The sequence below is a fragment of the Conger conger genome, chromosome 14, assembly GCF_963514075.1.
Source record: "Conger conger chromosome 14, fConCon1.1, whole genome shotgun sequence".
Taxonomy (NCBI): domain Eukaryota; kingdom Metazoa; phylum Chordata; class Actinopteri; order Anguilliformes; family Congridae; genus Conger; species Conger conger.
In genome coordinates, this window is record NC_083773.1 from 27,130,084 (window position 1) to 27,273,236 (window position 143,153).

At 44.8% G+C, this 143,153-nt stretch overlaps 7 protein-coding genes and 1 long non-coding RNA gene across 16 annotated transcripts in view; 3 read left to right on the forward strand and 5 right to left on the reverse strand.

Annotated features, from left to right (window-relative positions):
* Nucleotides 1-9,878: 9,878 nt before the first annotated feature.
* On the forward strand, nt 9,879-36,291 carry LOC133110183 (activin receptor type-1B-like). The gene is made up of 9 exons (XM_061220090.1): nt 9,879-10,032; nt 25,841-26,080; nt 26,881-27,141; nt 27,700-27,930; nt 28,084-28,251; nt 29,842-29,998; nt 30,344-30,468; nt 30,980-31,110; nt 31,204-36,291. The coding sequence occupies exons 1-9, from the start codon at nt 9,942-9,944 to the stop codon at nt 31,327-31,329; spliced, it is 1,530 nt and encodes a 509-aa protein (XP_061076074.1). The 5' UTR covers nt 9,879-9,941; the 3' UTR covers nt 31,330-36,291.
* Nucleotides 12,691-14,250, forward strand: LOC133109310 (uncharacterized). The gene is made up of 3 exons (XR_009704719.1): nt 12,691-12,932; nt 13,111-13,201; nt 13,439-14,250. It is a non-coding gene; the product is annotated as an uncharacterized LOC133109310 (long non-coding RNA).
* Nucleotides 36,292-36,548: 257 nt separating the features above from the next.
* prkag1 (protein kinase, AMP-activated, gamma 1 non-catalytic subunit) lies at nt 36,549-47,222 on the reverse strand. Its single transcript, XM_061220092.1, has 13 exons — nt 47,019-47,222; nt 44,352-44,403; nt 43,216-43,319; nt 42,760-42,841; nt 42,615-42,673; nt 42,141-42,186; nt 41,745-41,799; nt 41,397-41,523; nt 40,984-41,149; nt 40,684-40,721; nt 39,953-40,099; nt 39,361-39,460; nt 36,549-38,648 (listed from the first exon to the last, which is right to left on the reverse strand). Exons 1-13 carry the CDS (start codon nt 47,025-47,027, stop codon nt 38,638-38,640), a joined length of 996 nt encoding a protein of 331 aa, XP_061076076.1. The 5' UTR covers nt 47,028-47,222; the 3' UTR covers nt 36,549-38,637.
* A 1,029-nt stretch (nt 47,223-48,251) lies between these two features.
* On the reverse strand, nt 48,252-58,355 carry LOC133109425 (dual specificity tyrosine-phosphorylation-regulated kinase 4-like). Its single transcript, XM_061218748.1, has 15 exons — nt 58,350-58,355; nt 57,159-57,275; nt 56,576-56,728; nt 56,280-56,394; nt 55,738-55,919; nt 55,044-55,180; nt 54,659-54,799; nt 54,315-54,453; nt 53,622-53,703; nt 53,066-53,238; nt 52,744-52,804; nt 52,347-52,374; nt 50,033-50,146; nt 49,469-49,535; nt 48,252-48,263 (listed from the first exon to the last, which is right to left on the reverse strand). The coding sequence occupies exons 1-15, from the start codon at nt 58,353-58,355 to the stop codon at nt 48,252-48,254; spliced, it is 1,527 nt and encodes a 508-aa protein (XP_061074732.1).
* A 1,383-nt stretch (nt 58,356-59,738) lies between these two features.
* LOC133110709 (histone-lysine N-methyltransferase 2D-like) lies at nt 59,739-104,103 on the reverse strand. Of its 9 annotated transcripts, none has more exons than XM_061220974.1 (54): nt 103,518-104,103; nt 99,180-99,264; nt 98,797-98,887; nt 97,986-98,185; nt 96,675-96,784; nt 96,318-96,480; nt 96,037-96,208; nt 95,230-95,344; nt 94,711-94,889; nt 93,478-93,635; nt 90,051-93,163; nt 89,363-89,473; nt 88,740-88,853; nt 88,307-88,411; nt 87,570-87,751; nt 87,076-87,240; nt 86,728-86,837; nt 86,066-86,113; nt 85,469-85,618; nt 84,885-85,055; nt 84,074-84,217; nt 83,444-83,574; nt 83,024-83,177; nt 82,710-82,793; nt 82,296-82,451; nt 81,993-82,077; nt 81,638-81,876; nt 80,295-80,368; nt 80,115-80,165; nt 78,536-79,882; nt 78,223-78,390; nt 77,428-77,522; nt 75,536-77,301; nt 75,280-75,403; nt 75,051-75,135; nt 74,797-74,863; nt 74,465-74,700; nt 71,370-74,213; nt 70,939-71,064; nt 70,469-70,633; nt 69,646-69,784; nt 69,478-69,559; nt 69,118-69,293; nt 68,815-68,957; nt 68,145-68,268; nt 67,715-67,842; nt 66,379-67,564; nt 65,356-65,492; nt 64,794-64,924; nt 64,012-64,297; nt 63,225-63,298; nt 63,022-63,130; nt 62,639-62,732; nt 59,739-62,413 (listed from the first exon to the last, which is right to left on the reverse strand). In XM_061220974.1, the coding sequence occupies exons 2-53, from the start codon at nt 99,226-99,228 to the stop codon at nt 62,640-62,642; spliced, it is 16,455 nt and encodes a 5,484-aa protein (XP_061076958.1). In that variant the 5' UTR covers nt 99,229-99,264; nt 103,518-104,103; the 3' UTR covers nt 59,739-62,413; nt 62,639. The 9 variants fall into 9 exon arrangements, with proteins under 9 accessions (XP_061076958.1, XP_061076957.1, XP_061076961.1 ...); XM_061220973.1 differs by having other exon boundaries at nt 59,739-62,505; XM_061220977.1 differs by having other exon boundaries at nt 59,739-62,732; nt 90,051-93,160.
* A 3,629-nt stretch (nt 104,104-107,732) lies between these two features.
* Nucleotides 107,733-114,235, reverse strand: LOC133110678 (GTP-binding protein Rheb-like). Its single transcript, XM_061220933.1, has 8 exons — nt 113,823-114,235; nt 113,187-113,258; nt 112,676-112,743; nt 111,180-111,262; nt 110,736-110,792; nt 110,585-110,632; nt 110,137-110,218; nt 107,733-109,434 (listed from the first exon to the last, which is right to left on the reverse strand). Exons 1-8 carry the CDS (start codon nt 113,872-113,874, stop codon nt 109,342-109,344), a joined length of 555 nt encoding a protein of 184 aa, XP_061076917.1. The 5' UTR covers nt 113,875-114,235; the 3' UTR covers nt 107,733-109,341.
* Nucleotides 114,236-118,413: 4,178 nt separating this feature from the next.
* Nucleotides 118,414-137,018, reverse strand: LOC133110509 (limb region 1 homolog-like protein). The gene is made up of 17 exons (XM_061220680.1): nt 136,573-137,018; nt 128,494-128,578; nt 125,516-125,549; nt 125,072-125,211; nt 124,196-124,299; nt 123,690-123,813; nt 123,304-123,372; nt 122,891-122,955; nt 122,575-122,647; nt 122,338-122,418; nt 122,146-122,222; nt 121,210-121,287; nt 120,571-120,644; nt 120,142-120,232; nt 119,791-119,857; nt 119,244-119,405; nt 118,414-119,082 (listed from the first exon to the last, which is right to left on the reverse strand). Exons 1-17 carry the CDS (start codon nt 136,633-136,635, stop codon nt 118,997-118,999), a joined length of 1,473 nt encoding a protein of 490 aa, XP_061076664.1. The 5' UTR covers nt 136,636-137,018; the 3' UTR covers nt 118,414-118,996.
* A 3,192-nt stretch (nt 137,019-140,210) lies between these two features.
* The window catches only part of LOC133109619 (zinc finger protein Eos-like), a 12,714-nt gene continuing 9,771 nt past the window's right edge, over nt 140,211-143,153 (forward strand). Inside the window, exons 1-2 of the mRNA XM_061219030.1 lie at nt 140,211-140,307; nt 142,916-142,970. Of these exons, the coding sequence (XP_061075014.1) occupies nt 142,931-142,970 (40 nt within the window). The 5' untranslated portion in view covers nt 140,211-140,307; nt 142,916-142,930. The remainder of the gene's footprint in view (nt 140,308-142,915; nt 142,971-143,153) is intronic.

Genomic DNA, 143,153 nt, shown 5'->3' on the forward strand with positions numbered 1-143,153 from the left:
GGCAGATACCCAGTCATGGAGAAACATATCAGATGGTTGTGAGATAAAAGCAAATCTGACTGTTGGGTAACTCCTGACCCCTCCCAGTCTGGCACAGTTGCCACCCACCCAAACATGAGAGGGATATTCACACAAAATAAAGTTGAATGAAGACGTCTAACCATCTCCTTGTTCTGTGCAGAACATCACATTTCAATTTTGACTGGAATATACATGTATTAATTCTATGAAGTGTATGTAGACAGTAGAACGTCACCATAAGCCTGCTTCAATCATAGTAATTATCACAAGGAGTTGCCATATTTATAAATATATGAATTGATAAGGGTAAAACACACAGGTACTGTAGTCAGATTCCTTGTTAGCCAGTATGTCAGCCAGTGTGGCCAGAGGTGAAAAATCCAGAGTATTTTGTTCCAATCACCTAAGTAAGCAAAATTCTTCTGCCAAGAAGTTGAACTTCACTAAATCAGCTATCTGAGTTCATGGGTGGAAGAACCACATGAGAGGGCTTTCACAGTCTCGTAAGGAAGATGTGCAGGTAGTCCTGAGTTCGAGTCCCAGTCAGGGGCCTTTATGTGTCAGGTTAACATTTGCCCCTAGGTATGAGTGTGCAAGTGAATGGTGCTCATGCCCTTTGATAGATTGCCAACCTGTCCAGGGCGTTTTCCAGCATTTCACCAAATGCACACTGGGATAGGCTCCAGCACCCCCTGCAACCCTGACCAGGAATAAGCGGGTAAAGATAATGGAGGGTTGAATGCATGTGCAGGTGCTGCCATCCAGTAGCTTTTACTGGTACTGCAGTTCTTTATATTTGTATTCTCCACAAAAGCACTCCTCAAAAAACACTAGTAATTAAAGTTCTAGTTCACCCAAAAATTTAGGTATTTTTACATTTACCCGGATAAGTATCTGTCCATCCAGGCAATGTTTCTGAAATGCGTTGCATTGAACCTTCATCCTATGAAGTGCCAAAAATGAAATCAACAGTAGTGCCTCTTTCCGAATATAATCCCATGGTTAAGCAGGAGCTTCCACAAAGTGTTTTCTGCAAACTAATCAAACTAGTTTACTTCTACTGAAATAAAGGCAGGCAGGTGGACTGTAGCAGGCTGGCTGCACTCATCATATTAGTATGAAACTTGTTTCAAAAGAACAACTTCTTTGCAACTTACTTTATTAAGGGGAGGCACCACAGATGAAAGGGTGATTTTGGCTGCATATGCCAATTTGAGATATTATGATATTTAGCTTCTACTACTGTAAAAAATATAATTTTCTAAATTGCATTATTTCCAACTTAATTCATAAATGAAACAAAAATTTGATAAACCCATCCGTAATATCCCAGCTATTGAGTCATTTATCAAATTGAAATAGAAAAATTAAGTCATATGCAAATGGAAACTTTGTTAATTATTCATGAAATAATTTGTGTATGTTCCTAAAAAAAAGTTATAGTACAAAAAATGTTTGCATTCATTCGTTTGCAAAATATAAAATGTAATTTTGATTGGAGAAAAGGTTTTTTTCCCCTATTCACTTGTGGTACCTGCCCTTAAGGCACATAGCAGCTTTGAAATTCATGGTCGGGATATTATTATTGTCATTTCTAAGACATAAATCATACCCTGTTAATATCTAAATCATGAATTTTGAAGCTGTTGTGCTTCAATAAAGTAAGTTGCTAGTTGTTGTATTGAATTGTTATATTGATACTACAAAGCATCACATCACATCCACCAAGTCCCATCTAGTCCACCTGACTGCTACACAGTTGGTGTACTTTAGTTGAAGTAAACCTGCAGGATATGTCTGTAATACTATCAGACACAAATTCAGAATTCCGCTTCTAACCCCCCGGAAACTGTTCTCCATTTTCTCCTCTCTCCTCACTGCACCACCTCCTCCACCTCAGTCCTCCTTTGCTGCTCATGGTCACAGTCATCCACAGATCCTTTACAACCACCGCCCCCTTACTGTGCCCTTCCCCCCCTCTAGGCCCATCCCTTCCTTACAGACTCTGATGTTTCTCAACTCCTGCTCTCCCACCGCCCTACAACCTGTGTCCTTGACCCTATCCCCTCTTCTCTTCTCCAGACTATCACACCAGACATTCTCCCATTTGTCACTTCCCTTGTCAACTCCTCCATGTCTTCCGGCTGTTTTCCAGCATCCTTCAAGAGGGCCCACATCACTCCGTTGCTAAAAAAGCCTACCCTGGATCCCTCCATCATCCAGAACTACCGCCCGGTATCTCTTCTTCCTTTTCTCTCTAAAACCATAGAACGAGCTGCTTCTACTCAACGTTCTTCTTTCTTTTCTAACAACAACCTGCTAGATCCCCATCAGTCTGGCTTCAGATCGGGCCACTCGACAGAGACTGCGCTCCTCTCCGTCAGTCGCTCCACGCCGCACAAGCAGCCTCCCTCTCCTCTGTCCTCATTCTTCTAGACCTCTCTGCTGCCTTCGACACTGTGGATCACTCCATCCTCCTGTCCACCCTGTCAGCAACGGGCATCTGTGGCACAGCCCTGGACTGGATTGAGTCCTACCTCTTTGGTCGCTCCTTCCAGGTTGCCTGGGCTGGTACGGTATCGACACCTCGGCCCCTTGCCACAGGAGTTCCCCAGGGCTCAGTCCTAGGCCCGCTTCTTTTTTCTCTTTACACTCGTTCCCTTGGCCCTGTGATCACTGCACATGGGCTATCCTACCACTGCTATGCGGATGATACCCAACTCTTCATCTCATTCCCACCATCTGATACACAGGTTTCTGCCCGTATCTCTGCTTGCCTGAGTGACATCCAGAGCTGGATGGACAACCACTATCTAAAGCTCAACCCAGGCAAGACTAAAATGATATTCATCCCTGCTAATACCTCTCCCCACCTGGATCTCTCCATTTCCCTCGGGGATACCACACTCACGCCATCACCCAGTGCAAGGAACCTCGGCGTGGTGATGGACAGCAGACTGTCCCTTTCCGAGAACATTGCGGCGGTGACCTGGTCATGCAGGTTCTTCCTATACAACATACGGAGAATCCACCCCTTTCTCACCCCCTACTCGACCCAGCTCCTGGTCCAAGCGATGGTTCTGTCCCGCCTGGACTACTGCAATTCCCTCTTGGCTGGCCTACCAGCGTCCGCCATCAGACCCCTCCAACTTATCCAGAATGCAGCAGCTCGTCTGGTCTTCAACCTTCCCAAATACTCACACGTCACCCCCCTGCTTACTTCCCTCCACTGGCTGCCTGTCATGGCTCGCATCAAATTCAAAACATTGGTGCTAGCCTTCCAAGCAGTTAAGGGGTCTTCCCCAGCTTACCTACAAAAAATCATCAGACCCTACACCCCTGCCAGACCTCTTAGTTCAGCCTCCACAGGCCGCTTGGCACCTCCCCCTCTCCGAATCTCCACCTCACGCTCACGACTACTGTCTGTTCTGGCTCCACGGTGGTGGAACGAACTCCCCGTTGCGGTCAGAACTGCAGAATCTCTCCCCACCTTCAAGCGCAAACTGAAGACGCACCTTTTCAAGCAGCACCTCTCCCCATCCCTCCCTACCTCCCTGTGAATTTTAATTGTTGTCTTTGTGATTTACGTAGTGTTTCGGTATTTTTAGTTGGCTAGGTAAGCAGTATTTGGATAGTTAAGTTTGGTCACTTTTGCTTTGTTGTTTGTTCGTTTATTTGTTGTAAGGTAATGTAATGTTAGTTCAGCCAATCAGACTGGGATTCTGGCTCATTGTTACCCGTGAATGTTAAGTGAATGTCACGTCATTCAGAACACAAAAAGAGGGCTTCAAACAGCCTGCCTTGCTACTGCACTGTATTTCAGTGCGCAGTTCCCTTATCGCTAGTATCAAATTCTAGCAGAAATCGTGTCACACAATTTGTGCTAGGAACATAATTTTCTGCCATTTCCAAGAGAAGTGCTGTGACTTAATCTGAGACCCACTATGTAATGAAACGCAGAAGTGCCATTTGTTGTGCTGGGGACAATGTACGTCTGTATCACACAATCAGCCAGGGGAAGGGTGATATTATGTGGCAGATAGTGATTACAGCAGTTTTATTTTGCTCATTTCAATTGGTAAAAGATTTAAAGATTTTATCCACTCAGTGGATCCACTCAGTGGATAAAGACATTAACACATTAGATGTATGACAGGTCATTGGGAAGTTCGAATCATGATTAGAGATTCACAAAATTTTGTGAAAAACCATGGTTCAACCATGGTAGTATATGTATACAAAATTATTTAATTATTTTGTTTTTTGTTTATTATAACATAGTAGGCCTAAGGCTGCAGAAAATTATGGTAATTTCAATTTAAATGTAGCCTTCAACATTGCTTGGCATTTGCCTGAATATCCACATGAAAAATAATGTGGCAGTTGCTAACCACTGAACACTAGAGGGTGCAACGTTACCATGTCTGATATGTGGAGTTTCAGAGTTGCAGTAGCCAGATTGCAATAACAATAGAAGTTGTGTTAATTAGAACCCTAAACTGTTTAAATATAATAATACATAATATATATAGTTTAATAGGCAATATGTCATTGCAACATGAAAAAACCAAAGTTTTCGGTGGTAAAAACATTTATTAAAAAATATATATAGAATTTGAGCTTTCTTTTCACCAAGTCTAATGCCACACATTAACACTGTGGCACTGGATTCAGGCTAAATAACGATGAAAGTATTACATTCATTCGATCTTCAAAATGATGATAAAAGTATTAAGTTAATTCCATCTTCACAGACCAGATTTCACATGGACCAGTTTTCTGTTGTGCAACATATCTTGGTGGGAGTTTGCCAACTGTCTCATTTCAAGGAACTACCCACACACTAATTCCCAACATTCATTTTTTGTATTTTCCACGATGTAGACCTGTCTGACTGCATGTCTGCAAAAGTGTGAATCATTGTGTACCTGTATGAATGTAAACACAAACGCACATCAGTCTTAAAGCAGACTGCTCGTAGCTTGGTGTGTGGGAGTGAGTGATCAAAGACATAATGCTTTTTCACAGCCCCACTGTGTCTGGGCAGACAGGCGGGAGAGACATTGTTTTTAAAGCAGTTGAAAGGGGGAAGAGAAGGAGCCAATTGCCCTTGATTCCGGCCTGAGCTGGGAGGATGGTTTCATGCGTGTCTCCATACGGGACACTGTCATTGTCTCACCACCCTCCATGTGCTACACCTGTCTGTCTGACTTCTGCTCCAATGTGCTCCTGTTCCCTTTCTCTATCCACATGCGTTCTGAGGGTCAGCTCCAAGCAGCTCACAGAGAGGCATAGATAGTCAGCACTGCACAGAACACATAACTTCAGCTCTTGAAGGCCCGGAAGCTTTCGATCAGCACTGTTCGGAGAGGTGCTCACAGTTTGATAGGCATTTGAAAAATGATGAAAGAAAAATAATTAGACTTAAGCATGACAAGACTGCTTAGTCTGCCAGATTTTGTTTGTTTTTGTGGAAAAAGCGAACACTCAAAGCAGGGTCACTAAAACTAGTGCAACACTATGGCTGTCTAGTGTTATGGAAATATTGCTGAGGCTGCATTCACACTTTCATTTGTTAGGGAAAAATGCCCTTTTTAACATTTCACAGGTGAGCATCGTCTGATGAAACAGATCCCAGTAAAAACAACAATAGCTGTATTTCAGTTTAACTTTCGTATTTATTTGCAAAGAAATAACAGAAAGTGAGAAAGCTTACCGGCATTCTGATTTGAATCAGACACAGTAAGACTCTTATACACACTTTTCCGGAAGGGGGGGCTTTACCAAAACAAAAAGACATGAAGCTGGCCATGGACATTTATCAGTATTTTGTCTTCTGAATACCCCTTTTGACTTTGCTGTAAGACCAGAATGTGCCAGCTGAGAAGCAGAGACATTAAGGTCAAAGGCTGTCTGTCTGCTGGAGAGAGACAGAGAAACACTCCTAGTAAGCACTTAATTCAGAAAGTGGTCTAATAGTGATAAGGATTATCACTAAAAGGTTATTTGTAATCACGTGATTGTCTTTATGTTAACACACATTGTCAATTAAGAATCAATTAAGAAAATTACCCTTACACATTTGATATTCTTTTTTTAGAATTCTTCTGGATCCTTCTGTGACCTCTCTGAATCTCTTTCAACACACAGCTTTGATGACCAGCTTTGAAGAAAAATCCCTAAATACTGAGACATTTTAGGTAGATTCCATTTATGATGCATAATTATGACAAAAGCAAAAACTGCTGAAGTAGTAACAACCACATGACAGAGAGTTTTTTGAGTAAGAAGTGCAAACACCTCCTAAACAATATTAAGAACAACTATGAGCACTTTTGTTCATTCACCTGCATGAGCATGCTTGTATGTGTGTATATGAAAATGGCTATTTGCATGTATGGGCATACAGCATTTGCGTCAGAATATGTGCATATGCTTGTGTGTGTGTGTGTGTGTGTGTGTGTGTCAGAGCCTTTGAAATGACTAACAGCAAGCCTCTTATACAGGGTATTCCTGATCAAAATCATGTGAGCCTCTACAGGCTTTGCCAACAGCACAAGCTTACATATGGCTGTGCTTAAATCACATCCATCCTGTGCTATTCACAAACTTAGGCTTGCATTATAAAGTGCATTTGGCAGTACTCTAATAGATCTTTTCTGCACAGAGCTTGCAGTATACACTGCCAGAGCCAATGATGATTAAAGAAAATGACCAAATGAAGCAGTAACAAGCAATGACTGTGCACATTTGAGGTGACCTGTATTTGCAGCTACTCACTGAAGCCTATCTCATATGCTGCAAGGCATAGGGTTACCAGAGTTACCAAAAATACAGAACTATGTACACCAGGCATAAAACTCTCCAGGACACAAAGTGCTGGCTAAGTGGAAAAGTGCTGCCATTCAGAGCAATACACTAGCCCACATTTTATGGTAATAAACCAATGTTTTCTAACCAATCACATCAACGGTATTGGGATGTGCCAGGCGAGTCTGTGCAGCATAATAGTTTGGGGACAGGGCCTATAACCCAATGGTCATTTCCTGTGTAGGAGACGTTGTGCCATTATGCAAGGTACCTAACATGATTGCTTCAGTGATAAAAACTTCTTTTTTAGACTTATTAAGTCTTCTGCTGCTGTAGCCTATCCAGTTAGAGGTTTGATGCGTTGTGTATTCAGAGATGCTATTCTGCATAGCACTGTTGTAATGCGGGGTTATTTGCATTACTGCCACTTTACTGTCAGCTTCAACCAGTCTGGCCCTTTTCCTATGAACTCTCTCATTAACAACGCATTTTTGCCTGCAGAACTGTTCACTGCTCACTGGATGTTTTTTGCACCATTCTCTGCAAACTCCAAAGACAGTTGGGCGTGAAAATCACAGGAGATGAGCAGTTTTTGAGATACTCAAACCACCCTGTCTGGAACCAACAATCATTCCATGCTCAAAGTCACTTAGATCACATTTCTTCCCCATTCTGATATTGTTCCCCAGTCTGAACAACAGCCACGTCTGCATGCTTTTATGCATTTAGTTGCTGCCACATGATTTGCTGATTAAATATTTGCATTAACAAGCTGGTGAACAGTTCTACCTAATAAATTGCTCACGGGGTGTATATCCCCGTGTATAGATGGACACCATTAAAATGTAATTTAATGAGGCTCTGAAATCATTATTTCAAGCGCTGATTTTTGACTGAGGTTACAGTTCCCACAAACACATGTGAGATGCCTGTAAACACAGCTACCACACCTTGCATTTGGCACAGAATTTCCCAACCTGGCTCAGAGTCTGGGCACCTAATTATCTACCGGTTTCACTTGCATGAAATTGCCCTCCCCCTGCAGCTCCGTGTGGTGAGCATTCTGGCATGAAAATCACTGCTGCAAATCACCCAGCTGGGTGCTACACGTCGGTGGGGGTGGAGGTGAGCTTTCACCCATCAGATGAAAGGAGCTACATCAATGCCAACCATTATGTGTTGTCTTGGAAGGGCTCTTACAAATGCATTCTGAGATTCCTCTGTAAATTACAGCTATCCGTAAAGAAGGAATGATGTTGGCTTCAGCCACGCTGGTAATAAACTACATTATTTTTATTTTCCCATCAAGTTAAGAAAGCTATAGATATTTATCAAAACAGGATAACAAAAAGACCTTAAAGCATATTTGTACTTTTTATTCCTGAAATCAATAAAAATCTTCCATTTGGGAAACCCCTCCAAACCCTGTACTAATTATTCTTAACCTTAATACAGATGAACAAAGAAGGTTAGGTATAGAATAAGCAAAATCAGCTCGATTTTTTTTTTCGGGAATGCACATCAATGGTGGGGGTTTTCCGTTCGAGGAAGAACATTTATTTTTAAAATGATGTCATGTCTATTGTGAAATATGGTATGGTGGTGGATCTTTGACATTAAGCGTGAAAAGGAGAACCACGGATGACTGCAGAAGAAGATTGGCAGCAGGTTCGCACATGAACACAGCTGCAGTTGCAGATAATTAGACATTCCAAATTAGGGTGGGAATTGGAAATGATCAGCCCCAAGTTTTTTTTTTTTAACTTTTACTTCACTGAGCAACTGACAAATTACTCAAGCATAGAATATAGCTCATTACCTGTACTGTTCAGTTTATACAGTCTTTATTGTGCATCTGTATCAACCATTTGAATAAATTGCTTACATACTGTATACAAAAGAACAAGGTGAGGCACTTAATATGAGGAGAGTGATGCACAGTTACAATGACAGAACACAGATTTGAGGCCCACTGTACAGCCCAGTTTTTATGTATGCAGGTGACTGCATGTTGTATTTTAATCTTAATCGTGTGGGGTGACTCATTGAATCTTTGAGCTTTGCTACAGTTATTGGCTCATGAGAAACATCTCGGAGCACTGCTCTAGAAAATACCACCCTCTGGGAAACTGATCATCGCTGAGGGCTGGAGCAATTACCTGCATGTCTGAGTCAGGTGGGTGAAGTAGAAGGGTACAGGGCAGGGAGAACAAGACCAAACGCATGTCCGTAGAGGAACATGCCCTTGTTTTCTTTTCCCAGGAGTATGACTAACTGCTGTGCACAGAACTATATGAACCCCTCAGAGACACTCACCTTACAGGTGTCATACCTACCTCTGAATGCATTTGCGACTGCTCCATTGAAGCAGGAAGAAGATATTGAGTGAACTTCACACTTTTTCGTCGCAATGCAGCACAAACAAAAAGAGTAAGGACCCTCTGGCCTCAGTTCAACTGCCATGAGCTGTTAACAAAAAAGGATTGGTTTACATTTGGGTGATGCACTCTCAAAGGAGTGTAATCTTAGAGTCAGTGGTGGTGTGCAATTTCTATACACCACCACAATCTCTCAAAAATATTGTCACCTATCTAGCTTCTGTGTCCATTCTTACTGCACCTCGTCCAAGCACAGACAGTAACTGATGCACTGTGTTAAGGGCATTGGCTAAGGTTTGTAGAAACTGTCAGGTTAAAATTCATGTACTAAGATTGTGATAATTTTCCATTAAAAAATTCATGCAAGAAAAAAAGTTTAAAAATAATTCACTCATGTTCTTGGGATTAAAGTTTTTGTTTCTCCTTCACCTTTTCAAAAAGGATATGTAATGCTCCATTTCACTTCACTTCCAGAATATTAGCAAAATATGAAAGTAAGGTGCATTAGGTGCATTCTGAAGCATTTCAAAATGTAAATGTACTAAATGTAGCCATCAAAACCCGACTAAACCGCCTCCTCAGGCAACGTCAGAAAAATGCCTTGCCCCACATCAAAATAAGAGGTATGCATTCCCTTTAAGTCACATATCCCTTTAACTGTCTGCCTGTCTGGCGGTGTGTTGTGTGTTTAAGGTCTGGTTCCCTTGTCAATATCACACTTTTTATGTATTAATGCAGTGCGATGGGAGTTTTGCAAACATGGCTAAAAAACGAACTGCCTTAACGTTGTTGCTCCTGGTTGAATTAGTTGCGACGTGCGATGGTAAGTAAGACGACGTTGTCTCATTTAATGGTTGTGTTCTGCTCTCGGTATTTATTTATATTTGATCGCCGTGTGAGCCAGGCTGCTGTAGGATTTGGCATTTCCCTGCGTTACGCTCAACATGGCGTTGCGATTTGTGACACTGGTTAGCTAGCCACAAAGCGTCGCCATAGAATTAAGCTTAATTTCTACTGAATTGTTCTGTATATGAATTTATTGCTTTTGACTTGAATGAATTAACATTACCCTAGCAAGCTGGATACAAGCACTTTTATTACCTAGCTTGTCTTGCTCGACAGAATAGCCAACTTACACGAAATGTTTTTCTTGCTGCACTTTTAACTTGCCATGGAACAAACACGGTTAACTAGGAACGAATGTTAGGCTACTATTGGGGTTCGTACTGTTGGCGTACTGGTATTGATCATTGTAACGATATTGATGATGGCAACTTAACACAAATGCTGACCATCTCCGTCGAAAAGTATTTCTGGCTAATGACATGTCGGCTTAATGGTCTGTCATAACTAGCTAGCTAATAACAATCATCCCGGACAGGTCCTTGTTGATGGAGTGACCCGGGTTGTTAGGCTAAGCTATATAAATGAATGTTTGTTTTGTCATTGTTAGTAGGCTAACCGATTCATTTAGCTATATAGGATCAGTAACGTTAGATTATGTTAAGGCCTTGCGCGTTCACCTGCTCACCCTGCGCGAGTGTCATCTTCCAAACATGAGGCATTGACGTAGCTAACTAGATAGCTAGCTCCAGTTAATGTAGCCTAGCTAACGTTAAATCAGGGTGAAATCTGAAAACGAAGGCCACGTTTAAGTGGCAACTTATCGGTGTAACGTCACTAGCTAGCCAGATTTCTGAAGGAATATTTGTTTAAATCAGAATTGGTTCTTGCTCTCAAATAGCTTGGTATATTTTGATATTGATAACAAACGACAGCTGGTTAACGTTAGCTGTTTGGTTCAGGACCTAGATACCCTAATGTGTTAGTTAGCTCGCTGTCGAGATGGTTAATGTTGACATAATTCGTTAGCAAACATTAGCCAGCTACATGGCTAATATTACCGAGATTTTTTTTAGTGTTGGCCGAACTAGCAGTAAAGGTAGTTCGGATGCTCTGTGTTAGCTAGCTAACTACATTAGGGGGGTATCCAGTTGAGGTAGTTAGCTAGGTATAGTTAGGGATAACTTTAAAGTTAAAATTTAAATGAATTTGAATGTAGTCTAGCTACCTTTTTCGGGAAATGTCTTTCTAAATATTAGCTATAGGCTAATTACATAGCCTAGTCCTAAACAGAAGCCCTAACACATGTAGCTAGCTAATAACCTATTAGCTAGTAGTAGCCAACGAGCTAGCGGGTGTGAACTGATGTGACGACAATTTGTTGCGCAATTGCCCAGCAGCACTGAGCTCAGGCTTTTTGTGGTTTTAAACTAATCTCACATTGCTTGCGATAATCGGTGCAGTAGTTAGCTAATCCACACTTGTATACTGCATTGTCCCGCTTGCAGAAAAAGAAAGAAACATAGCAATGGTTAATTAGCTACGAACGCTGAAGGAGTGGACAGCGATCAAATTCAGCTGCTAGCAACTAAATGTTGCTATCATTTTTAGTGGCGAATTCAATACATTATCGCGTGCTTCTTTTGGGATAGTCTAGCCAGAATTGTAGCCTAAATGTATGCTGCTTTGCTGTTGAAAGTTATTTAGGCGGCATTGGACAGTTATGTAACCACGTGAGGCTTGTTTTTGTTTAGCAATACATACTTGAAAATAAAAAAGAATGAGCAATCTGAGTCAACACAAATGTACACATTCAACCGTAATACAATTAACAATAGAGACGTCTTGTCTCATCTGTGGCAACCGAGGTCCTGCTTAAAGGAGTCTGCCTTAATTTGCAAGGATAGATACAGATTTCAAAGCAAATGACAGATTCGGGAAAGTTTGAGTTTTATGTGCGTTAAATCGATTGATACGTTGTAGCAACAAAATATTCTCTTTTGCAGTTCCTACCACAATTTCAGCCGTAATGGGTTTGGAGTATTTCTCTCGGCTATGTTTTGGCTGGTGAATTTCCCCTGTTCATAATTTCACTGTAACAAAACTCCATCTCTGCAGTGTGTTTGGTCCCTTTGGAGTTATGCACATTATTATTTAAGCACAAATCTGGATTCTGAAAAGGAAAATAACGTGACCGTCCAGACCAGTGAATAATTAATTGAATTAATTAATGATGAATTAAACCCCATTCCAACGTGTTGATCTATAGACCATTCTGCTCTGGTGCGCACGATTCCAATACAAGGCCAGCCTTTCCTTTGGCGACCGTAAATTACTCAAATAAAATACTAGAGCCTCGAACTCTTCGACTCTTCTGGCACTATGCACACAAAAGAGATAGCAACTTGTGATTTTGTCCAAAGAGTTACTCGTCCGTCCTGGCAATAGATTGCATATTACACGTTGTTATCTGAATGATTTGCTGGAGGAAGGCCGGATTGAAACTCTTATCGGATCGACTAATTCGCACATAAGCATTCCCACTTTCACAGCAATTTGAACTAATTGGTGACTGTTGTGCAGTCAAGAACATCCAAACAGGATGACGGGAATTTCAAGATCGTTATCTAATCTGGAAAGGCCGAATAGTTGGGAAGTCTGAGCTCAGTCACTGCCCATTTGTGCAAACTGAAAATATGCTTGATCTTCTGAGACTAGTCCAGCTGCTAACAAAACAAACTTGTGTAAACTAAAATAGTAACAACTTCTACTAGCTACAGTTGATGGAATTTGGTGAAATCAGTCTCCCTTTGCTCCTATAGTCAGGATTCATAGATGAAGTACAGATTCAGTCAATTCTCTAAATGCTACAAACATCTGGTATGGATTTTTGATTTTATATTATTAATTTATTGGCTTACCTCAGTAAATAATTATCTTGTTAGTTCTTGTTTTTGAAAATCATAATTTGTCTAGTGAGGTTCCACTACAGTGTTAACACTACGAGTTAATAAAACCAGATGTTTTTATTCTAATGGTTGCATTTTGTAACATTCAGATTTACCTCCAAACCTCAAGAAGGCTCATATTACAGTCTATAGCAGCCACTGAAAGGATGGCCTACACTCGGAAATGAAGCGACAGTGGAGGTACTTTTTTGTTCTTCAAGAATAAAATTTCCCAAAGGTACCCTGGCTGAAATTATGGTAATGTCATCTTTGGGTACAAATGAGTTTGTTTCCAAGCAAAAAAGGTACAAATGAAGAAACATAGTGTCATGCGATATGTGTAATGGGTGTGTGGGGAAAAGCAACAGTGCGATGTGTGTTGGTTTGAGGCAGGTTGCTTGAAGGCAGGGCGTGCCTCTCATTCTCTCCCCTCTACAGACCTGTCTGCACATCTCCAGAACAATGACTGCACTGTACAATCTGCCAGGGAGAAGCCAATGCCTACCATGCTCTGCTCTCTCTCCCTGCTCACCATGCCCCTTTTTGCTCACTGCTCTCTGCTCCCCCCTCGCCACTCCCTCTCTGCTCACTGCCTGCCATTCTCTTTCCTCTGCACTTAAATTCTCTCTGCTCATCTCACTTTGTCTGTACAGCTCTGTTCACTCTCATTCTTCCTGCCCCTCAGTGCATTATCCCTGCATCCCTACCCCCTCATTCATTCTCTTTCCCTCATTCATTTTCCCTTTCCCCTCATTCATTATCACTGTCCCCTCATTCATTCCCTATCCTAATTAATTATCCCTGTCTCTTCACTAAATCTTCATGCCTTCTAATTCATTCTCCCTGCCCCCTCATTCATTCTCCCTGCCCCTCATTCATTCTCCCTGCCCCTCGTTCATTCTCACTGCCCCTTTCATTCGTTCTTTGTACACCATTCACTCTCTTCCCAGTCTCACCACCCCTTTTCACTTCCAGTCAGTCTGTTCCCTTGCTCTTCTCACTTTCAGCTCCTGGTTCATCATTTTTCTTCAGTCCTTTCCCCAATTTCATGCCCTCAGGCTTTTTGCCCAACGCTGCCACAGATCCATTCATTCTGAAGCCAGGCCCCCAAAACATTGACTGATCCGCCACAATGAAACCAGCCTGTCACTTCATTGGCATTTGGGAAAATAAAGAATAATGTTGTTATGCTCTTGATAATTTGCGCATCTATAGTCATTGTAGATGAGAGATCAAGAACAAGACAAAGCTCATGCTTAAGCCGTCAATTGCATAATTATGATGAACCCGTTGGTAATCATTTCTAGCTAATATGCTTACATCCAGAAAGACATCTGAGAGTACTGTGGACACATTAAATACTGCACTGCCATAAAGACATTAAGTTGATGAAATGAGCTACATAATCTTGGACATGTGCTGTCCATGTGAAAAAAACCTTTTGTAGAAGAGAGTATCAGTTTTTACAACAACGGCTTATTTTACAGTGGTTAGGCATGGATACAAATTTTATGTAGGCGAGAGGAAGCCATCTATGGCCAATGCCTTCTTTTTCTAGCCACGTTGCATTGTTACCATAATGTGAATGCATCTTCGTTTGAGTGAGAGTATGTGCTGACTGTGTCTAAATGAGCATAATGTGCTCGCGTTTGTGTAGTGTACAGCAAGCGACAATCGTATGGTCAGTTACAATCTTATGTCACATCACAGAGCAATCTTCAGAGCTGCCAAACTTGTTCACAAAGTTGCTTTTGGAAAGAAAGCTTTCTGAGACATTTGTGGAGCCATGGAACTTACATATGCGTTAAATTGATGGAATCCATGTACAACATGAAATATCAGAGCAGGTTTCGGGTTTATGTGGTCGTATGAAATGCTTTTTTTTGTTTTGTTTTTTTTAACTGCCGCAGAGTACTAGAAGTTCTCCCCAGTTCTCCCGTGGGTGGATTTGGAAATGCTTGCATTCGTCATTCACTCTCCCTTCCTCTCTCCCTCTCTCCAATGTCTTTCAAGGGAGCACTTGGTCTGTGCACATAGAGCCGAAAGAGCAATTCTGACAAAGTGCAGATCACTCGGCCAGTACGACGATGGGCTAATCTGCCTGTTTGTCCACTTCACACAGAACACCGTTCTGGCTGTCCGGTGGTCCATCCTGCCAAAGTACTGGTTCATGTTTTTGTGAAATGTCCCAGTAGTGGGAGTACAACTCCTACCACCCCAGTGGTGAGAACATTATGACAAAAATGTAAGAGCTTTGAGACAACACACACAAGACATATACATACATAATACCAAAAGGCTATGCCTTTACATGTTAAAACAATTAAGCAAATAGGCAAGAGTTTGCTTGTCTTTAATGATTGGATTTGGGAAGTACACAGGCAGTTGTGAAAGAATAGTGCATTAACTGTATGTGTATGTTTGGGAGGTGGGGTTGGGTGAGTTCCCACACTTCTTTCCAACAGATCACATGGTGGGCCAAACCAGGTGGGAGAGCTAGCCTTAGTGTTAACTTTCTGGGAAGCATAGCTGAGGAGCTAATTTCTCAGAATCAGGTAGGCGTTCATACAGCCCAAGCTTGGAATGGTAGTACAAAAACTGCCTGATGAAATATTGGCCTGGGGGTTTTTTTTTTTTTTTTCAACCCCCTCTAATGACACACACACTCCTCTCCTTATCTGCTCTCCTCCTGTTCTCCAGACATTGATCTTTTTTTTTTCTCCTGACCACGTTGCTCTGTCCGGTCTGCACCCCAGGGGCATCTGGGATGGATCTTTGCTTAATGTGGAAGCGATACAGACACACTGAGATCCTCCATGATGGCCAGCATTTTATTGGTCATGCCTGTTTGAAACCCCAAAGTGACTCAAGGTCAAGAAGAGAGGCGAGAGAAGCTTATCTGTGAATGAATTTAACGCTGTTAATTTAACTGAAATGAGACTGAATATTGGCCCTTTTCACCAGGATGTAAATGAGTACAGAAACTATTGACACATCGCATTGCATGGTTCATGGAGTGCACCCGTGTTTGCTCTCCCACCATACTTCCAGAACCGTGATTATTACACAGAATAGGAGGAAGTGATGTAACTGTTCACATTTGGTTATGGATATGTGTGTTTGCAGAGGCTATACAGATGAGCAGATTCAGGTGTTGTTCTTGTCTCTGTCCATGTATTGTGCTGTTGATATAGGAAACCATACCACTTCTTTCATTGAGCACAGGATGTATGCGTCATTGGAAATGGTTCCAACCGAAAGTTAAATTAAAAGTCATGTAAAAACGCTAATTGGGTTAGTTTGACACATATACTGTACAACCTGCATAGGCATACCATATACAGGCTGCACAAGATGTTTTGCTGCTACATGAATGTATGAATTTTAAAAAAAACATGAACCTTGATTTCCACAATAGCAGCTTTCCAGGTCATCAGAAACTACACACAGTAAAAGTTTCTTTAAAAGTGGCACATGTAGAGCCCAAATGCACCAAAATAGGCCCTTGAAAAGGATTTTCTTTTGTTGAAAATTTTACATACACAAAGATCAAGAGATCTTTTTGTTGTTGTCCAAATTCATGTGGAATGTGCCATGTCCTAATGCAAACTGCAAGCAAGTGCAAACACTAGATTATGTGACTTAGAAGTCGTCTTTATTTGAGTACGTGGCTGCAGATACATCATAGTGAATGTACCAATAGTGAAACAAATGCATTTCCTGGAAAGCCTTGTAGACCCACCCAAAATTCACGCGAACCACTCGATTCAGAGACGAACCAGGATGTGACAACCACGCTTTCACAAACAAATCAGTACTGGAATACGGTTTTGTGAGACGTATTACTTAACCTAGCATTGATCTAAGAATTGTGTGTGTGTGTGTACGTGTGTGTACGTGCGTGTCTTTATGTCTGCTGGCGTCTGCATGCTTAAATCCACTCCCTGTCTGGGTGGATTGTGGATCCTGTTTCAGCCCCCTAGGGCACTCAGACACACATCTACATTATATTCAGAGAGTGCGCCATCTTTAGGGCTCCACTGTCCCGGACCTTTAGTGTGGAAAGAGCCTTTGGAAAGCCCTTTTGGAAAGAGCCTTGACACAGCAAATGGTCCTTCTCCCTTTGCAATTCTGAAGATCACTGTATTTAGGTGATGGAAAAATGGAGACAGCAAAGATCATTCTACTTCTGTATGTGGGAAAAACATTTTCAAGATCCGCATTCATCCGGAACAGATGTCACAGCACTTGCAAGTGGCTGAGGTTTACAGTAAAGTCAGAATTTGGAGGAGAGGTGTGTGCTTACTTCTGCGATGTAACCTCAAGCACAAAGATTGTGCTGAAATAGACAAAGTCCTTACTCATGCAATATTTTTGTATTGAGCAGCACAATTTGTTACATTTTGATCATTTTAGAAATGGCAGCCTGAAGACTGTGATATTTTTGTATTGTGAATGAGTGGTGGTGGTGGAAGAGGGATGCTGTTGGGTACATTAGGGGAGGTTTCTTTCTTGCCCTCTCTGTGGTCTGTTAAGGTGCTCAACAGGAGCTCCGCAGAAGCAGAGAGGCAGCCCTAGATTAGTTCAGCACTGGATGTGGCAGCCGTCTCCAGCCCTGATTGAAGTTATGCAACCCAGCAGGTCACTTCCTGCCTTACAGAGAGATCGAGGCAGAGAGGGAAGGAGAGGGAGAGGGGGAGGGGGAAGGGGGGGAAATGGTGGAACTACAGGAATTTGACACTGGGCTGGGTTGTCGTGTACATGCTACGGTGAAATCCCAATTTCAGAGTCACAGTCTAGACTGGGTTTAATTATGGTCGCAGCTGGTCCTGCCAGGCAACCAGCCCCCTCCCCTTTCTCCCCCCTCATTGTGCAGAAGCGCTTCACAGCTGGGGGTATAAAGCAGTAAGTACTGGCTGTCCCTCCCCGTCTAATCTTCTCCTGCCTCCCCCTCCCATAAGACACTTGGAGGATAGTGTGGGGTGTCTTATCCAGCCCCCCCCCCTCCTCCAAAACCCTGGGGCTCCCGCATCTGCTGTTTTTTTTTGACGGCATTGCCGAATCCCCTTTATTCCGTAATCGCCGCACAAAGGGCCAGTGTGAACCCACCGCGATTTTGTGCACGCAGAGCAGTGCATTGGTCTCCCGAACATGAACACCAAGGCACAAGAAAACAAAACGCCTGCGGATGCTAGAGAACAGTGAACCACAGAGGAGAGCTGACAGTCACCCGGGACTTGTCTGTCTGAAGTGCATCCGCGCCCCATGTGCGGATTGATAGTATAATCACGTGCGCCTTCATTTGTTACAAAATCACTTCTTTTGCAACACTTAGCAAGTTGCACCCCAAGATTGTAGGTGGCAAGCAGCAAGATGTGCCTTATTTTTCAGCATGTTTTTATGTCCATTTTCAAGGCTAAATGTTGTATATGAGGAGTTGAAATGCCTTTATGTTGCCTCTGCACCATTGAATTCCCCATTTCCCCTTCCAGCCCAAAGTCTCCTTGAGGATAAATTAAATCATACAGCTTTTTCCACTGACTGTAACTTCTTGACCTTGGGACCACAACAAAAAATCCTCTTGCAATTTATTGCACACTGTAAAAGTTAAATATATGGGGAAACATATTTTTAAATTTATGCTGAATAAATAGCAAAACCCATTACATGTATACATGCATGAACATGATTTATGAACCATATGGTCACTCTTGAACACCATAAACCATTATATTGGCTTCCTACTGATGACTAAGCATTCCATAGAGTTTTTTACTGGTTCAAATGAATATATTCCTAGCACTTGCGCATAATGCAATCAGAATTGTGTTCTGGCACAGTGTTGACAATAATCGCTCATAACCTAACTTTTTTCACCTCTACGTGCCCCCTCTCAAACCCCCCCCCCCCCCCCCCCCAGGAGCCATTTTGGCTCGAATCAGTTTAACAAATATAATGGCCGGAATGCAAATTCCACCATTTAAGTGTTCTCATTTAGCTAGGGACCCCAACCATGAGTGTTTCCATTACAGGATTTTCCTTGGTGTATTAGATGGATTAGAAAGTACTATATATAGGCCTCTAATGTGCAACTCTTAAGATGACAGCAGAATAAGCTATACTTTTGGTTATTTTATAGGATATATTGCTTTAAGATGCATGTCTTTTTACAGATATTTAACTATATTAAGTTTTCTGTAATACTGGTAATTTATTTTGTTAGTTTAATAGTTTATATCCCACCAATTACATTCATTCAGCCAATTAATTTAATAACAGATAATGCACTTTCTGGGGTTTTGTGTGTTATTTCAGTTATTATTTTATTGTTTTCAATTGGCCCTTGCTGCTTCTATTCTAGTAGAAAGATATGTTAGATATTTGGAGAGGTGTCTATTGACCTGCCAGCTTTACAATGGCAGATAATGAGCATTTGAACCAAGAAAATGAACTTCAGGTAGCCTGACTCCAGAGCAGCATGTAAGGCAATGTTCCAGAGGCTAGAACATCTGCTACAGAACTGAATGCCTGTGGATGTCACGGCAGAGACTGGCACCTGGCACATCCCTGTTTCTTCTCAGCTGGTGCAAGACATTTCAGAGATGGACTGGTGTAACGTTGCTCAATGGACTGGCATTCTGCCCAGAGGGCTGCTGGTATTGCACGCCCGGACGCTTCCCAGATCATCGTAAGCTCCTACTATCCAGCCCACTCAAAGGAGCATCCCCGCCTGTCATTAAGGGTGTAACGTGGTAATTGTGTAAGCAGAGTAATACCGAATGTACATTCACATTAGTTTACTTCACCGAGTGGACATTTGCGGGCAAAGCCAGATTTGTAGTAAGTATGGCCAGTATTAAGTCAAAATTTGTCCTGAAAATGGACTTTTCAGGACTCCTCAATGTGGAATGGTCAGTTGCGCATGCCAACCCTCATTTCTGCTATCTCCACTATTGATTCAGTAAAGCGTGACAGGATCTATATTCCTTTAAAAAGTGTGATTTCGGCAGGCACTTCCTATCCCTCCGCAGTTCAGAGTCACAGGCTCACAGACACGAATGGCCAGGAAAAGCCTTTTCACCTACAGAGTAACAGGTGGACTTGCGGCCACCCGATCAATCAGCATGGTTGCTGGTACACAATGAGGTGCCATCATTCTGGCCGACCACATCCCTCATTCCCTGGGTGGTGCTGGAGTCAACTGTGCGTCATCCTTTGGGATTGTCAACCAGTCACCACTGGCGCAGTCCAGATTCGATACCCATCTGTGGCGTCCATCCATGCATTGAAAAAATGCCTTAACCCAGCCCGTTTTACACTGTCAAAAGGCACCAGAACTGACTTCACCACTTGTGAAGCACAAAAGCACTTGTATTTGAAAAAGTTAAGAAAATATCAAGTACAGCCCGTATTGTATGTTGGCATCTTATGTTTTAAGTGAACTATTTTTTTTACAAGAGGGACAATGAAAATCAGAATGACGCCAACCCACATTCAGTGCATGCATTTCAGACTGCAAATCCTGCAAGCAGCCAGTTATCTTCCCTTCTACGAAGGGTGAGGGGGCGGACTCTAAAATAAAGACCGCATAACTAAACTTCACAAACAGAGTCAACCATCCTCCGACCGGCTGTTCAGACCACCGACTGCCCTGAACAATCTATCTATCTCCGCAGCTACATATGTATTCCCCTGGCCCCATGAGAAAGGCCTGTGACTGAATGTCAGTGTGCACTGAGGCTTGGGTTTTTGAGGGCCAGCTTTGACAGGGTTGTGCATAGTCTGCATGCTGTGGCCTTCACTCTGTAATTTCACCAGTGACCGCTGTGGCTCACCACAGGACACTGCTGTGGCAGTCTAGCAGCCACAAGGCTGTCACCCCCCCACACCCACACTCGCACACACTCACACATACACACACATATTCACATGCACATACACTCACACTCGCACGCACACTCACACATACACACTCACACGCACACACACACACACACACACCCTGTAAGCTGCCAGTCACCACATTTCTCAGTGTTTATTCGCGGTGTTTATGTGCATCGGCTTAACAATGTTCATGTGGTTTGTATTCCTGTTTGTGTTTTACAGTGTCTGTGTCACTGATTGGTGAGACTGCCTGTCCTGCTTTGAGTCGGGGGCATCAGTGTGCATACGCACAAGTCTGTACCGTTCTTGCTGTTTGTCTGTGCTGATTTTGTTCTGTGTAAGTGCTGTCCTGTGCTGGCTCCTGCGTCTGTCTGTGCCATTTGAAACTCTTTGTCTGAGTGTCCGTGCCGTTTTTTGCACTGACCAAATCAATTAGACATCCGAAAAAAAGGCTTGCCCAACCAAAATGAAAACGAGTTCTTGTTCATTTTTACAAATACATGACTCATTTTCACAAGGACAAAAGGCATTAGGCATTTGGCATTAGGCCATCGTTAGTGTAGCAGTCCAAGGATTTGAAGCCCTGTGAGGCTTTTTTTGCACTATGTTCGGTAAAGTACTAATTCAGGGCCAAATCAGAATTCAGTTTGCACTTCACAGAAGCAAAGTTGTGTGTGACACAAGAATAAGGTTAGAAGGCTTTATCTAATATTTCTTCCAATATCTGATGATACCAGATAATAAAGTAAAGTAAATGTTTTACAGAGGACTTTGTGTTACACTACACATCACAGGTAAGCAAGTTCTGATCCCGAACATGGAGGCAGTAAACCCAAACTGCAAGCACATTTTCAAAGGAGGAAAATACAGAAATAAATACTTCTAGTTTCCACTGTAGCCAAGCAGAATCTCTACTCCCTTCAGAACCCACAGTACAGCGGATAAGGCAGTAATTGGGCAACTGTCCTTGAATAGCTTGCTTTTCAGGTAGTGTTATCGCTCTGTCTGTGGGGGGGCTGTGCTGTTATGGCCCTGTCTGGGGGTGGGGGGGTCTGTACCGTTATTGCCCTGTTTGCGTGGGTCTGTACTTGTATCGCTCTGTCTGTGGGCGTATGTAGCGTTATTACTCTGTCTGTGGTTGTCGATGTTTTGTGGTTGCGTCTGCCTGCACTGGCTCCTCAGTATTGGTGCCTTCATTTGAGTCTAGACCCTAAGTAGTTGACATTTCAGGAGAGAGAGAGAGAGAGAGAGAGAGAGAGAGAGAGAGAGAGAGGAGAGAGAGAGAGAGAGAGAGAGAGAGAGAGAGAGAGAGAGAGAGAGAGAGAGAGGAGAGAGAGAGAGAGAGAGAGAGAGAGAGAGAGAGAGAGAGAGAGAGGAGAGAGAGAGAGAGAGAGAGAGAGAGAGAGAGAGAGAGAGAGAGAGAGAGAGAGAGAGAGAGAGAGAGAGATGTGGTGGGAGTATTTGGGCCAGCGCGTTACAGAATGTGAGAGCACACTTGCCTGGCGCACCATGCGGTGTGCATTTGGGCGATGTCTGGTAAAGTGTGAACACATAAAGAGTGTATGTGTGTGGCTTCTACAGTGCCATTTTAGAAGCATTTGCTTCAGAAAATTGATGTGTGCTAACTGGCAAAAATAATTGAGCAACACATCAACTGATTGGGATTCATTAGTGTGCTCCTGAATTGTTCCACGCGTGAGCACACGTACTCTTTGAAAAGATGTTGGCACAGAGCCCTGTGTAGGTGTAGAGACGCATGTGAGTGGGGGTTGGGCCTGTGTGCGCTCTTGCTGGGCTCCACTGTGGAGAGAGAAGGGAGGGATGTGCCCCGTTGGGGGCAGCGAACCGCCAGGCAGACAGGAAGGAAGGATGTGTGTCTGCCCCGCTGCCTCTCCTCACCTGTTACTCTGCTGCTGCTCTCACACTGCACCCGGTTACTCAGTCGCAGAACGCTTTCCTTCTTCATGCTCTACTCTTGCTGCATTCAAGCAAATTCCTTAAAGCAGGTGCTGATTTCTACACTTTTAGAGTCGAGGGATCTGGCGACACTGATCTGAATAGTGTTCTAGGTTTTTCGTCCCACAAGCAGCTATAAATTGGCACTGACAGCTTAGGGGCCGAGTTTCACGAGTGTTGCTCACACGATTTATTTTTGGTGGCAAGCGGATCTGTCCCGGCTTAGATAAATAACCCAAGTTAAACCAGTTCTGGTAGAAACTGTTACAAGACAAGATGTAACCTGACCCTGTTACCAGGCCCCCATGACAACTGGTTTTTAGATGAGCCAATGAGAATGCATTTGTGTGATGTCATTCATACATGCGACTGATGTGGGTTTCTGGTTTCTATTTGATAGCCTTGATCTAAGTTTATCTGTGTTCTCCAACCACGATGTCATAAATTTGTTATATCTTTCATGTAGGGCTCGTACATGCTGGTGAATAGTGATTGCAAAATGACTGATAAAAGCAGTGTACTGTAGTGCACAAGGAAAATAATCTGTTAACCCCCGTATGTCTGGAATGTCATTACATACAAAGCATGTCCATGCAGTTGCTTGGTTAACAGCCCCAACATACCACAATAAAAGGCAAGATCCTGATTCAATTGCCAAACAGCTGTCACTGTACACTGAATAATGGAATTGCACACATTTAAAACATGCACACACATGCATGCGCGCAAAAAAATGTATACCTGCAAAATCTCTGTTCACTTGTGAATATTTACTTAAAATGTGAGTCAATCAGAACTGCAAATAGTACATTTAGTGTGGCTCCTATGTGTCTGGCATATTTATGATAAACTGCTTCAGTAGGAAGTGGGGCATGGGGAGGGGAGGGGAAGTAGGGGGGTTGGGAGGGTTTGGGGGGCATTACTCCCTTGATAAATCACATTACAGGAAAACCAGATGCAGCTTTTAAGCAAGCAAGTTTTTCTCCTTTTGATAACTGGCAACATCTTGACTTTTTGATGACTAAACTTTGCAAAATGGGCAGTATCAGAGATATGAAGGAAGTGAGGAATGTTTAGTCACACGAATACAGGAAGTGTTGCACAAGACGGCAGACGCTTTTCTGTGGGTGCACCGGGGTGTTACTGGAGACCTCAGATCTCTGCCACCAATGCTCCATTGCCGTTTCATTTTCACCAGACATTATCTCAAATTATACAGCAATAAATTCCAGTTACCCCATAGTCCCACGCACTTATGTCTGCCAGCAGATAGGGAAGGGCGGGGCTGCACTGTCAGAAAGATGTGTGTGTGAGAGAGAGAGAGAGAGACCACATCTGTATGTTGCAATACATTTGTGGGAATGGAATTACATCAGAGAGGCTTTTGGAGAAAGAAACGGGGGCTGAAATTCAGAAATTCTCTTAGCGGAGCCCAAGAACACATTCATTTCCAGCCAGGGGCATATTGTTGTGACCTCCATCTTCTGTTTCCAGTGGTTGGTTCCTCATGGTCTGATATAGAGTTCTAAATACCTTCAATTTGTCCGGGTGGATGTTAAACAATAACACTCCAAAGTTAACCTGAATTAAATTATGGTCATGGTGCTAGCGAACCATGTACACTATGCTGTCACTCAGAACATGCTATTCCACTGCTTCCATGAAAGATTTCCAACTAAAAATCTTTCTGAAACGGCAAGATACTTGCACTTAAAAATCACTGGAGTCGGGAAACAGTCAGCTCATTGCGCTCTCTTCCCCTGGACGGTACCTCAATCCACACTACACCATTACCACCTGAGCCTTTGTCATTTCAGAAATTTCTGTTCCAAATGCAAGCGCGAACAACAGGCCGTGATGCTGCCCACGTTGCAGGAAGTCCTGCTCTAAATGGAGACTAGAAAAGAAGAAATAAAAAGAGCAGCAGACAGCAGTGCAGGGTGGTTAAAAGGCTGCTCGGTGTCGCCCCCGGAGCTTAACGAAGGCGCTGTGGAGGGGAGGGCTGAGGGAGGACAAAGCGGCGCGGAACCGGAGGGGAACTGGGGCGGAGTCCGGCACCTCCCTGAAAAACGTGTCAAATTTAACGAGTGCTGAATTAGTGACATCACTTCTCGTCTACTAAAGGTATCCCTCTGAGCGCCCCTGACTGACGCATCCCGTCTCAGGTGTGCTTCTGACTGAAAACAAAGCATCACTGTTTATTTTTCAGTTCTGCCATCTTTGGTGGTGGGAGTCCAGCATCATTCAGATCACACTGAAGTAGCGTTGTATGTGGCGATGTTAGCGTCTCAGAGGGCTCACAAAGGTGATCGCCAGTTTATCCTTGATTTAGCCATGCGATCCATGTGACGTATTCAGTCTCCGAAGAGATGCTTCTGGTAGTCATCATAGACTTAATGTTGTCCTGCTGCTTCAAAACCATGCCTTTTTACAGTGGGGCAGTCTTAATGAGTCTTTGTGTTCACTGCCTTAAGCATAAAATGACTACACTGTGCTATTGGATTTGGAGGCATACGCACACACAAGCACGCACACACACACGCGCGCGCGCGCCCCCTCACGCCTCAATCACTGCTGGGCTTATGCAGTTTCATCTGCAGTGTAGTATCTGATTACATTCGTTGCAGTCGAGTAACCCAGCCCTCATGAACAGTTTCCAAACAGACCGACTATGCTGTCATTATTTAACTGTGATCGCCCTCTGGTGGAGACTGATCTCTGATGCTCAGTACGGATACAATGTACAAAACTATGATAAAATGTCACTGCACAACAGCATTATGGATTATATTTTTATCATACTTAAGAAAAGGCCATAGTTTTGGCATTAGAAATTGGCTGGAAAAACAATACTGTTGAAAATGTGAAGAGCAATGTTTTACCCACAATGCACTGATGCCAATGCAAGTGATGTCATTTTGAATGTTTTTGTCCCCTCTCTCTCCCTCTCTAATATGTTCACACTTACACATCCCCCCCCCCCCACACACACACACACAGCTCTGAGGTGTAACTGCACAGAGTGTGAGAAGACGGGGTACCAGTGTGTGACGGATGGCGCCTGCATGGCCTCCACCTCCTTCATCAGCGGGCAGGAGCACCGAATCCGCATCTGCATCGCCCGCGACAGGCTGGTGCCCCCGGGCCAGCCCTTCTACTGCCTGAGCGCCGAGGGGCTGCTCAACACGCACTGCTGCTACACCGACTACTGCAACAGCGTCAACCTCACCGTGCCCACTGGTGAGACAGCTGGGTGCAGCCTAATACCCTCCAGAAAAATCCAACTGAAATTGTTTGGTTTGACCCATTGCCAATTCCGCAATTGTCTCAATTCATTGACCTGTCGCCTTCAGACCAAACCGTTTACCGCTGGCTTTTCAGAGAGAAATTGCACCTCGACATGCCAAATGCATGAAAAACGAATGAACAAAAAAAGTGAAAATGTTATTTTCATAAAGACCACAGTATCGCAAAAGCTTTGTGCTCATGGTACAAGGAGCTTGGCCACTCTTGGTACAAAGCGTGCGACCAAGCACACTGCGATCCAGAGTCTGCCATAAATCTTGCTCAGTCCTGACCATTTGAGACAGCTGGTCTGATGACCAGCAGCCAGACGGCCTGGGGATGTCAAATGCTTCAGAAATCCTCACCAAGTATCTGGAGCATTGTACGAATCCAAAGTTGACACACTACGAAGTTCTCAATTTCCAAACGGTTACCCTCTGAAGCGTAGAAAGCAGGTCTTTGGAGATCCTGTCTGGTATAACAGAATCAAAAAGCTTTGCACTTGGCAGCAAACTGCTACAATTAGTTCATACAAATGTACAGTGCTGCTCATTAGTGTTCGCCTGCTGTAAGCATCCGATGGGGTTTCATTTATTTCTTTTTCCATGTTTGTTGTTTATCTTTTTGCCAAGTCTTTCCATTTGCATTATATTTTCCTTCCCAAGGCTGAAGCGAAGCTTCTTTTCCACAGTTGTTTGTGTGTATGAGAGCTAAGAGTGTGCTAAGGAGCTAACATGCGCTCTCCCTCCCTGCAGTGACGACGAGGCCCAAGGGCGAGGGGTTTGGGCCAGGGGGCAGCTGGGGGCTGGTGGAGCTGGTGGCAGTGATCGTGGGGCTCTTCCTGTTTTGCGTGCTGCTGCTGGTGGGAGTGTTCCTGTTCCAGCAACACCAGCGCGCCTACAGCCACCGGCAGCGCCTGGAGGTAGAGGACCCCTCCTGCGACCACCTGTACCTGCCCAAGGACAGGACCCTGCAGGACCTCATCTTCGACCTGTCCACCTCCGGATCCGGCTCAGGTACAGACCCCCGTCCCGCAACACAGAAATTACATTAGCCTCATATTTAGACATTTCATAAACACTTGATAACACTTTTCACGATTCCTTGTTTCGTTTCATATTGCACAGTTTCACTCATTTCATGATGTCTATTTTCATAATGCTTAAATTGATCGATAATGACACTTCTCAAAAAGGAGCATTCGATTTTGAAGTGCCACTTTTGTGTTACGTTTCACAATGCTGTTTTTTATTTCCCTGTCATAGTCTTTTTTTAAGAGGACAGTCTGTCAAAAAACCTATTCAGAAGTCTGTCAATCAAATCTATTTGGCAGGATGCAGCTGGATAATCTGCTTGTACAATATGTACTCCGTTTGCTATTCTCGCCTTTGTAGTCTGCCCAACTAAACAGCAGGTTGCATTTGCATACTTTATTTAGCGTTCAGTTCATTGTTTAGAAGTTTGACTTTAAAATACCATATTTCCAATTATTGGGGCAATTCTTCCTTCAGTGAGTTGTCTGACCATGTACTGGTCCCTGAGTTACTCCTGAACCAGTCGCATTCCTCCCCCAGGGCTGCCCCTCTTTGTGCAGCGGACGGTGGCCCGTACCATCGTCCTGCAGGAGATCATCGGGAAGGGGCGCTTCGGAGAGGTGTGGCGGGGGAGGTGGCGCGGGGGCGATGTGGCGGTGAAAATCTTCTCCTCCCGCGAGGAGCGCTCCTGGTTCCGCGAGGCGGAGATCTACCAGACCATAATGCTCCGCCACGAGAACATCCTGGGGTTCATCGCCGCCGACAACAAGGGTAAGCGCCACGCTGCTGCTTAAGACTCCCAAGGAGGTTTCCCCAGGTCCTGCCTCTAGAGGGCACTGTCAATCATGTTCCAGTTCTGTTAGTTGATTGGATGTTCATGCATCGTCTGTTTCTCTGATGGTCTAATCCCCTACCTTCGCTCAGATAATGGCACCTGGACGCAGCTGTGGCTGGTGTCGGACTACCACGAGCATGGCTCCCTCTTCGACTACCTGAACCACTACTCCGTCACCATCGAGGGCATGATCAAGCTGGCGCTTTCAGCCGCCAGCGGCCTTGCCCACCTGCACATGGAGATCCTTGGCACACAGGGTGAGGGGATGGGGTCTCATCATTCACAGCCACCACCAACCTCCACTCACCCCCAAAAAAAGAATTCATGATGGGAAAGATTATACCTGCCACTAAAACTGTGGAGTACAGTAGCCCGCTTCCTGTTCTGAATGTGGCTGCCACACATAATTTGTTCGCGAATCCACCTCTACAAAAATTGCATCACCTCAGTAGGCTACTACCATTCATTTAGGCGATTGGGATTTACATTAGCCGAAATTCGCTCGCCATCCCTTACCATCCGACCACGTCACATAGGGATTGGTAATGACGCAAATAACCACATTAAGCGTGCTAGTATATTAGTTTAAAAAAATAAAAATAAAATAAGGTCAGAAATATAGCTGAGATGAGCACTTTTGCGAAAGTAAATCTAGGCTAACGTTAGCTTGTGTATAGAAACAATTGGCTAGCAATATGAACATCTTTTTGTTGTACGTTAATTTAGGCTAATATTACTAAAATAAGGCCACTCAACCAAGGAAACTAATGGAGCTGTTAAATATAGTATTGCGTTAATCACAGGAACAATGTGTCCGTTGTGGACGGGCGAAATGGGCGAAAATGAACCTGCGGAACCTCCAGGGACAATTGAACATGACTCCTACTGCAGTTAAATACTGTTAAATACTACTTTGCGCAAAATGAGACACTGTCTGTAAGCTAAAATAGGCAATACACACGTTTCTGTAAATTCCTTGTACAGGCCGTCCATTTTCCTTTTGCGTTCGAACACCAAACTGTTTTCTTATAATCGTTGTCTTAAAGACACACCCACAAAATGTATAGATTGGACAATAAGTCAATTAAAGATCCTCATACAAAAACACTGATTGGCCAAATTATTTAATATTAAACTTGCTATTGGGCAGATTTCAAAGAACGAATACCTGGCAGGGCAGTGCCGTCGCCTATTCGATTCTGTAAGATTTACACTTTTTGAAATTTACGTGTTCAAAAAGTGTTTGAGGGGACTAATTAAAACTATACAATCAATTAAATCCAGTAAAATTAAATTTTGACCTACTTTGGTATGCTGACATGGACCTGAATGAATGACAACCTCCGTAGCAAGTTTGAGGCCTCGCAATGTAGAATATATGTAGTATAAATATAATGTTTTAATTTTAAACTTTTAATATATATGACTTCAGTAAACTGTCATACCACCATCAAATCAGAAGTGGAATTGGCTACATTTCCATTAATTTGTCAGACTTCTTTTTGAATTTTATGTATTGCTTCATTCTTTTTACTAAATCATTATATTTATGATCTTATAAACACTGAATAAGCCTTTATTTTCAAGATTATTATATTTTTATTGCAGCCCACAATGGCGATATCCTTTAGTCAGCTGGGGATTTGACAACAAGTTTTAATGTCATTTGAATTTTTCCAGAGGCCCTTCACCTTGAGGGGTTTTTCCTGACCATTTCCAAATTAATTAAAGAAGCTCAGGATTCTCAAGGTTGTGAGAATCTTGGCAGTATCAACATTTGGACACAGGAGGCTTTGTCACAGGTCTCTGGGGGAGATTTTAAGAGCTGTTCACTCTGTATTGTGCAGGTAAGCCTGGCATCGCTCATCGTGACCTCAAGTCCAAGAACATTCTTGTGAAGAAGAACAGCGTGTGCGCCATCGCTGACCTGGGGCTGGCAGTGCGGCACGAGGCCGTCACCGACACCATCGACATCGCCCCCAACCAGCGCGTGGGAACAAAGAGGTACGCGCCCGACAGCCAAAACTGGGCCTGGTTTAGGCTGACCACAGAACAGCTTGATATTAACTTCTGTTAAATTATCATTTCAGTTCAACTTCTTTTTCTTGCTTTCAGCTACTGCTCTTAATGCGCCCTTTTTTTAATCTTTATTATAAAATGATAATGATGAAAATATATTTGACAAAAGAGACTTGGCCATAGAGGGCAGTATTGCACACTAATGTTGCACATCCCAACTAATGTTTGATCAACTGCACTTATGAAGACTGACTGAGTTACTGTAGCCCTGAGGTCTCATGCCATGATCCTGTTTTCTGTGAGATTCAGACAAGATTGTTTATATTCCAGGTACATGGCCCCTGAAGTCCTGGACGAAACCATCAATATGAGGCACTTTGACTCCTTTAAATGTGCAGACATCTACGCACTGGGACTGGTGTACTGGGAGATTGCACGTCGATGCAATGCAGGCGGTGAGACACCAGACAGATGCACATTTTTGTTCTTTAACTTTTATTTAAAACAATGTCATGATTATGAGAAGTGGTGTAAGGTCAGAGAAAAGTATGCATACAGATGCTTTCATAGCTAGATTTGGCTGAGCAGTGAAAGAGGACAGGGATCTCATGGAGAGGTATAGAAGAAGGGGAAAAAAGAAGAAGAAAAGATCTAAATATTTTAATATTATTTGGTGAATTGTCTTTAAATAAAATATTAGCATTATTAACTATACCTATTCAAGAACACCCCATGCCAAAATTGACCATAAGTGTGAAGTGGAGAGATTTTAAAGAATCAAAATTTAAATTTCGTTTATACCAGCTTCACTATTTCCTCAGCTGTGCTCACACCTTTTCTGTTTGTCTATGGCTGCAATATACAGTTAGTGCTGTGTGAAGGGTATGAGGGTATTGTAGTTCAGTGCTGTGTGAAGGGTATGTGGGTATTGTAGTTCATTGCTGTGATGCCCTGTCTGTGCCCCAGGTGTCCATGAGGAGTACCAGCTTCCCTACTATGACCTGGTGCCCTCCGATCCATCCATTGAGGAGATGAGGAAGGTGGTGTGTGAGCAGAAACTGAGGCCCAACGTGCCCAACTGGTGGCAGAGCTATGAGGTACACACACACACACACACACACACACACACACCTCATACACACAGGTTTGCTGGACATTGTAGCTAACCCTCCCCCCCCTCTATCCATCAGGCCCTGCGGGTGATGGGGAAGATCATGCGGGAGTGTTGGTATGGTAACGGGGCGGCACGACTCACGGCACTGCGGATAAAGAAGACTCTGTCTCAGCTCAGTGTGCAGGAGGACATCAAGGTCTGAGCGGCACAGCAAAGCGTCACGCAGAGACGCACAAGTCCAGAAGAAAATCAAAACACGACTTCAAAAGAAAACTAAAATTACTTTTGAATCCTGCCAGTTTTTAAAGCCACAACCTGAGTTATGACAAGGCCTACCTCACCTTTTTAGCCAAAACTACTGAGTGACACCTGCCCGTTCCTTTCTGCCTCCTTACTTAACCGTTTCACCCTTTTCCCCCACTGCGTCCCCTGACTTACCCATCATCCCCCCTGAAATGGGCAAGGACGACAACGACTGCGACTACTCCTATGATTTTTGTGCAGTTCTCGATGGCAGGAATTTTGGCTTACAGTAACACAGTAACAGGATTTACGGTTTTATTTAATTTGGCTTAGCATTTTTGCTCTCCTGACAAGCAACTCCACCCAAAAGACAAGCTTTCAAATCGATTTCAGACTTCAGAAACTTGTTTGTAACTTTTTATAGATTTTTTTATTTAGTTTTCACAAGGAATCATGCTTTCATTGTGCAAATGTGAAATGGTGGCAAAAAAGCTGGATTTTTTCATTGTTAGCCCAGTGCAGCCTGTGCAGGCTGCGTGTAGCAAGGGTCCTAGCGCTGGAGTTAAATCACCAACAGACGACTTCTCTGTGCTGCTTCAGATCACTGGTTTACAGGCGGAATGCAGACCTGCATGGCTAAGTTACTATTTGGTGTTTTTCTGAACTACCGCAGGTTAGTTTTTTTTTTTCTCTCAGTGGGGTGAGGGGGTCCATTGCCATGCACAAGAGTTTTTCTTCCAGATGGGAGCTGACTCCTTTTCAGGTGGGAGGACTAGTCTCCTGGTCTTCTGAGCGCAGGATTCAAGGTATATGTGCAAGGGACGGATGAAGTTTTTCAGTCGCCGTTGACTCATACAGAACCCCAGCGCCCTCCACTCCTCCTCAGTGGAATTTTCTTTGCACCTCAGCCCCTGTCGGACAGCCATTTTTAAAGCACACCCTTGCCTTGGCTTAAGCTCTTTGATTGGATAAGCCAAGCCATTGAACATTCCAGGTGCAGCCACTGATACAGGCTAACGTGCTAATGCTCACTCCAAATGCATTATATGATCTGTTGGGCAATTACAAGATGAGGTGCTTGTAGCATACTCAGTGGTGGTTTATTTATTAAGTTTTAAAAATCCACACTGTCCAGTAGCGAGCTGTAAAGATCATTCACTGGGGATTCACAGTGCGTCTGAGGTCTCAGTCTCAGGTGGGAAGGAGCTGTTGGTGAATTCATTGTTCTTTTGGTTGGACTCCTTCTGAATTTGGCCTCTTTTTGGCAATAGTCCCAAGATTACTAGTGACCTTCCAGGGAATGTCTCGCAAGAGGCCGCCGGACTGAGAGTGATGTGACATGGGCGCGCTCAGTGGACCGGCGATGCGTGATACAGTTTTCAGCCCGTCCTGCTGCTACATGCATATTTCCCCTGAAGGGATCCATCTTCACATCAGAACTGTGTCCCCCCGTCCCCTTCCACAGAGGTCACAAGTAAAAGACATCAACATTTTAGGGCCGTAGAGGACTTCTGTACACACACTCATGTTTTATTGATGTCACACACTTTACTGACTGAGCATGAAGCCTCTTCAAATAGCATTTGTGCTAGCATTCTAGAAACGACTAAACGGTACAGTCATCTTTAATAAAAACCTGTATTATCTCACCACTCCAATGCCAGAAGTAGCTTTTGAGATTCATTTAAGGTGACGCCCCAATGGATATGTTTCAGTTTTAGGCTTTGTTGATACTTGGCGTATTTTTTAACACTGTCGTCTGACTTTGGTGTCAAACTGTAGAGAGATGTGATCTTCTCTTGAGAGGATCAGTTCTGTACTGAAATCCCAACTCATTACTCCTGATTTTCAGTTCTTTATACCTCCTGGATATGCAAGTTGTAAATAGTTTGTATAAAGTATTACACTACATTTTTTTCCTGATGTTGACAGTTAAAGTGATTTTGCTCATTCACTTTTCCTTGATAATATTTAGCTTTCCTTCATACAACAAATCTACTGTAATTTTGTATATTTTCAGTTTATTATTTGTATTCTTTGAAACTTGAAGGTACTGCTGGTCTCGGTATTCCCCCCTATCCTTTTTTGATTTTGTATGTTTGTGATTAGAACACTTGAACTTGACCTGTATAGATTCCTTGTGTGTATATACATGCGTCTGTTTTCTTTTTTGTTTGTTGTGTTTTTCATTTGGGGTTTATTACATGCTTTTTTTCCACAAAGCTCATAATCCAGCTTTTCTTCTATCAGTCCAGAGACCTTTTAATTGCTGAAGTTCTAATCCAGTTAAAAACTGTTAAGTGTATTGAGTATTATCAATATTCTCTCTGAAGCATAAATAAGTACATATTATGGTCTGATATGCCTATATCCTGCTTAGAAAAACGAGTTCCTAGAATCTCAGTTCTTTTGAAATGTGGAGCTTTGTCTCAGTTTGTTTGTTCACTGTAATTTCAGATTTTTCATTTAAAAATACAAAGTATATCAACTCATACAAACTTATAAACAAGCTACATTTTAAAGCAGAAAGGTGTTTACAGTCAAGGAGATCTGTGTTATAAGTGCAGTGTTATACATGTCATTCACCAATTAATTCAGTTACAAATGGTAATTGAACTTAATTGGTCAATGGTTATCCATTAAGTCCACTTTCAAGTTGAAATGGGTTTCATAAGTTAGGTTGCACACCATTTGGAGTTCACAATGCCCTGGGGTGCTTGAAAGTTTGAAAGCCAAGAGAAATAAATATAACCGAAAAGCAGAACAGGAAAGTCAGTCAACAGGGCGATTGATTGTTGCTGTCGGTTTTCCAGTGAGTTCCATTTTTATATTTCTGTATGGATAGCTTTGGTTAAGGTTGAATGTTGTGCACTCACAATAATGCCCAGGGTCAGAATTAAGGAGACTTTTTATTATTTATCATTAGATAGTACTTATATGTCATCGGTTTGCTCATCTGTATTCGGTGAGCATTTAAATATTTTAGTATTGCTTTCAGATGGTGCCAAACCTCACAGGCAGAGTATGCAAGTGCCTTGCCCAGGAAGGATAGACAGGCACCCAGACAAACACACACACACACACATATACACTCAGTGAGCACTTTGAGGTATTTATTAGACCTTTTTTTACATTGGTCTTCTGCTGCTGTAGCCTATCCACTTAGAGGTTTGATGCGTTGTGGGTTCAGAGATGCTCTTCTGCATACCACTGTTGTAATGTGTGGTTATTTGCATTACTGTCTTATTCTCCTCTGACCCCTCATTTGCCCGCAGAACTGCTGCTCACTGGATGTTTTTTGTTTTTCGCACCATTCACAGCAAAAATCCCGGGAGATCAGCAGTTTCTGAGATACTCAAACCACCCGGTCTGGCACCAACAAGCACTCCACAGTCACAGTCACTTAGAATACATTTCTTCCCCATTCTGAAATTTGGTCTGAAAAGCAGCTGAACCTATTGACCATTTAGTTGCTGCCTCATGATTGGCTGATTAAATATTAGCATTAACAAGCTGTTGTACAGGTCTACCTAATACATTTCTCACTGAGTGTATATAAATATGCATACACACACAGAAACAGGACAACTTTGCGCCACCACACAAGTTCAAGCCCCCACATGGAGCACTTGTGCCACTGGGGCTAGCGTAGTTGTTTTCTGCATGCATGCACTCCATACATCAAGGCTGAGGATTACTTTCAGTTTAGAGCTGGGTTTAGCATCTGCAGTTCCTGTAGCAGCACTTCACCAGGCTCAAAGCAGACTTCACTGCTTTCTCTTTCGTTGTACCCACGGCTGTGGACGTTCGTTGTTCGGTGCTTAACGAACCACTCGAATCCCACATCTTTCGCTGTACCCGTGTAGGTGCTTGAGTAGAGTAGCACACGATGTGTATGTTTTCTTTAATGTGAGCGTAAATGAATGAGCACCTGAACCTGGTTTTTTTTTTTTTTTTTTTTTGCTGGATGACAACACCATCCTTTTTCTTGTTTATGGCGATGACGCCAATGCAGAAAGGTGTTGCGACGGCCTGACGGTTCGCACCGGGTTCTGAAGGCGTCTCTACCGTCGTGTGTAATTATTTGGCTGGGGCAGTCTTCTGGAAACGGTGCTTCATTCATGCATCTGTAGCAAGGAAACACTGGAATTTAACTCTGCTATTAAGACCACTACTGAGTCTGTCTTTGATCTGTCCTACAGAGTGTGAAAGAAAAACAGATCTCAAAACTATTTATTTCCTTGTCATTTTTATGATTATTATGATTGTTATGATTATTATATTTTTCAGAGAGCAAGTCTCATACTCAAGAATGGATTTATGTGTGGTGTGGGGTGTGGGGTGTCCAGGGGAACGTGGGTGTAGTTTCCAGAAAACATTGCTGCTTTTGGGGAGGGGCGTGTGGCAGACTGACCAGGACTGGATACTGAATACTTGGGTGTGAAGGTGCAATTTCTGAACCGAGAGGAATATTTGGATTGGAGCATAATTCAAATCCCTCCAAAGAAAAGCTGCAAGTTTGCAATCAGCCTCAGGTTCTTCAAGTACAGATACGCCTGCACATTCACCCATGATAAGTTGAAAAACCATCCGAGCCCTGGGTTTGCCTTTAAATTGCACCTTTAAGTAAGCGTGACTTTTCCTGACAGGCCTTTTGTTGTGTGTATGTTTGTGTGAATTCCCATACTCATGGTGTTGGCAAAGGTACACTGTTCAATTTTAGACAAACCAATGGGCATATAGCGGTCTCACCACACCCACTTTGGCTCCACCCCTGAGAATATGAGCACTGAACTTCCTGGTCTCTGTGCATACATCTTGGTTAGAAAAATCAAGCCTACTTTTAAGACCATATGAAAAACTTTTCAGGACTAGTTTGCAAACATGTATATAGGTGATACAATAATAAATGCAATTTTTTTCCTACCCTTTGCATCCAGTGTACCTGTGTTGCGTTCTGCAGGAGACATGCATACCTGCATATCACAAGTGCTACTGTCTGCTGTATAAAGATGAAAGGATAATCCTCAATAAATAAATGCTATTGTTCTTTGTGAAGGTGCTTCAGAATGCCGACAGTTCAGCCCCAACAACGCAACAGCACAGTTCACTGATTAGCCCATGGCTGAAAAATCCACTCTCTCACACTCATGTTCCAAGTATCAGAAGCCAGCAAAATAAAAAGAAAATCTAATTTATTTCTCATGCATCAAATTAAAAATTTACATGAATAGAAAAACATTGATGTTCTGATATATACACGTGTATACAGTCTATTCATAGTTCTGAAAAAATAATCGTTCAGAAGAGAATGTCCATTTTGAATAAAAACAGCAAATGTAATCGGGCATTAGGAACTGCCCATATACCCCCCTTTCTCGCAGAACTTGATAACTGACATGATACTTAATTGATATTTCAAGAACTGTTGAAAAAACCAAAGTAAGTATACTTTGTAACAAAATCTTGCTTGGCTCAGGGCTGCTTTGTGAAGACAGTTTCAGAGGCTTTCTGACAAATTCAGGGGACTTTGTGCCGACAACTTTTGATATTTTAATTTTATATATTTGTGCACGTATTACGCAGGGTACGGTCCAGACATTGTGCATTTTCCCCAAGGCTGCCAGTGCCATCCTAACCTATACCCATGGTATAAGATTAGCAAAGTTCAAATAATGCTCATCACCATATGCACACATACCTTTATACCGTTATGTGGCAAATCTTTACATTTGTGCTCATTAATTACTTTATATCACTTTTCACAATATATCTTTTGTGAAAGTGATGCAGGTAAAAACTGCAGATTGGACTGATTACATTTTTATGCATTATCGCCAATTCCAATATCCTCTTTTGATTACAAAAAGGACCTATCCCTAGAAGGTTAATTGCTTAACATTTTCTAAATGGGGTTTGATGTGGAGGTTAACTGTACTCTTAACTATTTGAGAACCACGGGGTCTGCTGGTTTTTGCATTTACTCAATTAATCAACGATTGAAGAAGTTGATTTGGTCTCGGGATGAGAGTGGACCTTCTGTCCATTTGTGGGAAACTGAGCTGGCTGGGACACGCCCCCCTGCTGTATGGTCCAATCCAAAACCTTATCTCCCAACATGTCAGTGACAAGCTTAACCAATCAGAGTTAGGACACATGAAGGCTTCCATGCATCGGTGCCAGCCCATGACCAGGCAGCCCCATGCGTTCACATGGCTAGTCTTCCGCATTGGCAGCAGTGCATGGATATACCACAGTCTGGCTTAACCTTGTGTTATAGTACGAAGCTAATCAGGCTACATGGGAAGGTATGAAATAAAACTGCATTACACATTAACAAATAACAAAGAACCACACTTTAAAATAATGACTAAATAAACCAAATTCTAATTCTGGGCACGGAGCTCAATCCTTTTTGCACAAAATGGTCACAGGAAGAAAAAGCTAATACCAAACAAATGATCAAAACCCACATCTCATGATTATATAAATATTCAGACATTGTGTCTGTTAAAAGGCAATCCATGAAATGAATATGAATTCAAATAATAATAATTCCTTTTTTGTGACGAAAGACTTCACATTACTAAGCCGTTGGACACGTTGCCAATTCTAGCTTCCCCCTGCCTATCCCCCCTCAAAAAAAAAAAAAGAATACAAAAATGCTAGACAGCGTGGAAGCAACTTCCAAATATGGTTTTTCACTAAGAGCCCAGTATGGTCTACAGAGAAGCAATAGCACCGAGGGTGCCTCCTACAGTTAGACTATTCACATTCACTGTCCCTTTCCACAACATGGACGAAATGATCTAAAAATATGGGAATGGAAGATTTGTTCCTAAACATGGAATTGATCCCCTAAATGTTAGGAAAAATAAAACGAGATGCCCCCAGTCTCCAACTCCAGCACTACATGTACAAAAGTGTAAGACTGACAGCGTCAGCTCAAGTTGGGCCCCGTCTGGCCCCTATTATTTCTGCTGGTCTGGTGTTTATTTGGTCGGGTTCTGATGTGCTGCCCCTGATCTGCTTTGCTACTGGAAAAATCTATTGACCCCTCCGCTTGCAATGCAGAAAAAGAGAAAGAGATAGCGTATGTGTGTGTTAAACATGTAAATGTGTGTATGTGGGTGTAAGGGCATGTTCAGAAACATTAACAGGGCATCCTGGTTTTTGTCTCGGTCTCGGCCGCCCTTCCTTCCTCCTCCAGCATTCCACCTTTTCCACAAACCAGAGAAAAGGAAAGACACTGTCCCCCATCCCTTCATCAAGCAGTTCCTGAAAAGCAAGAGAAAAGGAAAACTGATCAGGTGCCTCCTTGTTTGAGAAATCCAGAACATCATGAACTCACCACACTCTGTCACACGCACCACAGTTACTGTTACCAATACCAAAATAAATGACAAGCACTGTTGAGGAAACTACCGTGAAACCATAGCCATAAACCATAAAAAATCGAATTACTCCCCTAAAGAGAAATGCAGCTTGTGAAACGACAATTAGTCAAAGAAATTGTTCAAACAAAAGTTATCATGTTTTTGCACATGGGGAGAACCAGCAATGTGTGGCAACTTTGGCAACACCTCAAAATGGTCGAAAATTAACTAACTACTACAACCGGCACATATTTGAATGTAGTTAAACTACCAGCAAACTACCAGCAACTAGTTTAGTTACATGTACTTGTAGTGAATGCTGTGCTACTCAATATACTGGCGGGCCCTTGTTTAGGATCTGGGCCTGGCAGGAGGATGCATGCGAAGGGGTGTGAAAAGTCACATGGGTCTTATCACCGGGACATGGGTTACAGCCCTATGAAGAGCTGTTAGGCAATGATAATTTGCTGAAGGCAGTGTACAAATGCCAGCTGTTAGTGTGACATGGGTAACTGGCAGACAGGCTGTTGATGGTGGTTTTTGTAGTGTGACATGGGTAACTGGCAGACAGGCTGTTGATGGTGGTTTTTGTAAACACCCCACAGGGCCCTTACCCTCCTCTCCATTAGTCAGCACCAGCGCCTGGAGGATGTCTGACAGGGAGACGATTCCCTTCACCACCTCCTGCTCGTCCACCACTACCAGCCTGTGAACCTGAGAGAGAGAGAGAGAGAGAGAGAGAGAGAGAGAGAGAGAGAGAGAGAGAGAGAGAGAGAGAGAGAGAGAGAGAGAGAGAGAGAGAGAGAGAGAGAGAGAGAGAGAGAGAGAGAGAGAGAGAGAGAGAGAGAGAGAGAGAGAGAGTCAAAGTAGGAGAGGAATAGAGAGAGGATGGAGGGGGAGAATGGGAGAGAGAGAGAGCAAGAGGATGGAGAGGAAGACAGAATGAGAAGAGGGAAAAGCAGAAAAAGAAAAATGTAGAGGAACACAGAAGAGAAGTAGAGAAAAGAATAAAAGGGGCATGAGAGGTGAAATTAAGACAAAAGGGGGGTTGACAAAATAAAATAAAGGAGTGATAATGTGCAGGATAAGATTTCCCTTATCCTGCAGCACAGTGCCCTTATCTTTATTTGGTCGCCCTCGTTCAGATGAGTCAGAGTGTGCACTCTTGCATGGATACACGTTTGTGTACGTAAACACAAGCCTCACCTCAGCCTCCACCAGCCGGGTGATGATGGCCTCCAGGGTCTCGTGCCGGTTGCAGGTGAGCACGCCCTCGAAGTACTGCGAGCGGTGCTGCAGGGCCTTGGTCACCGTCACGTCCAGGTTGTTGTAGGTCTTCTCTGCAGCCAGGTTCTGCACAGACACCGAGGCTTAGGAGGAGACCAACTGCAGCCCGCACGCGCACGCGCACACGCACACGCACACGCACACTGTCCGGTAATATCTGGCCAAGCACCCAGAGATGGGAGGAGAGCACCCAGCTGCAGGGCTGAACAGTTTCAGCAGCCCTGCTGTGACAGCAGATTGCTGACCCTCCTATCAACTGGTCAATAATTAAGCAAACAACTGAAGCTGCATTTACCCAGCACTACAAGTGCACTGCCATGATCTAAGCACTATAAATAGCCTGTGTGCAATAACAGAGAAAGATCAATGCCCTTCTCTTCAGGCCTGATTGCTAAAAGCAGAAACAGGATACAGAGCTACACTGAGGTCAGTGCAAGGGGAGTGTACAGGACTCCATTCATTCATATCTGCACTTCATAAGCTTTTGCACTTCCAGTGAAATGGCTGTTCTGCCATGCTATCAGTTACGCTCACTGAAGGCACACACTGTACACATGTAGAAAAACATTCTCTTACACACACACACACACACACACACACACACACACACACACACACACACACACACACACACACACGCACATACTCACAATGACATCAAACTTGGAGTAAATGTCCACCACGCGGCCTGTAAGGAATAAAAATAAACCTTATTCTGCATTCAAAGATCCTTTAACATCAAAGATCTGTATACATATAATTTCAGTCAAATATTAACAATATGAACCACTGAAAACAATTATTTATTCATGGCATTAATCAATAACTAAATCAATCAACTATGAATAGCTACTGTTAAATATTGAAGACACATCCTGTTGAGTGAGCATAACGGTGTAATTATACCCCCCCCCCCCTCCACCCCTCCACCCCCCACCCGACCTCCGTACCGCTGTCATCCACCACCGGCAGTGCAGACACCCTCTGCTCCACGAAGATGCCCAGGGCCGTGTAGAGGGGCGTGTCGGCGCGCACCACCGCGATCTTGTGGAACGTGCCGATACCGAGCTCTTCCAGGGTCTGGCCCAGGAACGCCGGCTTGGGCATCTCGGAAATCTATCCCAGCCGGAGAGACGGAGACCGGATCTTACTCCTTCAGTTTAATCCCCTTAGACACAGTTACTGGCCTAATTTACAGACAGGTAGACTAACATATCCCTGTGTTTTATAGACGACCTTCAGACCAATAACCGTTACAATTACGATGCAATTACAATGCGATAACGATTAAAATTACAGCACAAGTCCGATTGGCTCATGCTATGGTGGGCCAATAGGACGTTGTGGTGGCGGGGAGACTTACAAAAAGCTTGAGGAACTTGAGGATCCTTTTGTGGGTGAGGATGTAGAGGGTGTTCCCCGTCAGGGGGTCAATTACAGGAAGCCGGTGGATCTTGTGCTTGAGCAGAGAGGAAACGGCATCGTACAGGCTGCCGGTGGGGGGAGGGGACAGAGTGAGGACAGGACACATCTCCACACAGTTCCCAATGTATGTCTGCCTTATTACGGCACCAACGTGCCACGACACACCAAACATTCCTTTGGGAAGAACTGACTGAGTGTTAAATGGCTCCTATGGTTTTACAGCAGGTATGTCTGCATGGGAGCAGCAGGAGCAGTGGCATGCAGGCGGGCTCTGTAGGACCTTTACCTTGCATTGGGGGAGATACTGACGAGAGGCTTGAAGGAGTCCTGCAGGTACACCTCTGCGAATGGGGAGAAATGGACAGCAGTTACTGAACGGTATGTCCCCAGACTACAGGAAGAAGCTCTGCCCCTAATCATGACCCGTCCCCCCCCCCCCCCGTCCCCCCGTCCCCCGTCCCACATGTGGACTGCTAAGTCAGAGCAGTGCTCATTACTGAATCCTCCACGATGGATCCGGCAATGCGCAGACCAGCATGTGCCCTCCACCGAAGTATGCACGAAGTATGCAGTAAAACGGTCAGTGTCATTTCAACATCCCATAATACGCAAGGACTAAAAAACACAAGACACATTATACATGATACATTTGCTGTCATCGTGATCATCACCATCATCTCACCTCTCCACGTCTCGATCTTGTGCTCTTCCAGCTCATATATCTGCACCTGCAGCACAAAGTCAGGAGAGGAGGGGACACAGCGACAGAGAAAAGAGGTCAGAGTGACACACAGCAGCCCTGCTGCACTTTGCTTTCTGAAAGGCATGGTGAATGGACTGCATTTATATATATATATATATATATATATATATATATATATAGCACTTTTATCGAAAGCACTTTAAAATTAATGCCTCTCATTCACCCATTCACACACTCACACCCCAACAGCGACCTGCTGCCATGTAAGGCACCACCTTGCCCAAAGGTCACCGTCACCTCAAGTGCATTTCTTTACCGAGCAGCACTGTGGTGATATCATACCCCTGTGTCATTCCGGAAAGATCCATTTCAGGAAATAAGGTTGGGACCAAACTAAAACCTGAGATGTCCCAGGTGGTACACACTGCATTGGTAGAGAGAGGTGGCTCTTACCAAAGGGGACTTGTAGTAACGGTGCAGGATGTTGATGAAGTCTGTAATGGTCAGCATACCTGCAAAGAAAATACCCAGTTAGAGGAGCAGACACCAGGGACACACACTGTGACCGTCAGACAGAGAGAGGCATGTGTCCCCTTACCCACGAAGCACTGCTTCTTGCTGTCCCAGAGTGGTGCTGCTCTCACTCCATTGGACACCAAAGCAAAAAATGCTTTCTTTACCTGAAGAAAGAAGACATATTTATTCAATTCATTGATAAATAAATAATCGTATGATTATTTGTGGTAGCATTCCTACTAATAGTAATAACATTAAAAGAGAAGTCATATTGTAGTCGTAAAGCATAAGAATATTTATTTTTTCCCTTCCACTTCATACATACAATGCATTTAATTTTTTTTTCATTGCCATTCCTGTTCTCATGGCTATAGTTAGTGACAGTTATTGTTACATTACGGTGTGTAGCATAGTGACACAGCCTTCTCCACCCAGCCAACATCAGTAAATATCACTGTGTCATGTCTTTATTACAGTATCTGAGCTGCCCTGGAAGATGAGGGTCTGATAAACAAATAAATGACATTATCAATCTTACCTGCAAGGAAGTGTCAAATACAACCAGTTTAGAGCTGGTGGGCACGAGGTCATAACAGCGGTGAGATTTCATAAAATGAGTGTAAGCATTGTGCTTGTACTCCACTGCAGGAAAAGTGGAAAAAGACACTACACTTTAGAGGTAATTCACAACTGTAAGAATGTTTTTATTGCTTATCCTCTTCCTGCCTTTCTTAGTTTATCTTTTCTTTCACCCACATATCTAAATCCAGAGGACTAAACTCTTTCACGTGCAGACAAGGAAACAAGAACAGAAGTACGTTTTCAGAAGAAATTAGACAACCATATCAGCTCCAGTGTCATTTTACGGCAACATCTTTCAGGAGTGACACCAAGACCCCCCAGTACATATACACACTAACTCCATTATGTATAATATATTATTTATTTGTACTTTTATCAAGTGACTTATTCACTGTTATATTTTCATGTTATCACACATTCATGTACCCTACGGCATTGTGATTTACATACATTTGCAAAATGCATCTAATTTCTGTCACCCTTTCAATTCTGCAAAGCAAATCACTGTAAGATTTGCACTCACAAACAATCCCACATACATTCCATAATCACTTATCACTGCAAAGGACACGTCATTGTATCCTTCAGGGAAGGAGGTGAAAGCAAGACGGATCATATTTCCTTCCTTTGTTTAATCCACAAATTGAACATACTTGTTGTGGCAGCCAGTTAGCCCATTCAAGATTACTAGGAGATCAATAACTAGGAATGATTGAAGGGCGCATAAAGAATGCAGCCCTTGTCCATGCCAACAATTAGTCCATACTACCAAGCAGAAAACTGTCAAGCACTGCAAATTCTTTCAGCCTTCTATTTCATATAATGTCAAACCTGGACCAGGATTGCTTAGGGCAAGATACATTTTTTGTTGATCCACAAAAAATACTGCACTTGCTTGGCACAATGATAATTATATAATATACCAAATACCATATTGATTGTCACCAACTATAGACTGCGACCTAGTATGATGGTGACTTGGAATGTGGGGTTATGTCCTTAACAGAATTCACATAGATAATTTCACTGTACCAACTACAATTGATGTAGGTATAAAAGAGGTCAATACAGTGTGTAGTCAACCAGTCCTACCTTCTGCTGGGGTGTCCTTTTTACCCTCCAAGTCTTCCAGGACAGCTGCGACCTGAAACACAGACAAATGAATAAATTCACACATCTGAAACAGCTGAACACTTCCATCCATCGTTACTCACTTCGTGATATGACTTGTGATTCATGCAACATTTGTGCCATATAAAATTAAGTCAATCACTCCTTGATTTCAATGCCATACAAACACGTCTGAAAGGTGCAATTTACTTCTTTACATTCATGTACGACTCATGTGCCAATTTCACTAAAATCTCAGGAGTCATAGTTTGTACATAACTCCTCTTGTAATCCTACCCCAGACCATACGGAAAAAGGCTGCCATATTAACTGTTCATACATCGGAAACCAAGACACACACTCTCAACAAAGTTGGAATTTGTGAGATTAGTTGGAGACCTGCAATCCGACTGGATCTGCCCAGTTTTTGTCTTGAGTCAGTATGAATCAGCATATGCCATGCAATTAGACCCCACTTACAAAAGAGCATATGTCAGAAGTAACCGCATGCCTTCCTCACATTATAGATCAGAAGTGAACTTGTGTGATAACTTCATAACTTGATAATCACAACCACAGTTTCTTCTTAGTGTTCACTCATTCAATAAATAGGTATAATCTCAAGCACCTTCTTGAGAAAAGCACTTATTGCCCAGACACACCATTTGCTCTGGTTCCCCTGTGTTTAAACTGCATAATAAGACAACCCATCCATTTGAGAAACAAAGCAAGCACACTGACTTATTTAGATCTCAAGACCAGCTGAAGAAAACCCCACATTTCTCTACTGCTGGGCAGCACTGATTCATTCAATTCAATTTGCGCAACACACTGATTTTTTCGTTTTTCAGGCTCGGGGTTGAAGGACTGCAGATAATATTTGCACAAGACTATCACAGCTGGAATACTGCAGGGTTCTGAACAGTTTGCACTTTGAAGAAATTTGACCATTGCTTAACCCCCCACCCATGCACACACACACACACACACACACACACAGATACAAGAAAGGAAAGGTTCACACCATCCCAGATATTGCTGCCAGAAGAATGTGCTGATTGTAACTTTCTTGAAGGGGGTGAATAATTTCTTGAATGTTTTAAAGTTAAACATACTCCACACTGTTACATAGTGGTGTTGTATGTATGGAAAACTTCCACATGTAATTTTGCATGAGGCACATAGTCAAAAGGCAGGTGTCACATTGAGTGATGAGTTCATCTTAAACAGCGTCTCTTAAGCCACCCAAAAAGTTTCCACAACTATGATCTTTCTGTATGTAGAAACTACCTGACTTTATATAAATAAAATACAACACCCGGTTTCACCTTATTAATGTTGTGACTTCAACTTAACCATAAATGCTGCAGGCTAAAGCTTACAAATCTCTCGTTGTAATGCAACATTTAGCAGTTTATCACATACATTTTTGGTTGTACTGACAGTCACTTAATGATCTGGAGCTAGCGAATCACCTAGCTACTTAGACTAATTTTTACGGGTGACTATTTTGCTGTTGCCTAATGTGTATACATCCTAAGAATGAGGAACTCGTTAACTGTATCGTATCATAAAAAATAAAAAATAAGATTTTCAACGACAATATATGAACACACAATGAGACCACTGAATTAATACCATCAAAACATATTTACAGAAGTAAATGAGACGGCAACAAACCGATGACAGAAGGAACTTAACGTTAGCCTATGCTTTCCACAGCCAATTTATTACTAATTTATCTGGAGCTAACGTTAGCTGACTTGTAATGTATTTTAATTTGTAACAGAGGTTGTAGTCGTCTATAAACATTACGTAGGGGATACATTCCGAATCACGCTTTAAATGCCCGCTGCATGATACTACTATTGCCATCTAGCAAGTCGGCTAATGCAGTAACTTATCTGGTATGCAATACAGTTACTGTTGGCAGCCTTGGGCGGCACCAAGAAACAATGACATAAGGCATTAACAGTTAGCTACTGGCTGCTCATGACAAATATTTAGCTATTTTAATGCTGACTGTATGCTAGCTTCCAAAAAAGGTTCAATACGTTCTCAGTAAACTGATCTTGGTGGAACTCGTCAGATTTTACAATGAAAATGTTCCAGGTCCGTGTCACACTGACCGAGAATCTAAGCAAAGGGTCTTCTGTAGGGTTAGTTGGAGTTAACGTTAGATATTATCGAACGTTATATGTTAGCTTGTTAGCAAATCAACATTCTTGTAAAGCTAGCTACGCCAAATTAGTAGACTCATGGGCTGAATCAATTGAGCCATTCTTGAACAGTCGTTTGATTAGTCATCAGTTCACATCAGTAAAATAACGTAGCTACTATGTTTTAAGCTTGCAAGCTCAGAAGCTGAGAAGCTTGCAAAGTTTAATCACTGATGAGCTAGCTAGCCAAGTTATGAGACATATGAAAGACACTGTGGAGAAACGTTTATGTGAAACGAGTAACCGCTTTAAGTCCAAGCTAAGTTATGTAAAAACGCTAGTTAGATAGCATTACCTATTTTACATTACCGTTTCAACCAAATTGCAATTCCCACTGGTATAACGTTAGCTATAGCACAAAAAATCAACACAACCTAACTAGAGCTAACAATATCTGTGTAATATTTGGTAAGCAGAAGCAGCTACTCACACACTCCATATCCCATTCACTGGATCGCTAAGTGTAACTCTGTACGGGCACCGACTTCGACCTTTAAAATGTCAGTATGTTGGACGCTATTGTTCTGCGACTCTTTCCGATTAGTCGACCTGGCCAGCTATTTCATGGGGTTATCTTTTTAAATCCTTATTTGACTATTCATTTCCCACTTGTTTATTTCCGGTGGGAGGACAGACTGCGCATGTACACGAAATGCCCTTTTGTGCGAGACTGTAGTCCAACCACAGTACTGTAGTCCGACTGTGAGCCCAATTCAAATAATTCAGTGGTCCAGTAGTGTCTTCAGGCACGTAGACCTCGAAAACCTAGCGGCGATTTGTCCAGGTTCCTGCCACAGAAATATGTGGGTCCTACTTATGTAGCGGGAAATTAATTAGCGTCCGGTAGCTGGTGCTTTGGCAAGATACCGTATCCGCGTTGAATTGGCACGACCTGTTGCTTTAGTTTAGTGGGTTCGTTTTGCACATTCTGCTGAACAGACGCGTTTTATTTGCACTTGTGTGCCATACATTCGAATTCGAGTTAACCACCAAAACAGATGATAAATGTAAGCCTATACGATAATATGCATGCTTCTAGTAAACAACGGAAGTTCTCATCAATAACGACCCAGAAGGCGCTGACGATGTCATGGTGTATAGCTCCCCCTGTTGGGCTACAAATAGACAGAAAGTGCGCATGTACGTCTGAATCATAGACTGTATAAAAATAGGGTGGAATCTAAATACTGTAGCAAATTTCGGATTTACTTTAGAAAATTTACTGAAACTCCTCCACTTTTATTTGGTTGAATTTTCGGAAATGAAAACAACCTTATTTTCCTAGTAAACATCTTTTCGTTAAGTGGTTCACGTGACCTGTTGAACACTGCTATGTGTTTTCTACTGTTACTATAAAAGGAAAAGGGCCCTGTGCAAAAGTTTGGGAACCCTTTTGGATTATTCTTTGTTACTTTTTAAATACATGATTCTGAAGTTTTTATTCTGAAGTAACTCCATGCAAAGTATCCAACTGTAGTGGCTGTTCTGTCTGGTGTTAACAACCATGGGTTCCTCTAAAAAGTTGTCCTAGGATTTCAGAATGAAGATTGTTCATTTCTACCAAGAAGGAGAAGGCTACAAAAACTCTTGCAATGTTTCAAACAACCTATTTCCACTGTCAAATACATTATTAGAAAATGGAAGATAAATGGAACAGTTGAAGTCAAGGCCACGTCTGGAAGACAAAGAAAGATTTCAGATAGAATGGCCCAGGACCTGGTGAGAAATGCTCAGAAGAACCAATACATTACTGCAAAAGAGCTGCAAAAAAGAGCAAACATAGGTCTAGCTGTTCACAGGACAACAATACAACATACACAACAAAGACCTACATGCCAGAGTTGCCAGAAAGAACGACCTCAACACAAAAATTAAGTGTCTGAAGTATGCAAAAGAAACATTCAGAAGCCTGAAGCCTTTAAAAAAAAAAAAGGTTGTGGAGGCCAAAGAATATTTCTGAGCTAGAGGTGTTTTTCCAGACTGAAGAAAAATTCCAAAAGAGAGAACTGAAAGACTCTTAGCTGGCTACCAGAAGCGTTTACAAACTGTTATAGTTGTCCGAGGAGGAGTTACAAAGTACTAACTGTCAGGGTTCCCAAACTTTTGCACAGGCCATTTTTTTCCTTTTTCTATTATTTTGAAACTGAAAATATTAAAATAAGAAGTAATCTTGCTTTAAAATTTAAAGAACTGTGTCATGTTTAATATTGTACCATTTAGAGGTCAGGTTTGCTTATGTTAACTTAGATATTAATTGTAAAAGACTTTTTGACCAGGGGTGCCCAAATGTTGCACACTACTATTTGTAAAAGTTTTCCTGATGATTATAACCATGTTATAATGAAAATAATAAATGAAAAACATACAAAAATACAATTTGACTCCTTTGGCTAAAGATTACAGGAATTACAAAGACAAAACAGAGATAAGCCTCTGTCATTTCACACACACAAAAAAATCAAGTATTCATTCATGCATCTTTCAAAAAAAGCTGAATTTTTTAATTGGTTCTGTCAATGTAAAGATCCCACGAATATAAGCATGTTCAGAGTCCTGTGGGCAAAAGCCTAATCCTTCTTTTGTATGGATACTGTCATTGTTACCTGGCAGCAGCAACTACATGATGTTACAGCACTGGAGCGGACTAAAGCTCTGAGTGTACAGTTGGAGTTGAGAATTCTGGAGTAGTGAATTCCCATGGCTCTGCAGCAGCCCCTCCCTCTGTGGCTCCTCCCCCTCCACAGGAGCCCGTGAGAGGAGGGGTCTGGCACTGATGCTGTTCCTCGTGCTGAGTGTCCAAGTATGGTCCCGCACAGAGCCTGGCGACGATGGCAGTGTGGGGTCTAGACATGCGAGAGTCACTGGCCACCAGGAAGTCACCCTAGGCTTCTGAAGCCACTGGTGCCACGCTGCCTCTTCCGCAGTCATGCGCTGGGCAGAGTCCCACCTGCATGCCACACACACACAGGGTCAGAGCGTGCATAGTTCAACATACTAGACTTATACCTCTCTGCTATACACCTGCGAAAAGCAGGGCAGTAATGAAATGACCTACTTTTGAGACATAAACTATATTTTATTTATTTATTTGTTTATTTATTTATTTGCTTGGAATGCCCAATCATATATAAGCACAGACAAGCAAATTCCCTCCTCCAAAGTGTTTGAACCAAGAAAGGTTATATAATAGGGATTCACAGACATGAAATAGCGAATACATCTGTGAATTGTCCTTAGGGAAAGTAACCAATGCTGCAACAGTAAGTGCTGATCTCAGGCAGGAAGGCAAGTGCTTGAGATACAATACTGTCCAGAAATAGAGTGTAACGGTAGAGTGCACAGATTCACTACAACAGTCTGCAAAGGTGCCCCTCCTGTCTCAACATTTGGCATTCACACATTCAGCTTCAGTGTGAGAATGGTGAGGCTGAACAAGGTGCGTACGTGAGGCACCGTGTCACAAAGTCCACAAACAGCAGGTCTCTGCTCCTCAACGCACTGGCCAGGTCCTTAGAGTTTGGCCTTTTTGCAAGACATGCTGTTTGGCCCTTGGAATCTGTACCAAAATAAAGAGTCAATGAATCAATGAATGAAAAAAGATAAGAACTCGCATTAGAGGAGAAAGCAAATTTAGATAGATTTATTACATTACATTATTACATTATTGGCATTTGGCAGACGCTCTTATCCAGAGCGAAGTACAACAAAGTGCATACCCATAACCAGGGATAAGTTCGCTGAAAGACCCTAGAGGGAGGTACAATTTCAACTGCTACCTGTACAACAAAGATAAGGACAAGGGCCTTTTTTTTTTTTTTTTTTTTTTTTTTTTGAACAAACAAACAAACAAACAGAGCAAAAGTGACCAAAGTTAACTATCCAAACACTGCTTACCTAGCCAACTAAAAATACCGATACACAAAGCAAGTCACAGAGACAACAAGTAAGGTTCACAGGGAGGTAGGGAGGGATGGGGAGAGGTGCTGCTTGAAGAGGTGTGTCTTCAGCTTGCGCTTGAAGGTGGGGAGAGATTCTATAGTTCTGACCTCAACGGGGAGTTCGTTCCACCACCGTGGGGCCAGAACAGACAGTAGTCGTGAGCGTGAGGTGGAGGTTCTGAGAGGGGGAGGTGCCAAGCGGCCTGTAGAGGCTGAACGAAGAGGTCTGGCAGGGGTGTAGGGTCTGATGATTTTTTGCAGATAAGCTGGGGAAGACCCCTTAACTGCTTGGAAGGCTAGCACCAATGTTTTGAATTTGATGCGAATTAGATTTATCAAAATGCATCTTTAAAAATTACTAAAAGGCATCAAGGGACAAATCGAGGACTGTATCCATTTCAGGATTACATGTAGCCTATGTTTATTCATATTTCAGTACTCATACATGTGATGAAACCTTTTAGCTAAATTTATTGGCAAACTTATGACATGGTGTATACAGTAATATGCAAAAATTTGGGCACCCCTGGTCAGAAAGCCTTTTACAATCAATATCTAAATGGTACAATGTTAAACATGACAGATTTCTTAAAATTTTATAGCAAGATTACTCTTTCTTTTAATTGTATTTTTATTTTAATGTAGCAAGCTAAGCAATTCTTGCTATTGGAATTGAGATCTCTCCACAGATTTTCAATAATATTCAAGTCTGGGGACTGTGGTGGCAATACCAAACCTTCATCCGTCTTTCCTGGAGGTACTTGAAGGTTGATTTTGAGGTATGTTTTGGATCATTGTCTTGCTTGAATACCCAACCTCTCTTCAACTTCAATGTCTGGACTGTCCTTTGAACATTAGCCTCTAGAATTTCTTGATATTTGGTGGAACCCATTCTTCCTTCCACTTGCACAATATTACCTAAGCATAATGGATCCACCTCCATGCTTCACAGTTGGCAATGTGTTCTTTTCTACAAAGGCTTCACCCTTTTTTTTCCAAACATACCTTCTTTGGTGGTAGCCAGAAAGTTACATTTTGGTTTTGTCCATTCAAAGCACATTGTTCCAAAAGGCTTCAGGCTTCTCAATGCTTTCTTTTGCATATTTCAGAAGTTTAATTTTGTGTAGAGGTCGTTCTTTCTGGCAAGCCATGTTGGTCTTTGTTGTTTGAAGTATGTTGTATTGTTGTCCTGTGAACAGCTAAAGTTGTGTTTGCTACTCTTTTTTCCAGCTTTTTTGCAGTTATGTGTGGGTTCTTATGAGCATTTCTCACCAGGTCCTGGGCCAATCTATTTGAAATCTTTCCTGGTCTTCCAGACCTTGCCTTGACTGTTTTCAACTATAATCTTTTTTAAAAGTAACAAAGAATAATCCAAAAGGATTCTCAAAGTTCTGCACAGGGTAATTTTCCTTTTTTATAATTTATAAACAGTAAAAAATGAAAATAAAAATGTCAGAATTTGGAGGAAGGTCTCTTGTTTAACTCATGTACCATTTAGAGTTCAGGTTTGCTTTTGATCACATACAGATTCATTGTAGCAGACATTTAAACCAGGGGTGCCCAAATTCTTGCACCCCACTGTAGATCTAGTTCGCTCTTTGACTCAGGATAACTAATGGAAGCAAAAAGTTTGCATACACATCAGCCCTCCAAGAGGGTACTGTGTACTAAATGAAGTCAACGTACTCAGTGAGCAGTTTATTAGGTATTTATTAGACTTATTTTTTAGACTTATTGGTCTTCTGCTACTGTAGCGATCCACTTAGAGGTTTGACACGTTGTGTGTTCAGAGATGCTCTTCTGCATACCACTGTTGTAATGTGTGGTTATTTGCGTTACCCTTCTCCTCTGACATCACTCACTAACAATGTGTTTTTGCCCGCAGAATTGCTGCTCACAGGGTCTTTTTTGTTACTCACTGGTGTACATGAAATCAGAAGTTTCTGAGATACTCAAACCACCCTGTCTGACACCAACAATCATTCAACGGACAAAGTCATTTAGATCACATTTCTTCCCCATTCTGATATTTGGTCTATAAAACAGCTGAACCTCTTGACCAGGTCTGCGTTCTTTTATGCATTTAGCTGCTGCCACATGATTGGCTGATTAAACATTTGTGTACAGGTCTACCTTATAAAGTGGTCACTGAATGTATGTCAAAGAGATGCAAAACCACAATGCCTGTTACTGTATATATGTATATAACGTTCTTACCAAAAAATACTTTCCTTCTTGGTGACATCCGAACAATGTAATCCGGGGGCGTTCCCAGCACCTGAAACAGAGTGTGATATTTTATCACTCATTGGCACAGTGCTACAATATCACAACAGGCACTCCTGTGTGGTTCTGTCAGAAAGAAGTGTTTGGGTCGACACACAGACTTTGGATCTGCACTGTAAAGGCCGGTTCCACTGAATTGAGTATGGAAACTAATACATTATTGACAAAGTTTCAGAGAACAGTGCTTGGTGGTTATTAAACAGGTGATATTGTCCAATAAACAGCAGGGAAGAGAACATAGTGTTGCTGGTACCTCCATGATGCAGGCCAGCTGGTCCACCTCGTTGGTCCCAGAGAAGAGTGGGTAGCCTGTATAGAGCTCAGCCAGGATACAGCCCAGACTCCACATATCGATGGCTGTGCCATAGGGAATGCCTAGGATCACTTCCGGGGCACGGTAGAACCGTGTCTGAACATAGGTGCACCCTGCAAACACATACCAAGACAAGTGAGAGAGGGTGGCAGGAGAGGGAGAATGAACAAGAGAGAGAATATAGAGAGAGGGGACTAAGTAAGAAAAAGAGAGAAAGGGATAATGAAAGAGGGAAGAGAGTGAGAAGAGAGTGAGAAGAGGGGATAAAGAAAAATACATAAGTGAGACAGCAGAGAGGAACAGAGAGGATTTGGGGAGAAAAGAAATGGAACAGGAGTGAGGGAGAGAAAAGGGGGGAAAGGGTGAGACAGAGCAGGTAGTCTTTCAGAGAAACAGAGAGAAATACAATTTGAGACCCAAGATGCACTAGGGAACCAGTTGTCCAGCACGACAGATCCCCCAAATCTCTCTGTCCAGGAATAATGAGGACACCAACCTTCCTGGTGCTCGTAGAAGCTGCACCCAAAGTCGGCCAACTTGATGTTTCCATGTCTTCTCTCTGACAGAAGGATGTTCTCCTTTAAGAGGAAAATGAGGTTGACTAAACTCATTCTTTTAAATCTTTTTTCAATGCAGCTTTTAAAGGCTTTTAAATACTATGCAGGATTTCTGTCCTTGCTTCGCTCCTGTATTTACAAACAAAAAAAATCTACAACCCATTCTTGCCCATCTGTAAACATGCATATGACCAAATGCATCAATTTATCAGATATCTCAATTCTTCTGAAGATCAGTTTCCCAGGAGAGGAAATATGAGCAGTATTACTGTGCAGTGGGACCCAGCTATCATGGCCAGCCAGCTGATGTACAAACCTGAATTTAGTAAGCTTATAACACAGCAGCGAATTAATGTTACCAAACACTGGCTAACCGCTTGGTTACTGGTTAGCCACCAAGGCTAATCTCTCGCAAATTCAGCTGACCACTGTAGTATCCAATGTATTGTATAGTACTGTGCATCTGTACCCAGTCACAGAGCATTAAAGTACAGCATTTCTTATCGCTGTTCCAGCCAGACACGAGATTAAAATAGTACTATTTGTTCCAACACTTAATCATTTATGTTATCCCTGTTATCCCTGAGTATTTGAGTTTTATCACTATGTCACTCCATGGCAGAATAATCTACCGGCTTCAGGTCACAGTGGACAATTTTCTTCCTGTGCAGCATCTGCAGGCTGTTGACCAACGCAGTGGCGTAGTGACGTGTCTGGGACATGCTGAAGCCCTTGAAGCTGTTCTCCTTCATCAGCTCATACAGGTCCATTCTGCACCAAGATGTCACTTTATTTAGACTTACCATGCAGGTAAGTAAAAACCAAAATGACCATTTTTAGACAGAACTCTTAGAAAGACCCTCTGTAAACCCTAATGCATTAGTTCTCCAGTGGATGCCCAAGAGGTCCTATCTGACAATACACACCTCTGAAGCTGCTCAGATGTGCCTGAAATCCCCGGCACAGGAATACTCACCCCTGGAGCTCAAAGGTGATGCAAAGATGTTTCCGGAAGGTCATGTACTCCTTCATGTGGATGACGTTATATTGGTTTTCCTTGTCTTCCCTCCTCACAGCATCTAGGATCTCCAGTTCCTTCAGGGCCCTGTTGTTGGCACTGTATGCAAAATAAATAAAACATTTTTAACATTCAACATGTCCAATTCCTTCTCTTTCCACCAATCAGGGGACATGGTAACAACCATCTTCAGCTGCCATTTGTTCGATGAATGCAGCTAATATGTCATTGATTTTGCTATACAATAGTGACAGGGTTCTCTACCCCTGCTGCAGCCTGTGGCCTACTGTTAGCGCGCCTGAGACAGAGGTATTTAGAAAGGTCTTCCAAAGAGGATCATCACCTCTCCATGTCATGAATGACCTTTAGTGCTACGAGTTCCTTGATCTTGTGATCCAGACATTTCAGAACCAGGCCAAATGATCCTTGTCCAAGATTTTCCAGAATCTCATAGCGGTAGGCAATGTGGTCATGCAGGACCTGGGGACATTCAGAACAATTATTTAATGATCCTGCTGCTGTACTATTCTAGCTATCTGATAAGGGCCCCAAATTAATTTACACAGTCACATAATGTAGTATACTAAATTATTGATGCTTAACCTTCCATCAATGTGGCTTATGACCTTTTCAGAAATTAAAAAATGATGTCATTGCTATGGATGGAGATGTCAAGCTGAATAAAAACAATACTTAACAAAATACGACAAACCATGTCCCCTGACTTGGTTAACGTAAGTTAAATGCACATAAATGAAGGTAAATGCACATTCATTCAGTTGAAATGTTGGCTCCATTTCAGCGCACAATACTTTAACAAAGCCAAAGCAAGTCATAGTGTAAGCGCAGTACACAATTTTATGATGTTTCATTTTATTGTTTATTATGTTTTTCTTTTTCCTGTTACCGCTTCAATAACAAAATCAGGATAGTTTTATTCAGCAGACACCATGATCCAGGTTAATGGTTGGCTAATATTTTTACATACAGTATAACCCATTAATTACTTGAAATATTTGAAAAATGATGAACCTTACAGGGACATAGATCCCACTTTCATCATCATGGTCAGAGTTGGAATTGGAGTCCTCAGAGTACTCAGCCATCTCCTGGGGGTCCTTCTTCTCAGCCCCCAGGCCCAGGTACCAAATCTCTGGGAAATCCAGGATCTCCCTCTGCTCCAAGCTGGTCAAGTGTTTCTGGAAGTACTGCAGAGCCACTGCATTGTGGGATGGGGGGGGGGGGGACCTTATTACAGCACATGAATACTAATTTCTATAACACTGTCCAAAACACATTATTAGTAGGAGAAGTTACAGCAGGTTGCTACGTGAGTCTACACTGACAGTGATGAGACAGGACCTCTATATACTGTACCTGCTATGCATACTGCTGTCTCTCACCCGGCCATCACCCCCCCCCCCAGAATCATCCACTCTACTATTCAGAATCTCACTTTCTTAACCACTATAGAGTGACCATTCTGAAACACTGAAACCATTTTCTAATCCTTGCTCTTATTAATATGCTCGCAGCTATAGGTCTTCAAACACACACCCTCCCCTCCCCAGAAATATACCTGCAGGTGACAGGGGCAGCCCCTTCCGAACCCTTTCCTGATTTAGGTTTTTGGGGACACTCTTTGCCTCTGCCTCCACGGTTCTTAAAGAGATGCTGACCTTTGAACTCTCTTGCTGTGAATTTTAAGGGACAAGAGGTGCGCGACAGAGTCACTTAAGCTTCACACTGGAGCTGTGGACAGTGGTTTAACCTGGTACTGTGTGTTGACACAAGAAGTATAAGATGCCAGAAAATTGGGATCATTAGACCAAAGCATCCACAGTGTTGGACCCTATGAAGGTACTTTGGTCTCACCTGGTCTATCCGGCACTTTCTCTCCACCACCATCTTTCTAATTTCCGGTAGGATGCTGAGCGTTGTGTGGAGGAGCTTTGGATTGCTCAACTTCTCTGTGACCTGATCGCCTGGCACCTGCACCTCAGCCACAGTGTTCAAGTCTGTGGGAGTCTGTTTACAAGAAGAGAACAGTTTAAAGAAGATGAAGCAGAGAGAAGGTAGAAGAGGAAAGGTTGGAAGGGTTTAAAGGCCCACTCAGTATCTTTGGTTACCAATAAAATACTAATAGCTGCCAACAATCAGAAAGACAAAGATAAAGTATTATAGTATATAACTATGAGTAAATAAACTAAGAGTACCATGATCCAATTATGCCATGCGCATATTTTTTTCTCTCAGTAATTTTCAATTAGCAAACAAAATTATTGAGTGGGCCTTTAAGTAAGGGGTAGGGGGTCTGCATAATGTTGGTAGTGCAGGGATCTTGTGGTGCCTATATCCTGCGTGACAAATGCGAAATGGGGGCCCAGTATGCCCAGTAAAAATGCCTTTCACAGTGACAGAAAGAAGCACACAGTGAAGTGCTACACTTTGTCTTTGCCTGGTCCATCTGCTGATTCCTCTCCTCCATCTTCTTTTTGAGGTCGAGCAGGATGTTGTATTTGGGAGGGACAAGTATTTCCTCTTGGAACAGACTGCTTGAATTGGTGTCAACCTCCTGCAAAGAGTGGGGGGAAAGAAGACCCAAGGGATAAAAACATATTGTTCTCATTACCAAGAGCAATTAACAGGTTTTATAAGGGTGTTTAGATGGCTGGTGTAATCAATGTACTCAACAGAAGAACACAAATCTTTTTGTTTCACCTGGTTTGTCTGGTTGCTAAACTCCAGAGCATTCTTTTTAATGTCTGGCAGGACAGTGTACTTTGTTGGGACAGGTCCTGGAACCAGGGGCAGGTGGAATGGACCCAAACGGTTCTTCAAAATTGAAGTGGAAGAAAGGAGGGATTGGGAAAGTGATGACCCAGTCTGGATGTCTGGGTGACTCTTCATACTGGCTTTTACCCCCCTGTTCTTTCTGTGACTCTTTCTCAGAAGTAGAGCATACTTAATCTAAATATTAATGAAACACAGTAGCATCCACCTAGAATGGGACTTCTCGGCACTCAATGCCAGTCATCTCAGAGGCAATACACAGCACAAACATTAACACTTGAATCTGCTAATGGGGCTTGTACACTGACCTACGTAAACAAGCAGGCAAACACAAAAACACACACTGTAAACACACACATAGTGAAGAGTACTCTGGAGTGTAGCAAAACTGTAATACAAATATTTTCTGAGTAAAATAAAATGGGAAATAAATATTTTGCACAATTTCATAACCACACCTTTTATAAACTGTTATTGCTTAACTGGAATGGCTTTCTGAAATTAACATTTGGTCCCTATTTTAATCAGGCAAAAAGCACAAGCATAACTAAAAACCAGATACAATATTAGTTTCAGTATTTTGTGTACTTCCTTGAAAGACAGGCAGATCAGCTCTTACCATTCTCTGCAATGTTTTAAAATCATCATCTCCTTTTGCCACATTTCTGTTCAAGATAAATAAGATGGCAGGCAGAATTTCATTGCAATATTCCATTGGTTTTTCTTTTTCCGTAATCTATGAAAAGGTGATTATTGACTGGAATAAGAAACACAATTGTTGGGATATAGTAAAGATCTAGTATTACCCTAAATTGAAACCTTTTTGTTTAAGTTACCTCTTGTTAAATTGATTTACCTCCATGGCTGTAGGCACTGATTCAATTCACTAAATAGAATGGCAGCTGTCAAGCTCCATCACCTTCTCCTATTACCTCAGCAGGAACGTCACAATGTAGTACCAAAACTATTGTGTAGTAACTGACACGGTCATATGCGCAACACAGAACTTTTCCGAAAGATAACTATTTTTTTAATAGCAAATCGACAAATATAAATGATATGGGCTAGGCTACGGCATGAATAAGAAGAGTACAATATTGCCCAAAATTATCGTTCTGGAAACGCTATTCGGAACCATATGAATGTTGACGAAATCACAATGCAAATTAGCACAAACGCCCCGCCAGCGCCGTACCACTGCTCCATAAAACTACTGAAACATAGAAACACAACGACTTTCACAACCCAACGCGAACATAGCGCGAGAAATGTTACGAAATTAATAGTAGTCCTATCACAGTTGATCGTGGCACATCACGTAGCCTACCCTTAGTTCATCTAACATACGAAGTTCATGGTACTTACCTTTTAAAAATTGAGTTGTACTAAATGTTGGCACTAAATCCGCTCCATACAAAAGCATATTCTCTAGGCCGATAAATTCGAGTTTGAGATCTGTATTCTGTAAAACTTGTAGGACTTGTAGTTTTACGATGCGAAAAGCAAAAACAGGCGAGAAACAGTTGTAGCACTAAATTCGCAATTAGCTGTGGCTAACACAATGTAGTATCTGTAGTATCTGTGGTAGCCTACTTTCTTATATGTACTTATATGGCAACACTATATTTTAGAGTCCATTACCGTGGATTTCCCCAACATTTGTTAAAAATGTAAACTGATTGTTAATTGCCATGGTCCAGACTATAACCCTATCAAAAATGAGATTTTGGAAATGTTGAGATTACCAAATAAAATCATTATAGCGGTGGACGCGTTGAGATGGCAACATCAGTCCATTACCCTGGGTTTTCCAATAATTAGTTAAAAATGTCTCATTCATTAATTCTGCATGAAACTCAAAACTTGTTTGAAACTGCCTAGAAATTCTATACCAACTGAGGCAGCAACTCAGAGAGACAGTTGACCAATTATATGTAGTATAGCCGATAACGTAATATAATCTATAATGTATTACATTATTGGCATTTGGCAAACGCTCTTATCCAGAGCGACGTACAGTTGATTAGACTAAGCAGGAGACAATCCTCTCCTGGAGCAATGCAGGGTTAAGGGCCTTGCTCAAGGGCCCAACGGCTGTGCGGACCTTATTGTGGCTACACCGGGATTAGAACCACAAACCTTGTGTGTTCTAGTCATTTACCTTAACCACTACGCTACAGGCTGCCCAGCTGTAGCGTAACTGTATCACATGTATGTACATGTATGAAGCATAGAGGAAACTTAATCCATATTTAAAATGCATTTATTTTTCTTTATAGGAAATAAAATTGAGGCAGAAATGAAATGTGAGGAAAGGAATAAGAATAACCTTGGGCATAGTAGGGAAAAAAAGAATTCAAATTATAACATACAAAATATGCTACATACATAAAAAAGATCATTTTATTACTCGTCTTCCCTAAAGGTACTGTAGCTGCTGTACAAATGAAACATCTTAAAAAGGTAATGCTTTAAATTAAACGCTAGTCAGAAAACTTAAATTAGGATATTCCAACACAAAAACAAATTTTATTCAGGCAAAAATATCCAGTGAACTTCATTTTTGTCATAGTCTTCCCTTGAAAAGAAACAAACCAAAATTAGTAGTTAAAATTAAAATCACACCACAATATAAAATAGCTAGGGTTGACCGGCTCGTAATTTCACACAAGCTGTTCCAACACATCCCAACTTCTAAAGTAGAAAATTAAATAATCATAAAGCCAAGGAGGTAAAGATATTTGAAAGAGCAAAGGAAAGAGAAATCTGATGACTAGGGCAGATGTACTATAAGTATTCACAAGCAGAAACATAAATAGCAAGAAAAAAAAAAAAATACAACCACATCACACACAACTGCAGCGCATTCCGCAATCATGTGGACTGCAAAATAAAACAAGGAAATGGTGGATGCCTTTCTGAAACAAAAACCCTTCTGTAAAGAGCAAAGTCTATTATTCAGCCCACTTCTTATCAAAATCATTGGCAATAAACAAAAATACTTATCGTCTTTGTCCAGCTAAAAATTTACAGCCGCTTTTTACAAGCTTATTGCAAAAAATCTAATACAAAACCAGGTAAATGCAAAAAAACAACTCCCATTTCAGGTACATAGATTTCAGTTTACCATTTTATAATATATATATATATGTATGTATATATATATATTTGTATATATTTACTTAAATCTGCTAATAAAACGATATCCAGTGGTTGATTTTCATCTATTTCACAATTACAGATTAAAAAAGGGCTGGAACAAGAGTTCTGGCCCCCTGATGTGTATATACAGTTTGTACAGTTGGCTTTTTTTTCATTTTTTACAGCAACTGAGGTCAAAGGTCAAGGAAGAAGAGAAAGTAATGTAGGCCTGTGGATACAATACAACTCCTGTTTTGCATTTTGAAGAAAATTGCCATTTGATTAAAAAGGGGGAAAAAAGACAGTAAAAATAAATGCCCTTTTTCCCCCGTCTTCTGCTGTCCCCATTTTGTGTCACCAAGAAAATCACCACCTGTTAACCGTTCACTGCTGATTCAAGTGAAGGTAATGGTGCCCACTACTGGCAGGACCCACTTGGGAGAAGTCTGCGTGCACAATGCTAAGGAGGGAGAGTGGAAGAAATCTGGGACTTTGGGCCACAATGTTAACACCCCACCCCCTCCTGACCCAAGTGGCACAGGGCAAGACAATCAGTTTGGACTACAACTGAAGTCCTCTACATCACAATTCAAACAAGTCAGGTCACCATTCAGTCTACCCACAATGCACCTGGTCTTTAAATCTGTACAACATATGCAACATGTTACATCTGCTTAGTAGGCAAGATTCTCTGCTGTTGCTAAAATGTAAAAAAAAGCTCAATTTGCTTAAGCTTATAATTCATAGTGCAAAGTGGTTAGGACTGAATCTGGGCTGCAAGTTCTGCTTCTCCTTGTACGGTAGCGTAAAACACCAGTCTTCCGAATATAAACTTGTTTGGTGAAACAAAACCCATAAATACTGACCAATGCGATCCTAAATTTACAGTTTAGTTTGGCCTGTGACCCGATAATTTCTTAATGCACAGATTTGTCCAAATAGTTAATGCAGTTCATATACATACACTGACAACAACGATACTGGATATTAAATCTTCTGTTATCATTATCATAAGCTAGACCTGGACAGCAACCCTGTCAATACATTTCCCCACTTTACCGAGACCGCTTGCCGTGAATGTGGCCTTCCCCATCCTGCACACAAACCCGCGTCCCAAGCTCCTCTCTACAGCAGCTTTAGTACATTTAAAAACAGCTCACCCTCTCCGCAATAGCCTTTACATTTGATAAAGCTGACAGGTCCCACAGACTCAATGAGGTAGACAGGGTCAGACTAACCCACCTTCAGCTATGCACAGTATAGCGTCGTCCTGCTCCAGGCCGAAGAGCGATCCCATCCCTTAGTCTAGCGGTGCCCGCACCCTCCCACACCAGCTCCCCCTCGCGGGATTGTCGGTAACCATGGCGTCTGTGGCTCCGCTGAGGGGTCGAGGTCTGGTCTCGTGGTGAACGGGGGGGACAAAGGAACGATCACAACTCCCAACGCACCCGCTGCGCGTTCCCCTGCTGTTCCTCAACGCACCTGCTGCGCGTTCCCCTGCTGTTCCTCAACGCAGTCGCCTGAACGTTACGGCAAGCACACGGTGTGGGGAGGAGAGGAAAGCGTTGTGAACGCTGTGTTTCTGTGGGGTCCAGCGGGGGGTGAGGGGGAGAGAAGGGGTGGGTGCTTTCGGACCGCTCTGGTGTTCAGTAGTGCCACCCACACCCCGGTCACACTTGCCCCCTTCCTTTTTCTGTGGTGCAGAAATGGGCAACGCGTGGAACACGCGTGGACTTCATCCATTTGCCCGTACACGCCTTTGGCTCCTGGTGTTGTGACCTCCCATTCGATAAAAAAAAAAAATCATTCATGCATTTGTTAAAAGTACTTTTATTTTCATCTTTCCTAAATGATAAGTAAAATGTCTTTCCCTGAAAAAAAAAGAAAAAGGAAAAAAGAGAAAAGCTTATAGACTGGGTTGCAGAGTCCCAGGGCTGTAACAGTGGCCCTGCTCCCTCTCTTCCCCTCCCTGCTCCCCGACACCCTGCTTCGGTCCATCGGTACCTCAGTTCATCCACTTGCGGCAGTTCCAGGCCCCGCAGTGACAGGGGATCTTGTGCTGATCGTCCTCAAAATCAAACTGGTAGTCATAGGTCAGCTGCCATGAGAAGAAAGGAAATGAGGTCAGCCAGTTCCTGAATACAGCACACCTTTTATTTGTCTGTTCAACAAACTCTCTTCTGTAAACCAGCCTCCTGCCATCCGTGCATTCAACCACAGTACACACAATACAACTGCATGGGAGAGACTGAAATGTGAAATAATGCAACAATCCAGCATGCTTATATAAGGAGATGACTGCATTAAGTGCATTAAGTGCATAAAGTGCCTGTTTTATCCACAAGAGAAAAAGGACTCGACCCTCAGAGGTCACCATGGCCACTCACCTCCTCCCCCTTAGTGATCCTCCTGCTGGAGATGATGATGATCTTGTCCTCCCTGTCACAGGTCACGACCTCGGTGACACAGTTGGGGGCACAGGAGTGGTTGACGTATCTGGAGGAGGCGGAGCAGAGGGGTCACGGGTCAGGGGTTTGGGCGGTTTGAGAGAGGGCCGGATGGAGAAATGGATGGGACAAGCGGGTCTTACCGGGCCAGGCCTCCGGTCAGCGTGGCATCGATCACGTATTCATTGTTCACCCGGAACATGTAGATTCCTCGGTTCTGAGTGCACAAGCCACATTGACAAAGGTTATATAAACAGTAATGTAGTTACAACATGAGCTGCTTTTCTCAATATTCTTGGAGCCATTTGTAATGACAACTTATTCAGGTTATGGTTACTATAAGTACTTGCACAAGCATGCTCAAGTATTTCACTAAACTTCATGTAAGCCTCAAGTTCTCTTCCAGTTGATGAAGATAGACTTGCATACTAGACACCCAAGACTGTCCTTATAGTATAGCATATAACTGAGAAATATGTGCATGCAAGTGACGGTTACACACAAGCAGCATGTTTACCTTCTCATTACATTACAGGCATTTGGCAGATGCTCTTCATGAGAGCGACATACAACAAAGTGCATGCCCATAACCAGGGACGCCCATAACCAAGTGCGCTGAAAGACCCTAGAGCAGAGGTCACCAACCCTGGGAGTTGAGTTATCGGTGTAATCATCTGCTCTAATTGATTAATTACGTTGCAGAGTAACAGCGAAAACCAGCAGACCCAGTAGCTCTCCAAGACCAGGGTTGGAGACCACTGCCCTAGAGGGAAGTAGTCTAGTGCTAGAAACCACCACAAAGATACAGACTTGGGCCTTGCAGATTAATCTGTTGATAAAGTCACCCTGGGCCATCACCATTTCAGGTCACAGAGAACGTGAGCGGCTTGGCCCCAGATGGAGTACGCTCGGGTCCCCGCCGGTGCCCACCTGCTCCTCGTAGACCTTCTCGCGGCGGTTGGCCACCTCGTTGCGGATGGTGGTGCCGATGTACTCGATGACCATGGTGTGCATCTCCAGGTCCCGGGCGGCGTACAGGCCCAGGCCCTGGATGCGGGAGCGGGCCAGGTACACGTTGGTCTTCCACTCCGTCTTCAGCCGCCGGTACTGCGACGACTTGGAGTGGATGAACTGCTTGCTGTAGGGCGTGGGGATGTCTCCGATGAAGGTGCTCTGGTAGGCCTTGCACATGCTGGTGCTGGTTAAAGTGTGGGGCCTGGGGAGGGACAAACAGACAAAGTCAATGCTGTCATCTCTAGAGGAGAGTAACCAGATCTACCCACCTCAATACAAACATGTTCCTTGAATTGAAACAGACTTAATCTCTACATGTTGGTCCTGCTCAATGAATGACTACAACATGACACAAACACACAAAACACAAAAGTGCTACAGCTCCTATACACTGTTTATTTTAACCAGAGTATACATGCAACAGGAGTGGGATTAAGGGTCCAGCATTCTATTTTGCAATAAAACGCACACGACAAGCATTTGATCCACATTACGCACGCACGGACGGACGCACACACGCACGAACGGACGGACACACGGACGGACGCACGCACGCACACACACACACACACACACACACACACACACATACACACACATACACACACATACACACACATACACACACATACACACACATACACACACATACACACACACACACACACACACACACACACACATACACACACACACACCTCTTGTAGTGGGTAAGGATCTTGGGTTCAGAGCGGGCACAGCCAGTGGGGTTGATCATGAGCGGAAGCTCCATCAGTGGGTGGCGTCCGTAACGAAAGCTGTAGTTCTGACAGCCCTCCACCCCAGGTAGCTGTGGGACAGAGCCATTAACTGCATCAGCCTACTGCAATTCTGCCTCAATTTAGACAAAGCTTCTACCTTACAGGTCACAAATTATGAAATCTGGACCTCAAATCCAAATCCGGCCCTGGTTTTCTAATCCCAGGTAATTAGCTGAACAATTAGTGCTACTGATTAGCCAGACTGTCTTCACACCTGACTCCCAGGTAAAGGGAGGGCGGAAAAGCAGCAGCTCTCAGACCTTGAGGATCATGATTTCATGATCCCTGCTATAGGTGCTCATTTTTAACAAGGAAAATAAATGGCTAAATGGCTAAATTGTCAAACTGCCAGTTTGATTTTTCCAAAACTACAACTTCTAAATTTTCTGGAAAAAAAAAAGAGTAAAACTGCTAATTTGCCAGTCACAAATGAAAGCTGTGAGTTTGAAAGCGTACTCACAGACTCGGTGATGCGGAGCACGGCGTGAACGGTCAGCCCGTACATCTCCTCGGCCTTCACGTGTTCGGTGAAGAGCGTCAGCATGGCCGCCTCCCTGCGCAGAGTGGCCACCTGCTGCACGATCCGGCTCCAGATCCCTGCACACACACCGCCAGGACCACACACACCGCCAGGACATCAGAGCCTGCCCAACACCACTGCTGCTTCCTCCCCTAACATCTCCTCACCCTGAATGACCAGCACCCACTGTAGTCCTGTCCCCCCCGTCCATTGCTGTGACTAATGCATAGTTTTACGCTCTTTGAGCATAGCTGCAGAACTGAGAGAGTAACTGACTGAAATGGATGTAGATGAGTGTTGATCTTTACGACTGGGAGAGCAATAGACAGATTAACGTAGATGTTGTACTGACCTTTTAATAAAAAGAAAAACATGAGCGTAGTTGTAGTACTGGTCTTAAAGACAGTAATAAACACACTGATATGAGCTTAGCTGTAGCACTGGTCTTAAAGACAGTAATAAACACACTGATATGAGCTTAGCTGTAGCACTGGTCTTAAAGACAGTAATGAACACACTGATATGAGCTTAGCTGTAGCACTGGTCTTAAAGACAGTAATGAACACACTGATATGAGCTTAGCTGTAGCACTGGTCTTAAAGACAGTAATAAACACACTGATATGAGCTTAGCTGTAGCACTGGTCTTAAAGACAGTAATAAACACACTGATATGAGCTTAGCTGTAGCACTGGTCTTAAAGACAGTAATGAACACACTGATATGAGCTTAGCTGTAGCACTGGTCTTAAAGACAGTAATAAACACACTGATATGAGCTTAGCTGTAGCACTGGTCTTAAAGACAGTAATGAACACACTGATATGAGCTTAGCTGTAGCACTGGTCTTAAAGACAGTAATAAACAGCAGTAATAGACGGCTGAAGCTCTGGTCTTAAAGACAGTAATAAACAGCAGCAGTAAAAGGCTGTAGCAGGGCTCTGTGACAGGCGCACGGGGCGTACCCTCGGGGCTGGAGTCTCGCAGCAGCAGGTCCTCCTGGCCCTGCTCCAGCACGCGCACCTGGAAGAGCGGCCGGCCCTCGGCCTCGGACACGCGGCAGCGGTAGCGGCAGCGGCGGTTGGGCGCGCGGGTGCTCCAGTAGATGCGCGTGGCCTCGTAGCCCACGGGGAAGATGGCGGTGTGCGAGTGGAAGGCGGCCATCTGCGAGGGCAGCAGCTGGCCCGGCGAGTGGAAGATGAGGCCGCCCACGCGGAAGGTGTGCAGGCGGTCCCCGCGCCGCAGCACGCCCGCCATCTGCTTGAGCTCGTCGCGCTCCACGTAGACGCGGCGGAACACGGCGAAGCCGGCCAGCTCGTCGCAGGGCGCGCCCTTGGCCCGGTGCTGCGGGCACAGCATGGTCTTGTCCTTGAAGAAGCTGCACTGCGCGCGGATGGCGCAGGCGAAGTGGTAGGAGGCCAGGCAGCGGGGCCGGGCGCAGCCCCCCGTGGCCCCCGCCTTCCTGCAGCCCGCGCAGCGCGTGCGCCGCCCCCGCCGGAGCGCCGCCTCCACGTTGACCAGCGCCCCGCCCTGCGTCTCGTACACCTCCGTGGACCACAGCGCGCAGTTGAGGTGGGCCCACAGGTCCACGTCCACGTTGAGCAGCCGGCCGGGCCCGTCGGTGGCGCCGTCGCCCTCCTCCAGGCAGAAGCAGCAGCTGCGCAGGTCCCTGGGGAGCTTGTCCGGCCGCAGCGTGATGCGCAGACGCTCCAGGAGCTCGGACACGCCGTCGCACGGGTCCTCCGGCCGCGGGGGGACCGCGTCGCCGTCCAGCACCAGCCTCTTCCAGCGCAGGCCCTTCCACTTTTTGGCCTGGGGAGCCGGCTCCCCCTCGTCCCCCGACGGAGAGCGGCTGCGCGGGACGGCGGGGTCGGCCTGCGGGGGGAGGGCCGGGTCCGACTCGGGCTCGGTGTCGATGGGAGGGCTTCTGGGGGCGGAGGGGAGGGGGGAGCTGGGCTCGGCTGGAGTCTGTGAAGGCGGCAGCGGGGGTGGCGGAGGTGGAGAAGGAGCGGGAGGGGGTGGGGAGGGAGGGGAGGGAGACTCGGGGGGAGACTCCTCCACCGGAATGACTGGCAGGCGACGCACGTCTAGGTCCAAATCATTGTTCAGGTAGCGGTGCTGGACCGGCCTGTCCTGCTGCTCAGAGGGCTCCTAATAGAAACATACGGATCATTCAGCACAATGGCAGCACAGATACTACAACATAAAAAGTACAGTAGGAAATATGCTTTAAATGACTAGCAGAAGGCGCATTAAAAGGACAATGAGAACACAGCGGCAGGGTATGGCGAGGGCACCCACCGGGTCTATTATGGACAGGATGTCCATCTGCTTTTTCAGAGAACAGCCAGGTAAAGAAACGCCTCCCTGCTTCAGCCAATCAGCCTTCTCCTCCTTCTCTGCAGGGTCCGACTTCACACAAACAGCCGCTGAAAGAAAGTGCAGGGTTGAGGATGACCCTCTTTCTAAAACATTTGTTTATTTCTTTCCTTGCAAATTCCCAGATGTATTTGTCGGACACCAGTGTGCAACCTAAACACCAACTTTCTGGACTAAAATGCCTCTGGTTTACACAGCCAGCTAAACAAAGTAAAATACTTCCATTTATCTTTCCCCAAATATACATTTGTCTTCACAAATCTACTCATGACACCTTTTTCTTTGAAATGAATGTCTCCCTATGCATCAGTCTTTTTATCAGTGTGAATCGGGGCGTTTGGGGCGGACATACCAGTCGCAGGGTCAGTGGGGGCCGCGGTCGGCTCGCCGTCCCCCGGGGGAAAGGTGACCTCATACGAGCCGGGTGTCTCCACCCGTAAGAGCCGGGCCACGGCGCTCATCACGGCGTTGAGGTTCTGAGGGGGAGCAGTGAACAGAGCGTTAGAGCAGTGAACAGGGCGTTAGAGCAGTGAACAGGGCGTTAGAGCAGTGAACAGGGCGTTAGAGCAGTGAACAGGGCGTTAGAGGAGTGAACAGGGCGTTAGAGGAGTGAACAGGGCGTTAGTGCAGTGAACAGGGCGTTAGTGCAGTGAACAGGGCGTTAGAGCAGTGAACAGGGCGTTAGTGCAGTGAACAGGGCGTTAGTGCAGTGAACAGGGCGTTAGTGCAGTGAACAGGGCGTTAGAGCAGTGAACAGGGCGTTAGTGCAGTGAACAGGGCGTTAGAGCAGTGAACAGGGCGTTAGAGAAGTGAACAGGGCGTTAGAGCAGTGAACAGGGCGTTAGAGCAGTGAACAGGGCGTTAGAGCAGTGAACAGGGCGTTAGAGGAGTGAACAGGGCGTTAGAGCAGTGAACAGGGCGTTAGCGCAGTGAACAGGGCGTTAGAGCAGTGAACAGGGCGTTAGCGCAGCAGGGTTTAACGTGCGGGGGAGACACGCGATCGGGGAGCGCTCCTCCGCTACCTTGGCCGCGCCCGTAGCGAGAGTGAAGGTGACGGACACATCCCCACTCTTGGGCTCGTCCCGGCGACTCGGCCCAGATGCCGCCTTCCCAGCATGCTCAGGGAGCTGTCTCGGTGCTCCTGATGGTTCAGTCTTGGGAAAAACTGGAGAGATTGGAGAAAAAATGGGAGAGACTTTTTGATGTTTTATGTGCAGCAAATGAAAAGCAAAAAGAGCACACGCACAAACATACACATGCGCACATACAAACATAAGCACACACACACACAAACACACACACACACACACACACAGGTACCGTACCGGGTATAGCAGAGCGGGGGATGATGGGAATGACGGGGGAGGCGGTGTCCTCTCTGTCCCCCGGCCGTCGCTCCCCCAGCAGGGGGAATCGGGGCACGTCGTCCTGCAGCACGCTTTCGGGGGAGGACGCCATGACCACACTGTCTGGAGCATCACTGTCATCATCGCTCTCCATTCTGAAACATACAAAAACAGACGTTCACATTACACAGCAGACGTTACATTTTACCTCATATTCTATAGAATGCTTATTCTATATACATTGGGTATAAAAAGTGCAATACAAAGCGACTGGGGAGAGGTGGAGTCATGAACCAATAGCAATAAAGGTATGCAGACATGGCCAGTAGGGGGCAGCACCTGACATCCTCGTTCTGGTTGTGGGGAGGCGTGGGAAGGGCTGCCAGCAAGTCCACACTCTTGGCCTCCTTAGCTGCGGTATCTGTGGATGCAGTAGAGGGCCGTTATGAGCATGAAGCACGGCGTACAGGGTTGACGACGTCTGACAGGAAGAGGAATGCGACTCACCCGTGGCCTCAGGCTCTTTCTGCGCGTCGGGCGGCTCCTCCTCAGTGGTGGTCATGCCGTTCAGCAGCTTGTGGTGCACCGAGGGCGGGGGCGTGGGGGGCAGGGAGGACGGAGGGGTCGGGGGGTTGCTGAGGTGGTTCTGAGGAGAAGGGGCAGTAGCGTAGCACAGTGGTTAAGGGCAGAGTGCCCTCAGGATTTCTATCCCAGGTACTCAGACACAAATAGACTAACGGTAATGATGGGAAGGCAGGTGCAAAATACAGGTAGCAAACTTGCTTTTGGCCCCCCAACCCAAATATCGATTTATCAATCATGCCTCCCGTCATCAAGGTGCTCCCTGTACTCCACACAAGGAACACAGCAGCTAGATCGTGTGACATCCTTCGATTTAGAGGACCAAAGCGTACCACCAGAGATCTAATACTGAACCAAATTGCTCAGTGACGACAGACTGGTTACCTGGAAGCACACAGTGTGGTGCTGTGTGGAGGAAACCAATGCAGCCGTAAGCTGCAAAACCTTTGAGCACTTAAACTCCCCCTACAGGACAAAGCCAACAGTGCCCCGTTGCAGAGGAATGCCAGTCACAGCCAGCCCAGACTACTCTTACACCCACACGCATGCACACCCATATAGCCACCTGCCCATTGGTGAATGCAATAATTTCAGTAATTAATAAAATTACCAAACTAAACCCGGAACAGTTCTCATGATGATCCAGGTCCATGAATGAAAACCATGCAGGGTCATAGTACTGGCTGAGCCTATGGGGAGACCACGATAGACTTTTCCAAGCACGATTTTCCCGAGCTCCAAGCGTTACCTTGGAGAGCAGCTGGGAGTAGTAGTCGGGGATGTCGTCCAGCACGGCGCTGCCGAAGCCACCCTTCAGGTGGGCCTTGCTGTCGGCCGGGCTGCTGCCGAACGGGGCGAACACTCCCAGGTTAGCCACGATGCAGGGCTCCATCAGGGGAAGGAGAGAGAGCTCCTGGAGACCAAACAGTGGTAATCCGGTTAGTTTATTGGAGAGACCTCAACATCTGCTTGGGGCCTCCATGAAGAGGAGGACTGTGGGAAATACAGCCCTGCAATTGGCTGGGGATTGGTACAGGCGGTCAAAAAAAACGTATGCAACTGCCTGGTCTCTGAGGAAAGTAATCCTCCCCATCCCTCCCTCAAAAAAAAGGTTACAAACTACCAGTTGTTCATTATCCTAGCCAAACCGAACACCTCTGGCTATCACTGTGAAGTAAGTAGGTTACGGACTGAAAACCTCCTGCAGTGTCCGCTCACCTGCTTCAGCTGTTTCTTCAGCGCTTCGGTGGTATTTCCCGCTTCCTCCTTTTTGGTCTTCTTGCGCCAGGTGGTGGGACCCTTGGCCTTTGGGACAGGAGCCTTCTTGGTGACGGCCTGCAGTTCCTGCCGAAGGACAGGGACAGACACACAAAAACAAACATCAAAAATATTCATAAAGAATGCATTCAAATGTTTCTGTGAGTTGCATCGTTTATAAATGGGTTCAGGCTAATGATTCATGCAAGTATCACAAACAGCCTTATACACACAGATAGCGGTCAACTATCTGGTGATGTCAAAAGTCATAATTAAATGTATAACATATGCATATAAATATTTTCTCCTACATCACGGCACACTGTGAACATACTGAAATACATATGTATTTCTACAGGGGGGCAGGGGGACAGCGAGACAGCGGCCCTTACCTCCATGTTCCGTGGCGTGCCCTGCAGCTTCTGCTCCAGCATGGCCAGCTTGCTGTCGATGTGGCCGTTGATCTCGCTGTGGGTGCTTTCGGTGGTCCGCTGGGCCGCCGCCGCCTGAAGGTTCTTGGTCCGCAGCAGCTTCTGTAGGAGCAGATGCCCGGTTTCGGCCCGCCGCGCAACAGGCTCACCGTTGGCCTCACGCTTGACGGCCCCAGGACGGGCCTCGTCTCCAGCCTCCGAGCTGCACTGCACCTCCCGGGGCTCCTGCTTGATGGCCTGCGGGGTCATTCCGCACAGGGTCCTGTCTGGCTGGTCCGGGCCTTCGCTGGTGCCCCTTGGTGATGACATTATAGTTCCCGTCACCTGGCCCAATGGGCCAGCTGCCCGAGCTGCAGAGTCCACGGGCAAGAGTTGGGCTGAAGATGCAAGGGGGCCCAGGGCAGAGCCAGATTCCCTTTTCCTTGCAAGTGGGAGGAGGCCTATTTCCAAGGAGCCGGCTGGAGAACCTTCCAGGACATGAGGAGCCTGGAATGGACATGAGGCGATACTTGCCGGTGCTTGTGTGGGGGAGGGTTGGAACACGCTCATAGGCTGTGCCAAGAGGTGGCGCTGTTGTTGTTGTAGGTGCTCCTGTTGGGCAGACAAGGGGTCTCCAGGAGAGTTTTGGCACAAGGCATCTCGGGGAGAGGCCGGCGTACTTACACGACCTTGAGGAGTCATGGACCCCTGCCCCCTCGCCTGAATCAAGCCCATTGGACTTCTCACCCCTGGCTGCTGTGGAGCTGAGTGACCCTGCTGTTGAGCTTGGCTCAGCTGATGGTTGGCAGATGGCTGTCCCATTATGCTTTGTTGCTGCTGTTGTTGTTGCTGTTGTTGGGAACTTATATTGCTTTGCTGTTGTTGTTGGGAACCCATAATGTTTTGCTGTTGTTGTTGGGAACCCATAATGTTTTGCTGCATCTGAGGCACCACACCAGAGGGCTGACCCAGCACCCCTTGCTGCTGGGAGGAAGAGGGGCCCAGAGCCACCTGATGGCCGGCAGTCCCACGGAACATCTGCTGCTGAGCTCCAAAACCCTGCATTTGCTGGGCTTGGCCCAGCCTGTTCTGGACTAGGCCTTGCCCCTGAGACAGGGGGAGCCTCCCTTGCATCTGCTGCCGCTGGGCGATCAAGGCCTGGATATGTTGGACCTGCTGGTTGGGGGTGAGGTGGCGAAGCTGGGGGTTCTGGGCGATGAAAGCCTGAAGGTTTACAGGCACCCGGATTTGTCCCATAGGAGCCCCTGGTCTCTGTCCCATCATGCCTTGCTTCTGCTGTTGAGCAAGAAGGCCAAGCTCTTGCTGGCCAGGGTGAACCATACCGCCTTGCTGAGGCTGACTGACACGGTTCTGCACCACCACACCCTGTGGGTGCCCAGCAACTCCTGCTCCCTGTTGCACCATGTAACTCCCCTGCTGCACTTCCTGCTTTACTACAGTCACTGCAGGCATCTCCCCACCCATGGAGGCCTGCCTCTGTAAGAGCATGCTGCCAGCCTGTACTGTGGGTCTCTGCTGCAGGCTCTCAGCGCCCACTTGTACTTGGGTTTGTGGGCTACCTTGTATTTGCGGGCTCCCTTGCAGTTGAGGTCTACCCTGAGTGGATTCTGCTGACCCCAGTGGAGGTGGAGCAGGACTGCGCTCTCCAGTGGGTTGGAGTTGCTGGCTGGCTGGGTTTAGGAACCTCTGCTGCTGCTGCTGGGGGTGGAACATTGACCTTGGCACAGAAGCTTGCTGCTGGGGTGCAAGCTGCCCCTGCTGGGGCATTAATGCCTGAGGCCTCTGATGCTGCTGCAGCATAATCTGTTGGTTTTCCATCAGCCCTTGCGGAGTTGCCATCATTCCTTGAGTTTGAGTCATGGTCTGTTGGCCCATGGGGTTCTGCTGCAGTGGAGTTGTGGACTGGTTTCCAGATGGGCCCTGTAGTGCCTGAGCCGAGCCCGAGCCTGAGCCCTGATAACCGACAATGCCTTGCTGCGGTGGTGGCTGTTGAGCCATTACAGCATTACCCATCATGCCCTGTTGCTGTTGAGCCAAAATGGGATTACCCATCATGGCATGCTGTTGTTGAGCCATTGCAAGATTAGCCATCATGCCTTGCTGCTGAGGGGGCAGCTGCTGAGCCATTACTGAACTGTTCATCATGCCCTGCTGCTGTTGAGCCATTACAGGATTTCCCATCATGCCTTGCGGCTGAAGTTGCTGCTGTTGAGGCATTACGGGATTTCCCATCATGCCTTGCTTTTGAGGTGGCTGCTGCTGGGCCATTATGGGGTTACCCATCATGCCTTGCTGTTGAGGCATTACGGAATGACCCATCATGCCTTGTGGCTGTTGAACAATTACAGAATTACCCATCATGCCTTGCTGCTGAGGTGGCTGCTGTTGAGTCATTAAGGGTTGCCCCATCATGCCTTGCTGTTGCTGCTGCTGCTGCTGCTGCTGCATTTTCTGAACCAGCTGCATCCTTTGCTGGAGCTGCATCTGTCGTTCCTGTACGAGTCTTGGATCGGGAGCCCTGGCCACCTGGGGAAAGTACCCTGCAGAAGGGCCAGGGTAAGGCGGTCCTGGCTGCGCCCCTGCCAGAATCCCTCCACCAGGCATCCGCACAGGCTGCTGCCCCAGCCTCGGGGCCCCTTGCTGGCCCATCATCATCATGGGCCCAGGAGCACCAGAGATCACAGGGGCGCCCTGGATCGAGGAGCCAGGGGCCAGGAGACCAGAGTTCTGCTGATGGTGCTGCTGTTGCTGCTTGGTGCGGTACTCTGTCATGAGCGTGATGTGCTCCTTCTGCTGCTTACGCACCTGCAAAACAGCCAACAATATAATGAACAATCTGCAACACCAAAAACAAATAAAACACGATTGCCCATTTCTCTGAGAAAACATCAAAAATCCAAGCAAAATTTAATATATTCCTACTCCCACACAGAAAGGACCCCAACTGATAATAAAGATTGCTCAAATTCTTGCTGCTTCAATTCAATGCCGGCTAACAACTCCCTCAGCCTGCTTTTTCTACCAATCAGTCAATCGACACAGTCCCACTCAGCCACCTGGTCGAGCTGCTTCTGGATCTTGCTCTGCTGCTCAGTGACTAGCTTGAGCTTCTCGGCGTCTGCCTCGGCAAACGTGCGGCCAGCCTTCTTGGCGGTGCGTTGCTTGGCACAGAGCGCCTTGCGGGACTTGCGGTGCGTCCCGATCTGCTCCTCCAGGAACTTCAGCTGCATCTGCAGCAGCTGCTGCGTGTGCAGGAGCCACTCCTCGTACTGCTGCTGCTGATCACCGTCCCCTGCAAGACGAGCCAAAGACAGCAGGTCAATATCAGAATCACTGCTTGTTCATTCAATTGGTTTAGCTGGTTGGCTGAAGCTAATAATGGTCTTACTGATGTTTCCTGGTGTACACTGTGGAGGGTTTGGTCTGGACTGCTCAGGGTTGCTGGCTTCCCCTTCCTACAGACAACACAAAATTAAGTCAGCATTAGCAATTATCATGCTAAAATGTTAGCAATATCAAGCAATCTGTAGCAAACTACACTACACAGATCTTCTCTGGAACATGATGATGTAATGATCGCAACTGAGACATGAGATGACACACATCACATTGCTGCTGCGGTTGTGAGCTCCACATGCTTACCTTGGTGATCCCTGGGGGGAGCCCTGGGGGGAGCTGGGCCTGCGATTCACCAGTCAGACTCTGAGCCAGGAGAGAAACCTGCTGCCTGTGTGCAAATACCAGTCTCATTAAGCCCCTTAAAGCTCTCAACAGAGCAGGCTAACACTGAGGAGATATGACCAACATGTGCTTATATAAACTAAATTTGTCTATAGGGATTCTTTAGCCAAAATGTTGGTGCCAGTATTACCTGCTGACACCAGGTGGCACCGCAAGTGGGCCTTGTGCCATCACCCGCTTGATGCCTTGCAGGGCAACCATCTTGGCCTTTGCAATGGGGTCCATGATGTCATCTGTGGCAAACTTGTCAAGATCTGCAACACAAAGTGACACAGGACCATCAAGACAAAACATGAAAACCAGTCAGCATCGTTTGGTTCTTCTAAAACCAAGACAATGCCAGCACCATTGCCATGCTGAGAAAGACATTCATTGTGCTCCGTTACCTGTGTCCTGGAAGAAGTTGTTCACTGGGGCTTGCTGTTTAGTCACTTGCTGCTGTGGGTTACCGAGTGTAGGATGCCCTGCTGGCTGTCCAACTCCCACCATACCCTGCTGTAAAACCATGTTCACGTGGGGTGTTGGGCATGCAGCTGCACCCAAGAGCCTTTGCTGCTGCACACCTGGCTGACCCATAAGCCCTTGAGGCTGTTGGTGTTGAGCGGGCAGGCCATGATGTTGGGTGGTCAGTGCCCCCTGCTGAAATTGGCCCAGATGCTGCTGCTGCTGTTGTTGTTGTTGTTGTTGTTGTTGACGTTGTTTCTGGAGCTCCTTCTTCTCATGTTCCAGCAGGTCCTGGATCAGCAGGGGCAACTCGCTGGCCTCCAGGGAGCTTTCTACTCTGTCCAGGTCTACAGCAGGAGAGCGCTGTCCCCCGGGTAATGGAAAGGCAAGGGGATCAGCTTGCCCGGTGTGAGGGTACGAAAGGCCACCAGCGGGGATGGTAGGGTCAGATGGCTGGGTGGAAAGTACACTTGGGGACTTTGCTGTGGTGGGCGTCCTGCCTAGCAACATGGATACTGCTTCACCCACCTCATCTTTCACCATAGCAGGTGTGTTCTGTTGTTGCTTAGGTCCCTGTTCTCTCTCAAAAAGGGCTACTGGGGTTTGACACCCACGCAAGCCTGAGGCACCATCCTCCAGCTTAACCGTGCCAAGCCAAGGGGACCCTGATGAGGAAGAGCATGGCTGTGCAGAGGCAACAGATGTCACAGGTTTTTGACGGGGATTTGTGACCAAGGACCCACTGTCTCGGAGTGTCTCCTGGCCCGGCAACGGCAAACCTGGTTTATCCTCTGATTTTACGTCTGAAGCAGCACTGGAAGTAGGTGGGGCTTCTCCCTCTGCCTCCACCAGCCGCAGTTGGTCGGAGAAAGCATCCTTGGGGTCGCCCTGGTCGAGCTCTGGGTCAGTGTAAGCCAGCAGGTCAAATTCGTCACAAACTAGTAGGTCATCCAGATGTGGGTCGGCTGTCTCCAGATTGTCCAGGTTGCCAAGCTCATCATCCCCCTTGTCAGGCCCGAGATCGAGGGTCACCAGGTCATCCTCTTCCTCCGTCCCCTCCTCTCCACCCACAGGACCCAGCCCTTTGGGACCAAAAGGGTCAACGGTGTTGGGCTCTGGCAGATCGAGGGGACGAGGCCCGAGGGCAGGGGATGCAGCCGGGGTTTCAGTTTGCTGGGACTGACGGTGGGGGAGGGGCCCGGGAGCAGAAGGGTGTTGCTGTAGGTGGGGTTGTGGGTGACGCATGGCACTCTGATGGGCTGCTGGTGTGAAGGCCTGGCCACTTTGCTGCTGCACCTGAGCTAGGTCTGGGCCTGCCCCGGGCAAAGAGGCGAGGGAGGGGGGCAAGGCAGAAGGGGGAACAGAAGACTGTGCAAAGGGGGTACCCCTCTCCTGCTGGGGTGCGTAGAGGTGAGGGCGGGGCTGGGTGCCAGAAGGAGTGAATTGATGCCCTGTGAAGGTCCTCTGAGCATTGTGCCGAAGCTCAATGAATTGGGGAGGGGGAATGGGGACACGGGGGCCGGGCACCAGGGTGCGAGGATCAGGCATTCCCTGTACCCCCTGGATGTTCATGGGGACACCAGGGAAAGGTCTTGGCCCTGCCGCAGATGGCTGAGGAAATCTCTGCAGGCCCGCTTGCTGCCCTGGCCATGGGGCGGGGAAACGAGACTGGGGTTGAAATCCCTGCAGGTTTTGGGGCCCCTGTAGCCTACACAGAGTAAATTTTCAAGAGTAAGTACCTGATTATCAATACGATGACTAAATGTTAAAAATCTGAGTCCTGGCTAGCCCAGACCAATGAATCCAACACTAGAATATTTCAGACTGGTTGTACCTGATGGTGCTGGGGTCAAGGTTAACGGGCGTCCGAGGAGGCGGCGGAGGGCCAAGCTTATCCTCCATTGAGGGCAGACAGACAGCAGCTCTGTCCTAAAAGGAAATGTAGCAGGGCATTAAGACAAACAACATTGGAGCTGCTTTCCTGCGAAATGGGTATAACCTGGTCACTGGAAAAATTACAGTGTATTTATTAGAAGTATGGTATTAACCCTTGTCCTAGAAAGTAACAGCGTCTTCTGGTTCACTGTTACTCAACAGTATTTTTGTTATGCTTTTCCCCAATTTGTACCAAATCATGTCACATTAATGGCATTTTGGCAGACGCTCATATCCAGAGTGATGCACAGTTGATAAGACTAGGCAAGAGACAATCCTCCCCTGGAGCAATGCAGGGTTAAGGGCCTGCCTCAAGGGCCCAACGGCAGTGCAGATCTTATTGTGGCTACACCGGGGATTAAACCACTGACCTTGCAGGTTCCAGTCATGTATCTTAACCACTATGCTACAGGCCACCCTTACTGCATTCTTGATGTTAATACTGCAATGCTCACTAACCTCCATTGTCGATTCAGGAGAACGTAGCCCAGCAGGTCTGGTATGTGATGAGGCACTATAATTCCATTCTATAATTATAACCTTCCCATCCCTGAGTGATGCTAGAGCCATTGGTCCTTCCCATTATTGACAGTCAATATGCCAAACCACAAAGGCCCATCCATACACTAAAATAATACCATAACAGGATGAGCTCCCCTGCAGATTTAAAGATGATGGCGTTTCGGTTGTGTACCTGTGGGTAAGGAGGAGGTGGACGCAGGGTCTTATCCAGCGAGTAGGGTGCAGTCTCTCCTCCAGACCAGTTAGTGGCACCACTATTAGCAGCGGCAGCTTCTTTTTCTTGACGAAGTGAGTTCCTCTGCATTTGCTGTCGGAGCAAAAGCTCTCGCAGCCTCAGTTTCTGCAACATTACAGCATAACACGTCGAACTCACAAACGTTTGTTCTTTCATGCTGAATATTAGATACAGGACTGTGTTTGTTGCTTAAGATGAAAATCTGGGGTGCTACATGCAGGTATAGGGAGTAGGGGGGGTCTGATTTTACCTGTCTGTGTTTCTCCAGGTCAGCCTGGCTGAGACCACTTAGGGCCGAGTCCTGAGCTCCTGCCAGGTCCGGAAGCTCCTGGGCTGGCCGGCCAAGGCCCTGCTGGGTTTCCCGCGGCCATGGAGAGGACACGTCGTGGGCCCCCGGGGGTAGCTGGGGCCTCGAGGGGAAGCGGTGAACAGCCGGGGGCTGGATCTGGGGCTGGATCTGGGGCTGGATCTGGGGCTGGATCTGGGGCTGGATCTGGGGCTGGATCTGGGGCTGGATCTGGGGCTGGATCTGGGGCTGGGCTGGGGAGCACAGTGGAGGCCGACTCCCCGGAAATGCACCTGAGCCGGGGCTCTGGCTCAACATGGGGAGTCCCGGCGATTTCCCAGAGAGGGGGTCCCCTGGGGAGGGCGGGAGGGCAGGGGGCGGGGCCTGCCTGCTTTCACAAGGAGAGCCTGCGAAGGCTGGGCTTCCTTCCGGGGTGGCAGGAGAGGGACGGCAGGGTTTGAGCGGAGTGGCGTGGGGGTCACGGGACTGGGGCCGTGAGGGTGGCCGGGAGCAGGGGTCAGGGGACTGGAAACGTGATGCGGCAGGCGACTGAGCAGAGAAGGCCTCGCTGGAAAGTGTTCCGGGGGTCAGGGGTGAACGTGCTCCAGGCTGGGGCTTGGGGCTGCTGGGCACCCTGGAGCACGGGTCCTGCAGGGGTAGGGGAGAGCAGCTCCCCCCAGACAGAGGGCGGGGGGTGAGGGGCGGCTGAGCGTAAGGGTCTGAAAGAGGGGTGCAGGGCGACTGCCGGTAACTGCCGTCAGACACGTGTCCAGGTGAGGGTGCGGTGGTTGGCTCTCCCTGGTGCGCCCGTGGTGTCGGGGGCGCCTTGAAGAGCCCACTCCCCGGGCTGAGCGACCCAGCTGGAGAGCTGGAGCCAAGCTCCTGGCCCGTGCCACGGGGAGGGGAAAGGAGAGGCGGCTCCATGGCACCCCGGGTTTGAGGGCTCTCTCGAGGGCCTGAGGGTTCCTGGAAATGCTGGTGTTGGGCTCTGGGGAAGGGGTCCGCCTGCAGGGGTCTGCTGGGCAATTGGGCATGGGGGGTGGAGGGGTGGACGTGGGGCTGGGGGGACTGAGGAGGAAGCTTTGGAAGGCAGTCTGCAGGATTGCCAGCAGACCCTGCGGTCTTCACAGGGCCTTCTGTGAGGAAGGTGGAGGAGGACCCGCCGGGGGCAGTGCTCTCCGCAGAGCTGGGCTGGGAGGTGTCAGGCGTCAGGCCTGGAGGGCCGATGTGGAGGTGCAGAGCAGGGCGGCCCCCCTCCGAAGACCCAGCCTCAGTCTTCACAGGGCGACACGCCAGGCTCTTGTCCTCAAACTGCACAACAGGAAGCAGAGCAGAGGGTGAGCACAGGGACACATTACTCCACAGCTCCTGTCAACTGCATGGTATAACATGTTTAACAGGATCGCGACACATTGCATTTTCTGGAGGCAGCTGCAAACTTCAAATACGGACAACGGCAAAAAATTGTCATTGTCTTAGTTGTTGTTTGTGTAATATTATGTTAGTTGGAGGGGAATAAAAGTAAAACACAAAAGGTCCGTACCTTCTGAGCCTTGGTGATCCGTTGAGTGGCCCGGTTGTCTTTGGCCTTTTGCTGAAAGAGGTAAAGAGCAGACTTACTGCTATATTCAGAAAGAGAATTTGCAGGCTAGATAAATATATACACACCCTCTCAAACAGAGGAGAGATGAAGCTCAAAGGATGCAAAAAATACTATGCTCACCAAAAAGGGAGCCTTTTCAGCAGCAGTAATCTTTCTCCAAATCTTCATGATCTGTTTGCAGCGGCTGGACCAGTCTGTCAGGGCAGGAGGAAGAGAAACACGTTACACATCACAATTTTTAAAAAGATTTTTTACTAAATGTTCTGTTCAGTCAAATTTTCCAGCATGCTGGTCTGAATATTCCTGTTAAGAGTTTGGGGTGTTTAATTTCACACTAACAGTGATAGTCCCACCAGAGTTGGGAGTGTGTAAACACCACAGTCCTGTTAATGTTTTTCTGTATATAAACAGAAGAGTAGTTTCAGCATTTCTGTACAAAGAGTTTGTGGTATTCAAACAAAACAGCAACATTGGTATTCCTGTTAGAATTCTGGGGTAATTGACCCTTTGAAGAGTAGGTATTTTTTTGGGGGGTTTTTTCCTCACAAAATTCAAACACACATTTGTGATCATATGGCGCATTTCCACCGGTGGAACTTTACCCCGCAACTAAGGTATTTCGCCAGAAGTCGACGCGTTTTCATACCACGTGCCTGGCAAATCTCATCGTTCCGGGGCCGTTATTCAGCCCTAGAAAAGCCCCTGCTCAGGAGGTAGAGCTTTCTGATGGCCAGGAACTAGCGTGGGTGTGACTAGCAGCGCAGGACATTTCTGATTGGGCGAGTTTACGTGCATTCCAGGCGGCATTTTTAAATGCCAGCTACAGAGCTTGTTTTGTTTGTTGTATCACAACACCTTAGTTCCTCAATTTACTGTACGAGCACATAATGCTTACGCCGGTCTGCCCGCTAGCAAGCGATTATGTAGCGATAGCTATTTAGCGATAGCTATTTAACGATAGCTAAAAGACTGGCGTTTTGCAACGATGTAGACGCACGTACAGGTCAAATGGTGTTTCTCAACACATTGTAGTGTGACTGTTGTTTTCGATTTGGACTGTGGCTTTACTTATGTGCAATGTGAAACCATAACAAGTGAATAAATGCAACATTTTTTCAATTCTGAGTCTGTCTCCTTTCGAAATCAGTATTTTCAACTCCTGCTTAACTGCGGTGGGTTTTCATTAGTTTCACACCCACACCCAGTGTAGCAGAAGAACAACAGCTTGCTATTAGTTTAGCTCGCTAGCAGACAGACCGGCGTAAGCGTTGCAAAACGTGGAACGTTTTCACTTTTTCTTCAGACTAAAAAATTGCGGAAACTCCCCGGGGTCTTTAGCCCCCGGTGGAAATGCAGGCTGAAGGAACCTTTTGTTCATTGCGTACTTGTTCCTGGGAGTTAAATTCCCAGGAACTCCCGGTCGAAATGAAGCATCAGACTTAAGGGCTGAAGACCACACTGACCTGGATAGTCCTGTTTGAGGCTGGGGAAGTTGACGTTGGCGTAGAGGACGGGTGAGATGGTGGACAGGTGGCCCAGCTCCTCGTCCTTCTCCCACCGCTGCAGGCTACGCTGGTTATAGGACAGGCCGTCCCCCTCCGTTTCGGTGGGGGTGGGGGGCGTGGAGGGGGTAGCAGGGGTGGAGGGAGGGTCCCAGAAGCTCTCGTCTTCGTGGTCTGGGCTGAACAACCCTGCACGGTCGCTGTAAACGTGGAGGTGAAAAGCATCGTGAGACTTGGAAGCTGATAACTCGTTAAAGAAAAAACAGTAGAAACGTACAGCTGTACAGGGCAGTCGAGTCCTGATGGTTTATCTTACCTCCTGTCAAAAAACGGGGACTGGCACAGTCCAGGGAAGGAGTCCATGAGGCCGGCAGATGGAAGGGCCCCAGAGAGAGAGCTGCCTGCGCAGGACACAGTCACCATGTGGTGAGTGTTATGAGGCACAGAAACCGCCAAAAACATTTAGCACAGAGGTGCTATGCACTGTTCAATTTAGTTTCCTCCCTTCACTGTAAAGTTCTTTGAAGTCAAGACTATTAATAAAATATTATTTGTATAATTACTACGGCTACTACCACAGTAGATTTACTCTCTCCTCAATAACTTTCCCGCAGTGTACCTGGTGGTAAGCTTTTGGTGGGCCCCCCCGGGCCCATCTCCAGGATTGGCCTCATGCCGGCCTGCAGCGTCCCGCCAAGGGAGGTGCTATCCGAGGACCCAAGAACCTTCCGGAAGAACTGCTCGGAGTCCTGGCTCTCCACCTCGTTTGGGGTACCTGGAAAACAGACCAAGATGGCATCACTGCAGGGCAAATGGGGTGGGGGTATAGGGATGGATATGATTCACATTTTGCTGATACCGATGCTAAAACAATATTTTTTAAAACGGTGCCTAATGGTACTTGAACCAATACCTTCTTTAAAATAAAGAGCAAATGAGGACAGCAGAGAATGCCTTGTTGAAGGCAAAGATAACAAAGAATTAAAGATTGTAACTGCTGCCCGAAAGGGGAGCCCCCGTTAGCGGAACCCACCTTCTCCTCCCTCCCGAGTGTGTGATGCTCCAGCCTCCTGCTTCAGGGGAGCGGGGGACCCCTCGGCCCCCTCCACAGCACCCGCTGCAGAGAAGCAACAGAGTGAAAGAGTGACTCACCCTCATAATGTAAGGACATCTGCCATTAAATCACAACCTCTTGGCTCGTCTTGTGTCAAGGTGTAGCACACAGAACGGTTCAAGAATAAACGCGTTTGCAATTAACAGACTATGGGATTATGACATTCTGCACGCTGAATATTCCTTGCGTATGCATAATGTATACAGTGAAAAGGCAGGTTTGAGAGGCCTCACCTGTTTGAGGGGGTGTGGGTTTACCCCCCGGCTCCTGTGCGGGCGGGGCTGAGGATTGCGGGGGCCGGGGAGGGCCCTGTTGGGGCCTCTGTCCCGCAGGGGCCTGAATCGCCCTCTTACTGAGGTCCAGCAGCGTCTTTCCAAAAAAGGCCTCCTACACACAGAGGGGAAGAGTCACACCATGCTGACCTACACAGACCTACATTCAACAGACCTGCCAGCCGTTACCTATCTCCCTTCACACCCTTCAATGGTCTGAGCCCACTGATCCACACAGCCACCAGGATGGAGTTTGGGAGGTGCTGGTTGGGCAGCTGTGGCAGTGAGGGCGGACTGGTGCGTTTGAGGAGGGGCAAGAGGGACGCACCTGCAGGTACGCGGGCAGAACGATGTGTTTGGGGAGGGGGACGGATGACTCACCTGCAGGTACGAGGGCAGCATGTCTTCCAGCTTGCTCCTCTTCTTGCCCCGGCGCTTCTTGGCATGCTCCGCCTCTGCCTCCGTCAGCTTGGGGTCCTGGGGGGTCTCAGGGGGGACTCCCGCACACACTGCTTTAACAAGCAAAAACATTTCTGTGAACAGACTGTTTTATTTTGTTTTTCAATGGGTTTACCAGCCATTTTTTTATTTCTTTTTTTTTGGTCTTTCTAAAGACCTGTTTTCGTGTGGAGGACAAACTACAACACTGAGGTCACCGTGACTGAGACCGTCTGAATCAACCCTACTTACTGCACCCCGTTTTCCTGTGTAATGCGTACTCGCATACCGAGTACCATTTATTGCATACTGTTTAGTACGCAACAAGCAAAAAGTATCCTCCTTACTATGTTCTGCGTCCTAGCCTTGCTCGCATGCCGTTGTTGAAGGAAAAGTGAAGTGAAGCTGTGCATCATATTTATGGGACTAAAATGCTCATTTACTTCCTCAAAAGAATGCTCCCGGATCTACTTCTCGGTGAAGAACAGAACTTAACCAGTCTCAGCCAGTGTGCGCAACAAGAGTGCACAGTAGTATGGAAGGGCACTGATTGGGACATGGGCGGATACTTGCCTTCGTCTGGGGTTCGGTCTGGGGCCGGCCCCTCGGCCGTGGCCAGCCCCTCGGCCGCGCCCTCTCTGCTGGGCGGCGGGAGGATCCTCCCTCTCTTCAACAGCAGGTTGCACTTCCGCTGTCGCACCATGAACCCCCCGATCCCTGCAGCACAGCACCACGCCCATTACTCATTTAACCAAGCTCACGTTTGGTTACATGCCGTTCAGCTACACAGCCGGAAACGTCCGGAAGCGGGTCAGGTTCAGTGCCGTGCTCAAGGTTACTACAGCAGCGGGAATCAACCTGGCGGTCTCAGAGCTGCAAGCCCAGCACCATTAAGTCTAATTTATGCATGACATTTGGTATTTATACTTCGCCGAAGGGCTCTGTGGTCTCTATGGTAAAGAGGTGCCAATCTCAATTTGTTTACATTTGTAAACAGTTCAATCATATGTCAGAGCAAGGTACGATGTCGTCCTCGACATAAAATTCTAGAAGCGTGCGACATTGAGAAAAAATCTATATTAAAAAGCAACACTTAAAGGATAAATGAGGCTTTATGCTACACAACCCAAGACTCACATTTATCAGCAAGATCTCATTAATCACAGGCCCATTCGTAAGCCATCAGGCTTAAAGATGATCCGATCCGAACTGACAACCGCATATATTTAAGCTTATTTTATTTACTCTTTGATCCAATTTCTGACCCAGATTTTTTTTTCTTTGGTCTCCAAATTTAGGGCAACTAGCTGTAGGCCCTTCTCTCTGGTTCAGACATTGTCATGGGGAGATGAAAACACGCAGGAGACCTGAAGCGCTCTCTGACCTGGCCTGTAGGGCTTCCGCTTCTTCTTCTTATCGTCCTCCTCCTCCATCAGTCCTCCTTTCAAGCCTTCGCCGTCGACCCCGCCCTCTGCGCCTCCCTCCGGGCCCCCGCCGCCCTCGGGGCTCCCAGGGGCCTCCATCTTGGAGTCGCAGTCCATCGGCTCCCCGCAGCCTAGAGAGCAGCACACACGGCAGCAGAGTTCATCCGTTAACACGATTCCTTAAACTGCTAGAGACAGCCTACAATTAGCTGAAGGCCAGCCATTCACCACCGTTCAGAATCCCATACCACTGAAAGCTTAATTACCATTTCGAATGCCACAATAGCACAATGCAGTACTGCGCTTTCACATGTATTAGACATGCATACCGTGGTGTTGAGATAAGTCATGATCGCAAGGCGACCATCCATTATGAAGCTCCACTGCAGGGATACTCAAATCTGGCCCTCGAGGCCAGCAGTAATGCTGGTTTTCATTCTCGGCGAGTTAAATTAGCGGCATTAATCGATCAATCAGCTATCGGGTCACAAGGACAAGCAGCCCTGCTGGGCCGGGGCGGGGCGTAAAGGGCAGCGGGCCTCACCCTCTCCCTCCTTCGGCTCCGCACCGTCGCAGGTATCCAGGCGGGGCCGGCGCGGCCGTTTCTTCTGCAGCTGCGGCAGGGAGATGCTGCGCAGGAGGGCCATGCCGGTCTCCGTCAGCCAGACCCCCTCCAGGCGGTAGAACTGCGGCTCTGAGAGGGGAGGAGGGTTTCCAGAGCGGCAGACAGGGGGAGGCTTGTTAAACGGCCCGCCGGTGCCGGCACGGACACTCGCGGTGTCAGTTTGATCTCTTGCTTGTCACAACCTTTACATTTATGATTGCTATTTATGATTGTAGTGGGATTACATTTCCCCATGATTCATATTGTAGTCCTGTTAGACAAGATACGCTGGGATATGGTGGCGTGTCGCTTTTGTTTTCGCACAAGTCAAATTGTAATGCTTCATTTGATTCAGCAAACAGAAATGTTTGACATTCTGCATTATGCGTTTCCAAAGCTAGTTACAATTACAACAGATACACCGAGCTACACAAACTACCCACAGACACAGTAGGCAGCTAACGATGTAAGCAGTGGGCCTAAACACATGTGCAAACAATTCCACAATGCACAAATATTAACATGAATACCACATACCTGGTTCTTTCACTTTCAGGGGAGCCAAGTAGGAAGGTGTCACAACAGCTGTGAAAATAAAACCCAAAGTGAAGGAAGTGTGAAAAGGCCAGGCTTGCACATGGATGGGTGCTAACCATCGGCAGACTTTCCGGTACCACGCAACAATAAAACAAGCATTTCTGATGCTGAAATCCGGGTATTCAGGTCATCTAGGCAAATCATGTTGCCTGCAGTGTGGAGAACTCCCAACACTATGTCAAGCCGGATCTTCTCTAAGGATTCCACTCTATCCTAGTGTGCTAGTCCACAAATTAATGTGTGATCTATGCCCAACTGGGAAAAACTTATATAACTAGAATAATCCACTTCATAAATATCCAATTCCCAATTCCCAATTGGCCCCAACAGTGTGTACAATCAAGTATATCTTGGTTCTTTACAGAAATTTGACAACCTGCTGACTGTGCGTAAAGTAACCTGTAAGCACAGAGATGTTATGCTTCCAGAGGTTGTAAAGAGAACAACCCCTTTAAGTCTGATGCATGGAACCAATCTTGTTGGCCTTCGCTGTACTTTTCCTCAAGAGATTTTCCTTCCTTTATACAGTATGGCGTCCAGTCTAGACCAGTATGCCCAGTCCTGCTCCAGATGGTGATGCAGAGGAGCGAGTGAACCCTTACCCACGGGTCTGGGGAAGTAGGGGGAGCAGCCAGTGCAAGTGAAGCCCTCGTCTGAAGCCTGCTCTGCCTCATCCTCCGTGTACAAGCCCTCACAGACAGCATGTACCCACCTGCGGAAACACACGCACGCAGAGACAGACACACACAGACACAGACGGAGAGAGACAGACACAGACCGAAACACATACACACATAGACACACACACACAGACGATACACAGAAGGTTTTACCAGACGAGTCTTGATAAGCGTTTTAAGTGAAACCGTTGTCACACAGGCAGACAATCCCAGGCTTTTCAGGTGTAGATGTAATGAGGGAAGGCTGCGCTAGAGCAGAGCGGCTCTCACCGGTCGCAGTGCTGGCACTGCAGCAGCAGCTCCTCTTCGGCGAAGTCCTGGTAGCAGACGGGGCAGGTCTTCAGGCTGGCACAGGGCCCGCAGTGCGTGTAGCTGCTCTGCCACTCGCAGTGGAAGCCAGGGGAGGTGGCACCGCACCGCACGCATCTCACACACCTGGGCACAGAGGGAGAGGGCTCAGTAACACCGCTGTTCACACAGCTCATCTGCCCTGAAGCAGCAAAATCAATGATACCAGTTCACAACAACAAGAGCGAATAATCCAGTACCTCAAACACATAATGCACCCCCCCCCCCCCCCCCCCAAGTTGAATGTTAAAGCTTCAGTTCAATTAGAATACATAATACTCAAACAACATAGTACAGAAACTTTATAAGAGCAATGTCAGAAGCACTGAAACATACTTCTGTGATACTACACACGACAGAGACAGTGTGACAGTGGAAAAGAGAGGTGACCGCTCTGAGGCAGGAGGGACACACACCACTTGCACTTCCAGCCGCCCTTGGGCACGGTGTGCAGGGGCGGGTCCAGGCAGTAGGTGTGGTAGCTGACGTCACAGTCGTCGCAGAGGAGCAGGCGGGCGGGGTCGGAGGCCTTGCCGCACGCCTCGCACACGATGCACTCCAGACAGCGCCAGCCCTTACTCAGCATCACCCGCGAGATCTGTGCGTGCCAGAGAAACGCCGGCAGGGGACGCTGTTCAGACCTGCCACCTTTCACTCTGTATGTCAGCACATTTTCTCACTGAAAGACCTGCACAGGCCTTGTGGCCTACCTAGCTTCTTGTAGATCATGAAGTTGCCAACAAACATCTTTACATTCATTAATAGAATGTGATAAATCAGACAGAAAACTTCCACAGAACATATTTCCAGTGATAAAACATAGCTGAGGTGCAGTACTTCATTCAACATACAACAAACTGGGGGTGAGTTGGGTAGGAACAAATTAGGCAAGTAATGCCATTTTTTCTCCTGAATTATTTAAATGTTCACATATATAATACAAAATAAAATGTGTTACGACAGTAATGTGTATTCACAGTAAGGTTTCTTCACAGCTTGGCGATTCAATTCTGAACTGCCTAAATTGCCTCTGTGAAGCAACACATTTTAAACTTGAAAACCTAAAAAAAAACTTTAAAAAATATAATCATGCTGACTCATGTTGATGACAGTTGAGTAAACGCAGGCGTACAGCGTTTTTCCCGGGGCTCACCTTGCTGCTGACGCAGTAGGGGTGGTAACACTGAGCACACTGCGCACAGGCCAGGAGCTGACCCTCCACACCCTGCCCGAAACTGCCACACACCACGCACATGTCCTGCAACACAGGGCCCGGGAACGGTCACTACCACAAACTCTTTTCAAAATTCAACCGCTGTTCCCCAGGGTTGATTCCGCTCTCGTGTCGAACGTTGCAGGCCTCATCAGTAACGTGCAGGTAGAAGAAATACATCCTTATTCCACTCTTATTTTTAAAAACGTGACCCAACAGACAGGCTGTCACATTGACTTGTTCAAAAGTCTGTTGACAAGAGTACAAGAGGACTCAACATTAGGACAGTAAGTAATAAATAATGGCGCGTTGGACCTCTGGGAGCCAACCACAGAGCTGACGGAATATGTTTTGAGGAAGGGGGCTTGGTTACCTGCAGCATGACAAACTTGTCAGAGTTGGAGAAGAGCACGACGGTATTCTGCATGGTGTCGTCTTCATCGTCGTCATCCTCTTTGCACAGCCCAATGCCGGTGTCCATGCTCTCCTGCAGAAGGGGACAGTTTTAGAACGGGCTCAACTGACACTCCTGACCGAGTTGGGTTTTTTCTTTTGAATACATAAGGTTAACCGTTTGGAGGAACCTGCAGCTTTACTGCTTCAACTAAATGTATTATACTACAGAATGAGGAAGGAGGAAGAAACCAGAGAAAACTATTCACCAAGCCATTTAAAATGTGTACAATTGATTTTTATTTAATGACCGATTTAAATCACCTAGCGCATGAATGACAACCGAAAACTGTTCATGTGTCCCTACATTAAAACATTTTACTGTGATCTAATCTATGAGAGAACCCATGTTGGTGTGTACAGCCAATTATAGCTCATTTAGCCAGGGTAATTGGCGGAAACAAAAACCGGCAGACACACCGGCCCACCAGGACTGGAGTTGCCGACCCCTGCAGTAAAGTGAAATTTACACTAAGGGATGAATGAAGGGTTTACGGTCAAGGCAGGCTGTTTTATCGACGTGTGCCAGGGGTGTGAACTCACAAAGTATCCATCCATACAGGACGCCGTGGCTTTGAAGCGCGACCGGCCCCGCCCGCGTCCGGTCCCGCCTCCGCGGGGACGCCGCTTCCCTGGGAAACTGTTGCTACGGCCCTGCGAGAAACAAGCCAATAATGGCATACACAGGTCAGGCACTTTCAAAGCCAAGTTAAATTTTTATGTATTCCCCCCCTTCCCCCTTTTCTCACTGCTGAAACCTCATCCATTCCCGGGATTGGCAGACGAGCTCATATACTCTTCCAGAGCTTGTGGAGTAGTTGCCACCGGTCATCACACAGCAGAGAAAAGAGGGAGGAAGACCCTTCGTCTGCTGCTCAATGCGTTGATTGTGGGCATCAGGTCGACCAGCAGGTGTCGCAACTGAGCACTGAGATCCTGCAATTGCAGCTGACTCAAACCCTCCCACCCCTTGGCAAAGCTACAGCCAACTGTATGTCACCCAACGGGGCTAACGGTCAGTCAACACTAGCAAGGTCTGGATTCCACACCAGACTGAGGAGCCCATCCAGCAATCTGGTTTAATATTTTTTACGTTTTCTGTATAGGTTTCTATTGTACATTATGGTTCTTGGATGGCATAGTTGATTTACATTAACATTAGTGTAAACTCATCCCTGAACGCACAGTGAGAGGGGGAAAGACAGGAGTGAGGGCGAGCGCTCGCTGGTACCTGTTTGACGCGGGAGCGACCGGGGGAGCCCCTCCGCTTTGCCTTCTCCCCGTCAGGCTTGGAGGGGTCAAAGGGCAGCGAGTCGTCCGTCTCGGTGAGCAGGGAGTTCGAGCGAGACCTGTCAACCGGAACAAGGCCCATCTCCATGGAAACGGACTGGGAGTCAAGGCTCACCTCCATGGAAACGGACCGAGAGTCCGGCTCCCCTGGGGAGCCTAGGAAACCGCTGCTGCTGCCGTCCCCGCGGCTCTGATTGGACGCCTCGTCCAGGAAGAGCTGTGCCCTGGCTTCTCCATCCTGGGGCTCCAGCTCCAGCCCGTGGGACTCTCCCTTCTCCACATCCAGCTCCGCCTCCCCATCTTCTGACAGGGTGGATCCAACCTCCATGGCAACAGCAGGAGGAAGGGTCTCTGACATTGAGGTGCAAGTGACAGAGTTAGTCCTTGGCTCCGCCTCCAGTGCTTGCTGAGGCTGCGGCTCCACCCCTCCCATGGAAACGGGCTCCTCATCTTTGGGGACAGGGGGAAGGTGCAAAGGCTGAGATGGCATTTGAATGGAAGATGCACCAATGTTCTGACCCCCACTGCTGACCTTTAGCCTTTCCTGTCCTGATGTCTGCTCTGCAGGGGAGCAGCAAGCCCCACTCGCTGCAGCTGTTCTCAGGGCGACACCACCCTGCGTTTCGGTCGCTAGTGGAGTAGTTTCAGATTCTGGTTCAGTGGCTGCCGTTGATGTTGCAGGGGCTGATGCGGTTGTAGCTGGTGTTGGAGGAGCAGCTGCATCGGGGGCTGTTTCCAGACTTGCAGTCCTAGTTGGCTTTGGGGGTGTAGCTGAAGCTGCAGTTCGGACAGTGGTTGGTGTAGCTACACCAGTAGCTGGTATTTGAATGGTTGCTGCGGTTGGAGATGGCACCTGGGGTGGGGTTGCTATTGGTGTTTGGAGAGTAGCAGAGGCTGGAGCTGGCAAGATGGGCGCAGCTGGAATTGGAGCAGGCATTTTGGGTGCAGCTAAAGGTGGGCTTGGCATTGTTGGCATAGCCATGGTTATGGATGGTATTGTGACTGTAGCTGCGATTGAAGCCGATACTGTGGGTGTAGCTGTGGTTGGGGATGATATTGTGGGTGAAGCTGTGGTTGGGACAGGTATTGCGGGTGCAGCTGAGCATGGGGTTGCTATTGTGGGTGGATCTGTATTTGGGGATGGTGCTGTGGGTGTGACTGATGTTAGAGGTGGTATTGTGGGAGTAGCTTTATTTGGGGATGGTATTGTGGCTGCAGTTGTGCTTGGGCCTGCCACTAGGGCTGCTGCTGTGGTTGTGGTTGTCACTAGGGCTGCAGGTGTGGTTGTGGTTGTCACTAGGGCTGCAGGTGTGGTCGGGGTCATCACTAGGGCTGCAGGTGTGGTTGTGGTTGTCACTAGGGCTGCAGGTGTGGTCAGGGTGGTCACTAGGGCTGCAGCTGTGGTTGTCACTAGGGCCGCAGCTGTGGTTGGGGTCGTCACTAGGGCTGCAGGTATGGTTGGGGTCGTCACTAGGGCTGCAGGTATGGTTGGGGTCGTCACTAGGGCTGCAGGTATGGTTGGGGTCGTCACTAGGGCAGCAGGTATGGTTGGGGTGGTCACTAGGGCCGCAGCTGTGGTTGTGGTTGTCACTAGGGCCACAGCTGTGGTTGTCACTAGGGCTGCAGCTGTGGTTGGGGTTGTCACCAGGGCTGCAGCTGTGGTTGGGGTTGTCACCAGGGCTGCAGCTGTGGTTGGGGTTGTCACTAGGGCTGCAGCTGTGGTTGGGGTTGTCACCAGGGCTGCAGCTGTGGTTGGGGTTGTCACCAGGGCTGCAGCTGTGGTTGGGGTTGTCACTAGGGCTGCAGTGTTGGTTGGGGCTAGTACTGTGGGTGTAGCTGGGGTTGGAGATGGTGTTGGAGGAGCATCTGCAGTTCGAGCAGGCAATGGGGGTGTAGCTATGGTTCTGGTTTGTGTCAAGGCAGTATCTGCAGTTGTGGGTGATGTTTGTGGTATACCTGGGGTTGTAACTGGCAGCTGGGTTAGAGCTGTGGCTGTCATTGAAGATTGGGGTGTAGCAGAGGTTGGAGTCGGAGATAGGGGTGTGGCTGTGGTTGGTGTGGGAGATTGGGGTGTGTCTGTAACAGTAGTTGGAGATTGGGGTGTGTCAGTAGCTGTAGTTGGAGATTGGGGTGTAGGTGTGGTTGTAGTTGGAGATTGAGGTGTGTCTGCAGGAGTAGTTGGAGATTGGGGTGTGTCTGCAGGAGTAGTTGGAGATTGGGGTGTGTCTGCAGGAGTAGTTGGAGATTGGGGTGTGTCTGCAGGAGTAGTTGGAGATTGGGGTGTGTCTGCAGGAGTAGTTGGAGACTGGGGTGTGTCTGCAGGAGTAGTTGGAGACTGGGGTGTGTCTGTAGCTATAGTTGGAGACTGGGGTGTGTCCGTAGCTATAGTTGGAGACTGGGGCGTGTCTGTAGCTATAGTTGGAGACTGGGGCGTGTCTGTAGCTAAAGTTGGAGACTGGGGTGTGTCTGTAGCTAAAGTTGGAGACTGGGGTGTGTCTGTAGCTATAGTTGGAGACTGGGGTGTGTCTGTAGCTATAGTTGGAGACTGGGGTGTGTCTGTAGCTATAGTTGGAGACTGGGGTGTGTCTGTAGCTATAGTTGGAGACTGGGGTGTGTCTGTAGCTATAGTTGGAGACTGGGGTGTGTCTGTAGCTATAATTGGAGATTGGGGTGTGTCTGTAGCTATAGTTGGAGATTGGGGTGTGCCTGTTGCTGTAGTTGGAGATTGTGGCGTGTCTGTAGCAGTAGTTGGAGACTGGGGTGTGTCTGTAGCAGTAGCTGGAGATCGGGGTGTGTCAGTAGCAGTAGTCGGAGATCGGGGTGTGTCTGTAGTTGACGTTAGGGAAGCATCTGTCATGGGAATGGCCGTTGAGGGTGTAACTGGGGTGGTAGTAGGAGATTGGGGCGTAGCTGTGGTTGGAGTTGGAGAATGGGCTGTGGCTGCAGGGGCTGGGGGGGCAGCCGGGTCTGCCGTGTCCTGGGACAGACTCTGAGCATCTTCTGTCATTTCTTCAGCAGCAGGAGAAGAGCTTGCGCCCCTGGTTCCACTTTCTTCTGTGAGATACACAAGACTTGCTTCATTACTTTACGCACCAAAAATGCCGCATACATTTTCATCAGTGGCCATTGTCTACATAAATATAACAGTAAAGCTGATATAACCATTTTCTGATAAATATTCCCCAATATTTTATCTCATCATTCAGAAAATAACTGCTAAATTGATATGGATGTTAAAAACACTGAGATATAAAAACATGAGTAAATGTTTAAAAGGATGCTTTTTGTTGATAAGACAAGAATATGTATAACTCCCCAGAACTCCGATGGGAGTATGGCCGTTTCCCTCAGGAGAGGTCACCCCTTACCAATCTCCATGGGAGTGCTGGTCTCGTCCTTGTCCCCCGCCAGGGCGGTTGGCACGGCGACGCCGGTGGTGCTTGCCGGTGGCGGTTCTTGGCAAAGGTAGCAGGTGTATTGGCCCTGAGCGGAGTCTGTACAGGCTGCACATTGGCTGTGGACCCATCTAGAAGGAAGTGAGGAGGAGGAAATGGCGCATTTACAATGCCTTCACAGCTCAGAGACCCCAGATCTACAACCAGCTCCACACCAACGGGTCATAACACAGATCCCAGACCAGTACATTATCAGTACAAATTTCATTAGACCGAGATGCAGACGCATTTCCGAGGTTCGGCAACATTGACAAAGAATCAAACTAAACAAAGAATAATAAATAATAATAGAGCACCATTGGAACAAGAGAGGAAGCAGAAGTATCTATAATTATGAAGAGGACAAAAATGCAAAATCTTTCATAAAAAGTAAAATTATTATTATTTTATTTTTAAATGAGCAGGACTAAATGCAACAGCTCCTTTAAACAGTACTTTTCCCCCTGAATAGGGCCTGAACAAACTTGTTATCGACTGAAGCTTGCAGAAGTAGTGATGTCACCATAAGTGCCCTGGTCTGAAATGGAAAACCACGCTGGCAAATGCACATTCAGCAGGTAAAATAAACAGCTACATTACACTGATGAATGAACCCAGACAAGATGCAATTTTAATGCATTTCAACCCTGACCTGAAAGTCAAATACTCAGTTAGCATGCAGAGCACAAGCCTCTCCTACCCGAACACAGACAATCATTATTAAGACCGTCTCTCATAAATTATTTAACCTGAAGTTTTACTTCGACAAAATTTATATTCATCCAGTCCAAAGACGCTGCGATCAAAGCCATCTGCGACTACATTGAGTGGATCACTGATCTCAGGAGAGATTCTCGGTGTGAAACATCACAGGTGAAACAGACTTCACTGGAACACCACCTTGTTTCAAACATGACTTTTTACAGCATCCAAATGGGAGGCGATCGGATTGCTAGGTTTGGGATTTTAACAGCACATGGAGGGCCTATTCTTTACGATAAACTCTGCAGGATCTTTAATGACCATAGCGAGTCACGCTGGAGACCTCCCGCGGTACCGCATCCCCATTGCTGCGCTGTGGCGCTGGTTTCCGGGGGGGTGTTCGGTTGGGTTTACATCCGGACCCGGACCCACGCGGGAGCGCTGAGGGGCTCCACCGCGGCTCACCTGCAGCACCTCTGACAGCTGAGCGAGGCTGAAGGGGGCTCCGCCGCCCTGCCGCAGACCGGACACGCCGAACTGCGCTGCCGCCAGCAGCCGTCGCAGACGGTGTAGCTCTCGAACCACTGAGCGCTGCCCGGCAACGCCCAACCACGGGCCCCACACTCCCGACACACTCGACATCTCTGATGGGGGAGAGGGAGAGGGAGAGGGAGAGGGGGAGAGAGAGAGATGAATCATTCACACTCAAAAAGTACATAAAGCTATTTCTCCAGAGCCTTTTCCATAAAGATTTTAATGCACCATAAACATGATAGATGGATTATATGGATTACAAACAAAGGCCTGAATTCAATCAAAATTTGGTGACTTAAAAAAAAAGTTTAGGTTTATCCTTCACAAACAGTTTGCATCATCAAAATCAACTTTGTGAAGATCCATATTGATATGTCCACATTGTGATGTGATTGGACCTAGGCTTAAGAGGATGGTCCAATAAGGAGGACGCGGCAGGAAGGCACTCACCCTGCACTTCCAGGGATCAGAGGGCAGGGACTCCATTGCGGGCTGCAGGCAGAAGGTGTGGTAGCCCTTATCGCAGGCGTCACACACCAGCATCATGGAGTCTTCACCGGGCTGCCTGTGAAGCAACCAGCCAGACGCAGCCCATCAGGAACAGGACTACTCACACATGGAGACGTGATGATAATTATGAACCTTTATTTAACAGGATAGGTTCACTGAGCACGCATGCTCTTTTGCAGCAACACCCTCTTCATGTCCCCCCAAGTAGCCTAATCTGCACCGGAGTTCCCGAAGTAACGGAGAGAGCATGCAAACTCCACACAGAAAGGCCCTGGCTGGGATTCCAACCGATTTTCTCAACCAAAGCCAAAGCCCATTGGTGGTGCGTGAGAGTATAAGAGAGAGAGAGTGTTTGAGAGTGTGATAGTGAGAGAGTGAGAGAGAGTGAGAGAGAGTGAGAGAGAGAGAGTGAGAGAGAGTGAGAGAGAGTGAGAGAGAGTGAGAGAGAGCGAGAGAGAGTGTGTGTGAGAGTGTGTGAGAGAGTGTGTGAGAGTGTGTGAGAGAGTGTGTGAGAGAGTGTGTGAGAGAGTGTGTGAGAGAGTGTGTGAGAGAGTGTGAGAGAGAGTGTGAGAGAGTGTGAGAGTGTGTGAGAGTGTGTGAGAGTGTGTGAGAGTGTGAGAGAGTGTGAGAGAGTATGAGAGAGTGAGTGAGTGAGTGAGTGAGTGAGTGAGTGAGTGAGTGAGTGAGTGTGAGAGTGTGAGAGTGTGTGAGGCGCATGTGACTGTGTGAGCGTGCGGCCGCTCTGACCTGCAGGTCTGGCACACTTTGCACTCTGGGCACTGCCAGCCGGACCGCTGCAGGGGCGTGGCGCTGATCTCCAGGCAGGCGGCGTGGTAGTGCTGCCCGCAGCCCGTGCAGAACAGCAGGGCCGCCAGCTCACCCGCCGAATCACACACCGCGCACCGCGCCTCCTCGCCCGCTGCCCGAGGGGAGGGAGAGAGGGGTCAGAGACCAGCACACGGCACCCTAACCCGTCAACTCTCTGCGAAAATGGAGAATGATGTCGGAGACCTGGATCCTGCCCTCACCCATCTCCACCGCTTGCTCTATGTGCTCTGGACACAGGAGGGCCAGCTGCTTCAAGGACTGGAACGAGCCACTCGCAGCCGAGCAGGGGAAGTGGTAGAACTTCGTACACCCCTCTGCCTTGCACCGTATGGTAGCACCCAGCCTTTTACAGTATTCACAACGCTAATGGAGACATCGACATCACACAATCATCACCAATCCATGTTTGCATTCAAATATGACTAGAAAAAAATGTAGCTACCATTGGAAACCATTGCTTGCAGAACACAAAAACAGAGATGCAGATATGCATTTACTCCATGCTGACTGGCTGTGAAAAGAAGCCAACAATATTAACAGTTACTGCGCACACACACCTGTTGTATCCCTGAGATGACAGCTTCGTCCACACCCTTCAGCTCCTGATCCCCAGTGCAGGCCACACCCTCTGACCAGACTGCACACCAGTGGTGGACCCAGCAGTGCCCTGTACCACGCAAGCAGAGACTCATGTCATTGGCTGCTGAAAGGTCCATAAACAAACACTATGCCGATTCCCTTCTGACCTCCTCAAAGTTACCCCCACAGCACTTTATTTAGGCAGACACCATCTATGCATCTGAATACATAGATCAGCCAATCACATATAACCCCAAACTTTGAGTGTGACACTGGACAACAGAATTTGTCAGACACTCTTATCAAGAGTGACAAATACAGTTAATCCAGAACAGTTAACAAGGTTTGTATGTTGACGCCTTATCGATATGAATATTGACTTAAATATTTATTGGATCAAACAGCGCTGCTCTTGGGAATGGAATGTGCAACCTTGTGGTAAGTTCAGTTCCTTCAGCAATATAATGCCATGTCACCTATAGCTGCAAGTCATGCACTATGGCTAACGGGCCGAACAGCAAAGCAAGGACAGCGCTAAAGAGGCATAGAGAGAGGAGTAGCAGTGATCCCTCTGTGATCACTCAGGGTCTGAACACGAGTACAAGAAAAGGCAGAAAAAACACAATTATACCTGCAGGGCTTTCTACAGCAGTATTAATGCAAAATTCATATTCAAGGACAACTTTCAAAGTTATTGAGGACCTTAGCAATACGCAATGGACAGCGGAAAAAATTCCACTGGCACATGTAACAATTTTTATATTGCTGTGCCTGCATGCATTAAAAGAACAGGACACTGATGAAAATTAAGCAACTGCAAGTGCTTTCACAATTTTTCATTCACCACACATAAAATGATGCACTTTCATAGCTTAAGTGACTCATGTACTGTCGGTCCTGCCCAAGCTGATCATGGCCTAGTAAGAAGAGGAGCACAAAGAAAAGAAGTCATCATGACTTTATTGTGTCTTGGTTCCTTGACAATTTTTCTGTGCATATGGTTGCTGCCTAAGGGCTACCAGCCCTATGTATATTTTTAAAAATGTCAATCAATCAATCAAGGATTAAGGAACTGGGGGAGCCGTGCGCCTGGACTTCAGAATGCACCATCACTCCCAGATGACATCGGCTAGTTTCTGAACCCAAAGTTCTTGACATCCCCAACTTCACCAACATGCCATGGCCTACATTTGATACAGGGCGAATGGCTGCAGGTATGGGGACTGAAGCAATGTTACGAGATTCTTGAGCGAATCCAGAACAGGCTCACGCTCCCTGTGGCGGCATACCTGTATCGTCCAACAGCGAAGCGGAGGGGGTGTGGTCAGAGAAGCCGATGGAAGACAGGTCGTCGCTGGCGCCCCCCTGCAGCACGGCGGGGGTGGGGGGGTTCTCCGGGGGGGCCCAGGAGGGGCACGGCCGGAAGCGCCTCAGCTCCCGCTGCCCGTGCAGACTCCGCTCCTCGCAGTTACACAGAGCGCAGGCCCTGCTGTGACCCAGACACACAAACACACCCCTTTCAACACGCTCCATAACACAAACGCACCACAAACCTGGCACTGCAAATTCATCTGGTTTACTCAGCAGTTGAGGTAAATTGGAAGCAAAGGAAATCAGATGGTGCACACCAAAAGGAAATGTTCAGGGCGAGTATACAAACTATCGCACTTTGACACACTCAAAGCACATGGCACAAAGTAAAACATCAGAACATGTCAATCGAGCACCGTACGAAAATGCTTTTGGCCATGGTTACGAATGCATTCGATGACCTGGAATGAGCCGGTTCCTCGTTTTACTCGGTCATTAGCCATGGTTCCTCAGACCATGAGTGGGTTCCGTATTCTCAGATCAAATTGTGTTAAATACCGACTAGAGAAGTACTGACCATTTACATGCAAGTTCACATTACACAAAGGGTCATTTATTCAAATCACGCACATTGCCTGGCTGTCACCAAACTGACTGTTGTGCAACAACAATTAAATAAGGGACAGAATTATTAAAATACTTGAGGCTTAACATCAATAGAGCATTCTAACAGGCCATTATAATCTACTCAATTTGATCCATCCATAATTTATCAGGTTAGAGACTCACACAGGTGTGCTAGAAGTTTCCATGGGTGTCTCTGGGGGCTCAGACTCCCCCTCAGGTGGGGCAGCCAGCTCTGGGGGAGTGCCATCATCAGCTGGGGGAGAGGGTGAAGACATATTTAAAAAGGAGCATTTCAATTGACACAATAAAATTGCATCTAACTTTACCATGCACATAGCATGTACAGCATACAAAAGAGCAAGTAGTGCAAGTTGGTACCAAATTATGCAGGGTAATAGTATCGACACTAAGGCCCATTGACATATTATATAGCACAAGGGACAAAGCAAAAACAAGCAGGCACTGTGGCTGATGTGGGGTGACCCCTGGTTTAAGATAACTCAAGCCCTGTAAACAGAAGTAGAACTCAGGAATTGATTGGCTACCTGCCGTTTCAGAGTCATTCTCTTCGCAGTTTGATTTCTGCTGGTCCATCCCGTCTCCCGGTCCTGATGTCCCTCACAGAGACACCTGAAATACAAAGCCCGCAAAACGGCGAATGATTTCTGAGGGATTTCCGCATAACCCGGATTACCACGTGATTTGTCCCAAATCTCAAAACAATTTGGGCCCAATTTATGGTTGGACGGCACTGGGTATGACAACTGCGCGATTAGCGCACTATAGCCTACAGATGGATAATGAACAAACTATTGCTTTAGTGACATACACTCACATCATTTCCACGTACACTGACAACTAAATATATCATTACTACCGGTTCAAAAAATAAGAAGAATCGATTCAAATATTGGTTCACCGCGCTGTTACCAAATAACCGTCGCGCCGTTTGCATTCATTCAAACATAAGGTAGATTCTGCCATCTTTAGACTTCACACGTGCTTAACAACCATGCCAACAGTTGAAACATTCGGGATGATTAGTAAAATAATATTCACTGTAGATTTGACCAAATACGCATACGAATCAGCGTCCCTTTGTCGACGCACTCAAGATGACATGTAGAAGGCACGCGCTTACGCTTAACCAGATCAGTTATGTCACTTTATTTTAGAAAATAAGATTCAGTAACGGCGACTATTGCGCTAAACTGCCTGCTACACCACAATTAGGCTTTGCATCAATTCACGCACGGAACACGTGCCATAACGCGGTTGCATTAATACAACGATACGCTTGCAACCTACTTAGCATTTACAGCCTACATGTTCAAGTTCTCTCCTACTTTCTAACAATGTCGCGATGGCATAGTCAAGCAAGAACAAACCAGAACAACGAATAGCCAGCCGCTTAACTTGCAAATATAGAAAATACACGGCAAATAATTTTGAAGCTAAGTACTTCCTTTAAAACTTTTCCAAGACCCTGGTGTGCAATCGGTTGTTTTAATTTACCAGCTATATATAATAGCCTAAATAAAGATAGAATAAAGCAATGGAAGCAGGACACTTTGCTGAAGTTAACCAACTGCTCACTGATTATCCATATTGCTGGATTGAAAGCAACTCTAATGGATCGTAGCATGCTAGCTAGCTTTAAAAAAAAAAACTTCATTTCCAAGGGAAATTATAGTTGCGCACTGTTTTAAAATGCAATAACTCGGGGAACAATTAAAGTATAGATGCATACATGCTTTAAAATACTTACGCAAACGTATCATAATTTAAATTCGACTCTCCATCAATAAAACTAGCCCTAAGCCAAACCAAAATACACAAAGACAATACAACTTCCGTGTCCAGCACTTCCTGTACGATGACGGGTATCGTGCAGAAACTTCTATCGGTACGCAAAGGTTCCCAAGGAAATTGATCAAGCTAAATAAAATCCAGTAAGTCTAAATAAAATAGCAAGTGTAAAATATGGACATGGAAAAACTAATAATGATACTTTGAGGTTGGAACTGATGGTGACATACATATAAATACATCAACAAACCTCGTAGCGCATCTAAGATAATGTCCGCGGTCCTACATATTTATAGCTACTGCTCTACTCGCACTTAAGACTGCATCTGAACTCTGTCAAATAGGACAGGACATTGCGTGCTAGTTCGTCTTTCCAAATGCTTCCTGTTCCCCAAAAAGCAATACTTTTTAATGTATGTAATCTTCAGCATTGCCAAACAACTTCGAGACATTTCAACATCCCTAATTAAACTTAATATGGTATGACTAGATACATTTGTATTTTTTCATTGACCAACTTGGCTCAGCCAGCACATCTAATGTTTGATATTGAAAGTGCAACTAATAATAGGCTGTTTAATAACCTATAATATATAGCCTATTGAAAATAATCCCAAATATGGGCTCACAAACACGCAGTATTTGCAATCATTTGCAGATCATAACGTATGATCCAATATTTTTCAGCGTTAAGGTGACAACTTCTGGTGATACTTTATCGTAAAATGTCAACACCACCCCTTGATTTTATTAGTTTGTCAAGATATTGAAGATAAGCATGTGTGCAAGGCAAGTCTGATAAGACACATGCAACTGACTTGCCAAATAAACTCACAAGCAGGTCCATACATTTGACAAGTCTGAATAGTCTGAAATCAAACATTCTCACATGAGAAGAGAAGACAAAGCAATTTGCAACACTGCCAGCAATAAACCATGTCTGAAATATGCTATGGTAGAGTGCAACATATGTTTATCCAGTGACGGGTCTTTGAAAGTTAGAAGACGGTGGCATTATTCCACAAATTTTCGAATGCCAATGCCAAAGAACGCCAAAAAATACTGAATGCAACTCGGCAATAATGGTGCATTGAAACAGTGAAAACAGTGATGAAATGCATACACATACACTTAGCTACTATCACTGCTAATAACAAGACGATGAAAATTCAGATGCATATTCGGTTGTGAAGCATTTCAGATGAGATAACCAATACAACTACACAGAATTTACTGTTTGAACCAAAGCATTAAACAGGCAATTTTTCTTTGAGAACTACTCTTGGCTGGTTTGAAATCCAGCATTAGTCGGTGAACCCGTTGGAAGCATTTAGCCTATGATATATAGCACAGACATTTTAACCTAGCATCCAGCATCAGCGCAATTTAGTACTGGATTAATGACAGTAAAAAAAGTGAATTTTAGCTACCTGAAACTTGAAGCTGCATCGGATAACCAATTTGGATTGTTTTTTCAAAAGGATCTCTTTAAATGCCTGAACTTAAATATTTTATTATGATCCCCCATGTCCACCATTACTCCCAATGGCTGAATATCTTTTTAATACAGGTTTTTAATCCTGCGATTAGAGAGTACTAAAGCCAAGCCTAGTTGAAGCACCGAGAAAATGAATAGTAGTTGCCAACACACCTAACTGATGGCCACGCATGCTAGCTACTACAGGTTTCGACACTGACTTGTCATAACCCGTGGCTTTGTAGGAGCTCGCTAGCGAGCCAGTTTAAAGCGTGGGAAAGCTATAGGTAAAGCTTCCAAAAATGAAAGGAAATCGAGTTCAATAGCTAAATGAAATACATATGATATCCTATTATATTTTAATCAAAGGAATTCATTCATTCATTAGTTAATACATTAGAAAATGAAACCAATTTAAACTATGGTTTTAGATCAGCACTTTTCACAGTAGGCTATGCGTTTTGTTCTGTTTACAAAGTAGCTACTCATTGCCGCACCTATTAGAAACACTGTAACATCAGAGGTTACTCTAATATCGACTACTGACTGAACTTTAGCTAGATTTACAAGTCTTGGCTACACAATTACACTTGGCTGGCCAACGCTCAAAACATTTGTTCAATTTAGCTGTCAAGTCTGGAACACAATCGGCTGCGACATTGCCTCAATTAGAAAATGGTAATAGGCTACTAGCTAAATATTTTAATAAGGCCTCTCAAAATTATATGTGAAATGCTAGGACGCCAATTCGCAGGCTACACTAGAAAAACACTGTGGATGTCTTTATTTGTAACACGAAAGTGTTACAGGTAACATTCGCTAACAGCGCTAGCAAGTTAAATTTGGTAGCAGGACAAAACAAATCTGACAAAACTTCACCAAGATAACTTGTTAGTGCAACAGATAACGCGAACATGAAGAAAACAGGCAACTATAAGCTACTAATTGTCAGCTAATGTTAGCCAAATCGGAAACAAAAGGAGGGGTGGGCCTGCTTTGAAATCGTGGAGTGTTACTGTTTACTCGCGAGCTAGCTAAGTTAGCTACATTCCGCTTGGTGACAAGGCTAAATTCAAATCGACAAAGATCCATCTGTAGCTAATTAGCCACCTGGCTAACTCATGTACTAAGGTAACATTAAACAAGTAACACAAATAGGGTTGGCATTTGTACACGGAAAGCTAGCGAGCTACTTTGCAAGCCTGCTATTACAGGTCACATAGCCGAACGCTGCCGAAATGTAAACTAACATTTCCGAATTTAACGTTTACTAGCTAGCTACGATAATTTAGCAAATGGAGTGTTTTATAGCCATCTAACATTATCCAGCTAAATGCCACGCTAGTTGGGTATGAGCTTGGTTATCTAACCATATAGTGAGTAGTAACTCACATTACCAGTTATATCCGTAAATAAACCAATTTCGGCAACTACTGCCACTAGCTTGTTAGCCACCAAGAAACCTAAAACTAGAAATGTTATGAATTGAACATTAATCCACTTCGCAGACGTTAGCTAGCTAGCTAGTTGTTACTGTCATGCAAGGAAGCGCAACTGACCTGCTAAAATTGACGCCAACGTTACATATTAAACTCACCTTTTTGCTACAATGTGATCCCGATGTCCTCGTAGCTAGTTTGCTGGCCAGCTACATCAGAGCAATCCTCCACAAATAAATCGCTTATGACTTTCATCTGTGAAGTAATATGAGCAACGCAGGGAAGCGCTCGGCGGGTACCGATAAACAATCTTCAACACGTATCGACATTTATTACCATGACACCACAAGTATATGTGGACGGTCCCAGAGAATTCTTAAAGCTCACTCTGATGCCAAAAATACGTTGTAGTTAACTCGCAGTTGAGTAACGTTAGTTAGCTAGCAACACATCTCGCTACATTGTCTCCGCATCTCAGTCCACAGGAAATTGCTGTCCCAGTAGATTTAGCTGTCCCCAGCTCATTAAACAGCATATCGGGTTCTTGTTTATAGTTAGCGTGCTAATTTAGCTACCGTGCCCAACTTTATTTCGCTCCAGAGTTCAGTTATTGGCACCCACTTCGATCATTGGGAATACCACTGGTGACAAAGGTAGCTAGCACGGGATGCGTTTTCGCGCTTGACCGAAAGGACGGACTTGGTGGCTAGGCTAAATGCTTTCCATCATTTTTGCATCAGTGTAGCCACTGGTCAGTAACTAAAGACTAAAAAATTACGGCTCATCCTCACCCCCCTCACAGGTCACTCCAGAGCATTGGGCAAAACACGTTTTGTAGGCTAGTTCAGACTAGATAATCAATAGCCAGCAACATTCCCTTTAAACATAACATAGCATGTGCATACAGATGAAATAAACGGATTCAGAGAATGTTAAAATGTCAAAAATAGTCTGAAGACATATCCTTATGGTTTAAATCTGTTTTGGCGCCATTTTTGTCCGTGCTTGTGGTGGGGTTCCTCCTGTTGTAGCCTACGTAAGTATAGGCTACGCGCATAATATTTCAATCTAATAGCCTACAGTAGGTTAGGGCAGATAGGTTCCTGTGGAGTACCCGGTACGTTATATTGGGCCTAATAACACGAAGTACCTTGAGATCTGTTCTGGGAGATGCATGGGTAATTGGTGGGGGGTTGTCTACTGTGTAGATATGTGTGCCTTTGTCAAGTGTAAGAGGCTATTTTTGTGCCATCTTGCATATGCAATCTGAATCCAGGTAAAGGCTATCACTCCACTGTCCGCTTGCTTATGTCGTATGTAAACCGCCAGTAGCTTTTGTCTGATGTGCAGTCAATAAAGAAGTTATTTTTGAATGAACATGCAAATCCAATCTACGGAAAAACTGGAAGATTTAGTACGAAATGCTTGTTTATCGAATGCTAAATGATTTAACTATATTATAATTGATTTCTCAATTTTGGTGGAGCCTGTGACAACAAAAATATTGCGGATAAAAAAAAACCTGAAAACAGTCATATTGTGAAAACATCTTTCTGCAAGCAAACCCCATCTGTAAAAAAGTAACAAAAACCTTGCAAAAATACTGAATGTCAAAACAAGCACTGCCAACAAAGACTATTCCATATTTGCAAGATCCATTCCCTCCAGGTCCAGTCCTACTCTCCATTACTCTCAAGACAGCATTATTGAACTCATCCTGCTCCGTGTCTCCATCTGGTTGTCTTCACTCCTCATTGTTCCCAGCTAAAGCCTTCTCAAAATCCACAATACACTCTTGAAAAGAATTGCTCTGAAGCACCCATCATCACTAAACTCTGTAAAGCTGCAATCAAAACAACTCCATTGCCAATTTGACTCCCAATTGAACACGCATATCATCTGCTGAAGAGAAAACTTAAGGTCACTTGCCCCAAAAACAGGAGCAGTACCAGAGAAGCTACTCAGCACCTGGTAACGTCTATAGGTCACACACTTCAAGCAGTCGTTACATGCAAAGAACATGCCACAAAGTACTAAAAGACATATAACATGGCATGCCAGGTCGCCAGTCCATCACAGGGCACACAGACTATTCACTCACACACTCATACCTATGGGCAATTTAGACTCTCCAATCAGCCTAACCTGCATGTCTTTGGACTGTGGGAGGAAACCGGAGTACCCGGAGGAAACCCACGCAGACACAGGGAGAACAATTTATTCAAGTTGAATCTTTACTGATGTACATCATATAATTTGTTGAGAACAAAATGATGTAACAACGGTCAAAGGAAACCAAAATCATCAACCCATTGAGGGCTGGATTGAAAATCACACCGAAAATAAATAAAAATTGAAATCAGGCTGATCCAACTTGTGTGAATTTTATCACGGCAACTCACAATGTGACTCAGTAGTGTGTATGGCCCCCGTGTGCCTGTACACACTCCCGACAACGTCTGGACATGCTCCTGATGAGTCGGCGGATAGTGTCCTGGGGGATCTCCTCCCAGACCTGGATCAGGACATCAGTGAGCTCCTGGACAGTCAGATGCACTGATACATGACGTCCCATAGGTGCTGAATTGGATTTAGGTCAGGGGAACGTGAGGGCCAGTCAATGGCATCCATGCCTTCCTCATCCAGGAACTGCCTACACACTCTAGCCACATGAGGCCGGGCATTGTCCTGCACCAGGAGGAACCCAGGGCCCACTGCACCAGTGTAGGTCTGACAACAGCAGTCAGGGTACTGTTGGCTATGACATGGAGGTCTGTGTGACCCTCCAAGGATATGCCTCCCCAGACCATCACTGACCCACCACCAAACCGGTTATGCTGGATGATGTTACAGGCAGCATAATGTTCACCACAGCGTCTCCAGATTCTGTAACGCCTGTCACATGTGCTCAGTGTGAACCTGCTCTCATCTGTGAAAAGAACAGGGTGCCAATGGCGGACGTGCCAATTATGGTGGTCTCTCGCAAATGCCAATGGAGCTGCATGGTGCTGGGCTGTGAGCACACAGCTCTCCTTGTGTAACAGCCAGTCTCCTGGTATGTCCTCCATGCTCTTGAGACTGTGCTGGGAGACACAGCAAACCTTCTGACCGCACATATGGATGTGCCATCCTGGAGGAGCTGGACTACCTGTGCAACCTGATTGGGCTGCAGGTACTGCCTCATGCTACCAGTAGTGACAAGGACACTAGCAGAACACAAAACTAGAGAAGAATCAGTCAGGAAGGATAAGGAGAAAGCAATTGTCTGTGGCCACCACATAACTATTACCTTTTTGGGGGTTGTCTTGCTTTTACATCTCCATCGCACCTGTTGTCACTTTCATTTGCACCAAAGCAGGTGAAATGGATTCACAATCACTTGTGCTTCCTAAATGGACAGATGGATATCCCTGAAGTTTAACTGACTTGGTGTTACACTGTGATGATTAAGTGTTCCCTTAATTTTTTTGAGCAGAGAACACACACACACACACACACACTAAAAAAACACATTTCACAGATGAGGGAGCTGTGCTGTGGATCTTGGCCAGCTCCTTTTGGCCATCACTCTGATGCAAGTCAATCTTGGTCTCATCAGTCCACAAGACCTTAGCAAACTGTAACCTGGCCACCCCCTTTCTTCAATGAACTCGTAGTTTGCATCTTGCAGCTCTCTTTGTGAAGGCTTCTGCAGACAGTAGTCACTGGCACATCCACATGTGCCTCCTGAAGTGGTTCTGATATGTCGGACAGGCATTTGTTTTTTTTTCTTCGTTATGGAAAGAATTCTTTGGTCATCAACTCTATATATAGACACCTTCCTTGGCCTACCAGTCCATTTGCTATTAGAGCTCACCAATGCTCTTTCTTCTAAATTAAGTTTTTTCTTTTTGGTAAGCCTATTGTTTGGCCTATCTCTCTGACATATCTCTTTCTCTGCCGCATAACTTTGGTCCTCATGTTAGCAAACACCAATAACAGACTCCAAAAACCTAGAATCAGGACTAGATACTGAAAGCTCTTATACCTGCACTAAAGAAGTGATTGCACACTCCTGACTAATCAGAAACAGCTGTGATGCCATTTATCCCAAATATTATGCTGCCCTGAAAAGGGGAGACTGTATAAAAAGTGCTGCAATTTCTACATGGTAAAATCAAAATGCTACTTCATAATAAAAGCTAAACATATTAAATTGTTAATTGTGTGATTACAAAACTGCCATGTTTGGAGTACAGAGCCAAATCAAGAATATACAGTGTGCACTGGAACCAATAGTACCGTATGCAATATCACTGTATTGAACCAGTGTACTAGCTTACATACACATTGCATAAAGAAAACAAATAAAAAGACAGATGTATACACATCAGTGAAAGGCTTTCAAAGGAGTAAAGAATTTATTTATATATACAAAACTGTTTACAGCAAGATTTGTGTTGACGACGGGGGAGGGGGAGCTGGTATTGAGGTGCGCAATACCAGCGGGTCCCCGGTTCAAGTCACCAGAGAGAAACCCCAGAATGCACCTTCAGTCACAGAGGAAAGCTGTGTGTATATGTGTGTGGTTGTGTGTGTGCGTGTGTGCGTGTGTGTGCATGCGTGTGCGTGCGTGCGTGTGCATGTGTGTGCGCAAGGGTAAGGCACAGAACACATCACCAGCGCAAATGCTGCCCTCCACCATCAACAATCACTTTTTCAATATTCAAGAGCTGTTCCTGATTAAAAATAAACCACAGCAAAACAAAAAATACCAAAAATAGGTAGTTCATTTCAAGCAGGACACGAAATGTAACAATTCTGTCTGATTTGTGTGTCTATCAAACTAGACGCAGGTGGGGTAAGAGGTCAATTACCATTTCCATTTAATAATATACATAACAGTTTACCTGAAACTGTAAAGCATAACTAGATATTTACTTTAATAGCTGTATAATTATGTACATAATTTAATATACAATTACTTGGTTTCTAAAGAACCAACAATGGTGATTCTATTACACCCCATCTCTTTTGTCATGTTTGGTGATTTAGTTTTGCAAGACTTTCTAATGTTGCTACAGTGAAATTATCTGCTTTTCTTAATTGTAAAATCAGGGGCGATTTCCAAAAAACTACAATCTTAATTTTACAAAAAATAACCAGAAAAACTACCTACCAACAAGTAAGTCAAGAATATCAGAATCTAAAGGATAAAAAGATATTTTGTCATTTAGAAAGACAAAAGTGGAAATACATTGCTCCTTTACACGACTGGTATATCCCACAGGGAAGGAATTGTATACAATACTGTCTCTTTCTATGAACAAAATTCTGTGCCTACTTTTCGATTGGGCATATGCGTAGGCACCCATCATTATGCCTGCAAGTACATGAAAGTGATGAGTAATAGCTTTTGATTGATATAGATTATAATTTAACCAATACTTAGTATCCGAGTCAAGAGCCCTGGTTCTGTGACCTCTATCTGTGTCAAAGGTAAGATTGGCTACATGAGTTAACCAATGTCAGCTGTTCTTTCCAAGTCATTAGTTAACATGCAAACTCCCAACACATTGGTCATGTGGATTGCTTCAAGATGAACTGGAAACAATGTTGCGTTGACAAGGGTTAAGTTCGGACTACAAAAACCTAAAACACAAGATTTCCTGAGGTCTACCTGGGCTTGGCTATTGCAATCAAGGAGGATCCGATAAGCTCTCCAACCAAGCAGACAGAGTCATGTATCCAGTGGCAAATTAGCTCTGATTAGGTGACTGGGGGGGGTTGGTCCAGTCTGGTAAAAAGGCTACCATGATGAGAGCCTGGTGTTGGATTGGTCAGCTCTTGTACAGCGTTCACAGTGATTGGCTGGCTGGTGGTAGTTCTATGATATTGTGGGCTGTGATTGGTTGGCTGGTGATGAACGGGTTGGGCGGGGGAGCAGTGGGGATGTCTCCTGGCTGCTGCAGAGGGGCCCAGCTGCTGTTTCCAACAGGGGCTCTACATCACTGAGCATTTCTTCTCCTCGGAGGTAACATTACCATCCGCCCTCTCCATCTCCAAAATAATCCTCTTGAATACGTCCACAGCGGTCTAAAACAAAGATCGTGACATTAAAACTGAGTTGAAAAAAATAGTTCCTGTCTACATGCATGTGTGAAAGAGCCCAAAAACTTGCATTATGAGGACCAACTGGCTGCACCCATTAGACCACCGCTACTGAACTCCACGTCCTGAGGGCCGCAGTGTCTGAAGGTATTTGCTCTTGCCGTGCGCTACACCACCTGATTGAATGAATTTGCTTATTATCCTAACCAAGCAGGTAATACAATTAGTGTAATCAGGTGGTGTAGTGCACGGTGGAAGCAAATACCTGGAGACACTGTGGCCTGTAGGACGTGGAGTTGAATAACGCGGTAAGACATTGATCAGGGGTCCCAAACCTATCCTGAAGAGCCACAATGTGCTGAGCACCAAAATTATTAACTAAGGCAGTGCAGCTTCAAGCTGGTCAGTTGGGTCTGAATTAGTTGATGATTTTAAGATGAAAATGACCACCCAATGGCTCCCAGGACCAGGGCTGGGGACACTCTTGAAAGCTGTGCTACCAACTCCATTTTTTATCCTTCCCAGACCATGGAACATCACTACACAAAAACCCAAATATTCTAACATTGCAAAACGGCATCTGGCAGAACTGAGAAGCATCAAGGCCTGTGATTATGCACATACAAGTGCAGGAAGTCCCATTCCACAGTGACCAGCCCTGAAACACACCCTGGCACCAAGGTTTACCTGGTTCTCTTTGGCGGAAGACTCCATGAATGCGGCACCCCAGGAGTCTGCCAACTTCTTCCCCTCCTCGGGTTTGATCACCCTAGGGAAATCAGAGGGGCTCAATGCCAGGTGCTCCAGTGATTACCACCTGCTAAGCGGCTAAGGGGAACTCCACTGATCCACAGGTAAAGCAGAGAAGGATATATTCTCCCACCTCAAGAACCGTTGGTGTTATTGGAATCTTTTTTTTTTTTTTTTTTCACTCATTTATATTTAGGATAAATTCCCCTTTTAGTGCACAAAAGCCAGATGGCTTGCATCAGCCCACAATGTAATGAAGATAAAGTGAAGCTAATATGCATAGGTTGCCAGTTAATTTTGTACTGATCTCAGCTAACCGCCCCGTTCACAGGGTCAAGACTGTTAGTATCATTATCCTTACTTTCTATTCAACTGTAAATCTCACCTTTCCATGTGAAGGTCCTTTTTGTTCCCAACAAGAACAGTTGGCACCCTGGGAAATACAAATAAATTAATTTTTAGGGCCAAAAGTCTTAATTTAAAATAGATTCTAAAGCAAGATGCATCAATTGCTTGAAAGGCAAGAGGAAACTCACTGTATTTTCCCAACCATGTCCAGCAGCTTATCATGAAGGGCCTGTATCACTTCAAAACTGCAGAGAGGGGGGCAGGTAAAGAAAACAAAAATGGGAATGTGAGGAAAAAGAGGGATGGGAGAGAGGGACATGGGGATAGAGGGGGGAAAAAAGTCAGATAAACGAGAGAGATGTGGGGTGGGGTGGGGTGGGGTGGGGAGAAAAGGCGTTAAACCCATATGCAAATGTAAAAAAGATTTCACAGCCAACTCACCCAGAGGCAACAGCAGGAGAAAACACACTTCTAAACTTGCAGTAAGAGGCCCAACAAATGACAGAGTGAATGGAAAACATTGAACATGTTTGCACAACTACGTGATGGCAATGGCTGTTACCATTTCCCCAAAGGTGCTCAAATGGAGCATATGAAGACACCAAGGTCCAGCAATGTCACAAGAAGCCAACCTTTTCATGGAGGTGACAGAGTACACCAGCACATAGCCGTGGATATCCACAGAGTGAGACTGAGGGAAAATGGAGTATTCATCCTGCGTAAGGAGAGGGAAGAGACACAATCGCAAATTAACCATTCAAACACCTGGACAAACTAGGTAACTTAGCAAGGCATTAGCAATCACCCTCCCATAACCATGAGAACAGGTCTGTTCTAAAAAAGCAGCTCCAAGTTTAATCCATAAACTAAACACAACAGCCAGGCTGTCCATGACTCAAGTGTTAGGCTTTTAGTATGGCCCTGCTAGCTTTAGCACTTGCATTAATCCCAGTGACCTTCTCCGTCCTGTTGACTTGGTCTGCCTCTTTGCCTGGGTCTCTTAACATTTCTGACCACTAAGAAGAACTCTGCATAATGACAATATTTGGGACCGTATCATTATTAGTCAACAATAACTTAAATGCTCAGCTCAAATTCTGCATATCCTGCATCCAGGGCACAAATCATGCATTTCGCAAAATTCACAAGCATTTCATCTATAATAAATGCCAAATTATGCAACTGAAATTGCAATTTACTATAAAAAAAACTTTTTTTTAAATAACAATAATACAGCCAGGCAGATGTGCATAATAACAGGGATTGGTGGGATGGAAGAAGTGCCATGCCAGCTTCTAGCATTCATTAAACTAATTTCCATCATTGGCAAGATCTCACATTCTAGCTACATTTATTGATAGGCTATGGATGACAGCCAAGACTTGTAATTTTGTACCGATATGATACTTTTTTAACCTACAAGTGAACATTGGTGTATAGATCTAATTAGCTTATTGAGACAGAGTCATTGGAAATAAAAACCCTCATACACACCAGCCCTCCAGGAACGGATTTGTTCACCCCTGCTATAGCCCCAATCCTGCTATGCATTAAGGCACGGGCACAACAGCGTTTTTTTTTTAGAATGCCTCTAAGGCAAGGGCAGGCAAATAGGAGATGCTCTTGGTTTTTCGCTCCACCCAAACCTGTACATAACTGGTTCACGGTTAAGGATCAGGCACAACGACCATGTGCTGCCGGGGATCAGCATTTTGACCGTTCCGGTTTTTAATGTCAGACCTTTTTATCAAACTTGCATTCCAGTAAAGATGGAGCAAAACTGAAGTATGGCATTCTGGGACCGCAGTTGCTATAAGGCAGTGAATCCCAAAGTTTCTTAATGAGCAAATATATTTCTGTATTATACCCCTTATGTAAATGTAGCTGCATACATTGTCAAGTATGAGATTCAAGGGTTTTTAACATAAATCAAAACAAGTGCATGCATATTGTGACAACTGCCCCCCCAAGTAACACGTATAGTTTTTAATTTGACTGGTGTGAGTTTCAGGCGCTTTCGTGTGTCAACGCCTTTCGAGACCCACCTGACCCACATTGGGGAAGCACTGCCCTACAGCATGGCCAGATGTTGAGGTACAAGTTAATGAATGTTAAAACTGACTGATACCTGTCCTGCAGTGTCCACCAACTGCAGATTGAAGTCCTGGCCATTGAGACACACCATTTTATTGAAGGCTTGTGGAAGAAGTGGGAGAGACATTGTCACATGCATACACTGAGATTCTAGCCGTCTTAACAAAAGCTTTCACGCTGTATTTATAACATGACTGAGCTTACAAAATATGAACCACCACCATTTTCTGCAGCCACTATGTGAAACACTGCTGATAAGAACAGTCTTTAAAAAATATGCAAATATGCATATCTTACCAAATTTACAAATGAGTATTTTGTGTACATGCACACGAATACAACTTTATCACTGTGTAACATTGTCAACACTGATTTGTACAACCGAGTTTGTGGCAGGTGGGGTGTCAAGGACTTTGAGCAATATACTTAAACCCACATTTCTTCTGTGGAAAAGAAAGCCTACAGCACCTGAAACAGAAACTAGACAAAACAACCTTGGACAAATCAGTAATGTCGTTGAGCCTACACACAGAACGAAAACTCACTGTTCTCAATGGTTGGGTCATAAGAATCTACAAACTGTCCCTCCACGAACTGGATTGTAAGAGAAGATTTGCCTGGAAAAAAAAGTCTCGCATTATTATTATATTCTATACCTGCATACAGATACAGCAAAAACAGCCAATCGAAACTCATTATTGGTCTACATGGCCTACAACTTGGTCTACAACTAGTTAGCTAGCTAGGTACTATCTGATATATGACTAGCAGTTTAATAAAAATACTGTAACGTGGGCACTTCACACTAGCTAAGTGTTAACGTATACCCCGATGTTGTCCCACATTGCAAGGTCGGACTTGTTTTTGTAGCAGCTGGCTAGCCAGCGAGCAAGCTAAAATCAGCGCTCTTTTGACCAATACTTAGCTTAATAACTACTTCGAAACGTGGGAGAACTTGGCCAAGTTTCCGCTTAAGATGGCCAACTGTCTTTATACATTTCGGTTACACGTTATACTAAATAGATTACATGTAGTAGTTTACAATGATAACTACCCGTCAGCACTTTCGAGAACTAACTGCAAGTTAGCTAGTTAATAATGCGTGCTAGACGACTAAACAATAGCATAGCAAGCTAACTCAGCTACCGATCGAGCCAGCTTCCCCCAAATATTGCACTCACCTACTGATCTGTATCCCAACACGGCGATCTTCCTGCATTTCGGTTGAGGCATGCTTTAAAATAGCTATCTACTAAAATAAATATGAAATGAAATTTGCTTTTAAATTTTGAAAGAAAAACTTTTTTATAGCCACGTTCGCCTCGTGTCACGTGACAACAACAAACTTTTTAGAAGCCGCTGGAGCTCGTTATCCGCCGGGCCTCAAGCTGCACTCGAGACCTTAATGGACTATTTTTCGGGAAATCGATTAATATATGTAAATGTTGTATATACCACTGCCTCTCGTCGTATTATTGTATAACTAACGACTTTTTAGTTTTTACAACTAAAGAAACAAAACAAAAACAGCCTATTCACGGCAGTTCTGCTCACAACTCATAGTGTCGAAAACTACGCAAGCACACCGTCGTAAAACTGCAGACGTCAGAGAGCATGCGTCAGTGAGGCCGAGCCCCAATCCAGCCCTTTGGGGATAGTCTGGAACGAGTGTGGGTTTTGCATAAATTCTACGCAAAAGCTTTCGACAATTTAGCATTACTCATTTATGTATAAAGAAAGTACAGTTTTCTATCAAATGCAAATACACCGACGTGCGTGTTTTGATAGTTATGGATTTGATGCTTTTAACCTGTGGAAGAACCTATGCACTTGTAAATCGCTTTGGATCAAAAGCGTTTGACAAATGAATGTAATTGAAACGTGACAAAATAACATCTTATTCAAATAATGGCATGATTTTTTGAGTATGTGCACCAAGCTCTTCAAAACTACATATTTTATATTGAGATAAACTCCCAATGCCAACATGGGGAAAATACGGTACTTTATGAATGTTTCAGGCGAACCAACCAAAATCAAACATTCCTGAAAATGAATAGCATTGCATAAAAAATTTATTTCACCAAAATCTATGTTTCATAAATACGCAAGCCTGGTTTAGTACTTGGTGCATCCATCTCTGGCAAAGATAACAGCATGGTCTTTCTCTGTAATGCCGAACATGCCGATGCTGTATCTGAGCAAAATGTTCAATTTGGTCTCATCTAACCACAGCAACTTCATAATTTAAATTACCAAATAAGACCAAAATTCGATTGGATTGAATGTTTTGGTCAGATACAGCATCTGCATGGTATCGAAACAGATGCATAAAAGGAGAGGTGCCTTTGACCCACAGTGAAATATGATGCTGGGTCAGTTTTGCTGTTTTAATTCCAAGGGGTCCAAGGGCACTGGTTAGGATGAATGTTAGAATGGATCCCACCAAGTATCAGGCAACAAATTGGACTGCTTTTGTTCCCAAGAGTAGAAAATTATGTCAGACTACATGTTTTCAGGTTTTTCCCTGCTTTAATGGCAAACATATGGTGCTCCAAAATCAACCCAAATTTGCAGAGTGACTTTTTGGGTTCCACCCACCCCTTATTTAAGAGCCAATATCTCTAGAATGATCAATATATCAATGATCAATCAATATTTTGATTGTTCTTTATTGAATATATGACAAATATTTATTCAAATTGTGAGCAAAATTGGAATGGTCTAATCCCACACCCCCGGTTGATTTTCCACAAAATTACCCATATTTGATTTCGGTCGGTTCCATTGAAACATCAATATAGTATTTTTCACATTCTGTAATTTTGAGCATCTCAATGATTATATTGTTTATTTTTTGCACATTTGCAGTCAGGAGTGTCGATAATTCTGGGGCCCACTGATGACTGGTGTGACTATGCCCATCGCTGCTGTGATTAAATAATTAAATTATTTCAGCTGTGGAAGCCATGACCTGGCTACTGTTTGACTTGGGAGGGTCAGTTGGAAGGGAGAGCAAAAGGGGAACAAACATTTTTGCCAGGGGGGTATTAGCTGCCTACACAGGACTATGAGTGGGCTGGTGGTCTATGTTATAAGCAAGCCTCTATTTATGAACCTGTGGGAGCATTGAAAAGGAGAACTCTGAAGTAGGTTGCAATGAAGTGTTCTGACAAATAGCTCTACCCCTCAGGATGACGTAGCTACACAAACCATCCACACATGTCCACATGCTCATTAAAGGTTTTCACATCACTGTAGTTTTGTATGGTATGGTCTCACTTAACATTATTGAACTGCCTGAAAATCATTGAAATTGTACTTTTTTATGTTATTCACGTTATTTTTGAACTGTAGACACACACATACATGAATGTAGACACCTTTTAAATAACGATATGCTTGTATGTTCTGGAGTATCAGAACACAGGTACTTAAAAGCACATATCAGCATGTGCATTCCGCATGTTTTAATCATTCGAGTCCCTCCCCTCCATCTCACCGAACGTTTATTAATATCGTGCATGCAAAGATTAGTTAAAGGTATTCGTGTGGATGTAGTTTCACTTAAAAGGCACCAGATGGCGCCACGGTTCCACAGTGGTTTCCAGATGAGCAGCTACCCAAATCTTCCACACCTTCCAGACATGACCGTCAGATACCACAAACACGCACAAAAAAAGGGCAAGCATAAGAAAGGATAAAAAGCACAATAAAAATACAAGTATTTATTTTGTCTTTTCTTCACGTACATAAAAACACCCCCCAACCCCCCCTCTCCAAAACCAAAAAAAGGAAAAAAAGAAAAACATCCTACAGGTAAAATCCTTTGAGAAACCTGACACTTTCTGTTGTGGTATTTAAGGTCAAATTGAAACTATAAATAGTACTAGCCTACATACAAGACTCAGAATAACCAAATATATAGTTTTGCACAGTAACCATAAAGGACAAGCTCAGTGTTTTAGTCATGGCTGAACTCTACCACGTCACATTCTTCATACTCTCTCAGGTCTATGTTCCAGTAAACCCCAATTAAAGAAGCTTGGCTGACATAGATCACCTCTTTTCCATATAGCTCTTTTCCATGTGGCTCTTTTCCACAGCCGCTGTAAAGTGAGACATTTTCAGCATTTTCATATTTCAACCAATTTATCCAATATAAGTAGTATATAAGTAGTTCTGAAATAGCCAACCCTTAACTACATTGTCATCTCATCACTGTCAATCATCATTACCTTTTACCGTTTTTTACACATTGAATCCTAACTTCTATGAAACCATACATTTTTGCAGGCAGTGAAATTCTAACCACTGATTATTTTGTTATGTCATTACCCAAAGCGATTGTCTCCAAAGAGTGTTTGGAACTGCAGCATTCACCAGCTACACTGCACAATACATATGTTTGGGTGCTAAGTTATAGACCAAAGGCCATGGGAACATACCGTACTAAGCTGAGCCCACTCAAAAATATCCTGCACAGAGAAAGAAATTATGCCAGCAGTGCACAAAACCTCCAGCGAACACTGCCTAGCAGGTTGGTGTACTCAGACAGCACCACCTGCTGGTATATTACACTCATTACACCGGCATCTCATAATACCTGGAATGGCTCAAACTCTGCGTTGAGAATGCAATTTTCATACCTGCACTATTTATAAAAAATAAAATAAAAAAGAATAAAAAATAATAGCACTGATGCTGGCCAAAACCAAAACCAGGAATGGCTGAAAAGGATTCAAAGAAAAGATTGTCTAGTGGTTTCATCATATTAAAGTCACAGTCTTAAAATGTTGAACAAAAACATTACACAATACACTAATTGGCTCAGTGTGCCTAAAGAGCCATGAAACTGACAAGAAAGAAACAAAACAGTAAATAAACAAGTGATTTGGACAAGCCAATACTAATAGCATAACAAAATCCAACATCACCCAAAAAAGACCTGCCAGGATAAACCCTAAATATGAGTAATAGTATTGCACATGGTCCAAACACACGCATACACACACTCATACATACATGCACACACCCACCCTCACAAGGCCGCATGCATATACATGTTAACACACACTTATACACGATGCACACAGAGAAAGTCACACACACTTCACAGTTTTACATGGCCCCAGGTTGATGGCCATCCATAATGCTGCTCTGCCATTTTGATTAAGGTTCAATCAAGCAGTAATTTACTTAATTGCCCTTAAATGTGTGTAAACAATTTAAGTAACCACTATGCTGTTTTTTTTTTTTACATACAAAACACGAGTTTGGCTCTGGAGAAATGTGTCATTCAAAACAAAAAAGACTTGCCACCTAAACATGGACAGAGTAAACTGCAAATAGAGCCGATGTTTTGGGAAGGAATTCCGTTTTGTCTTATTTGTTCAATGTGCACACATAAGAAAGTGTTAGAATTCCACCAAACCATAACATAAAGATAGACTGCACAGAGATCTTTTTACACTTATGAATCTTCAGTTTATATGGGCATAGTCTGCTTAAGGCTATTGGCCTGAGTAATGAATACTGAGTGAATTACCCCCCTCCTTTATAAAATACAACTGCACTAAGCAGTGAAAGGCAACCAACTAAGTGAAATGGCATTCTCAACATCAGTCTTTACTGGGGCATTAAACAGGTTTGGAGCACAGGGACTGCAGCATAGGCAGGAAGTAGCAAGGTCAGAACTTCCCATCAAGGCAAGAACAGGATCCCAAGACAGGATCTGTTTCCTAAGTGCCAGAAAACACCAGGGAATGTGTCCAGGGTCCTAACATGTCTGTTTAATGCTACACAGATACACCAATGATCTTCCTACCTTCTGAAAAGGTTAAACTTGGAGGGTGATTTTGCAATCTCAATATTTTTGTTTTCGATTTTGAAAACCACTATGTACATATGTAGGCTCAGTTTAGACATATACATTTCACAGAAAACCCTGTTGAGGGGAATCAGAGCAGAAGAGAAGTTCTTAACCTCCACTCCCTTTTACATTTTTTGCTTAACAAAGCTATTAAAAACATGATTTTTTGGCAACAGCTGCATTCTCATTCCACCACTGCAACCGTAACACCCATAGTCAAGGAAACAAATGCAGTTGGCCCCTAAAGTTAAAATAAAAAGGTATTTGTAAGGCCAGCCATTCTCTCCAACCTCCTCTGTTCCAAGTTTTTCCACTGGACAGACTGCAATTTTCCACCATCTACACACAGACTTGATGAGCTTCACTGCCCTCCTTATTTGGTTAACAATATAAGGACACGCCTCTGGTCCAATGGGAGTCTGCCACCGTGCAGTCTTTGGCAGGTGGGGACGATCTCTGCTACATGAGATAGGAGCAGTTTGTTCACTGAACCTTTGATAGCCCATTGGCTAACAGAAGCTTGAATGGGACTGTGGAGCGACACACTGTTAAAGGCAATTTATCGAGACCTAGGGAAAGAAAAGAATAAGCACTTTTAATGACGATACAGGTAATACATTTCATTTTGCTGTAAGCAGAAACAATGTGCAACAGACAAGCTGCAGGGGAGGGAGAGAGTGAGAGGGCGAGAGAGCGCGAGAGAGAACGAGAGAGAGGGATCGATACTGACCGAAGGCACGGATGAGCTCTCTCTGCACTGCCCAGGTGACGGTGTTGATGAGGCAGGCCGAGGTCAGCGCTGCAAACAGCATGTTATACAGGAAGACGATGTGGAAGTTTCCCAGCCAGTTATAACGCCCAAAGTCCCCAAGCAGGTCAAACCGTGTGATCCCTGAGACAGGAAGGGGAGAAAACAAAGCCAGCCTCAACTGGTGGGCAATGACTAGTTTACTTAAAATACCTTGATTATTTAATCTGTACCTAACCGGGTAGGGCAGCTGAAAACTCAGTTCTCATTTAGAGTGTTGATCTGAGTCAAAGTGGGTCGGAAATTGTAGAGCCAATCAGATGTAACGGGATCAACAGGCGGCCATAATAAATTGTTTGATTTTTAGTTTGAGTTTGATTGGGGAATTTGACCAGAAAGCTTGTTTGAAAAGTCCATATTTCAGCATCAAAGTGTCTTCTGACAGACAGGATCTTCTACAGCACCAGTGTCCATATCAATGGGCATTTCAAACAATTTCACATCCTTGCCATCGTTCCGAGTCACTTACCCAAAGTGCGGGAAAAGACCGGAAGTGCTGAGCTCAGAACGAGCAAGGACACGCAGTTCCCAATGATCTGAGGACAGACACGACAGGCAGCATTAGGTCTCTGCGCATTTCATCTGTGCGTTCTAATTCTGTGTGTACACAATGCAGCCCGACATATGCTCAAAAACAGACTGACTTTTGTCAACTTATGTCACATAGTGGTTAAAACTACTTCAAACTGATATTACAGCAGGTAAAACAGGTGTAGTATGTGAACAGCGTGAATGTTACAGAAAAATATATTTCTCATCTTCTCATGTGTCATCCAGTGTTCCAAACCACTGGTGCATGCATACTGCATGTGGGCCATACCTGCGTCAGTGTGGTGTCTTGTGCGCGTGGAAGCAGGCCTGTGAACAGGGGCGAGCTGTAGAAACCTACCACTGAAGACACCATCAGATACCTGACGTTGCGCTAAGGAGACAACGCAACACGGCATAAACAGGAATCCACATTCAACAGACGGAAACATGCAGTGATACAGACCCATAGACAAATTGCAGAAGTGCAAGTACTGCAAGCCAAGTTACAAGTAGAGTGACAGAGTGACAGTGAAATTTTGTGTGACAATATGTGTTGCTTATGCTACGTATTGTACTCTCGGTCACTTACTCGCACTCGCTTATGTGTGGCTGTACACATGTAGTAAAAACAGAAGGTGTGGATCACGCAAACTGGCGCACATTAGTACACAGAAGCAGCAGGGCTATTAGGGCAGACGCTATCAGTGTCTAAGGATACAGGATGAGGATGACCTGCACAGCTGCCCCCAGGGAACCAAACATGGAGAAAGAAGCAGCACCGAGGAGTGGGTCCTGCACAGGACAACCAGGTAAAGCACAGCATTGATCTAAACATCACAGTGTCATACTACAGGTAAAGCACAGCATTTAACTAAACACCACAGTGTCATACTACAGGTAAAGCACAGTATTTAACTAAACATCACAGTGTCATACTACAGGTAAAGCACAGCATTTAACCAAAAATTACAGTGTCATACTACAGGTAAAGCACAGCATCTAACTAAACATCACAGTGTCATACTACAGGTGAAGAACAACATTGAACTTGACATATTGGTTGTGTTGTGCTGGAAGTTGTGCCCGTATCACTATAATAAACATTAGTTGCACAAGTTGTATCATGCAGTGCTCATCTCCACAGCTGATCTGTAAGAGTGCAGACAAGTACACACTCTCTGTCGAAGCATGCAATATCGTCAGCGGATTGTTTTCACACTGCAGCCCACAAGCCGAGCTTGCACAGACATGGGTCAGAGGAAGACTGTTCATGTACAGCCTTTGTAAGCAGGCCCAATTTGAGTCAGCTGATGTTGAGTGAATTTGTGGCGAGTTGCTCAGCGTGCATTTCAATCACCTCCATTCCCCGTGGCAAAGCAGCATCATCAAACAGCAGCTCCAACACGTGGAAGCACACGATGAGAACGCACACAACCTGAGGGAGCCAGAGGAGAACATGAACAGAGGGGTGTACAGAAAGGGCATACACTTATACACTTTTACACTTTAAAAAAAACATTTATTCTTAATATTTTATGCTTTTTCCCCGTTTTCAATTTTGGAATGCCCAGCAGAAAAGGATGTGATATCCAAAGGGGATGATATGAAGCTGCTGCTACTTCTCACACTGCAGTTTACAAGTCAAGTTCGCACAGACAGCGGCAAGAGGAAGACACTTCACAAGCAGCTCAACAGGTGGACCGCAGCTGCATGACTGGCCCATGGGGGTCGTTAGTGTGCAATGAGACACTGTCATTCCAGGTGCCTGAAACCTGGCAAACGCAAACCCCAACTGCGTACTGCCCCAAGGGGCTGCTAGCTGCAGTTGGCAGTGGCGCAGTCTAGATTAGATTTCAGATTGTGGGGCCCATCCTCACACTGGAACAGTGCCTTAACAGGATGAGCCTCTCAGCAGATGCCCTCAACCTTTTTGACAACTTTTGACATATGGCATAATAACTTAATACAAAACAATAAGGAAAATGCCATTCAGCCCACCTAGGTCCATCATCTACCTCCAAACCAGAGAGCCCCTTTGTCACCCACCCTGGACAACTTGAGGGTCTTCACTACACAACCTGGCAATCTGATGCCTGTCATGCCACACCACACAGATTCTGACTTACTTACACAGATGCATTTATCAGGAGAAACAGACGTATGCTTACCCTGCTTTGTGTTTGAAGTTGCAACCATGTAGGCCCTAACCGCTACACTCCACAATGTGTCCGAGTAATTGCAGGTGCATTTGTGATTTGGGCATGAAGTGATGATTGCTGTGATCTGGCCTTACCGTGAGAGCCAGCAGCAGCAGCATGGCCAGCGGGTAACCCAGGTTACGCTGCCATGGCGATGCCCTCCGTCGCATCTCTGAGACGAAAGGAAGTGGGGAAAGATAAACAAGAAGCAAGATATGCCCGACAGCAACCATACGGTCTGTCACTGCCCACTTTCTGATTCCCGTTTAGCGGGCGGGTGGTCTTACCAAGACTGAAGCGCCTGGTTTGGATTGTGAGAAACTGCCTCCTCATAACCTCCACATTAAGGCTGATCCAACAGCTACCATCTGGAGAGACGGAGAGGGAAAGGGACAGTGAGAAAAGACTTAAAGAGTGAGAGAAAGTGAGCTTTGAAGGGTAAAAGAATGATCAAAAATGCGCTAAATGGCAAACAGCCTGGACTGAAATGCCACAGACCGAGCAGCCCGGCTCTGCTCACTCACTGGTCAGTTTCCTGGCCAGAGAAGCCTCCTCGAATGCTGCACAGTTCACCGTCTCCTCCACATCTTCCAGCAGCTGGGGAGAGGAGAGCAATAAAACACTCAGGATAAGCTCTCTGTTTGTCAAACAGTAATGCAGAGAGGAGGGCTATAATCACTTCACTTCAAATGGCAGGTACTCTGAATTAAGGTTCCAATACAAAACATTTTTTTGGCGTACATTTCAATTCAATCCATACACTTTATTGGCATGACATGCTTAAATATCGGCAAAACTTCACAAAATAAAATGAAGAGTAAATGGTAAATGGTTACTCACCCTAGGCTTGACCAGCAGGTTGCCTGTAATGCTGAACATGCGCGACAGGCCAAAGGGCGTGCACACTGCGGGGGCACATCACAGACATCACTCATCATCCCTTTAGTGATTACAATGTCCATATGGCACTCTCCACCTTATAACTTTTTGAACCAATCAAAATGGCTGCTATAACTATTGTGTTGAGCCCCTATTAAAACCCGACTAAATTCTCTCAAATTTCTCTATTTTATCCACCAAAGCCAAAACCCCTTGGGACTGTAAGGGTTAACTGAACACTGTAACATAATTAAAAGGCAAATCTGATTTATTGTCATCATATTATTACACAATCCCTTGTGTGGATCACATCCTGGCTCATCAACTGCCATTCCAGCTGCATACTGTGTGGGAGGGAACTGAAAGCTACTCACGGAGAAGCAGCAGGACCCCGAACAGAGAAATGCAGGTGTACAGGTAGGGCAGGTAATACTCCCACAGGTCTGAAAAACACAGAGAGACACGTCACTTTTTATGGCCTGTTTACATTAACATTGCGATCACTATTTCTATTAAAAGCCAACAACATATTTCACCATCAACCATCGAGAAAAGAGAATAGGAAAAATAAACTAATTTTAAAAAGCAGACAGACAAATAGAGCAAATGTAAAATTCAATTTAATTCAGGAGAGGTTTCCAGGACCTACATCCACCCCCTGAGGCAATGCAGACAGGCACGCAGACACACAGGTAGGGGGGCAGAGCAAACCGAAAAGGAGGACCAGGGGGGCAGACACACAGGACTGGGGTGGGCTTACTGCGCAGGCTCTCCGTGGTGGAGCTGCGGTGGAGGAGGGCGGAGGCCACACACACCATGCCCAGCACCAGGGTGGTGAGGAGCAGCAGCATGACCGCCGTCTCGTACACACGGCCCATCACACCCTGCAGGGAGAGAGCACACCCACAATCCACTTTCACATCCGTGCTCTCCAGTGTAAAAACTGGGGCTGCACACCAAAATAATCTAGGGGTGGGGATGCCCATGGATCATGTGCACATTGAGTACAACAATGAGGAGAACTTGAAAGAGTTGAGATGGACTCCAAATTAATATTAAAAAGATTTGACTGTTCCAAAAAAAAGATGTGGTAACATTTTTGCTGGACACATCAAATAAATTAAGAGCTCTGTCCTGTGTGTTTTTTCTACTAATCTGTGTCTGCCTAGGTATAACAATGGGTGAAAACTTGGCAGTCCCAGAAAGATTTAATTATTCCTTGACACTGCTCTTCAAGTCAGCTCACGTGTGATCAGGATGCAGTACCTTTTTGGAGCCCACAAAACCCTCGGACTCAGTGAAGAAGTAGGCGAAGGGTAGGAGGAAGACCAGGGACAGGTTAGAGAAGAGGAAGACCAGGTTCCACAGCACTGCGATTTAAAAAAGAAAGAAAGGTTCATATGCAAGTATATCTTGTGTCATTTCCATTGTAAACAATCGTTTTGGAAATTGTACGACCATGAGTGGTCATGCATAAAGTAGGAGGGCTTCCTGTAGCATAGTGGTTAAGGTACGTGACTGGGACCCACAAGGTGGCTTGATCCCCGGTGTAGCCACAATAAGATCCTCATCTCTTGCTTAGTCTAAATCAACTGTAAGTCGTTTAGGATAAAAGTGTCAGCCAAATGACATGTAAAAAGTGTTTTGAAATTACAATAGGAAAGTGAGTGAAGGACATGGTGGCACATTTAGTCGGAATACCAATATCTTTACCCTATTCTGGCAGCAACTGCAAAGGACAAGCATACAATTTTCACTGTCAGCCACTGTGGGAAGCTTTTGTTTCAAAATCTTTATTAGCTGCTGAATTTCAACATCACGGTAGCCATCACTTGCAGCACTTTAAAATGGCGAAACATTCTCCCTTTTACTAATCATCCACATGTATGTTTTGCAGGACATGTGCACACCATGTTGGTTATTTGACAATAGTGCCTCCCATTATGAAATGCAATTACAGATTTCTAATGTGAGAAACCTGGTCAATGTTGGCTGCTTTTACACTTTCTGAATGGCAAACTGAAATTGTAGGACATTAACACAAAGTCCGCCATAAATTCAGGAGGACCCAAACCGGCAGCCGGCATGGAACAGTCACACCTGGGGATGCAAAGCATGCTGGGAAAGGTGCCGGGGTCATACCGTGAATGAGGGAGCTGTCGAGCCACTGCATGTAGTAGCTGTGTGGGAAGGACAGGAGCACCTCATTGGACATGATGGAGAGAGGGAGCAGGAGCACTGCTCCCACTGAGACGGAGAGGGTGAAAGTGCAGAGCCACAGCCTGGGGTGAGAGACAGCAAGAGAGACTTTACTTGTATTACTTGTATTTTGGATTTTTAAGTCAAATACCTTAATGTGTAACCATTTTAAGGTACTACACAGAATCATATTTGACTTTTGCTATTTACAATGTTATGCCTTTGAACTGTCCATTGAAGCAAATCAGGTTTACCCATTTGCTGAACTACACTGGCCCACATGGAATTCAAGCCGGCAACCCTCTGAGGTACAATCACATTTTTAAACATACTGCATACTGGGTGGCACGAACAGAACTAATGTCATTGTTTCTGGATTTTACTTACACAATTCTGTTGACAGTGGCATCTTCATTATCATCTGAAATTACAGGAATCACAAACATTAGTCAATAGTCATGTCTTATATGAGATTACCCAACACATGTAGTCATTGTTTTTCATTTGCATAAAATTTCATAAAAGTAGCTCCATCAGCTGCAATAATGTATAATATGAATTTTGGTTTATTTCTGAGACAAAGTATTGTTTTGTTTGCTGTTGAGCACCTCCAGGCTCTCCAGGCTCAAGTTTAAGGCTCATAAATTGGTCTCGGAACAATCTGTGTGTGTGTGTGCGTGCATGTGTGTGTGAGAAAGAGAGTGAGTGAGTCTGCGTGTGTGTGTGTGTGTGTGTGTGTGTGTGTGTGTGTGTGTGTGCAAGTGAGAAAGAGAGTGAGCGAGTGTGTGTGTGTGTGTGTGTGTGTGTGTGTGAGTGAGAAAGAGAGTGAGTCCATGTGTGTGTGCGTGTGTGAGTGAGAAAGAGTGAGTGTGTTTGTGTGTTGGGGGGGGAAGGGTCTTCATTCTTTAACTCCCAGGTTAACATTCTGTTAATTCCCTTCACAGTGGTTTTTCCAACCAGACAAAAGAGCAAATACAGTGGGGTGCAAATATTTGGGCACCCCGGGTTTGAATGTCTGTTACAATGAATCTGTATGTGATCAAAACAAACCAGAACTCTAAAGTTCAACATATGGCCTTTCTGCAAATTTTAAAGCAAGACCGCTGTTTATTTAAATGTTTTACTGTTCATAAAAAAGGAAAAGGGCCCAGTTCAAAAGTTTGGGAACCCTTTTGGATTATTCTTTCTTCCTTTTTTCAAAGTTGATTGAGGTTTGCTTCTGTTGACTTAGATATTAATTGTTTAATGCTTTTTGACACTAGATCTGCCAAAACTGCATCTGTCAAAGTAAATACAATGGATGGAATTTGACTTAATTTGTGAATGTAAATATGAAATATGAGTTGTGCTGAAGAATGGGCAGAATGTAGAGTGAATGGCAGGAGGTGGGGGAGGGGTGGATTTGTCCACAGCTCACCTATCTAACAAGAGTGGGGGGTAAACCAGTGGAGGGAAAAATTATTTAAAAAAAGAATAAAAACAGATTTTGTGACAGAGCAAGGAAAGAAGGAAGGCGCAAGACACATTACATTGTGACAGTTCATCAATCCCTAATTTTTAAAATCACTCAAAGTTTATTTTTAGCTGGTTGCAACATGAGTGTGTGGCATGTGTACAACAGCCTACATTTAGAACTGCAATGGTTAAAAGAAAGAAAGAGCCAGAAAAGAAAACTGGTGAGACATCAATATGTCCTGTAAACGCTGCTCTGTCATTTACAGTAAGATGCAAACATTTCCACGAGAACTCTTGCAAACACTAAAAACGTTAACCGTGCAGAGATAGTCATTACTGAGAGGAGACCTCAGTCAAATGATTATTTATTTAAAAAAATAAAAAATAAATAAAAAGAAATTCAGACGCCAGGAAAGTTCCTGCAAATTACTGCAATTTTAAGTGAAGCATCTATTCTTGCCAATATTCAGAACAAAAGCCTTCTTTCATATGAATGTACATTTGGTGTAGGAGCATGTTTTGCTGAAAATTCTCAAGGTGGGGGGTTACCACCAGCACCTGAGAGTTAGTGTTTTCACACTTAAACCCAGGTCTCAAGAAGAGAAATAAAGACTGTTTTTAAAAAGCCAGAGGTAACACGCAGACTCGCATGAAACCCCTGCACTGTAACAAACTACAGTTCACAGGAACTGAGCAGCTGCTCTTAATCAACTGGGCCAATTGCATAACAGGGTGGCTCGCAGGACAGTCTTATAGGAAATTGCTGGGTCAAGCATATCTGGAGTTTCGGATTATGGGGATCTCTGATATTTTTACAATAATAACAAAATGATGGACTTCAGAATGTCCTGTTTGGCGAGGTCAAAGTACATGGAGAAAAAAGAATGTTAAAACACACATATTTGGAATACAGAACAACAGGATATGGGATTTGGCGTTGGGGATGGGGATTTTACCAATCAGTTTTTCATGAATAAAATCACTGAGGCTGCACAAAGAACTGATATCCGGCTTCAGAAACTGGAAACATTTGTGCTCCGGAGTCAGGGGCCACCGAAGGTACAGCTAACTCCCCCTCCTCTCAGGAGGGGAACATTACACAGCCTCACTGTGCGTCTGCAGGGAAGGAGTATTATTATCACAGCCGAACATTCCTCGCCCTCCTTCCCCTCTCTCAGGGGGACAGACAAGAGTGTGTGTGTGTGTGTGTGTGTGTGTGGGGGGGGGTGTCAGGACACATTACATAAGAGGCACAGTGCACAGCTTTTGGCCACAGGGTCTGGGTAGGTGTTTTCATTGCAGAAGCCAGCTGCAAATTTGGACAGTGTTGCACACGTGTCGTGGCCATGCGCAGCAACACCCTGGTACACCAATAAACTACAGCAGGAAAGAACAACAATAAATCTGGCAAAGATCCAAACACGTTGTGTAATAAAACAAACAGTAACCAGATTCAAGTGCACTTGCTCTCTTTCATAGAGACGAACGCACAACCTCTTTCTTACACTCATATTCTAATACACAGCTTCTCATACACATAATCCCACTTACACACTCTCTTACATAGGAACACAGACACACACATACACTGCCTCACACAGACAGTAAACACACTCTCAATCTCTCTCTCTCAAACACACGCATGCATACAAAGCCTCTTTCCCATGCATGTAAACATTATTATTATAATTATTATTATTATCCGTGTCAGCCTGTTGTTCTGATAAATATCCTGTTTAGCAACAAACTCTTGTCACATGCCCCACCCCTCACTTCCCATTTTGTCAGGACAAAGACATTTTTCCAGTAATGGTATGTGTTGTGGCAGGTCGAACACTGGCTCCAAGCACAGCTCATTCGTCGAATACAAACTACTCACATTCTGAACTCATCCCTGAACTGATACGTACCAGCCACAAAGTCGGCGTTCTTCCTGTAGTGACTGACGATGAAGAAGGAGGCGATGTAGAGGCAGGCGAAGAGGAGGACACAGATCTAGAGAAAGACAGAGAGACATTAGTTCATTTGGCTGTCCCGTCTCCTGCACCACTCGCAAAATCCCAAACCATGGAATAGGAGGCTAACACAAGGACACAAGGGAAGCGCTCCGGAGCCTTTACCATAGAGGGCAAAACAGTCATTGCTTAATTATTTGAGTCGCAACAATAAATCGTCACCAAAATTATAATGATGATACATGCAGGCAGCAGATGATTCCAAGGGACATGACTGAGTGGGGACCTCAAACCATGAGAACATAGGAAATTTTGGGCTGGTGGCACCCCTGCATGTAGGTATATAGCACATTTCATACAAAGACTTTATACAAAGCAGCCCAAAATGCTTTGAGACGGAAATTCATTTTAAAATATAACATTCAAATTAAAGCAAGTTGAAGCTGAACCATGTACATTCTTATGGTGCACTTCTGCCAGCAGCAGGGATGGGCACTTTTTCCAATTACTTCTGCATATTTTGAGTAACTTTAGTTTATGAGCTTGGAAAAATCTTGATTTCATTAGTTTCATGATACTTCAGAAAGTGGCATTTTCAAAAAACATCCGGGTTCCCCTCCGGTCAACCAATTTAAATAAAGCCTTCAGCCTTTGTTCCTCTCAGCTCACTTCATCCACTGGTGTTTTTCCACCCAGATGTCTGATTTGCTTATTGACATTTATTTTCCCAATGCGCCTCCCCCACAGTCAATCATACATGCGCCTCCCCCACACTCAATCATACATGGGCCTCCCCCACACTGCCAGGCTCATGCTGTGCAACTGATGTGGGGGAGCACAATCAAACACAGTCACTCCCTGAAGCGTGTGATGTCACTGGCTGCTTTTACCATGCGCAGCCAACATCCGCACTTCCAAAAACATAAGTCATAAGTGAACATAAACATAAGTGAAAACATGCACAGCTTTGGCAAGCAGACATTGTGTGTGTTAACATGATCGAGCAGTGGCGGTGGCTAGAGAGCGACGAGATGCGGATCCCAGCCAATGGGCCCAGGCAACTTCACCCTGAGGGGCTACTGTTCAGAGAATTGATCCAGGACCCTGGGGCCCAACCACGTGCTAGAAAAGTTCCTTCACAGGATGAGCCACCCTGCAACCCTGTTTTGGGTACCAATAACCATTCAACACTCAGGAGACAAAATGTTTGCACTTGTTGGATACAATAACCTGAATTCCTTTCGCATACATCAAAATTGCAACATTAACTGGCTCTAACACTATCTAGTGTTACAAATGATTGAAACATTAGGCCTTAATCAATATTATTCCTCTTTCAAGACACAGAGCTTTGTTTCACTGCAGTTAGGAAATGTAGGACATTACAAACCTAGGCAAGACAAAAAGGGAGTTAGAGATGTACTGATTGGTATTAAAAGTCCATTCCCTGAGACCAGGATGGAAAAATATTTACAGTGTCAGATGTTCTTCTCTCAAATCAACTGGAACACCATGCCATGTCACGTCATATCTACACCAGTCACAATGTCACCTGCTTTGGAATAGATACAGATGAACAAACAGGGTAGGGATGCATATGGCATGTCTCCCATATCCACAGGCCATTTACAATGGGTTCACAAGATAATAAAGAAGGATCCGATTCCATGATAGTCAGTGATATTTTCCCACTGATTCCCTGCCCTGGTCCTTTGTTCTTAGTTTTCACCCTAAAACCTGACAATGGTTATAAATGAGAACTTGAGCTTCCCTGGTTAAATGAGCAAAACATTCTAACCGATAAATCTAAAGGAGAGGACTAAACCTGAATGAAACCAAAAACCAGCTGGCCCTGTATGACTTTCCATGACCCGGCCTGGCCGCCCCTCTTCAACATCCTTTGTGCCACAACTATTTATTCCCTGCCAACACACAGCTAGGTGTGATGTCATACACATCACGCCCTGCTAGGGTGGGAATCCAACAGCATCCGCTCAGACCAATCCACTGATGTGATAAATTGGGCAAGGAGAATAAACACTGGAAAGACCGGGTGCTGGCTACAGGATGCGACTTTGGTCATGCCACTGGTCGATTACAGGCCCTCGTGTGAGACAGAGTGACCTTCACACAGAGCAGGCTATGCTAATAAACTAAACAGAGCAAAGAAGACAAATGAAGGAAAACAACAGAGGTGATTAACATTTCTCTGCCAAGGTCGAATGCTGGTGTCATGAAAATCCTTCCTCAATTAGACCCAGTTCACCTGCCCCTCTGCTCGGCCGCCCTTGTGTGTTTCTGTACACGGTGCCCTGGATTCAATGAACACTTTCCCTTAACCTTATTCATGAAAAACATTTCATTTTCCCCTCACAATTATTTTGAAATTTAGAGTTTAGAAATGACAAAATTGCTAAACTTTTTGGTGATGTGAAGGAAAAAAACAACAACTTTCTTTTACTGGTTTGTGACGTGAAAGGTGGAGTGAATCCAGGCCAGTGTCTCTGGCTCTTGTTGGCGAAGCCACGCTGATGAGCTGCAGCTGCGGTGCAGGGCCCATATGGCCAAAACCCCTCCGCACAGGACAGACGGCCACATAAAACTTTAACATGTGAGCTGTGGAAGGACAAAGAAATCCAGCACATCATACTTTCCCCTCAAGGAGAGGGTAGGTCCTCCTCAGCTGTAAGTAAATTTGCACAGACACCCCCCACAGCGGCTAACACGAGTCAACACGAGTACAGCCTCCGTGTTCCTTTTCAAATGTTCTCTTTGACCAACATTTACAATAACAACTTATACAGTATATATAAAAACAATTCTGACAAATTCATTCCGACTTTATTTTCTTTTTTGAATGCCATGAGCTTTAACAGTAATGCATTATACTGTTATCTATTTATATTTATTTATTTATTTATTATTATTATTATCATTTATTACTGTTATCTGTATTTAACTATTTCTTTTTTCCACGTAAAGTTCCCATTTATATGTAGTATATGCAGTTTGCCCTTGATTGTTTCTATTTCCTTTTTTTAAGCATTAACTTTTTCCATCTATTTATTCTTAACAGAGTTAATTTAATTTGTGTTGTGCAGCATTGCTTGAAAGGATGGATACAAATTTAATTTATGAATTCATTAATATTTAATTTTTAAATATGATTTACTACATGACGTGATGGACAACATAAAACAACAGTAACCTACTTTTTTCATTTTTCACTTTTCATTATTATGTTGAAACACAGGACAAAAGGACAGGGATTGTGGGGCCTGTGTGGGGGTGACACACTAATGAATTTAGGCTACACACCCCCCATGGAGAAGAAGGGCAGCCAGTGCTTCTGAGCTGGCTGCATTAGGCCCTTATCCCAGAAAGAAAGGGGCTCAGAATGGAGGGGGGGGGGGTGTCACAGGAACGTGACTGGGCACAGGCATGGCAGGGGGCAAGTAATCCGCGATCATTCGACAGGGGGGATGTGGAGCACGGGCTGGGGATTTGAGGTTAGGAGGGAGTTTGAAGTCCACAAGTCCATCTCTTGCCCCCCTCTCTTTGGTGGGCAGGGGTGTCTGAGCCCCAGACAGCTAATACCCCAAACAACAAAGCCCCTAACTGTGCTGCAGTCTACCTGGCCCTCCGGCTTGTGTAGGGCTGGGTAGGGTGACAACAGCAGACCCCTGCAACACTAAACATCGCTATGCAAGGCACCGTAGCACAGACACAGAGGGTCTGTATGTTAACAAAGCTGCTCTGGCTTCATGACTGATAAGCCGGCTATGTGGGCACTTCTCTTTTGACTTCACAAGTCAAAAACAGCGTTCAAAACTCGGTCAGAGTGCGGTTGGCTCCAGGGTCACTATACATTCGCAGTGACTGTCGGCAGAGGGACAGTGACGGCCAAAGCAAACATTGTTGACAAAAGACACAAAAATAGGCATGTCCCACGACAGAGTTTGTCAAAGGAGTGTGAGCGAGGCATCTATCAGCGCTTGTGTTTACGTAAGTGAAGAGAAGGAGAGCCCTTTCTGGCCCACGTCCCAGAGCCGAGAACAGCAAGAACAATGTCCTCTACAAACAGCGCACCTACTGAGACACACAGAGAGGTATTCCATTAATCCATTTCCACAGACGACCTGGGCGTCCTCTTGTTCCGGCCTCAACTTGACGTCAGAGAGGGACCTTGTCCGATTTCATTGCCCTGTTTTATTACTGGGGCTTCTTTGCCCAGGTTGCAGAAAGGCTCAGATGCACTGCAGCGAAATTCGGGTCATTAGATTACATGAACCCACAAATTATGATTATGTGTCAGTGCCAGAGCTAAACAACAGATGCAGGATTAGGGGGGGGGGGGGGGGGGGGGGCGGGGGGGCTCAAGTCTGGGACAATGTTTGACATTGCAATTTGTTAATATGTTGTTCGATGAACTATAAAAAAAACACAAGGTGTAAGATGCAGTATCTTAACCTCGTAACCTTGGTCATGAAGTTAAGATACTGCATCAGTGGGTGATGTAAGAAGCAGGTGCAGTTTACAAGGAGACAGCACAGGGTGAGATGATTCACTGATGGGGTATTTCAGGGTAGGGTTTGGGCGTTTGTGTGTGTGTGTGTGTGTGTGTGTGTGTATGTATGTGTGTGTGTGCCATATAATTCCCCACTCTTGGATCTGAGAACAAACAGGTTTAGACCGCACAGGCTGGAAACACAGCCAAAAAAATCTCATCTTGCTGAAAGGTAGCAAGAAAAGTCTCCTTTCACACAGTTCTACAGTTGAGAAACTAAACAACCTCAGGCAATATTATCTTTGTATAATCCGTGACAACAGGATGTACAATGTCTTCTCACTTTCTTCTTCCACTTGAGCATTTTGTGTCATTTTTCTCTTGAATCAATAATGAATGTTTTTAACAGAGCACGTGAGGGTATGAGCAATACACCACTGTGCTCAATTGTTGGATTAAGACAACAGAAACTGGGGGAAATCTATAGCCTGAGAAATGCAAGGCCGTCACTCATCGACCTCCCCGACTACCCGCACACTCATAAGATGGCTGTCTGCCATCACTGCAGGCTGAGCACAATCCACAACACACACACTTTGCAGATTCGTACAAAAACAGAAATGCAAACACAAAACATATGCCTGTGTCTGCACACACAGAAAAACCCACAAACTAGTTTGTTTACACACACACACACACACACACACACACACACATACATACATACAGGCATGTGCAGACACATAAGAGGAACACAAATACATATGCTCACGCACATACCGATTAGCCCTCCTCAATAAAAGGAATTGATCCCCATGACAGCATTGGACAGCTCTAATTATGAACTAAACCTAAGCAACCACCCCAATAAAAATCCAATTACATTTATGTCAATTTTTTTCTTTTTAGATTGACTATGAGTGATGAAAAAGACAATATCTGACTGACTTCAGAAGATAATAAAAGGGCTTTATGTACAAGAAGAGCGCAAGTTGTATAATGAAGGACACAGATAGATCAGTACATTTCCACAACCCCTTTAGCAAGGTGGTTATGATGAGTTACTGTGATAGCAAGGCGTATCAGAGGCAGCTTGTAAATCTACCCACATTGTGCCACAGTAATCTTATCAAAAGGTAGCCCTATAGCACAAGGATAAGTCTAACATTAACATAATTTAAAAAGAGAAAGAACACACTCAGTAAAGTGCAGACCTCCACCAAGGCACAACAATCTCCCTTCTCATGAATGCGCACACTGAATGGCAAATCTAATCATGTTTTGCCTGATTGTGGTGCTGGAGAATAGTTGGCCACCAAAATCAGTAGGTTTTGTTCCTCATGGAAACATGAATGTGCACATCAAATGTCCTGTAAATCATGGATATTTCATTTCATTTTTATGTCTTTATATAGCAGGTTAGGTTGGTTATGGACAGATGGACGGCCGTCATCATATAACCCCGATGGTGTAGGTAAAAATCTCTCAGGGGTGCTAACAGAGGGCTTGCACGACACTACTTTTGAGAATTATGTTTTTAAGTCACAAACGCATAGCCCACACGTGAGAGTGAATGCGGCTTAGTAGGCTACAATGTGACTAAGCAACATGCCAGTGATTAGCAGGCACTTAGAGCCAGTCTCTTGTGTGAAATTTGACCTACTGGTCACCTCTTTGGAGATGTCAAACCACCAGCTCGTCAGTGTGGTTTGGCATGAAAGGGGTCGATGTGAGACGGTAATGGGCAGGTCATCCTCAGCTGTGCTGTAAGACAGTGCTGGGGGGAAATAGTATGACTCTTACAAACCCTGTAAGCCTGGGCTGGTGAGGCAATGCAAAAATCCACATTCCTACTGAATATAGATCAGTCTGAATGAGCATGAGGGGAAGGTGGATCATTGTAAGATTGGAACACATGATGCCAGGGGCAGCCCCTTTCTAGGCTCAACTGGATCTGGGTCAGTGGAATCATGGATCAGTGAGAGACTGAATCCCACACAGATCAATGTGAAAGTATTATGCAGATCTGCGTGACTGTGCTATGGATCAGTGGGAGAGTATATTACAGATCAGGGTGGAACAGATGAGTTTATTCCTTTTCCTCTTGGGTGGGATGTGACATGGTGCCCCAGGTCACATCCCCAGAGTTGGCTTTGATTGTGAAACTACAGCAGAAAACGAGGAAGCCTTTGTCTCAACTGTTTTGGCAGGAGATTTTAGGCCCTGGCAGGAGTGTCACTGGCTGCGGTCTGATCTGGCCCAGCAGTGGGCTAGCATGAGCCAGCAAATCCATTCCACTACTGACTGAGAATGGAAGGCAGGACAGGTAATGCGACCCCTTGTATAAAGCAAGCTGAGAGCGCCGTTTTTACACAGCACCCTGTATAAAGTAGCCTACATACGTGGAACCAAGTCCACTGGGGCGCAATGCAGTGTGATACAGTGAAGTTCAGTGCGGTTCTAGGTTATGGTACCGCACATAACACTGATACCATTAAGATAAAAATGCAAGAATTTTTCCAGTTTTGAATTTCATTCACCATTGATGGCACACAGAGACCCAATCAAGTATTCTCCACTCCCGGGCTCAGCTTGTGAAATGGATATCAACCCCCCCTACAGGTGGGTGATGACGCACCTACATCCATTGAATTCCTGCAGTTTGCCGATCTTCCCTCTGATTACGGCATCCATACTACAGCTACATGCGAACACAGCTGGACGAAATTTACTTTATGTGCCTCCCTGTGAAGTTTCCACTAATTAGTTTGCGATCTTATCTTGCACTCGTCTTATCTTATCTTATATGTGCCAAACTGAAAATACCTTGTCATACAAAAAACGACCCTATTGATCGACCTTATTTGCAATTCGACGTGGAATAGACCAAAAACAGACAAACGCAGACATTCTAGCAAAGACATTCACTTGGAAATTAGTTATAAAAATATGTATAATGACACTCAATGAAAATTCAACATAGCCTAAAAAATCGAATGGTAGAATTCCAAGACGTGCTCAGCACGTTAATATCAAGATACTTCCTAAAGCAACATCTGCCTTTCACGAGAACATTTTGTACCCATTGTTTTGATTAATCTTGTCAGCTTGCATCGTATTTTAAAAATTAAACGATTAATACATCGTACATTTAGAGTAACCTATATACACAGTAGCCCCTGTTTATTATTTACAGTTGCCTGTGATGATTGGATTGCAATTTTTTATATTCATATTTCATGACCTCAAAACCGTGTCATATTTCCCCACATCTGCGGGAAACCATATTTTTTCAGAAACAAAAACGAACGTGGATGGATTCGCAAGATAGACGGAATTCTAGCCTATTGCTAAAAGCCTGTTAAAAGACATTGCGGCCAAATGTGCACTCGTATACTACATGCCATCTCACGAGTGTCGTACACAAGAGCGCTCTTATTTAGCCTACATTGAAGACAGACAGCGAAAGGTGAACTGTAACAAGTGGACTAAACTGGTTGTTGCAATTGGTTAGATGTGCTACTTACTAGGGTCTCTCGAACTCGATCATGAAATATCTGCTCCCTGATCGACACGTCGTCTGCTTCCATGCTCCGACAACCATATCGTGAGTCATGCACGGTAAAAAGTCAAATTAAAAAAGTCCCTTTAAATAGAGAGTAATGACAATCTCGACCCTCCAGTTGTTGGCGTTTTCGTCCACTCGGTAATCAGCTCTGTATGCTAGTCTTCTTCACAACTCTCAGTCCGGCAGGCTCAGCAACGGAGACCTCACTCTCCGCCCCGATGGAGAAGACTGAAAGTGGTTGGGGGTATAACCAGTGGGAGTGTCCCAATCGCCTCTTTGAATAACGAACATACACATGGGCTACGGATGATTCCCTGACCCAGAATAAGTGTTCTTATTATGATGATCCTATTATTTTTATGCAAATGTATGGCATGAAGCCTAGCGTTGAGATAAATTAGCGTGCATCAGTGCGTCCAAACGTTTGGCGATCCGAAGTTGAATATTACGATTTAAAGATGTGGCGTCTACGAATATGAGCGACAAAATGTAAGACCGCCCTACGAAGGAAAGTTAATTAAACTGTTTCGAATGAACTTAACACCTGTATTTAGTCGTTAGTCAAAGTTAAGGACTAAGTACAGATCAGAAAATAAACTTCACTAAACCTTATCGAAATGCTTTTTCAACATTTTCATAAATATGTTAATCAGTTTGAGTTTGTGTCTGTTTATCATTGTTCGGCAAATATATCTCTTCATTTTATGAGGCCATGTATACAATTGCTGTCCATTAGATGGGATAATATCAATCAGTACATACAGTAGCTACTGAATGGGGTTTATACATTCAGTTTACATTTCTAGACCACAGAACTGCATGAAAATTGGAACAGCTAACTTGTGTAATTTGGGAGATAATGAACATCTATTCCAGCAAAAACTACATGGTGAATAAAGTGATTCTGATTCTATAATGATCTAGGGCAGAGGTTCTCAATTTTACCCAGAAAGGGCTGCTGGGTGCAGCCATTTGTACTGACCAAGCAGTAACCCACCTGATTCTACTAATCAACTAGTCTTTGCTGAGGATCTTGATTAGTAGAATCAAGTGCGTAACTGCTTGGTTGGAACAAAATCATGCACCCATACTGGCCCGTTTTGGCCGAGATTTAGGACCTTCTCGTCTATTTACACTCCTGCCTAGTTGTTTGCAATTGCCCAACCTTGTTGAACATAATTTGTGTTTCTGATGCCCGTGCAATGTGTTGTGGTGGAAGTGGCTGTCAGTTACCTTTATCAGTTACTGTTTTGCTGCTTAAAGAGAAACAAAGAGGTTCTAATGAGCAGGAAAATGCAAGATTTTCAGGAAGACCTGTCAGCCATATGGAGGATGTCAGTGCCAAGTCATGCCTGCTGCTTTGCTGTTAGCTCATAATTCATGCTGAATTCTGTTTGCACATCCTCCATCCTATATATCTAGGCAGAAAAAGGGACAATCTTTGTTTTAGATCCATTGCGCTTTGCCAGAAACAGCTGACTGAAGTATCTCTGTACATCTATATGTTGTAGTATACAGTCATCCCTAGTATCTAGAGAGTGAGGTTAGGAAAAAAAACAAAGGTGTATCTTCATTGATGTAACACAGATTACAGTTCTAAGGTAGCTTTAAGTTGCAGTGTAACTGTTACAATTTCTGAGTTATATCATTAGGTCTCCCTGGTGAAAGTGATTCAATGTCTCAATGGGACTTCCCAATAAAATAGACAAAAATAAAATTTAGAATATTATTAATGTTGTCATATATTGAATCATATATGGTCATGACACGACTACAGAGACTTGGGTGAGTCATTATTCAAGAGAGAAGACTTTCGACAGCACAATGCTTTTGTGATCGTTTGCTAATTGCAATGTAAAAGTGTATTCAAAATACAACATTTGAAGTAATATCTGCTGCCATCTAGTGGTTAACAGTGAATGACAGTTGCGGTGTTATTTATGGACTCCCGCAATCTGTTTCTAGTCTTGTCTACTTCCACACCCTTGCTCCCAAATACTTACATACTGAAACATTTTGATTAATGTGATCTGTCCATGTAAAAATAAACATGTAAGTAAATTAAACAGAAACAGTGAGGCATAGTCTGAAAGTGTGGGGTTTTTGGATGCTCTTGGAAAACAGGAAGATTCACAGAATAATCTAGCATTTTAGCACTCTCACACATTTTTAGAAGGAACTATAGCACACCTTAACAGATACTTTCAAAAGGTTTATTTTGTGTAGTTGGTTGGGGTTACAGTAACCTACACCCCATCAATGAGCCTCAAGCTCATTCTTCTCTCAGAGTGTGTGGATGAAGAAGCACTCCACCAACCAACCATACAATACCATCGGTGATCTGGTGGATACTTTCTGGCAACATGATGGTATTTTCTACAAATCACTGTTTGTGTTGTTCTATTTGTTGTTACCAATGTACTCCATGATTGGTGGAGCCCCTCTGTTGTGACAGCATGACCATCCAATCCCGACTTGATTATCATTGGTTTTATGTTGTCTCTGGGCACAATGCAATGTCCTGTTCATTTATGCCATTCCGTATTCCATTGTCCATTCCACAGGTGTCATTATTGAGCCATCCCTCTGAGTGGGGTAGACACTGTCCACAGCATTGCCCCACTCCTGTGTTTGGAGCGAATGTTGATGTCATGCTGTGCCTATGGTTCAACAGCACTTCTGTGAGTGGGCCTGGCACTGAGCCAATGGCACTGTGGCACTCCTGGGCAAGTATGCATAGACATTCTGAGGAAATAACTTATGGCACTGGAACAAAAACTTTCAAGTGATGCAATAAAGAAATGTGATGACCTTAACATTCCATTTCATTTGTGTTCTTTAGAAGCGGTATTAGAATCCCAGAGTTACTGAAAAATACACGACTACATACAAAAAGTTGCCAAAAAGGTACCTTGGCCCTCTGGAGTTAAATAATTGGTGACATCTTTGTCATAAAATAAAAGCCCTGAACGAAGGCTTCAGTGGTAACACTGAACAGCTCAAACCGCTTTCTAACCAATTATATTCAAACAGCTGCATAGTGTCATATGCTAATCAATATATGTATACATTTTAACCAGTAACCGCCTGCTGCTGCAGTCTGTAGTATGGATAATAAATTCAAACGTATACTGCGTGTGGTATCATGTCAAGACAAAACACGCAATGTTTCGTGTTGTTACAGGCTATCAATAATGAATAACCACGGATAAAGACACGTAACCGAGAATTATTTAGTATTTGGTGGAAAAGGTTGGGAGTTTCTTCAGGCAGTGGGTAAAAAAGGGTGTTGCGGTGCAATCTCTACTGGTTTCAGCAACGTATTTCAATATAATAGCCGAAACTGTATTGGATACTAAATGGAAATCTATTGGGAAAAACTCGACATTCGGCTTAATTTAAGTTACCCTAAACTGACCCTGCCGTGTGCTTCCTTTTGGTCAAGATACTATTTTACGTTTGTAGCGACTGTTCTCGTGTATGTTTTCCCCATGTCCACACAAAATTAATGTTTTCGACACTCGGCTGTTTTCAATGTTTGATTTGTCTGGTCTTTTGTCTATCCCCGTGTGGGACCGGAAGCTGTTTGGAGTTCGAGTTAAATGCTACCGGAGATGCTCTCGTCGCCAGAGAAAACAAGCGGAGAGTCAGAGACATAAATCCGACAATCGGGGCCCATCGCCTGTCGCGACAGGTGAGACAGTTATGAGGACGGAATAAGAGCGCAGTTCTTTAAGTGTCATGACGGCAGCTACAGGTTTCCGTGTGGTTCCTCACAAATAACCAGCGCCGCTGTCTAGCCAGCCAGCTAGAAAGCTAACTAGCTAGCAAGGAAGGTCTAGCGCATCGGTTGGGGCGGTGGGTGCCATAGCAACGGCGCAAAAGAAACATTATTCGGCTTCAGACAGACACAACAGGACGAGATACAATGTCAAAAACCAGTCAATCAAACGGGAAATTGGATGCATGGATGAATATTTAGTAAATAATAGTTTTGTAGGTAAATTGCACAGACTTGTCACGATTTGTATCGCCGGTTCATGCGTTCAGTGTGTATGTATGCCTGTCTGTCTCATTGGCTGAGAGTGTGTTGAGCTAATATGAAAAGCGCAAATGAAGCCTCTTTTTTACAACAAGCGAGCTTGCTTGTTGAAGCTAAATTTGACGGCTTTAATAACGTTTTGCTGGTTAGCTAGCTAGACTGTTAGTTATATGTGACTTCTTTATTTTGAATGTTTATGTGTTTCGTTACTTGCTCTCGATATTGCGATATTGATGTCTACTGATAAATTAGCTAGGTATGCTAGCTAGCTAATAGATTGTTTGTGAGGCGTGTTAAAATAGATTGCTAACGTAGCTGTGGGAAACATTATTTCGCTATCTTTCAAGCTAGTCTTTTTGCTTGCTTGTCGGACAACATGTTCGTTTTATCAATAGATGTTGGTGAAAAACTTTAGCAGAACTCCACAGCCTAAAGCATAGATCGTTAGCTAACAATAAATTGCAAGACAAGCCACTCTCCATTCAAACGTTCACAATAAGGATTTGCTTTGGCAAAACGAAAGAGGATCGGTGGCTAGATAGCGGCTGAAGATGCAATTATTTCAACAGCATTAGGACAGTTGCACAGTGTTTAACCAGTTGACATTTAGCCAACTCAAACACTTATGAAAAATATGTTATTCCATAATTACTTAATGCATTGTTGAGTATCATGTACGTACCACTATAGTTGTTGGTCAAATAACTTCTACCTGATGGGTGTCAATTAGTTAACGTCGTGTAGTGCATGCCTCAACAGTGTAGTGACTCGCTGCTACGTTTAAATCGGTAATTTACCTTTGTTCATTTCTATTGTACCGTATTCTTTCAATTATCCTTACAAAGTATGTAAGCTCTACTGAGTCACGTCTATGGCCTTGACAGCTAATAGTGTCTTTTTTATGATATAATTTTCAGAAAAGGCTAAGGAGCTGTTCACCCTATGTCCTATACAAACATGTCCTATACTGTATGACACAATATTTTACTTTAAATACCCATCAATTTTCAACAGGTCCATTCTTTTTGTGAAGTGTGATGTTACTGTACCACACATCCTACATATTTCCAAAGTTATATGAAGTTCTGTCATTTAACATTGTTAAAGTTGCATTGGTGAATACTCAAGAGCAGTTAATGGCAGTTAATTTAGCAGCTGTATAGATGCATAAAGCGGGCCTTCCCCACAGTTTTCCATGTTGAGGGTGTGATGTGTGTCTACAAATTTGCCTGCGACCTGAGGCTAGTTTTCCACGAGGGAGGCCCTGTGATTGATCTGGGCCCTCTGTCTCCTATCAGTTTGAGTGCTCGAGAGGGAGAGCTTACACACAGTTTCCACTGGTCGGCAGCCCACGGACCTGGAAGGTTTACTTTTAGGTAGTTTTCGTCTTGAGCTCAGGCCAACAAGGTCATCATTGTTTTCAGCAAGGTTTTTGTTCCCCCCCCCCCCCCCCCCCCCATTTCTTCTTTTTTTTTTTTAAACATACAATGTCTGTATTAGCTTGCTAATAAATACATGTCTCTTTACTGTCTATTCCTTTGTTGCTGTTACTCTTACCACCCAAATTCTGATTGGTGTCTCAGTGAACTCACCATGGGAAAGGAAGAGGGATGTCATAAACCACATTGTAGGTGGAAGAATTATGTCTACCCACTTTTTTGAACCAATTAAAGGGATTTATAGCAGAGACCAAAGCATTTTGATGGGCTGGTATTATTCAGTGCTTAAGAGTATGTGGTTGCTCCACCCCAGTGGTTCATGAAGCTTCACCTACTCATCATTGTTGTTGATCTGTTATTGCTGTCTCTCAGCCCTGTTTTTCCATCATTTCTATGGTGAAATGGAGTGGATGGAGGAACCTTTAGTGGGTGTACCCAGCCTTAACACCCATATAAATAGCAGGGAAGAAATTGTGCATCTGAATGATACAGGAGTAGAGGCAAAGACTGGAGTGAAAGGCAAAACAAGACTAAGAGGTAGAGACAAGACCAGAAAGAAACTGAGGGGGGGAGCAGACGTTGAATGAGTGCAAGTTCAGTTTCTGTCTTTTTTGTATGTTTTGAGAGAGTCTGAGAGTCTACTGTGAGTCAGGGTCACTTCACCTCTGAGTGTTATGGGACCCGGGGCAATGCTTACTGTCACTGGTGACATAGCCGGCTGATGGAATAGATCCACCTGGAGGCGACAGTCAGGGACCCTCTGAGGAAATGCCTATTGGCTGAAGCTGTGGTTTAAGTGTCTGTATCTATCTGTCCCACAGTCAGCGGATGTCAGGATGGATGCTGACGACTGCAATGGCCGTTCCTATGTGTCAGGTAAGTGAGCAGTGGATGTGTATATACGTTTGTACTTCTGTCATTTGTAATGAAGTGTATCACAGTCTTAGAAACCGTTAAATGACAATGTAGTCAGTCAGGCAAGCGGAAAAGAGTGCTTTGTGTAATGTCATTGTGCTTTATTTATTTATTCCCCCTGCTTTTTATCCCAATTTGGAGTGC

Bases quoted from the DNA above. Each gene is read 5' to 3' on its own strand.
- LOC133110183 (XM_061220090.1), top strand. From the start codon at position 9,942: ATGCAGTGCGATGGGAGTTTTGCAAACATGGCTAAAAAACGAACTGCC. The intron at 26,081-26,880 runs GTGAGACAGCTG...CCCTCCCTGCAG, and splicing joins CAACCTCACCGTGCCCACTG to TGACGACGAGGCCCAAGGGC. The intron at 30,469-30,979 runs GTGAGACACCAG...TCTGTGCCCCAG, and splicing joins ACGTCGATGCAATGCAGGCG to GTGTCCATGAGGAGTACCAG.
- prkag1 (XM_061220092.1), bottom strand. The intron at 42,674-42,759 runs GTAAGGGGACAC...TTTTCTTTGCAG, and splicing joins CAAGAAGCAGTGCTTCGTGG to GTATGCTGACCATTACAGAC. The intron at 41,800-42,140 runs GTGAGATGATGG...CCCCATTCGCAG, and splicing joins CAAGATCGAGACGTGGAGAG to AGGTGTACCTGCAGGACTCC.
- LOC133109425 (XM_061218748.1), bottom strand. The intron at 55,920-56,279 runs GTATATTTCTGG...CCCACAATGCAG, and splicing joins GCTGCCCCTGTCACCTGCAG to TGGCTCTGCAGTACTTCCAG. The intron at 52,375-52,743 runs GTAAGAACGTTA...GAGTGATGTCAG, and splicing joins AAGAAGGAAAGTATTTTTTG to AGGAGAAGGGTAACGCAAAT.
- LOC133110709 (XM_061220974.1), bottom strand. From the start codon at position 99,228: ATGGACCAGCAGAAATCAAACTGCGAAGAGAATGACTCTGAAACGGCA. The intron at 82,078-82,295 runs GTACACTGCGGG...TGTCCTGCGCAG, and splicing joins CACCAAAAGCTTACCACCAG to GCAGCTCTCTCTCTGGGGCC. The intron at 62,733-63,021 runs GTGAGTGGCCAT...TTCTCATGGCAG, and splicing joins GGATCACTAAGGGGGAGGAG to CTGACCTATGACTACCAGTT.
- LOC133110678 (XM_061220933.1), bottom strand. From the start codon at position 113,874: ATGCCTCAACCGAAATGCAGGAAGATCGCCGTGTTGGGATACAGATCA. The intron at 111,263-112,675 runs GTATCAGTCAGT...CTCCTTACGCAG, and splicing joins TGGTGGACACTGCAGGACAG to GATGAATACTCCATTTTCCC. The intron at 110,633-110,735 runs GTGAGTTTCCTC...TGTATTTCCCAG, and splicing joins GACATGGTTGGGAAAATACA to GGTGCCAACTGTTCTTGTTG.
- LOC133110509 (XM_061220680.1), bottom strand. From the start codon at position 136,635: ATGGAAGCAGACGACGTGTCGATCAGGGAGCAGATATTTCATGATCGA. The intron at 128,579-136,572 runs GTAAGTAGCACA...GTCTTTCTCTAG, and splicing joins ATCGAGTTCGAGAGACCCTA to ATCTGTGTCCTCCTCTTCGC. The intron at 120,233-120,570 runs GTATCCTTAGAC...GCGCAACGTCAG, and splicing joins GTGCAGGTCATCCTCATCCT to GTATCTGATGGTGTCTTCAG.